The 144,179-nt window shown below is 43.0% G+C and overlaps 1 protein-coding gene and 1 long non-coding RNA gene across 2 annotated transcripts; both read left to right on the top strand.

Annotated features, from left to right (window-relative positions):
- The first annotated feature begins 38,591 nt into the window (after positions 1–38,591).
- On the top strand, positions 38,592–53,112 carry LOC120995808. Its single transcript, XR_005777676.1, has 3 exons — positions 38,592–38,723; positions 42,167–42,170; positions 53,100–53,112. It is a non-coding gene; the product is annotated as an uncharacterized LOC120995808 (long non-coding RNA).
- A 6,738-nt stretch (positions 53,113–59,850) lies between these two features.
- On the top strand, positions 59,851–143,784 carry SIM2 (SIM bHLH transcription factor 2). The gene is given in 13 exon segments (XM_040421757.1): positions 59,851–60,393; positions 87,225–87,307; positions 93,861–93,950; positions 105,899–106,007; positions 122,092–122,177; positions 124,292–124,331; positions 124,334–124,461; positions 124,464–124,495; positions 127,541–127,647; positions 129,717–129,864; positions 137,096–137,264; positions 137,676–138,075; positions 142,232–143,784. Coding segments are annotated over 13 exon segments (2,283 nt in total). The 5' UTR covers positions 59,851–60,218; the 3' UTR covers positions 142,948–143,784.
- Positions 143,785–144,179: the final 395 nt, after the last annotated feature.

Below are 144,179 nucleotides of genomic sequence, written 5' to 3'. Positions count from 1 at the left end.
GCAACTCTATCAGTCCCTCATTAGACTACTGCCCAGGCTGTATTTCTTCTAAATAATCCGCGCCGACAGGACAACTCCATTTCCATAGTCACCTGTAAAATCGGGAACAATGGCTCGGATGGAGTTCTCATTGCGTCGTCTGAAAGAGATTATAAAACCCTTAAAATGATTTTATAAATAATATGGAACTGAGTGGGAAATGCATTCAGCAGCTACATTTATATTTAAAGGGGCTGTCCAGCCTTTATTAGGTGGTGGCCTATCCTAAGGTTAGGCATTTATTAGCTGATCTGCAGGGTCCAACGCCCCTCACTCCTGCTGATCAGCGGGGTCCGACGCCCCTTACTCCTGCTGATCAGCGGGGTCCAATCCCCCTCACTCCTGCTGATCAGCGGGGTCCAATCCCCCTCACTCCTGCTGATCAGTGGGGTCCAATCCCCCTCACTCCTGCTGATCAGCGGGGTCCAATCCCCCTCACTCCTGCTGATCAGCGGGGTCCAACGCCCCTCACTCCTGCTGATCAGCGGGGTCCAATCCCCCTCACTCCTGCTGATCAGCGGGGTCCAATGTCCCTCACTCCTGCTGATCAGCGTGGTCCAATGTCCCTCACTCCTGCTGATCAGCGTGGTCCAACGCCCCTCACTTCTGCTGATCAGCGGGGTCCAACGTCCCTCACTCCTGCTGATCAGCGGGGTCCAATGTCCCTCACTCCTGCTGATCAGCGGGGACCAATGTCCCTCACTCCTGCTGATCAGCGGGGTCCAATGTCCCTCACTCCTGCTGATCAGCGGGGTCCAATGCCCCTCACTCCTGCTGATCAGCGGGGTCCAATGTCCCTCACTCCTGCTGATCAGCGGGGTCCAACGCCCCTCACTCCTGCTGATCCACAGGGTCCAACACCCTTCACTCCTGCTGAACAGCGGGGTCCAACGCCCCTCACTCCTGCTGATCAGCGGGGTCCAATGTCCCTCACTCCTGCTGATCAGCGGGGTCCAATGTCCCTCACTCCTGCTGATCAGCGGGGTCCAATGCCCCTCACTCCTGCTGATCAGCGGGGTCCAATGTCCCTCACTCCTGCTGATCAGCGGGGTCCAATGTCCCTCACTCCTGCTGATCAGCGGGGTCCAATCCCCCTCACTCCTGCTGATCAGCGGGGTCCAATCCCCCTCACTCCTGCTGATCAGCGGGGTCCAATCCCCCTCACTCCTGCTGATCAGCGGGGTCCAATCCCCCTCACTCCTGCTGATCAGCGGGGTCCAATGTCCCTCACTCCTGCTGATCAGCGGGGTCCAATAGCCCTCACTCCTGATGATCAGCGGGGTCCAACGCCCCTCACTCCTGCTGATCAACAGGGTCCAACGCCCCTCACTCCTGCTGAACAGTGGGGTCCAACGCCCCTCACTCCTGATGATCAGCGTGGTCAAACGCCCCTCACTCCTGCTGATCAGCGGGGTCCAGCGCCCCTCACTCCTGCTGATCAACAGGGTCCAACGCCCCTCATTCCTGATGATCAGCGTGGTCCAACGCCCCTCACTCCTGCTGAACAGCGGGGTCCAACGCCCCTCACTCCTGCTGATCAGCGGGGTCCAACGCCCCTCACTCCTGCTGATAAACAGGGTCCAACGCCCCTCACTCCTGCTGATCAACAGGGTCCAACGCCCCTCATTCCTGCTGATCAGCGTGGTCCAACGCCCCTCACTCCTGCTGATCAGCGGGGTCCAACGCCCCTCACTCCTGCTGATAAACAGGGTCCAACGCCCCTCACTCCTGCTGATCAGCGGGGTCCAACGCCCCTCACTCCTGCTGATCAACAGGGTCCAACGCCCCTCACTCCTGATGATCAGCTGTTCTGTATAGCTCCATCACCAGAAGACACCGCTGGAACTACACAGCACTGTCAACACTGTAGTGGACAGCTTTCATCACTGCCTCGCTACTCCCATTCACTCCAATGGGTGCAGTTACAACTACTCCATTGTTGACCACCTCAATATATTGGCCACCTCACAACTTGATCACGGCGTGCTGGTGGGTTACCACGTCAGGCTGAAGCAAGAGCAGATGCTGACAGCAAAGGGCCCTTGTGCAAAAATGGTGAATAGGCTCTTAAGTGACACAAGTCATGCTAAAAAATACATATTGCACACAGGTAAAGTGCATTCATCAGAACATCGGACTCATATCAGAAAAACAGCACATGCACGTCAGAGAGACGACACACCAGACAAGCACAGTGTCAGAAACCTACCCACCCACGTTCCTGTGCATAGCTCTTCCAGGGGGGTTGTATTGCTGACCACCCGAGCGCTGGTTGGTCGACCTATCAGTGGGTCTGGACACTGGGCCAATCAAGCCCTTGTCTTGGCAGACAATCCCAGAGCTAGGTAGGGGATTTAAGTAAAGCAATTAAAGGGTTGTCTCACTTCAGTAAGTGGTATTTATCATGTAGAGAAAGTTAATACAAGGCACTTACTAATGGATTGTGATTGTCCATATTGCCTCCTTTGCTGGCTTGATCCAGTTCTCCATCACATTATATACTTCTCGTTCCCATGGTTATGACCACCCTGCAATCCAGCAGAGGTGGTCGTGCTTGCACAGTATAGAAAAAAGCGCTGGCCTCTCTGGGGCGGCCGGGACCATAGAAGCACACATAGGCCGTTGATTTTTCCACTGATGCTGGATTGCAGGGTGGTCAGAACTGATATGAGCAGTATATAATGTGATGGAAAAATGAATCCAGCCAGCAAAGGAGGCAATATGGACAATCACAATACATTAGTAAGTGCCTTGTATTAACTTTCTCTACATGATAAAGGCAATTTGATGAAGTGACACAACCCCTTTAAGGCCCCTTTACACTGCTGAATTGAGCACACTATTGTTGGGAAGGATGAATTCCTTCCTGACAATCACTTGCTCATCAGTGGAGGAGACCACTGCATTTAGATGCAACAATCTCCTCCACAGTATGCTAATGCCATCGCTCGTCCCCACACAGAATCGCTGTTTAGACGGCACGATCTGCTGCCGGCAAACAATGATTTAGGTGACTGAATGAACGATGCAATTATCCATATTGCTCGATTATTGTTAATGAGCATTTGTACTAAACGAACATCGAGCAGGTAAGGCTACTTTCACACTATTGTTTTTGCTGGATCCGGCAAGGTTCAGCAAAAACCCTTCCGTTACTGATAATACAACCGTCTGCATCCGTTATGAACGAATCCGGTTGTATTATCTTTAACATAGTCAAGACGGATCCGTCATGAACTCCATTGAAAGTCAATGGGGGGGTGGATCCGTTTTCTATTGTGTCAGAGAAAACGGATCCGTCCCCATTGACTTGCATTGTGGGATATGACGGATCCGTCTTGCTCCGCATCCCAGGGCGGAAAGCAAACCGCAGCATGCTGCGGTCTGCTCTCCGGTATAAGAACGCAACCAAACAGGATCTCAATACCGGAAAATATTAACGCTAGTGTGAAAGTAGCCTTACATTAGCATTTACTGCTCGCCAGTGCCTGTGATTTATGTTTGTTCTGTGTGTTCAGAACTGTGCTGTATCTCTTTTGGACCTCACTGTATATTGACCTCGGCTTGGTTCAGGATTTGCCCCTAGTCTACTGATCGATTCTCCTGGCTTTGACGCCTCAGCTTGTTTCTGGATTAAACCCTTGTCTTCTGATTTGGATTCTATTAACTATCTGGGTTTAGACTCTGGCTTGTTTTACTCCCATGCTACTCCCATGCTACTACCTGTGAACTCACACCTGTTTTCTGCTGCCTTACATATCAGACGAGCGCAGAACAAACATTGGACAAACACATCAGATAAGCAGTGCACCCACATCAGACACACACGACATGTACAAATATCACCGCACAATAAACATGTCACTATAACACCTCACAATCACTGTTATGAGTATTCACCACCTCCCAGCGAAGCTAAATTTCATGGATCCGGCTTCCTTCGGTTAAGCTCCGACCCCTACTTTTGCTAAACGACGCCCTCATCCAAGTTGAACTCTACACTTGTTACAACCGTACTGCAACCTAGTACCCTGATCAGGGCCCAGCTCAGTGCTACAATCTATTACTTCTAGCAGTAATGGATTTGGGAAGGCCCCCCTCTTTTCTGGGTCCTTACAGATTGGCCCCTAGGTCTGCCATTAGTAGTTTTCTGCTAGACCTGATTTATTACCGGTTACTGTATCAGTTACAAGAAATAATTCTATATCACAATACTAAATACAGCTCATCCCATAAAATAAGCCCTCTGTTCAGGAGGGAACAGAGGAGGAGAACGATTATGAAGAGCATCTCTCTGGAGGACCTGACCTATCCTGCATTACACAGACAACTCACTGATGGGAATGGACACTGTGTAATACAAATTTTCCCCTGCGGAGGCTCTGCAGAGAAAGTGAACACATACTGCCAGATTTCCCAACAGATTACAGTTCATGGCAGGTGGACACTTATTTTTTTGTCCAGGGACCCTTCTAACAAGCAGGGGTTTTCCAAAGCGGAGAACCCATTCAAAGGGTGTCACCAACACATCATCTACGGCTTTCTTTGTGCCCAAGCCCGCCGCTTCTAGCCAGTCTCAGCTCCCCCACCATACTCTGTACTGTTTGTCCCCTCTACCCTGACTTCATTGTTATGTGCAGCCAAATCTCGCACAGGAGCTCCTAGAGAGCAGAGGCCGTGGCGCATGTGCTTTAGATTCCATGAGAGCAAAGCCAACTGTGTGGAATGTAATGTGCAGGTGCATTCACCATTTGGCTTGTACTGTATTCAGTTCGGGGGTTTTAACTTGAGAAATCCACGACCCAATCCTCAGCAAAATTGGCACGTAGCATATTCTGATTTTGCTTCAGATTTGCATCGAGCTGCACAGCGGAAAATTGTGAACTTGCCCAAATTCTCAAAATTCCTTGGAGAAAGCACAAATTAGCGGTAAAATGTTCCGGCAAGCTGTTCTGGCAGAGGAACAGCCTACCAGATTTCATTGTATCCGGCATAGCGTGAAACGGCTGGAGCACCACCAGGACCCATTGACTGTAACTTCAAGCAGCGTTTTGTTGTCCGGCTGAATCTTGGCACCAGTGCCATAAACGGTCCGGATTCCCGACGGTTCCCATTATAGTCAATAGGCTCTGGCGGGGAAAGGTATCCGGCTACGATGAACTCCGGAGGGCTGTGCCAGAAGATTTTAGCACTTGTGTGTAGACTAGCCTTAGAAGTCTCCTCAGGGATATATAGTGTGCCATATATGACTAGTACTGACCCAGTGGCTATGGAAGAAATGATCAAAAGTACAAGTAGTCATGGAGACAAAAAAGTCTGCATGGCAGTATACACGAAACAGTAGAAAGTTTTTAGGCCATACCAATGCAGACTTGCTTCATGCATTGTTAGTTTTTGAAAACTACTAAATGGAAAATCTGCTTAGCGCTCAAGAATATACCCAATAGATATATAAATACAGTATATAGCCCATATATACATAGCCCACAATGTTTGTATGCATAAATAATACGCACTGTGTTGACACACAGGAGAAGGTGTTTAAGAGCTCCCACCGAAAAGCAGGCGAAAAACCTCAGAGTAAGTATTCTTGGCGCCCGATCAAGATTGTTCTTAGCTGTGATTGTGCAGACAGGCTTGTAACATAACATATTCATGGCTCAGTAGTGGATTTACTTTGGCAGATCTGTGTTTTTGCATCAATACCGCTCTCGTCTTGGTCTTCATGACCTCGGAGCTGATGATTCAGTTGGATCAAAGTATTTTTAATTTCACCCAGAATGTCAACACGTTGAGTGTTCCCGGATGGTAATCTTCTCATACGGCCTCCATTGCTCCTGTAAAGAACAGATCTGAGAGGTAATTAATCAAATACAGAGCGGTCCCCTCACTGCGCCCCCCCCTCCACCCCAAAATATATATATATATATGTGCTTCTAACAGAAACAGATTGTCAAAAAGTTACAAAATAGAAAATGTCTGCTTTCTATAGATCATTTTGTTCCATCATTTCAGAGAGTCGTGTGGAGCTGTAACATGTCACCAATGGACTTCTATGGGTCCTGCTGCACCTCCACAGGCCTCTGATATTCCCACCTAGAAGCACTTCATATGGCAGAATGTGTAGCACCATGGTATGGAGCTGCAAGGACTCCATGCAACATAGCTCGTTTAGAGTCAGACTTGCCCACCAGAGGATCCTCCGCTGGGCCTAAGCTCTGAAAATAATGGACCCCTAATTAGGGTTGTTTCGGGTATCGAAATTTTGATACCCAATCGATACTTTTATGCTAGTATTCCGTACCGGGATGTTTATTTTTTCGATACTAGGCTGCGCTATTGTGCAGTCTAGTATCTCCTCTTGTGAGAGAACATGGCGCTCGGCGCGCACTATGTTCTCTAGGAGAAGGAGGGAGGAAGGGAATCCCTCCCTCCTATGATGCGGCCGCTTCTGAGCCCAATGAATTGAGCGGGCTCTGAGGCTGCCCGCACCACTGCCACCAATGGATGTGTGGCTAATTAAAGCAGTTATACCACTTAGTCACTGACTACCGGTGATGGTCAGTTCGCAGTGTTCGCCAGCGAACACATGCGGGCTGCCATCTTTAGTAAGGTAGACTAACCCGTCCGGCGATGCACAGGTAAGCCCTTCCCTGTGCCTGTACCGGGGGCCTTCATCGGGCTGTTCTCGGAACTGCATTTGATTTCAGACCGGCTCCCGACACAGGCACAGGTAAGGGCTTACCTGTGCATCGCCGGACGGGTGAGTCTACCCTACTAAAGATGGCAGCCCGCATGTGTTCGCTGGCGAACTGACCATCACTGCTGACTACCAGACGTCTAAATACACTGTGACACTGATTAAAACTCGCCTGAGGACTGCCTGCTGTCTCTTATTGTATCTATATAAATCTCTTACTGTTATACTTCACCAGTAACATCAATGGTAGAGCAACAAAGTGACGGGGACCACCTTTTATTAGGTAGGTTAGTGACGCTAGGAATCTAGGAGGACCAACGCGATAAGTTCTTTCTTTTATTCAGGTTAAGGTGAACCACTACTATTAATTAGCTCCCTTGCCCCTATGTGCCGCCCGTTTCGCCGCCTCTTGAGCTCTGCCGGAATTTCGTGCTTGCGCTGCGACTTAAAAGTTTCCTTCACACTCAAGCCGGCACAGCGCATGTCTTTGGACTTACACTTTCTTCATTACTTGTGTTCCTATTCGACAGCTCTCTACCACATTGCTTTTATTCATCTGTTTCTATTACATTAATTTTAAATAATCACGGATATGTTTTACTCTTGTCACTGTTGTTAATTATATTTATATAATGCCTCTATTATATTTCTGTGGATAATTCTTATTTGCATAAATTAAGAGGATAAGATCATGTAATAATTAGTGAAATCAATCTCTAATTAGTCATAATGTTATGAATTCTATCAATTTATCATGACATTTTAATCTTTAATTTAATTCATGATTCCATACATTATTAGATTTTAGTTTTTGTTACATTATTTTTAAATATAGTAAGATTATGCTCTATAATTATTGAGATTATATCGTAATGCTATTTTAAGAGGGGGGGCTAATTAAAGCAGGAGGCGGGACGGGGGAGGTAATAAACTGCTGCGCCGTCTGAGCTAGTGAGCTCGGCGAACGGCAGCCTCCTCCTCCTGAGTGTTTTGTGTCCTCCCCAGCATCAGCCCCGGCCCCAGAGTCAAGCAGCCAGCATAGCAGGTACCCGGCCTTGCCACTGGGCCACCAATGATAATTAACCTATAATACAGATACAGGAGGCGGGTGCCGGCGGCAGAATCACATAGCCGGCACCTGAGGGGTTAACTGCCGCTGATCGCAGCGCCCTGTCATAGAGTCCAGCACCTGCCTCCTGTATGTTACAGTTTATACCTTGGTTTAGTTGTCGACAACCATACTACTGCTTCCTGACAACTTCTACTGCTGGATCTGCTTCCTGACAACTTCTCCCTGAACAGTTCACACGTGGCTTCAGCAAGGAAACATTGTTAAACCAGAACGGACACAACGTTGCATCGGACCAAGCACCGACTTGGGATGAATGTCACTTCAATGACACAATGTTACTACTCCAGACACCGAATTTCACTCCCAGGAATGTGGATTCTTTTTCTTATTTTTTGCACATTTTTTATTCCACATTGCCGTTTGATTTATTTTACCACAAGGGATTTGTAGGAAGCAACATGGAAAATCTGCTGCAAAAGCGAGACAGGACGGCCTTTTGTTCGGAGAGGTTGATCTACAGTATGGAGGGAATGGCAAATAGATTAACCTGAGGAACGAGGGGTGAGGATCAAAGGAAGGGACAGAGCGATGAGACTTACCTGCAGTCATCTGGTCCGGACAGCTTCCCCTGGCTGAGACAGACCCACTCCAGAGAATGCTCTGCACAGAGGTTTGTCTTGGCACACGCGCTGTAATGAGTTAATTCTATGAGTCTATCACTTTATATATGCCGGTGGAAAAAGGCAAAGTATTTAAGCATAAGCCCGCATCTTCCGCCAACAGCACCAAATACCAATACTACAAGTCTCTCTGGGCAAAAACATGACTTAGGGTACTTTTACACTTGCATTGTTGGATTACGACAGGTAGTTCCGTCGCCAGCAATCTGTATGCAAACGAATACCATTTGTAGACGGATCTGGATCCGGATGCGGATCAGTCTCACAAATGCATTGCAAGAACGGATCCGTCTCTCCGGTTGTCATCCGGAAAAAACGGATCCGGTATTTATCTTTTTCACATTTTTAAAGGTCTGCGCATCCGGATCCGTTTTTCCAGAACACTAGGGGCCAGATCCGGCATTAATGCATTTCAACTGAAAATAATGCCGGATCCGGAATTCCGGCAAGTGTTCCGGAGTTTTGGACGGAGAAAAAACTGTAGCATGCTGCGGTATTTTCTCAATCCAAAAAAACGTACAGTGACTGAACTGAAGACATCCTGATGCATGCTAAACGGATTGCTCTCCATTCAGAATGCATTTCGCGGACCGCACATCGCTGGCACTATAATAGAAAATGACTTTTCTTGTCCGCAACTGCCGAACGAATTGCGGATCCGGAAGTGCGGATGCGGACAGCACATAGTGTGCTGTCCGCGTCCTTTCCAGCCCCATTGAAAATGAATGGGTTCGTACGGAACGGATCCGCGGACGTGTCAATGGACCCTTAATTGTAAGTGGAAAAAAACAAGACTATAGGAAGGGTTCTTTACATCGGATCCGCAAAACACGGACAGAAGCAATGTGCGTTCTGCATTTAGCGGACTGCACATTGCCAGCACTAATAGAATATGCCTATTCTTGTCCGCAATTGCGGACAAGAATAGGACATGTTCTATTTTTTTCGGGAACGGAATCGCGGACCCAGAAGTGCGGGTCTGCAATTCCGTGTCCGGGCAGCATATCGTGCTGCCCCATAGAAATGAATAGGTCCGCAATTCCGTTCCGCAAAATGCGGAACAAAATTGCGGACGTGTGAATGGACGCTAATCCTGTAGATGATGTAATCTCAGACCGGCTGTCTAGACCTGCACCAGATTTATCCCAGGGGCTCAGCCTGGATGATGCATCTGGTGCAGGGATAGACACTTTTCTCTGACTCAGTACCAACTATCGGTTGGCTTACTTTGAGACAGATTTTGTATGCCAGAATTGTGGCGCAATTTTGATGCACAATGGTCCATCTTGGGCTACACCCATTTCCCATGAAGCCCCACCTCCTCCCTGCTAAGGTCCGCCCCTTTGTTGAGAATGTCAGAAAAACCTGTAGAAACACCCTAGAGGCGGCAAATTGCACCACTTTTTTTTTTTTTTTTTTAATCAGATCATTTTTATTACCAGCTTTTTGGAATGTACCATTAAAGCACCTTTTATACAATCAAGTCCAAAATTTAGCTACATATTGTGTTCATATGATTACAGAGAATAATTTCCTTCAGATATTGGAAACATTTTTCATTATAAAAGTGCCCTAAAGCACAACTCTAAACATACCCAAATGCCCTCCCCCCACCCCCACACTTCAGAATTGACCGACCATTTAAGGGTTAACCAATATTGCTCAGCCATCGGTTCCAGAGCTTTTCAAATTTTTTGGGACAACCCCGCTTCAAGAAAACCATTTTCTCCCACGTCAGCATCGTGTTTACTTTATTTCTGAACTCTTCCAATCCCGGAGAACATGCTTGGATCCAATGTAATGCTATACGTTTCCTGGCTGCATATAATAGCCGTCCCACTGTCTCATCCACTCCAATCTCAGTCATAGATCCCAGAATACATATTTTAGGCTCCCGAGGGACTCGTATTAAGAAGGCTCTTTGAATTAACTCTGGTACACCCATCCAGAAACTATCCAGTCTTAAGCACTGCCATAGCATGTGTAATAAATCTGCTGGTTCCATCTGACATCTTGGACATTTTGTTCTGATGCCAATACAATGTAAAAACACTGGAGTTTTGTAAACCCTATGTATGATAAATAGTTGCGACAACTTTCCACTTTCACTCAATGACACTTTTGGTATGGCCTCAAGGATGTCATCCCATTGTTCTTTGGGTATCTCGCCCACATCTTTCTCCCATCCTCTCATTCTGGATAGTGGATGTGTCTCCAGGAATTTATCTAAGAGCATTTGATAAATTATGGATATTCGTCCCCTTTTATCACCCCTCCCTACCGTTAACTGTAAGGAGATATCCCTATGTATCATATCACTACTGTTTTTAAACGTTTCGTTAAATGCGTGCCTTATTTTCAAGTATTGATAGAATATAGGTAGATTATAGGTCTCCTGTAGGTTGGCAAATGTTCTAAGTACCCCCTTGTCTAGCAGGTCGCCCAATCTAGTCACTCCTTTGATCTGCCAATGTCAAAAACCTTTTAAAGGGAGGAATTCAGGAAGCATGTGGTTGTTCCACAAGGGAGTAAATTCTGTGACTCCAGTAACTCCTCTCAATTGTTTGGATTTCTCCCATGCTTTCCTCATCAGCCGAACAAGAGGAGTACGTTTAACCACTAGCGGTATTCCCGACCCTTCTAACACTCACATGAGCTCCCTTCCACCCATTTTATGACAAAGTATTTGACCAGTCATGTCCATGTTACCCAGATCTGTCCAACCCTTAAAGTGCTGACATTGTCCCGCCAAGTAATATATCCAAGGATTGGGCAATGCCAGACCACCCGCTGATTTTGCATGCTGTAAGATTTCCAATTCTAGGGTGACCTCTTCTCCATACCAACTCCCTGAAAATTGAGTTAATTTTCTGGAACCTATCTAGTGATGTCCAGACCGGGGCATTGTGTAGCACATATAATAGTTCAGGCATCATGATAATTTTTAGAAGGTTAACTCTCCCCACCACTGACAGGAACAATTGACACCATGTCCTAGACTTAAGTCTAAACTTAGCAAGCATTGGTGTTAGATTCAGCTCCTCAAAGTCCTCCAGATGAGGTGAAATGTTTATCCCCAAATATTTAATAGTTTTAACCCAGGGAATATTGTTCTCTAGAGCAGTTGTCAAGGAGATCTGACCATCCAGAAACATAAGTGCCGACTTGTGCCAGTGTATAGTCAAACCAGACAGCTCCCTGAATCGGCCAATTAGTGACATTGTCTCCGACAAAGATGTGGACGTATCCCCCAAAAACAGCAGAGTGTCATCTGCGTACATAGCTACTTTGTTATGGACCGATCCATATTGGAAGCCCTTTATCGCTGGGGAGCTACGTACTGCTGCTGCAAGTGGTTCAATCGTTATTGCAAACAATAAGAGGGACAGTGGACACCCCTGACGGGTCCCTCTAGCTAGCCTAAAGAATGAATTGCTCTAATGCGTGCTCTTGGATCTGAGTACAGTGTTTGCACCCACTTAATAAAAACACTGACCAAAGACCATTGCGCGTAGCGTACACCACAAATATCCCCATTCCACACTATCGAATGCCTTAGCGGCGTCAAGTGATAAGATTGCCTTATCTCCCCCATTGTCACCCCTAAACTGTAGACTGGTGAAGACTCTACGTATGTTGATAGCAGTGTATTTTTGGGGCATAAATCCCGTCTGATCTGAGTGGATTATGGACAATATCACTTTGGATAGTCTCAACGCAAGAGTCTTGGCCAATATCCCAACGTCTGCTGCAAGCAACGAAATAGGCCTATATGAGTCTGGTAGTTTGGGATCCTTCCCCGGCTTAGGTATCACCACAATGAGTGCTTCCTGCATTGATTCAGGGAGAGAGCCCACCTCTAGGGAGTCCTGGAAAACCTTCATCAACTCAGGAAGCAACACCCCGCTAAACTTTTTTATAATTGGAAGACCGTCGGTACCTGGGGCCTTTTCATTTGCCATGGTATTCAATGCTGTATCTAATTCTTCCAGGCTTAATGGGGCGTCTAACATTTCTCTATCTTCCCGTGATAATTTGGGTAGATCAATCCTGTCCAGAAATTCCACAATCTCTGACTCTGCGCAGGAGGTCTTAGATGTATATAAAGAGGAATATAAGTTCTCCAAAATCTCCCCTGTACTTTTCCTACTCTGTCCTTGAGGATTCACTAGTTCAGTAATGCAGGATGACGCCTGCTGGGCCTTGGAAATGACTGAAAGTAAATGCCCTACTTTTTCTCCTTCTGCAAAGAAACGTTGTCTATAAAATTGTCTCTTTCTGTCTGCCACTTGAAGCAAATAACATCTCAAATTTTCCTGCGCTTCCTTCAAGTGTATACTAGAGGTCAATGAGGGAGCTGAAACAAATGTCGATTCAGCTTCCTTTACCCTTTCATGCATGCAGGCATCTACTTTCCTAGAATGGGATTTATGCCTGCAGATAGATTGAATCAATATCCCTCTTAAAAAGCCTTTCATAGCATCCCATATAGTGTGTATTGATGCCGTATCTGCATTAAAGGAAAAGCACAATGCACCCTAAACTTCCTTCATATCGCCAAGAACTTGCAGCCAGAAAGCATTACACCTCCACATCCTGGGTCCCAAACTAGTACCAATAGACAAGGATAATTACACCTTCAAAGGTGAGTGATCTGAAAGGGATCTAGGGAGGTACAGTGGATATAAAAAGTCCACACACCCCTGTTAAAATGTCAGGTTTCTGTGATGTAAAAAAATGAGACAAAGATAAATCATTTCAGAACTTTTTCCACCTTTAATGTGACCTATAAACTGTACCACTCAATGGAAAAACAAACTGAAATCTTTTAGGTGGAGGGAAAAAAAACTAAAATAATGTGGTTGCAGAAGTGTGCACACCCTCTTATAACTGGGGATGTAGCTGTGTTCAGAATTAAGCAATCACATTCAAAATCCTGTTAAATAGCAGTCAGCATACACCTTCCATCATTTAAAGTGCCTCTGATTAACCCCAAATAAAGTTTAGCTGCTCTAGTTGGTCTTTCCTGAATTTTTCTTAGTCGCATCCCACAGCAGAAGCCATGGTCCATTGCTAAAAGGTATCAGTCAGGAGAAGGGTACAAAAGAATTTCCAAGGCATTAGATATACCATGGAACACAGTGAAGACAGTCATCATCAAGTGGAGAAATATGGCACAACAGTGACATTACCAAGAACTGGACGTCCCTCCAAAATTGATGAAAAGACGAGAAGAAAACTGATCTGGGAGGCTACCAAGAGGCCTACAGCAACATTAAAGGAGCTGCAGGAATATCTGGCAAGTACTGGCTGTGTGGTACATGTGACAACAATCTCCCGTATTCTTCATATGTCTGGGCTATGGGGTAGAGTGGCAAGACGAAAGCCTTTTCTTACGAAGAAAAACATCCAAGCCAGGCTACATTTTGCAAAAACACATCTGAAGTCTCCCAAAAGCATGTGGGAAAAGGTGTTATGGTTTGATGAAAGCAAGGTTGAACTTTTTGGCCATAATTCGAAAAGATATGTTTGGCGCAAAAACAACACTGCATATCACCAAAAGAACACCATACCCACAGTGAAGCATGGTGGTGGAAGCATCATGCCAAGGGGCTGTTTTTCAGCTGGAACTGGGGCCTTAGTTAAGCTAGAGGGAATTATGAACAGTTCCAAATACCAGTCAATATTGGCACAAAACCTTCAGGCTTCTGCTAGAAAGCTGAACATGAAGAGGAACTTCATCTTTCATCATGACAACGACCCAAAGCATACATCCAAATCAACAAAGGAATGGCTTCACCAGAAGAAGATTAAAGTTTTGGAATGGCCCAGCCAGAGCCCAGACCTGAATCCGATTGAAAATCTGTGGGGTGATCTGAAGAGGGCTGTGCCCAGGAGATGCCCTCGCAATATGACAGATTTGGAGTGTTTTTGCAAAGAAGAGTGGGCAAATCTTGCCAAGTCAAAATGTGCCATGCTGATAGACTCATACCCAAAAAGACGGAGTGCTGTAATAAAATCAAAAGGTGCTTCAACAAAGTATTAGGTTGGTCATATTAAAGGTGGAAACAGTTTTGAAATTATTTATCTTTGTCTCATTTTTTTACATCACAGAAACCTGACATTTTAACAGGGGTGTGTAGACTTTTTATATCCACTGTATTCCATGGAGAGTATTAATGGAAACATGGTATTATTAACTAGAGACAAATCAATTCTCGATAGAGAGGAATAAGTAGACGAATTACATGAATAACTGTGTTCCGCTGGGTGCTGTAGTCTCCAAATATCTAACAAACCTACCTCTGTCATAATATTGTAAATAGGAGATGGTCCTGGCTGTCTACCAATACTAAGTGCTCTACATCTATCCACCCCCTCGTCCGGCACATTATTAAAATCGCCGATTATCAACCAAGGAATCCCTGCATATTGTGCTAAGATATCTAATATAAGTCTCAAGGGAACCAACGAGAATGGAGGGGAAATATATACCACCACGAAAATCATTCGCACTCCATCCACAGTACAAAATAAACATATGAACCTCCCTTCAGAGTCGACATGTTCCCGCAAACATTCAAAATGAACACTTTTATGTATTAAAATGCTTACCCCCATAGAATGCGAGGAGAACACTGCATGCGAGGAGAAGCCCACCCATGCCTTCTTTACAGTATGTAATGACTGCTTGGTCAAGTGGGTCTCTTGTAGACAGTATATAGCTGGGTGAAACCGCATCAAGTAAGTAAATATACTCTGGCGTTTCGTCGCATCGGCCATTCCCCTCACATTCCAGCTAATTATCTTAGTCGTATGAGTCATTTCTTAATATTTTCCAGTAGTTACGTCTCATAGTAGCCTGAATCCACTGGCCCATCAATCCCTGCCCTACCCCTGGTAACCAATCCATGCTGAATTGTGTTAAAGCCACCCTCCCACCCCTTTTAACCCCCGAACTAGAAAACACCAGGCCAAGTGTCCAGTAATCAACCATATAACCTGCCCAACCTCAAGTTACCTCAAGTAAAGAAACGTATGAACTTCATCTAAAAGTCTGGACATCATTTCTTCTGGAAAATTCCTCTATTACTCCTACTATCACTACACTCAAATTTATTGCTAGTGAGCCAGGAGTCCGGCCATACCCAGGTAGGAGACACTGTGACACAACTAGCATCAAGCTATAGAGACATTATAGGCCATTACACCACTCTGACATTCCTAATCTGGGACGTGCGTTATAACACCTTGGAAGGGCCCTGGGATAGTACCCTGCGCACGCTGCAATTGGCATCACGAACAAATACAGAATATTATCCACCTGACCCGTCCACTGCATTAAAGTGGCGTCAGCGAACCCGTTCCTGGTAACTGCACAATATCACGAGCGGTCGTCTTGGCCGCCATTTTGAGAGGGCCAGTTTCATCTTCCAGGCCAGACACCCGTTTTTCCACTTCAGTGGTTCTCTCTGCAATTTTATGTAAATCATTCCTTATGAGTGATAAGTCCTCTCTTAAGCCCCCCACTTGCAAAGATAGGGATTTGAGAGTGGTATTACAGTGTGCTTCTACCGACATATCTTTCAAAGTCGGTTCCTTCTCAGAAGAAACATGTCCTTCCCTGGCTGCCCGTGTTTGCTTACCAGGCATTGTATGTGCCCGGGCCCCATCATCTCTGCCTTCTTCTCCTGAAGATCTCTCCCCTTCAGACCCCCATCAGACCCACCAGCATCAGATCAGACCCACCAGCCTCAGATCAGACCCACCAGCCTCAGATCAGACACCCATCAGACCCCCCAGCCTCAGATCAGACCCCTCCAGCTTCAGATCTGACTCCCATCAGACCCCCCAGCCTCAGATCAGACCCCCCCAGCTTCAGATCTGACTCCCATCAGACCCCCCAGCCTCAGATCAGACCCCCAATAGACTCCCCAGCCTCAGATCAGACCCCCCAGCCTCAGGTCAGACCCCCTAGCCTCAGATCAGACCCTTAGCAAACCCTCCCCAGCCTTAGATCAGACCCTCCTCAGATCAGACTCTCTCTACCCTCCATTAGCTTCAAATCAGCCCCTATCAGACCCCCAGCATCCAATCAGACATTTAAAAAATAAATAAATAGACTTACCTCTCCAGCTCTGGATGGCGCTGCCACTTGGCAGATTCACTTACCCTCCCTGGTCTTCTTCCCGACGCGCTGTACTGTGACCTGACAGCGCACCGCATCAGGTCATAGTGCGCATCTATATGCACTACGTCCTGACACTGTACGTGTCAGGTCACAGAGCGGGTCCGGAAGACGACCAGAGAAGGTGAGGACAGCCAGTGCAGTGCTGTTCTTATCTTCCCGTGCCTCCCACATGCTAATGACGGCTTCCATAATGGAGCGGTCATTAGCATTTTCATTGTGTTCTGCCAGGGGGCCACATGAGATGATCCTGCAGGCCATATGTGGCCCGTGGGTCGGGGGTTCCCCACCCCTGTTATAAAGAAACCAGCAAAATGTATTAGCTTTTTAAGCCTAAAAACAAAATTGCTGAAGAAAAAAACCTGCAAATCTCTCCCAGGATTCAAACCTGCGATCTCTAGATGCAAAACCATGTACTTACCACATACCTATAACATTACCACGTAGAGATGCATGTTTTTTCTATGCTTATAAAGTAAAATATTACTGGTGTCTTTATAATCATATATTGTGGCTGTGAATAAAGCAGTAATATGTAGATTGTGCAATGACCTGCAGTAAACCATATCCTCTTTTTCAAAAAAAATTATTTTCTGATTTGCAGAGGTAATTGCATAGGGAGGGAATGGCTAATCTGTCAACATCACCTATTGTGAATGGTGGATTCTGAGTTCTATCTATCTATCTACCTTTCTATCTAATATTTGTCATTCTAATCCTGCCTGTAATGATAATAAGATAACTGCAGTAAAGTGATCTGTAGAGACCAATAAGCCGAGCCTTATATTAGGCTTATTGGCCAGTACAAAAACTGCTGGATTTCAAAAAAAATATAATATGAATCAAGAGTTACAATAAAAAAAAATAAAAAAAATATTTGAGATAAGAAAATATGAATCTTTATCTGATTTTAATTAAGACCCCTCCCCCTCCATTTAAGGGGTTACTGATTTTGTTTCTCAAGAAATACCCTACAGGCCATTTTGTTCTCATCTCTATTTGTACATTATGTATGATAACAAAAAAAAGTCTACTCCACAACAGTCTGCTCTCGGGGGGAAAAAAATTGGTCAAAAATGTCAGGACAGTTATGGTCAAAAAGTTGAGTCATTACCATTTGCCATCTTAGAGATAGTTTTATCCATAAGTGATCTAGATGAACTTTCTTCAAACTTAGCAGCCATGTGATTACTGCAGGTATCGTTCAAAGCAATGTCATTCCCTGGTGGGCTTGAAAATATTCACAGAGCCAAACAAAGGAAGTAACATTGACAGACGTGATTGGATGATTTAACCAAATCCTGGAGTTCTATTTCAGCTCAGAGTCAATAGGGAGGTCGGCTGGTGTCAAGGATAATAAACTTATTCTATAAGAAATAACACAGAAGACTCGTATTTACACTAAATTAGATTGAGCCAAGAAAAACCCACCTGGAAGATGTAAGCACACATTATTACAATTCATTTACATCTTCAGGGGAATCTTCTCGTAGCCTCTGCTGCCAAAAAGGTCTATGTAAGGTAAGTTGTTCCATGCAAGAACTTCTGGAGCCCCGTCTAACTCTGTTTTTCATTCATAAGTAGATTGAATGTGATAAATGAGGGAATTTCCTGCATTGTAAACAGGGAAAGCCACCTATGGGACTCAGTTTTGGATTCAGAGGTCTTAAAGGAACTTTCTAGGCAAAACAGCCACCATATTGTGTTCCTCCTTGTGCGGGGAGGAACCTAACAAAGGTCACCAGAGTATCACAGGAAGTTCACATATGGAAACTGGAGTGTGGAAGTGATGGCGGGTGACCGAAGTAGCTGGAACAGACCTGGGGGGAGCAAGTAAGGCCAAGTTCACACTTCAGTTATTTGGTCAGTTACTTCCATCAGTTATTGTGAGCCAAAACCAGTAGTGAAGCTTACACAGATGAGCTATAATTGAAAGATTTGCTGCTATTCTGTGTTTTTGACCCACACTTGGTTTTGGGTCAAAATAACTGATGAAAATCACTGACCAAATAACTGAAGTGTGAACTCGGCCTAAGTGTGGTTCCCTCTGCAAGTCTGGCCACAGAGGGAAAAAGGGGTCTGGCAGAACCCCCCCCCCCCCTTCCCCCTTCCCTGAAAATTACAGTGCTGCCCATAATTATTCATACCCCTGGCAAATTTTGACTTAAAGTTATTTTTATTCAACCAGCAAGCAATTTTTTGACGGGAAATGACATAGGTGTCTCCCAAAAGATAATAAGACGACGTACAAGAGGCATTATTGTGGAAAAAAAAACATTTCTCAGCTTTTATTTACATTTGAGCAAAAAGTGTCCAGTCCAAAATTATTCATACCCTTCTCAATAATCAATAGAAAAGCCTTTATTGGCTATTACAGCAATCAAACGCTTCCTATAATTGCAGACCAGCTTTTTGCATGTCTCCACAGGTATTTTTGCCCATTCATCTTTAGCAATGAGCTCCAAATTTTTCAGGTTGGAGGGTCTTCTTGCCATCACCCTGATCTTTAGCTCCCTCCACAGATTCTCAATTGGATTCAAGTCTGGACTCTGGCTTGGCCACTCCAAAACGTTAATGTTGTTGTCTGCTAACCATTTCTTCACCACTTTTGCTGTGTGTTTTGGGTCATTGTCATGCTGAAATGTCCACTGGTACCCAAGGCCAAGTTTCTCTGCAGACTGCCTGATGTTGTCGTTGAGAATCCTCATGTATTGCCCTTTTTTCATGGTGCCGTTTACTGTGATTAGGTTCCATGGTCCATTGGCTGAAAAACACCCCCAAAGCATTAGGTTCCCACCACCATGTTTGACAGTGGGGATGGTGTTCTTTGGGTTGAAGGCTTCTCCTTTTTTACGCCAACTGGACACTTTTTGCTCAAATGTAAATAAAAGCTGAGAAATGTTTTTTTCCACAATAATGCCTCTTGTACATCGTCTTATTATCTTTTGGGAGACACCTACAGTATGTCATTTCCCGTCAAAAAATTACTTGCTGGTTGAACAAAAGTAACTTTAAGTCATCTTTGACACCCTTTAGATGATATGGTCACTATTGACCGTGATATCTAAGGGGTCGGAGTGGGTGGGTTGTAAAATGTATAGTAGGGTTGGGTAAAGCTCCTATGCCCATGCTATTCCTTCATTCCCTCCAGCAAAATATATAGAGAAGTGCATCTGAAAATAGATTAAGAAATTTTGGGTCCACACCTGGCAAAAATGCATACATTTTATGTTTGGATTGAGCCACGGGTTCATTGTTGATTTTGAATGAGTGTGCTGTGGATGTACAACACTTCAGCAGAATGAGAGTGTTGTGGATGTATAACTCTGCAGCAGAATGAGAGTGCCGTGGATGTACAAATCTGTAGCAAAATGAGCATATTGTGGATCTAAAAATCTACAGCAGAATGAGTGTGTTGTGGATATACAAATCTGCAGCAGGATGAGTGTGTCGTGGATGTGAAAATCTGCAGCAGAATGAGAGTGTTGTGTATGTAAAAATCTGCAGCAGAATGAGTGTGTTGTGGATGTGAAAATCTGCAGCAGAATGAGTGTGTTATGGTAATGAAAATCTACAGCAGAATGAGCGTGCTGTGGATGTACAAATCTTCAGCAGAATGAGAGTGTTGTGGATGTTTAACTCTGCAGCAGAATGCGTGTGCCGTGGATGTACAAATCTGTAGCAAAATGAGCATGTTGTGGATCTAAAAATCTACAGCAGAATGAGTGTGCTGTGGATATACAAATCTACAGCAGGATGAGTGTGTCGTGGATGTGAAAATCTGCAGCAGAATGAAAGTGTTGTGTATGTGAAAATCTGCAGTAGGATGAACGTGTTGTGGATGTGAAAATCTGCAGCAGAATGAGAGTGTTGTGTATGTGAAAATCTGCAGCAGGATGAGTGTGTTGTGGATGTGAAAATCTGCAGCAGAATGAGTGTTGTGGATGTGAAAATCTGCAGCAGACTGAGAGTGTTGTGGATGTGAAAATCTGCAGCAGAATGAGAGTGTTGTGTATGTGAAAATCTGCAGAAGGATGAGTGTGTTTTGGATGTGAAAATCTGCAGCATAATGAGAGTGTTGTGGATGTGAAAATCTGCAGCAGAATGAGAGTGTTGTGGATGTGAAAATCTGCAGCAGAATGAGTGTTGTGGATGGGAAAATCTGCAGCAGAATGAGTTTGTTGTGGATATACAAATCTGCAGCAGAATGAGTGTGTTGTGGATGTAAAAATCTGCAGCACAATGAGTGTGTTGTGGATGTGGAAATCTGCAGCAGAATGAGTGTGTTATGGTAATGAAAATCTACAGCAGAATGAGTGTGCTGTGGATGTACAAATCTTCAGCAGAATGAGAGTGTTGTGGATGTTTAACTCTGCAGCAGAATGCGTGTGCCGTGGATGTACAAATCTGTAGCAAAATGAGCATGTTGTGGATCTAAAAATCTGCAGCAGAATGAGAGTGTTGTGGATGTGAAAATCTGCAGCAGAATGAGTTTGTTGTGGATATACAAATCTGCAGCAGAATGAGAGTGTTGTGGATGTGAAAATCTGCAGCAGAATGAGTTTGTTGTGGATGTAAAAATCTGCAGCACAATGAGTGTGTTGTGGATGTGGAAATCTGCAGGACAATGAGTGTGTTGTGGATATTAAAATCTACAGCAGAATGAGAGTGTTGTGGATGTGAAAATCTGCCGTAGAATGAGTGTGTTGTGGGTGCGAAAATCTGCAGCAGAATGAGTGTGCTGTGGATGTAAAAATCTGCAGCAGAATTAGTGTGTTATGGTAATGAAAATCTGCAGCAGAATGAGTGTGCTGTGGATGTAAAAATCTGCAGCAGAATTAGTGTGCTGTGGATGTAAAAATCTGTAGCAGAATTAGTTGTTTTTTTTTAGGTCTTCGCCTACGCCAGTCATGCCTGTTTTGTTGTAGAACCTCTTGCTTAAACATAATATCATTACACAAATTTTTGATCGAGGCCTCAAAAATGTAGAAAATTTTTTAAAGTAATAACTTTTTAATCAGCTCAGTGATTCCATCATTATTTATTCATTTCCTCAGAATTTAACACATGGATTTGATTTCTGGAAACCACAGACTTGGATCTTCCTCTTCTGAGTTTAATCATTCTATTAGTTGTTCCTCAGTCTTTCTGGTTCAGTGGGTTCTGTATGTCACGGGTCGTGTGTGCACCCATCACCTTACACCAGGATGGAAAACAGAATATTATTTAGCATCTTCTTGTGTTTCCTTGCCATTGACGGCCCTGGTACTGTAATTGTTAGCTCTGTGCAAATGAAATAAATAGAAAAAATATAATGCTACCCCTTTCTAATACTCAAAAATAAACACGTGCTAAAACAGAAATAAAAGATAAATGAAAAATATAAATATATTTATTATTTTTATGTTTTTTAGATTGTATTTTATATATATATATATATATATATATATATATATATATATATATACAGTACAAACCAAAAGTTTGGACACTGCTTCTCATTCAAAGAGTTTTCTTTATTTTCATGACTATGAAGGCATCAAAACTATGAATTAACACATGTGGAATTATATACATAACAAACAAGTGTGAAACAACTGAAAATATGTCATATTCTAGGTTCTTCAAAGTAGCCACCTTTTGCTTTGATTACTGCTTTGCACACTCTTGGCATCCTCTTGATGAGCTTCAAGAGGTAGTACCCTGAAATGGTCTTCTAACAGTCTTGAAGGAGTTCCCAGAGATGCTTAGCACTTGTTGGCCCTTTTGCCTTCACTCTGCGGTCCAGCTCACCCCAAACCATCTCGATTGGGTTCAGGTCTGGTGACTGTGGAGGCCAGGTCATCTGGCGCAGCACCCCATCACTCTCCTTCATGGTCAAATAGCCCTTACTTTCAAAGTTTTCCCAATTTTTCGGCTGACTGACTGACCTTCATTTCTTAAAGTAATGATGGCCACTCGTTTTTCTTTACTTAGCTGCTTTTTTCTTGCCATAATACAAATTCTAACAGTCTATTCAGTAGGACTATCAGCTGTGTATCCACCTGACTTCTCCTCAACGCCACTGATGGTCCCAACCCCATTTATAAGGCAAGAAATCCCACTTATTAAACCTGACAGGGCACACCTGTGAAGTGAAAACCATTTCAGGGGACTACCTCTTGAAGCTCATCAATAGAATGCCAAGAGTGTGCAAAGCAGTAATCAAAGCAAAAGGTGGCTACTTTGAAGAACCTAGAATATGACATATTTTCAGTTGTTTCACACTTGTTTGTTATGTATATAATTCCACATGTGTTAATTCATAGTTTTGATGCCTTCAGTGTGAATCTACAATTTTCATAGTCATGAAAATAAAGAAAACTCTTTGAATGAGAAGGTGTGTCCAAACTTTTGGTCTGTACTGTGTGTATATATATATATATATATATATATATATATATATCCGTGTTCTTATTAAACCAAGTTGAATTTTATATTTAAATATATTTGCATCTATTTTATTGGATGGTTAAAGGGCATCTGTCACCTATGAACTGTTACATGTGCGCTTGCCAGCTGAAGACATCTGTGTTGGTCCCATGTTCATATATGCCCTTATCGCTGATAAAAATGATGTTTTAATACATGCAAATGAGCCTCTAGGAGCAACAGGGGCATTGCCGTTACATATAGAGGCTCAGCTCTCTCTGCAACTGCTACACCTCCCCCTCCATTTTGGTTGATAGGGCCAGGCAGTGAAAACATCATCATGCCTGGCCCTGTGTCACGCTCTAGTGTGGGAGGGAAAACCCCACACTGAACATAGGAGGGAAAGGGAAAAGGAAATAAGGCCTGAAAACTAGAGAGGGAAGATGGACACCTACTAGTGAAAACCCTAATCAAATCCCTGACTGACTACCAGTATGAACAGACCCCACAGGAATACCTAAAGTCCTATCTAACCCTAAGGGACCCTGGTGACAGGAATGAGACATCCTGTTCCTGCAAAAGGATGGATGAATGGGAGTCTCCCTAAAGCCTAATACAAAACAACAAAGAAATGCAACACACCAAAGCCAAAATGCAAAGGGTAATGTAACACTTGAAGAGGACCTTTCACCAGAATAAAGTATCTAAACTGACTATACAGACGTGTAGAGCGGCTCCCAGGGATCCCCCTGCACTTACTGTTATCCCCGGGCGCCGCTCCGTTCTCCGGTTATAGCCTCCGGTATGTTCATAGTTAGGCTCCACCCAGGGGAATCTGCCGGCGTCTCTTTCTCCTAAGCTGTAGCACTGGCCAATTGCAGCGCTCAGCTCATAGCCAGGCTACAGCATAGGAGAAGGAGACCGCGGCAGGTTCATCTGGGTGGAGCCTAACTACGAACATACCGGAGGCTATAACCGGAGAACGGAGCGGCGCCCGGGGATAACAGTAAGTGCAGGGGGATCCCTGGGCACGCTCTACACGTCTGTATAGTCAGTTTAGATACTTTATTCTGGTGAAAGGTCCTCTTTAACTTCCAAGAAGCTGGCAGCACCAGGAACTCAGCCGAGATCTGAAGCTATAAACTATAAATAGGGAAACACCACAATAGCAGCACCTGGAGGTTAAGGGTGTGGCTAGTACCAGAAATAACACAGATGCCTATTGATCCACAAGGTAAACATGTCAAACCAAACCACGTGTTGCCAGTCTCAAAGATCTCCTGCCACTCACTGTCCCAGGAACGTCCATATGTCTCTGTACGTTCGTGACAGTACCCCCCCTTCTACGGGTGACCTCTGGGCACCCAGGACTGACCTTATCCGGGTGAGATCTGTGAAAAGCTTTCACCAAATGACTGGCATTCACGTCAGATGCCGGTACCCACATCCTCTCCTCAGATCAATAACCCTTCCAGTGAACAAGATACTGTAGAGATCTACGGAGAGCTCGAGAGTCAATTATTTTGGCGATCTGGAATTCCAAACTACCATCCACCATGACAGGAGCGGGTGCCAAGGAAGACGGCTCCAAAGGTTCAAATATCTCTTCAACAAAGATTTATGAAACACATTGGGCCAGATTTATCATTACTCTGACAGCTCACTCCACTTTCACATATGGCTAAAGTCAGTTTTAGCTAAGTCAGATTTATGATCGGCCCTTTAAGACTGTGATAAATGTGGTTTGACGATAGCAGTTTATCCGTCAGTAAGCGGTTTTACAAAAGTCGCATGTCTTTATGAAAAAGTCGCATGTTCTTTTAAAAAGTCGCATAAGATAAGCATGGTCAACACTGGAGTGATTTTGCACATTTTTTTGCGACTTTTTAAATTGCCGCAATAGTAAATCTGTCTAAAGATTAATTTACATAAGAAAACACGCCTACTTTCAGAAAACTGGCAAGCATAGAGCAGAGCCAATAAAAGTCGCAAATTTTTCCGCAGTTTAAGCGATTGCGCAAAAATTTGCAACTTTTTCACTCCATTATTCTGACGAGCTAATGATAAATCTGGCCCATTATGTATTTTCAGAACCTGAGGAAGTGCAAGACGAAAAGCTACAGGATTAATAATGGCAGTGATCCTATATAGACCAATAAATCTTGGACCCAACTTCCAAGAAAATACCTTCAACTTAATGTTTCTTGTGGACAGCCACACAAAATAACCCACTCTTAGGTCCGGATCATTCATAAGTTTCCTGTCAGCCACACGTTTATACTTGTTGCCCATATTCATCAAGTGATTTTGAATTTTCCCCCATATAGATAATGATGACCAAAAACGTTTCTCCTCAGGAATACCAAAAGTATCTGAACCAGAAAAAGTGCCAAACTGCGGGTGAAACCCATATGCCCCAAAAAACGGCAACTTACCAGTAGACTCCTGTCTACGATTATTTATGGCAAACTCTGCCAAAGACAAAAACGAGGACCACTCCTCCTGGTTCTCAGAGACAAAACATCTTAAGTAAGTGTACAGGCTCTGATTAGTGCGCTCCATCTGTCCGTTCGACTGAGGTTGAAAAGCCAAAGAAACACTTGAGCAAGTGTTTTAGCATTAGGTAGGCCAGACAACGCTATAAAGTACACCATTTTACTAAAATGATCAACCACCACCAAAATAACTGTCTTTCCTAATGAATTAGGCAGATCAGTGATAAAATCCATAGATAAATGAGTCCATGGTCTGGATAGGATAGGCAACGGAAGTAGGGATCAGGAAGGCCGAGTATGTGTCACCTTAGCACGTGCACAGACACTACAGGCCGACACATAGTCCTCAACACATTTACGCAACTCCGGCCACCAGAATCTACGAGAGATGAGGTCGGCAGTACATCTGCTCCCAGGGTATCCCTTAAGCACCATACAGTAATGTTCCACAAACACCTTGTAACTAGTGTTGAGCGAACTTCTGTTTTAAGTTCGGCGTCTAAAGTTCGGCTTCCGGTTAGCGAAGAATCCCGATATGGATTCCGAATTCCGTTGTGGTCCGTGTTAGCAGAATCAATAATGGCCGATTATTGATTCCGCTACCACGGACTACAACGGAATTCGGAATCCATATCGGGATTCTCCGCTAACCGGAAACCGAACTTTAGACGCCGAACTTAAAACAGAAGTTCGCTCAACACTACTTGTAACGCAATTCCGATGGCACAAACAATTTCCCAGAAGGGCAAGAATCTGGTGCGTGTCCTTGGGCCTCTAACACCTTCACCTCTAGGTCAGGGTATAGGGCGGATATCACCACCCCTTCTGATAGAATAGGACTTGGATTTTCAAAATCACCACCTCCAGGAAAACTACGTGACAAGGTATCTGCCTTGAAGTTCTTAACCCCAGGACGATAAGTGAAATTGAATCTGGTGAAAAACAAAGACCATCTGGCCTGCCAGGTTTTTGTGATCTGTGAACACCGTGATCGGATGAATTGCCCCTTCCAACCAATGATGCCATTCCTCGAAAGCCAACTTAATAAGCAGTAACTCTCTATTACCCACATCGTAATTTCTCTATGCGGAAGAGAGGGGTTTTTTTTGAGGAAAAGGCACATGCATGCCATTTACCAGGTGACGGGCCCTGCGATAAAATTGCTCCTACTCCCACCTCGGAGACGTCCACTTCCACAATGAAAGGTTGTGATACATCCGGCTGCACCAATATAGGGGCAGAAGAGAAGCACTCCTTAACCGCAGAAAAAGCTTGCAACGCCAAATCAGACCACACTGAAACATCCGTCCCTTTCTTAGTAATGTCAGTTAAGGGTTTCACCACTGTCAAATAGTTCTGAATAAATTTTCGGTAATAATTGGTGAACCCCAAAAAGCGCATAAGAGCCTTCAGATTTTCGGGTCGATCCCAGTCCAATACAGCACGGACTTTCTCCGGATCCCTTTGAAAACCGGAAGACGACAACAGGTATCCAAAATTGCACCTCGTGTACAGCAAAAACACACTTCTCTAATTTTCTGTGCAATTTATTATCTCTTAGGATCTTCAACACCTGTCTAACGTGATCCTGATGTATCTCCACGTCTGGAGAATAAATTAGTATATCATCCAAATAAACGACTGCAAACCTCCCCACCAGGTGCTGAAAAATGTTATTCACAAAATGCTGGAAAACCGCAGGAGCATTGGTCAACCCAAAAGGCATGACCAGGTTCTCAAAGTGACCCTCAGGAGTATTGAAAGCCATCTTCCATTCATCCCCTTCCTGAACAGATTATATGCCCCCCTTAAGTCCAACTTGGAGAACACCTTGGCACCAACAATCTGGTTAAACAAATCAGGAAACAAAGGAAGGGGGTAAGGATCACGTACAGTAATCCGATTGAGTTCACAGAAATCCATACATGGCCGAAGACCTCCATCTTTTTTTTTTTTTGCCACTGGAGATTTGAGTCCTTTAGCCGAACTCCAGAAAGGTTATAGATTTGGGCAATTTACGTCCGGGAATAAGGTTGATAGGACAATCATATTCCTGATGTGAAGGTAAATTCTGGCATCCACTCTCAGAAAATACATTGGCAAAATCAGATACAAATGAAGATAATGTCTTAGTAGTTAAAACTGAAAAAGTTGTATTAAGACAATTGTCAACGCAAAAATTACCCCAATCCAGAATCTGTCTAGCTTGCCAATCGATGGTTGGATTGTGCTCGCTCAACCACGGCAAACCCAAAACCACAGGAGTAGGGAGACCCTCCAACACAAAACATGAGATAAATTCCTGATGAAAGTCACCCATTCTTAATCTGATATCATGCACTACTTGCAATAAACACATTTTTTCTTAGGAATGCTGCAAACAATGTTTACAAGACAGGTATCGTTTTGGTCAGCAGAATCAACCCTATATGGTAGTATGCCTGGTTTAATGGGGTTGATCACACTGACAGGTACTTTTTACCTGTTTAATCCCTTAAAGGAAATGTGTCACCAATTATTTTTTCTGTCAGCTAAAATCTGATAGAACACGTCTCCTTTTTTTCTAATCTCTTTTTATTTTCTGATTACAGATTATTATTTTTTGTTCTATTTCGTGAACATGAATATGGGAGCGGACATCTTGCCTGAGCTGTTCTTAACATCATTTAGAAAGCATCAAGAAAACTGCTTTACGGCAGCCCGACGTGTCATAGACACAGTGGACAGGAGGGGACCTCATTGTCTTCTATGGGAGAGTTTTCTGGGCATGCTCTGGGACCTGTACAGAGGAGAGGAGGGAGTAGATAAGCTGTGATATCACCTATTGTGAATTGTGGATCTTGTCTTATCTGTCATTCTAATCCTGCCTGTAATGATATCACCTCTGTGTATAGATAAGCAGGTAACTGCAGTAAAGTAATCTGTACAGACTAAGAAGTGGCGCCTATTATTAGGCTTAGTGGCCAGTGTGGAAACTGCAGGATTTTATGGTTTTTGTTTAGAAATAGACGTTGACATGGAAAATAAAACATAACATTGCCAAAACTTCTTTAAAAATATGTTTAACGTAAAAGTGTAATTTAAACAATCGGTCATTTTCCTCATTACACATTTCCTTTAAGGATACAGTGGACTCAAAGACCAGACACTAAGTGCTGTGGAATATTATTTTAGCATTCTGGATTGTATGACTTTTTTTTTTTTTTTTTTTTATCATTGTGTTGAGGATTTGTTTTTTCGTACCTTCTACTTGTACCATTTGTGGTTAAATACTTAGCATTACTTTTTTATTTTATTATGGGGTACAAGTAAAAAAAAAATTTTTTAGTACTATATAAATTGATATAGAGATGCCAAATATGTTGGGGTTATGGTATGTGTAATTTTTTTGTTTTTTTTGTTTTTTAAATGTCTTTACATGTCAGTTTCACACAAGCATATTCAGTCTTTTAAATATGCTCCATGAGGGATTAGTATTTCCGAGTCTGGACACTGCTCTTCCAAAGTGAAGTAATGATTTATGATGCTGTGAATTCTCGTCCTGCCGTTTGTCTATAGTCACTGCACTATGTGAGTAAAGTTCAGTGGGAATTCACAGCATTAGGGCTCATGCACACGAACGTATTTTCTTTCCGTATCCGTTCTGGGTTTTTTTTGCGGACCGTATACGGAACCATTCATTTCAATGGGTCCGCAAAATAAAACGGAAGGCACTCCGTGTGCATTCCCTTTCCATATGAGCTTGTTCACATGATCCGCAAAACACAGATGCCGCCCGTGTGCCTTCCGCAATTTGAGGAACGGAAAAGGAAGCCCATTATAGAAATGCCTATTCTTGTCCGCAAAACGGACAAGAATAGGACATGACTCATAATTTTTGAGGGGCCACAGAACGCAGCAACAGATGCGGCCCCATTGAAGTGCACACGATGCGGGACCAAAAACACGGTCGTGTGAAGAAACCCTATGTCAGTATTTCTGTTCCGGAAAAAAAATAGAACATGTCCTATTATTGTCCGCATTACGGACAAGGATAGTACTGTTCTATTAGGGGCCGGCTGTTCTGTTCTGCAAAATTCAGTAATGCATATGGACGTCATCCGTATTTTTTGGCGGACCCGTTTTTCGCGAACCTGCAAAATAATACGGTCATGTGAACAAGCCCTTATAAATCAGAGAGCTGTGTTCAGTCCAGGAAATAATACTCCCACACAGAGCACGCTTCCCGGACTGAATACACTTGTGTGAAACTGGCCTTAAATTCTGTCAGGTCCTGAGCCGTCAGAATTAGGACACCACAAGCGGGGATCACCCTCATAGGGGGCTCCCGCTTTTGTAGCAGTGAAGGGTTAATTGCTGGGATCTGAATTTTCTCCCATCACAGCTGTTATGTTGGGAGAAGGGCTGTACCTGCGGGCTAATTACAGAATGTCAGAAATGTACGCCATGACCTGCTAACTGACATTTTTGTCTTGAACGGGTAAGGAATGGGCGAATAAACAAATACGAGGGTGAGTCAAAAACGATCCGCACTCTGTCTGTAGGATTTATTTTAATCAACTTTCTGATAAGACAAATACATAATCTCTTGACATAATCTCCCCAGTCACTGCTCTGCAGGTTTGAATGTGTTACGTCAGTTTATTTGTGATTGCGAAAAACTATGGCTGCCCCATGTGGGATTTGTATGAACGAAGAGCAGCCTGCAGTGATTTGTTGTTGAGGTCGGACGGTGTGTCTGGTGCCGATATTTATCAAAGACTTTGTGCACAGTATGGCCCCTTTCACACGGGCGAGTATTCCGCGCGGATGCGATGCGTGAGTTGAACGCATTGCACCCGCACTGAATACCGACCCATTCATTTCTATGGGGCTGTTCACATGAGCGGTGATTTTCACGCATCACTTGTGCGTTGCGTGAAAATCGCAGCATGCTCTATATTCAGCGTTTTTCACGCAATGCAGGCCCCATAGAAATTAATGGGGTTGCGTGAAAATCGCAAGCATCCGCAAGCAAGTGCGGATGCGGTGCGATTTTCACGCATGGTTGCTAGGAGACAATCGGGATGGAGACCCGATCATTATTATTTTCCCTTATAACATGGTTATAAGGGAAAATAATAGCATTCTGAATACAAAATGCAAAGTAAAGCAGCGCTGGAGGGGTTAAAAAAAAATCAAATCATTTAACTCACCTTAATCCACTTGATCGCGATGTCGGCATCTCCTTCTGTCCCCTTTACTGAATAGGACCTGTGGTGAGCATTAATTATAGGATCAAGGACCTTTGATGACGTCACTCCGGTCATCACATGATCTTTTACCATGGTGATGGATCATGTGATGACCGGAGTGACATCACCACAGGTCCTGTTGCTGCACAGAGATCAGATGAAGCCAGAAGGAGATGCCGGGCCGCGAACAAGTGGACTAAGGTGAGTTAAATTTTTTTATTTTTTTTTTTAACCCCTCCAGCGATGTTTTACTAAGCATTCTGTATTCAGAATGCTATTATTTTCCCTTATAACCATGTTATAAGGGAAAATAATACTATTTACAGAACACCGATCCCAAGCCCGAACTTCTGTGAAGAAGTTCGGGTTTGGGTACCAAACATGCGCGATTTTTCTCACGCGAGTGCAAAACGCATTACAATGTTTTGCACTCACGCGGAAAAATCGCGGGTGTTCCCGTAACGCACCCGCACATTTTCCCGCAACGCCCGTGTGAAAGGGGCCTATGGAGAAAGTGTTTTTGTCTCGAACAAGTGTGTATGGCTGGAAAAAGAAGTTCAAGGAAGGTCACTCAAGTATCAGCCGTGAAGAAGGAGCCGGACACCCGTCCACGACTGATGAACAGCACTGAGCATGCACATGAACCGATTCTGTTGGATATACGACAGTGGATTACGTGGCAGATCATTTGCAAATCAGCCATGGCTCAGGACCAGGGGAGTAACTACCATAGCGGCAGACCATGCGACTGCTATGGGGCCCAGGGCAATAGGGGGCCCAGTCTTAGTTGGGATTATCTCCTCTTCTACTGGAGGTAAAATCTTGGTCAGGACTCCACCCTCTAAACTAAAGGAACAACTTTTAGCAAATGAGGCAGTGGAAGAATGGCCCAAGGGTCATTGAAAGGGGTTTAGGCAGAAACCCTTCTGTCCTGTGTGGGAGGCCTGGTTTCATCCTTGCTATGGGGCCCTTACTTCTCTATGTACGCCACTGCTCTGGACAGCGGTGCATTTGTGGCTCGCAGCTCATCCTAAAACATTTTGTAATGAGGGAATAAGAAATCTTGTTGACAGATAGACAAACTGTATTGAAAAGCAGGGAGATTATGTCAAAATAATGTATTTGTCTTTTCTGAAAGTTGATTAAATTAAATTCTACAGCCAGAGTGCAGATCATTTTTGACTCACCCTTGTATATTATAGGAATCAGTCCTGGTTCATAAGACGTGCAGAAAACAGTATGAACCTACAGCAGCCTAGGAGATGTCATTTATAGTACTTTTTGAAAAGCAAGCAATGGTTGTGACTGGTGGTAGCAATATATTTTTATTATTCTGCTTGTTCCTTCCTGATTTTCACTTCTTATGTTTTAAAATATTCACTTCTTATGTTTTAGCATGCTCTGATTATACACCCTGATCCAACAAGAGGGGAGTTAATAAACTCTTACAACATTTGAAGCTCTTGTTTTTGCACAGTGTGGCCGATACGGTAAAGTAGGACCTCATAGAAGTCTATGATTATGGCTCTGTACAACACAGAGGTTGCATGAAGATATAATACTGTGTTCTCCTAAAACGTAATAATCATTTACATTCTCTCTCTTACATTCTCTTGATGTCATTAGTGAATTTTGTCCAGTTCTGGTTGTGAAACCCTTATCTTAATCAAACATCCCTTAGGCTACATACACACGACCGTATGAGTTTTGCGGATCCGCAAAAAAAAACGGATGACGTTCCGTATGGCATCCGGTTTTTTTTTTCCGGATCCATTGTATTAATGCCTATCCTTGTCCGCAAACTAGAAAAAAATAGGACATACACTATTTTTTTTGCAGAGCAACAGAACGGACATACTGATGCGGACAGCACACGGTGTGCTGTCCGCTTTTTTAGCTGACCCATTGAAATGAATGGGTCCGCATCCTATCCGCATTAAAAACGGAACGGACACGGAAACAAAATACGGTCGTCTGCATAAGGCCTTATGGTAAAGGGAAAAATGGAACATGTATCCATCTAAAGTGAAAAGTATCTCTCTAAGGTGAAAAATGTATCTATGTAAGGTTAAACATATCCATCTAAGGTGAAACAGGTATCCATCAAAAATAAAACAGGTATCTATCTGAGGTGAAACAGGTACAGTATCTATCTAAGGTACAGCAGGTATCAAAGATATAACAGAAACCCATATGAGGTGAAACATTTATCCATCTAAAGTGAAACAGATCTATCTAAGGGGAAAAATGTATCCATGTAAGGTTAAACATATCAATCTAAGGTAAAACAGGCATCCTTCTAAGGTAAAAGGTATCCTTTAAATATAAAACAGGTATCCATCTAAGGTAAACCATATTTCACACTAGCATTAGTGAGAATCGAGCAGCGGTTTTAGTCCGGCCGATTCTCTGCATATTTGCCAGCTTATGACTGGATCTCCGCTGGTCCCCATTATAGTTAATAGGGCTGGAGAGCAATCATGTCGTTTCTGGCATGCCGAATCCAGAGAGACCCGGCAGGTTGTACTCTGTAGGAACAGCCTGCCGGATCTCACTAACGCTAGTGTGAAACAAGCCTAAGGTGAAACATCTATCTAAGGTGAAACGTTTATCCATCTAAGGTAAAACACATATCCATCTAAGGGTACTTTCACACTAGCGTTATTCTTTTCCGCCATTGAGTCCCATCCTAGGGGCTCAATACCGGAAAAGAACTGATGTCTTCAGTTCAGTCTTTTTGACTTTTCAGGACGGAGATAATACCGCAGCATGCTGGGGTTTTATCTCCGTCCAAAATTCCAGAACACTTGCATTTTTTTCTATTGACATGCAGCAATGCCCCGAGTGTTCCGGCAAAACGGATCCGGCATTGTAGTCTGCGCATGCTCAGACCGCAAAAAAATTGAAAAAAATAAATGCCTGATCCGTTTTTCCGGATGACACCGGAGAGACAGATCCGGCATTTCAATGCATTTGTCATACGGATCAGGATCCAGATCCGTCTGACAAATGCCATCAGTTTGCATGCGTTTTGACAGATCCGGCAGGCAGTTCTGGCGACGGAACTGCCTGCCGGAATCCTCTACCGCAAGTGTGAAAGTACCCTAAGGTGAAAAAATAGCAATATTGTGTAATCAGTTTCACACAAAATGTTTTTAAAATTTTAGACAACGCTTACAAAAGCTTATGTTGAATTTTACTATAACCAGCATAACCCAATAAAACTCATGGTCATCTAAAGATCTATACTTCCTCTCTTGCTTTATTTCCTACAAACAATATATCTGTACTAATATTAATTGCGATACTTGGCAAGTATAACAGACAAAATAAGCAAGACAACCTTTTTATAATTGGTAATATTATATTTGATAGATCAATAGATAACCATTAAAACTAATAAAAAACTAAAATCACACATACCATCCTACTACGTAATCAGGCAAATTTGGCATTGTGGGTTTTTGGACAGGTATGTGAAAACTATGTGTGAGCTATGATCGTGACCATGTTTGCGGAATAGAATTTTTATTTGTGGAGATTACATTTTTTATTATGAAGGACATTCTCATTATTGTGTACCATGGGCTGTGATGCCTTAAATGGCCTCCTTTATAAAAATAGGCTTCAAACCAAAATTGGAAATCGGCATTTCGGGAATATAAAAATATGGCCTCAAATGACATTTGGAAGATCTGTTATGAATATCTGATACTCGACAACAACTGGTACCATAAACATGCGGATGGTGTGACCGTTACCATGGCCTCCGATATTGAAATGGAACATTGTATGTTCGTAGCATGGCTGCCAAATAACACAACTCTTTTAAGTGCCCCGATAAAGCTTTAAGATGCTCTATGAATCCAACGTACCCTTACTTGCTATTCCAGAAAGTTATTTCATCATAATCCTCATCTGTTCATTTTAGTGATACAAAAACATTGGAATATTTTTATGTGGTCCCTACGGCCAGTAGGTATGTATCTTTAAAAACACAAAACAGTAAGAAAACTGAATATAGTACAGCAACTTTTCTACTTACTTAAATCTTAATTGTGAGATTGATGCGCTCCTTACTGTGTTGATTACAAAAAGACAGAAAGCACATAGAAAATAAATATCCAGGTCTTCGGAACGATGGAAAGTTTGTTGCCTGTAATTTCTACTCCATCAAAAGTTCCACATTTTATAAAATAATATTAGAAATATATCCCCCATGATTCCAGGTTTCATTGGTCTGAGCTATGAGATAATGGGTAGTGTGGAATTGGGTTTGATACTAAAAAGTTGTAGGGCGTAAAAGAAAAAAGAAAAACTTAGAAAAAAGGCCACATCCATGAAGAAACTAATCTAATCATAAAATATCCAAAATGCTTTGATGTAGTTAGTAGTTGACAAAGTCCAAAAGACACAATGGCCTCCCACATTAAAACACAAAAATGTGAGATCACATTAGATGCACCGGCTTCAAATCCCATATGAATAAAAAAAATAAAAAATCTATACCTCCATAAAATTTTTATAACAGGAGTTAGAAAGAGAAACAAAGCTTTGGATTCCCGGCAGACGGAAGATTTGAAGTATGACGGCACAATATCAAAACCTTTTGATGGGTTAACCATAAGGTTTAAGTAATATTATACGATAGGTCCTTGTCTTAAAAATCTGTGGTATGGCTTTGATATCAATAGCTGTGAAATTTCCGTGCAATGTCTTTTATATGACAATAGGACAATAGAATTCAAAATTATTCTCATTAATCTGTGAATATATAATTTATTTTATGATTTCTCTGTACTTTTTTATTAAAATGATAGACACTATAGCTAGGATTGATTAAACAATTTAAGTTTTTTTTTTTACATTTTTCAAAATGCTATTATATTTTACTGTCATCGCCATGCCATGCATATGTGCTTTCTGGTTCACATCAGCTCAATACTTAACTTGAGGTACCTTTGAAATTCTATAGTAGATCACTTTATATGTGTATTTTTATACTTTTTTGGAATTTGATAAAAAAAAAACTGATCGAACAAAATATTTAAATATGCAATATGTACTTTCTCAGTACATATTGCTAAGTTGTTGTTTTTTAAGTAGAGGGGTAATTGTATTTCTAATCAAAAATTTACTGTTGAAAATTATTTTGAAATGTTCTTTTTGTAAATATTTCCCAATTTTAAAACCAAAATTCAAAATAATGTTTTTTTTATATTTTTTCTTTACTTATTTAAATAATATTTATTTCACAAAATGACTGATGACATTTACTGACACCACAAAGCAATTACCCTAACTTATAGAAGGTTGTTTTATCGAAATTACAATGTTAAAATCATTTGTGTACTTGACTGAATTCTGAAAACAGGGATGAAAATATGAGAATATTCCTTGCTTAAGGAATGCTTTTTTGATGATGTCACTTATGTCCATGCTTAAAAAAATCATTGAAATCAGAAAAAAACAAAGGAGATTATTTTACTTAATGTGCTATTTATTATTTTTAATAAATTGCCTAGATTTCAGGGGTGAATAAAGATTAATTCCCAAAAATCATGTGTATATGATTGTAAAATGGGTAAATCTAAGTTATTTCAGCGCTATAATAAGCCAAAAGACATATAAGTAACAACATATATATCATACCATTAATGTGTCAAATATAAAAAAAATTTAATAGTTTTTTTAGGTATGGTATGCATGAACCTAATTGACTTGAATTCCTATTTAACGGCAAACATGATAAGTCTGCTATTTTATTGTTAGTAAAAAGGGGTCACCTCAGATTTAGTTCAACAGATCAAAAAGTCCTGTAAAATACATTTAAATTAAATTAAATTGTAAAAATACTAAAGAAATCTTAGTTTAAGTTCCTAGTGTAGGCGTACAGTTATTTACAATTTAGAAAGAGCCAACATTAATGATTTAATTACCTTTGGTTATCTCTTAAATAAATAACCCCTGTGTCCCACCATACCTTTCATATATCTACCCTACCCCACCCACACTACAGTGGCAACTCCAGTGCGATTTTTCCCAATATAAATCCATTGCATTTATATGTATTTAAAAGGGGTTATCTCCTTTGGATAAAACCTTTTTTTTTTTTTTCCTTAAATGAGAAATTCTTCTTTCTAGGATATTTGAAAGTTAGTTATCTAAGTATTTAACTTTAATGACTGTGTCACGGTCTACCATCCTGAATGGCAAACCAATCACACCTCCCACTGCTCATCCTAGCATCCATGCTATTGCTGTCTGGCCTCCTCACTTTCTATCACTTTCAATCTCACTACAGCAAGATGCCTGACTTTCTACCTGTTTCCTGTATTGACTGAACTCTGCCAATCCAGACCTTCTGCCTTACTACCAGATTACCCAAATGTCACCAGTCCTGGCCTCTACCTTCCTGACTACAACTTCTGTCTTCCAATTGAGTACTGTGTCCTGGTGTCTCCTGTTAGTGTCACAGACTGATGCTGTGGTTGTAACCTTGGGATTTCTTGCAGCAAAGTCCAGATCCCTGTATAGGGCTTAAAGGGTGAATGCCAGGGAACTCCTTAGAAGCCTGTCCCAAGTTTACGCCAAAGTCAAATCTGTTGCAACACAGTGGATCCATACCACTTGCCTCCATGACAGACTGATTCTACTTAAAATGGCCATGATATTCCTCCAAAATTCTTGTTGATTTTTAAAGGGCCCGCATTGCTGACAAAAATTGTAATTATTTATTTATTTATAAGTTTTATTATATGTAAATTAGCGTCTAGGAGCAAATGGGGCTTTGCCATTACACCTAGAGGCTCTGCTCTCTCTGCAACTGCGGCGCCCTCTGCACTTTGACTTTAGGAGAAATCAGACCCAGGTGTGATGATTTTTACACTGCCTGGCCCTATCAATCAAAGTGCAAAAGGTGCGGCAGTTACAGAGAGAGTGGAGCCTCTAGGTGTAACGACAACGCCCCCATTGATCCTAGAGGCTCATTTGCATATATTAAAACATAATTTTTCTCAGCAATGCGGGCGCATATGGACATGGGACCAACACAGATGCCTTCAGCTGCAAAGGTCATATGCAAAAGGTCAGCTAGTTTCATGGGTACAGATCTGCTGACAGGTGCCTTTTCAGTGCTGGAGACAAAAACGACCTATGGGCAGAAATAGTGGGACCACTTCAAAATCAGTTTGAGATATTTTGCCTATTCATTAGTACATGTTGCTATAGACACTTTTTTACCTATCCCCATTAAACAAGATATAATAAAGGAAACCCGAGTAATCCTATGTTACAATTTTGTTTATTATGTTGCTGAAAGGGGTAGCCCCATGATTAAAGGGAATGTGCTAGGTTTACTTTTCCTCTGCCTCTAATGCCACCAGATGTAAGGCGGCTATCCTATAAGTCAGCTCTTTAAACCCTTAGTGACCAGCCTGTTTTGGGCCTTACTAACCAAGCGTTTCTTTTTTCCTTTTTTCATCGTCGCGTTCCAAGAGCTATAACTTTTTTATTTTTCCATCTACATAGCTTTATGAGGGCTTGTTTTTTGCAGGACAAGTTGTAGTTTTTAATAGTGCCATTTTGGGGTACACATAACTTTCTGATTAACTTTTATTAACTCTTTCTGGGAGGGAGATGGGAAAAACTGCAATACTGCCACTGCGTTTTTACGTTATAAATTTTACGGCGTTACCAAATACATATATTTTTTTTACGTTTTAATACTTTTTTGCAAAAAAAAACTTTTTTAAAGAAAAAAATGTTTTTGCATTGCCGCTTCCCAAGACCCATAACTTTTTTATTTTGATTTCTATGGAGTTGTGTAAGGGCTTTATTTTTGAGTTACGACTTATATTTTTCATTGGTGTCATTTTTGAGTAAATTACGCTTTTCGATCGCTTGTTATAAAAAAAAATTCGGTGGAAACTAAGAATAAATTAGCAATTCTGTTTTTTTTTGTTTTTTTTTACGGTGTTCACCGTAGGGGATAATTTACATGATATTTATGTAGTCCGGGTCGTTACGGACGCGGCTATACCAAAGCAATACCAAAGCGTATTTTCAATAGAAAAAAAAACGTGGGATTTTTTTATTGAATAAATGTGTTTTTTTTTACTTTTTTTTACCACTTAATAGTCCCAGGGGGGCTATAACAGACAGCTTTTTGATTGATTTTAAAATGCCATGCACTATCCCTATATGCGCCAGAGAGGCGCAGCCTGCTGGAAATTACTCAAGGCTGGTCTGGGGCCTACATCAGACCCCTGCCAGCCTTCACACACATCTGCACCCAGCGATCGCATTTGTGGGGTGCTGATGGGAGACATAGGGAGTCCGCTCCCTCTGTCAGCACTTTACATGCTGCGGGTGCCATTGCCCATGGCATGTAAAGTGTTAAACAGGCCATCCGGGCTGTTAGGGCAGGGCTGTGCAGTGGGGGACCTGTGCAGCGCTTAGACTGGGCCACCGTAAAAAAAAGCAGCAGACCAGCCTAAGGCCCCTTAGTGACCGCCGTAAAAAGGTGTATGGGTGGTCACTAAGGGGTTAAATAAGCCTTGAGACATGACTCGGATATTAAATAAGCCAGCACCTCATCTGCACATAGCTGTTGCGGGGTGATTGACTCTCATCAGTGCAGAGCAGAGATTACTGGCTTAACTGAGTGAGAGACCTAAGTCAAGATTTGGGGGGTACTATCTCCCCTTGCGGAGAGAACGCCTTAATCAGCGTGAGGAGACTTAGGCTGAGTTCACACGAGCGTGTCCGGATTAGGTCCGGAGTGCTTCCGTAGGGTTTCGTCCCGTACTTCCATTCCGCAAAAAGATAGAACATGTCCTATCTTTTTGCGGAATGGCCGGATCGCGGACCCATTAAAGTGAATGGGTCCGTGATCCGCTGCGGCTGCCCCATGGACGGTGTTCGTGCATTGCGGCCCACATTTTACTGGCCGCAGCACGACCACAGGGCGCACACGTTTGTGTGCAGGAGGCCTAAAGACTGAGCACGTGTGACCACCAGCACTGGGCACATAAGTTGGATGTTCTAAGAGGAAATCATAAGCACACCAGACAGTGCTATAACATTAAATAAAAAATATGAACCAGTCACCTGAGCGAGGGTTTAGGGTGCCCAACAGACAACAACCACCACACCAAGGTTGGGTTCCCATATGACAATTTTGGAACAGATTTTGCCACAATTTTTGAAGTGCAAAGTAAAATATTTTTACATATTTACAAAAATGCATTGAAAATTATGGCTAAATTGGTCAATGTGATCTCCATCTGACAGAGTAGTGGTAGAAGGAGGGAACAAGGAGGAATATAACTCTCTATAACAATATACATTTACATACCAGCCTGTGGAAAGCCCAGTGGCTAGGGTCTCAAAAGATTCGGGGGTCAAGCCCCAATGCTTATGGCCCAATTCTGCATGTCGCCCACACCCGCACGCTCTAGCTCTTAAGATATTTTACTTGCTGCATGGACACTATCAAACATACAGGACCATACAGCCCCACATTCCTCTTACATCCAGTGTTTCACAGGGAACGTCTTCTCTGATGTAGATGTTCTCTTTCATCATCTTCTCCATTTGGCCCAGACATCTTCTTTCAGCCACGTCTTGTCTCTGCAGAGTGTGACACATAGACATCTTAGGTTCCTCACTTTTCTATCATTATCCTCCCGACCCTGGTGCTACAACAGTGTCATCCTGCTACTACCCCCAATACTGTGTCCGCTGTCCTCCCCAATGCCCCCAAATACTACACTGCAGAAATTATACTGCCATAAAGATAGTCCCTATATACGAGGGGTGCACAACCCGCGGCCCCCAGACGCATGGTTTGCGGCCCCCGTTCTGATGGGTAGAAACACAGCTGATCGTGCAATCAGCTGTGTTTCTTCCTGGAGCGCCGCCCAGCTCCCGCACGGGTCCTGGATGTTAGTGAGAGCGGGGAAGCCGAGGAGAAGACAGTGCTTCTGCCTTCCCCTCAATGAGTGCTCTGCAGTGTAGAGCCCTGGGATCACATGATCGCCAGGTGTGTTAGGGGCAGAGGAGCGCAGAGCTGCAGGGTCAGTAAATCCTGATCAGCTCTGCCTTTTACAAAGCCCCCCCTCCCCAGCAGGCTTCTTTGGATGCCCCAGTTACAGTGGAAATAATGCAAAAAAAAGTCTCTCACTGCCTCCCACAGGTCTTTCAGTGACCTATTGGGAACAAATTATGTGAAAAAAATATCTAAGAAAATAAGTTAAATTATTTATTTTTTTAATTGAAAACTAAATAAAAAATTTTTTAAATACAAATTAAAAAAAAATAAGAAATAAAATATGTGGCAAAAAATAGAAAATTATAAAAAAAGCCATAAAAATAAAAAGGAAAAAGTGCAAAATAAAAGAGTGTTCACTGTCCCCCAACAGTCTTTTTATGAACCCTTGGGAAAATATTATGTGGCAAAAATATATTTAATAAAATAGAAAATTCTAAAAGAAATTACAAAATAATAAAATACAAATAAAATAAAAAATTAAAAGGAAAAAGTGCAAAATAATAATAATGTTCATTGTCCTCCAACAGTCTTTTTATGACCTCTTGGGGGATATATTATGTGGCAAAAAATATATTTCTTAAAATAAGTAATAAACCAATTGTAAAAATAAAAAAATTACAATAAAATATTAATAAAAGTAAAAGAAAAAAGAAAAGTACCATCTTTTGGTGCCTGCGCTGTTTACACCTGGCTGGGCATGGCCATGGTCACATGCACCTCTCCAGCCAATGACTGGCTTCAGCAGTGACAAGCTGCTTGTGGCCACATCACAGCCGAAGCTAGCTATTGGCTGGAGAGGTGCATGTGACCATGGCCATGCCCAGCGCAGGGATCAAAAGATGGAGGCGGTGTGGGCAGTGCGGAGGACCGGAGCCACGGGGAGCAGGTAAGTATAACTCTTTGGTTTCAGGGGCTATGCTGCAGCACGATATTTGAGACAATTACTGGGAGCAAGTCTGGATAGGAAAGCTCATTTCTGATATCTGGCCGGTATAATCGTGCTGCTGATCGGCCGGTATAATCGTGCCGCTGATCAGCCGATAAACACGGAGTCACTCATTTGTCGGCTGATTTGTGTATTTTATCAGGATGAAATATGTACAATTAACGTCAGCACATCTCCCCATGTAATCAGGGGTGTGCTACCGATAATGAATAAAACTGAATGAAGGCAGAATGACTGTGGTAGTGATCATTCCTCCCCATTCACTTGGCCTGTGTAATAGGCCGATGCAATGAGCACCGATCATTTATTTGCGGCCCCCTGCTCTATTTTCACTACAGTAATATAAGGCTAGTTTCACACTAGCGGCAAGGAACTCCGGCAGGCTGTTCCGGTGGGTGAACAGCCTGCATCATCCGTGCGGCCGCTAGTGCCCCCGGACTACCGCTCTGGCCCCACTGACTATAATGGGGGTGGGCCGGAGTTCCGACGGCAGCGCATGCCGAGAGGCGGCCAAAATAAAAGTACGACATATAATAATAATTCTCTCCCAAAGTGCCCTCATTAGTAACAATGCCCCGAATAACGATAATACTCCCCACGTGTGCCCATTAGTAGTGCTTCTTTATTGTGCCAAATAATAATGCCCACCATAGTGCACCCAGTAGTAATAAGGCAACTCTATAGCACCCCCAGATAGCTCCCTCCTTGTAATGCCCCAGACCTTACAGTGCGCACAGACCTCATAGTGCCCCCTTGAAGTGCCCACATTCCTGAAACTGCCTTTTGTAGTATCTCTAGACCCTCTAGTGCACAAACCTCATAGTTCACCCTGTGATGCACACAGTCCTTATAGTGCCCACAGTCCTTAAACTGTACCCCATTGTGCCCCCAGATCTTACATTGCCCCTGAACCTTATAGTACCTCCATGTGGTGCCCACAATCCTTATGGTGCCCCCAGTGCTTAAACGTACCCTATAGTGCCCCCAGACCTTATAGTGCCCCCTGTAGTGCCCACGGTCCTTAAACTGCCTCTTGTAGTGCCCATAGTCCTTATGGTGTCCCTTATAGTGCCCACAGTCTTTATAGTGGTCCCCTGCAGTCCTTAAACCATCCCCCTGTAGGGCTCAAGTCCTTTAACTCCCTTCCTGTATTGGCCAGAGTCCCTATAGTGCCCTTCTGTAGTGCCAGCAGTCCTTATAGTGCTTGCCTGTAGTGCCCACAGTGCTCCCTTTACTGCCCCAGGCTTTATAGAGCCCACTGGTTTTGCCCCCAGTTCTAAATCTGACCTGCCTTCCCGTACTCATAGGCCTTAAACCTAGTTACCAGCAGCCTATGAGAGAACACGGAGCAATTGGCTCTCGTGTTCCGCCACAGTGATTCAATTGTATCGCCGTCCCGAGGACTATAATATGCACAGGACTATAAGAAACACCTAGGATTTACAGGAGGAAAATTAGAAAGATATTTTTTCATCAGACCCCAAATTTCATAGCCACAAGCTCCATCAGACATTAGATCAGACCCTCATCAGATCCCCCAAGCTCCATCAGCCTTAGGCCTCATGCACATCCGCGTCCGTGATCCGTGTTTCCAGTCCGTCCAAAAAATAGGACCTGTCCTATTTTTTTCACGGACAACGGTTCGCGGACCCATTCAAGTCAATGGGTCCGTGAAAAAACACGGAGGCACACAAGATTGTCATCCGCGTCCGTTTTTTTCCTATCATTTGCAAGTCAAACTTGACTTAGATTTTTTTTCACTTTCCTTCATGTCTGGTGATCCTCCAAAAATCAAGGAAGACACATGGAAACAAAAACGGAAACGGATCACGGAACAACGGAACCTCGTTTTGCGGACCGCGAAAAAATACTGTCGCGTGCATGAGGCCTACGGAACAACGGAACCCCGTTTTGCGGACCGTAAAAAAAAACAGTGGTGTGCATGAGACCTTAGGCCTCATGCACACGACAATATTTTTTCGCGGTCTGCAAAACGGGGTTCCGTTGTTACGTGATCCGTTTTTGTTTCCGTGTGTCTTCCTTGATTTTTGGAGGATCACCAGACAAGAAAAGTGAAAAAAAAAACTCAAATGATAGGAAAAAAACGGATCACGGACGCGGATGACAATCTTGTGTGCCTCCGGGTTTTTTCACAGACCCATTGACTTGAATGGGTCCGCGAACAGTTGTCCGTCAAAAAAATAGGACAGGTCATATTTTTTTGACGGACTGGAAACACGGATCACGGACGTGGATGACAAACGGTGCATTTTCCGAGTTTTCAACGGACCCATTCAATGGGTCCGCAGAAAATCACGGAAAATGGAACAACGGACACAGAACCCAACAACGGTCGTGTGCATGAGGCCTCAGGCCAGATCCCCATCAAACCCCTCCCCCAGCATCCATCAGACCCCCATCAGCCTCAGATCAGACCACCATCAGACCTCAGATCAGACCTCAGATCAGACCACCATCAGACCTCAGATCAGATCTCAGATCAGACCACCATCAGACCTCAGATCAGATCTCAGATCAGACCACCATCAGACCTCAGATCAGGCCACCATAAGCCTCAGATCCGACCCCATCAGCTTCAGATCAGACCTCCATCAGACTTCAGTTAAGATATTTAAAAAACAAAAAAACTTACTCTCTGGGTTCAGACGGCACCACCATGCTGTAGATCCAGGATCCGGGGCTCACTGCTCCCTGGCCTTCTTCCGACATGCGCTGCACTGTGACCCGACGTCGCACAGTGTCAGGTTATAGTGGTTCGCACCTATGTGCATTACGCCCTGACACTGTACGCAGTCAGGACACAATGCAGCACAGAGCCATGAAGAAGACCAGTTAGGGTGAGTACAGCCAATGGAAGCGGTCATCAGCATTCGGGCTATAAGACACACAGCCATTTTTCACTTCTGGGGGAAAAAAGTGCGTCATATCTCCGGCGGACAGCACATTGTCACCCATCATGCATTATCCATGTAGGAGAATGTCACCAATCATACATTACCAATGCAGAAAAAACAACATCACCCATCATACATCACCCATGTGGCAGAACATCACCCATCAAAAATTACTTAAATAGGAGAACAACATCAGCCACATTATATTACTTATGCATGAGAACATCACCTATCATTTGTTATCTGCATTACCTATATAGGAGAATATCACCCATCATAACCCATCATACATTACCCGTGTAGAACATCATACATTACACATGTAGAAGAACATCATTCATTACTAATGTAGGAGAACATCACCCATCATACATTACCCATACAGGAGAACAAGACCTAGAATACATTACCCATGTAGGAGAACATCACCCATTATACATTACCCTTTTAGAACATCATACATTACACATGCAGGAGTACATCATCCATCATTCATTACTTATGTAGAAGAACGTCACCCATTATACATACCATGAATTATAATCTATGATGCTGTGCGCTCCCGTGCGGACGATCGGTGCCGTTTCGGGACATATGGCCCCGCTCACGGACCGTATGTCTCGGGGGGCATACGGTCGTGTGCAAAGAGGCCTTAGTAAGTAGAGCACTACTGATCGTCAGTGTGATACTGTGGCAGCACCTAATCAACAGATGCTGCTAGTAGACATGGGGGCCTTTGTCAGGTCCCCAGCTTCCATGGAAGCCCACCGCTCATCGCAGGGTGCCCGTTGGCTAACATGAGGGAGCCCTCACCCTCTACCATCCTTTTAAGATGGCACATTTGCTATTGACTGTGGCATTTAAGGGGTTAAAAAAAACTAGATAAGTGGTCAGTGATCCCGGCTGTTTACGGGATGAGCCCACCATCAATCATGTAGGACCTCCGCTGTTGTCGCACAGGTACAGCTTCCATGAAGATTTTTCTCCCTTGCCTTCACTTTCTTATTTTCTGATGGAGATTTAGGCCTCTTTCACACGGGCGTTGCGGAAAAAGATGCGGGTGCCTTGCGGGAACATGCGCGATTTTTCCGCGCGAGTTCAAAACATTGTAATGCGTTTTGCACTCGCGTGAGAAAAATAGCGCATGTTTGGTACCCAAACCCGAACTTCTTCACAGAAGTTCGGGCTTGGGATCGGTGTTCTGTAGATTGTATTATTTTCCCTTATAACATGGTTATAAGGCAAAATAATAGCATTCTGAATACAGAATGCATAGTACAATAGCGCTGGAGGGGTTAAAAAAATAATAATAATTTAACTCACCTTAGTCCACTTGATCGCGAAGCCCGGCATCTCCTTCTGTCTTCATCTGATCTCTGTGCAGCAACAGGACCTGTGGTGACGTCACTCCGGTCATCACATGATCCATCACCATGGTAAAAGATCATGTGATGGATCATGTGATGACCGGAGTGATGTCACCACAGGTCCTGTTGCTGCACACAGCTAAGATGAAGACAGAAGAGATGCCGGCTTCGCGATCAAGTGGATTAAGGTGAGTTAAATTATTATTATTATTTTTTTAACCCCTCCAGCGCTATTTTACTATGCATTCTGTATTCAGAATGCTATTATTTTCCCTTATAACCATATTATAAGGGAAAATAATAATGATCGGGTCTCCATCCCGATCGTCTCCTAGCAACCGTGCGTGAAAATCGCACCGCATCCGCACTTGCTTGCGTATGCTTGTGATTTTCATGCAACCCCATCCACTTCTGCGTGAAAATCACCGCTCATGTGCACAGCCCCATAGAAATGAATGGGTCGGGATTCAGTGCGGGTGCAATGCGTTCAACTCACGCATCGCATCCGCGCGGAATACTCGCCCGTGTGAAAGGGGCCTTAGACCGAGCTCACAGCTGCTTTTGTGCAGATATAGGATGTCTTAAAAACCCGCGGGCATGTGTGGACTTTACAGTGGATTCAATGCGGATTTTAGATTTGTTTTTTGGGGGAAAAAAATCCTAATTTTTCAGCGTCAGGTTATAGTGCGCACCTACTGTATGTGCATTACGGTCATTAGCATTCGGACTATAAGAAACGCTCTAAGAACATAATAACATTTTACTATTTTGGTTTTAGTTAAACTAGAAAGTGTATGAATGTGTTAATAAATTTGCATTGATACATTGTACCAAATTTACCATTACACGCACTACAATTAATCATAGAATTTGTAAATATTATTTGATATCTAATATTTAATCTACCTAAAGTATCTATCTATTATCTATATATCTCATTTTCTACTATATTTCTTCATTCACATCTATGCTATATATGGATAATCTATCACCTATCTATCCTATCTTATTTGCTATGTATCTGCTGTGTGATCAGAGGTCATCACAGCTACATTGCTCTCCAGACCGGGGACGTGAGCACAGAATATCTGGTAAGTAGATTTTAATGGGAGCCGCCGGGTCAGACATTTTTTGAGGGATCTTGTGCCAGAACGAGATGGACTTGAGACTCGTTGATCAGATGCCTGTGCAGATCCCATGGACAGCCGGAGGGAGCACGCCCGCAGTATTCCACTCTGACATGTGAAGTGTTATTTACCATTCATCAGCAACGGGATCCGTCAATACATATGGAAATCCCAGTGACCGATCTGCAGACAGCCTGACAGCCATGTGACATTCAGTATCTGTCTGTATATATTCTTTAGGGAAATATTAGGCTGTAATCACACTGGCATCATGGGCTGCAGGATGGATCTGATCCGCTCCATTATGATGCACCCCCCCCCCCCCATCACATTTGTTTTATAGGATGTTTCATTATAACATTTGTAGCAGTAAATAAATGTGGATTCAATTATAAATTACGTGAAATTGTTTATGTCAGTGTCACAAACCGTGCACAAGAGGAATTTACTAAGGCCTCTTTCACACGGACGTTCCAGATTTGCTCCGGATGCGTCGCGTGTGCATTGCGGGAAAACCGCGCGAATAGGCACACAATTGCAGTCAGTTTTGACTGTGATTACGTTCCGATGTTCAGTTTTTTAATGCGTTTTGCGCGAGCGTGAGAAAAAACTGAATGTGGTACCCGGACTTCTTCACTGAAGTTCGGGTTTGGGTTAGGTGTTCTATTCATTTTATTATTTTCCCTTATAGCATGGTTATAAAGGGGAAATAATAGCATTCTGAATACAGAATGCTTAGTAAAATAGAGATGGAGGGGTTAAAAAAATAAAAAAAATATTAACTCACCTCATCCACTTGTTCGCTCTGCCGGCATCGTCTTCTTGCTTCTTCTTTCAGGACCTGCAAAAGGACCTTTGAAGACGTAAGGACCTTTGATCTTCTATCTTCATTCAGCAGGACCTGCGCTGACGTCACCACGTGGTGAGGGCGATTACGTCATCAAAGGTCCTTTGGCAGGTCCTGAAAGAAGAAGCAAGAAGACGATGCCGGCAGAGCGAACAAGTGGATGAGGCGAGTTAAATTTTTAAATTTTTTTAACCCCTCAATCCACATTTTACTAAGCATTCTGTATTAAGAATGCTATTATTTTCCTTTATCACCATGTTATAAGGGAAAATAATACAGTGAATAGACTTTAATGGGGTCCAGGGTTGCTTTCATCCCTATCATTCCCTAGCAACCATGCGTGAAAATCGCACCGCATCCGCACTTGCTTGCGGATGCTTGCGATATTCGCGCAGCCCCATTCATTTCTCTGGGGCCTGCGCAGAATATATAGCATGCTGTGATTTTTACGCAACGCACAAGTGATGCATGAAAATCACCGCTCATGTGCACAGCTCCCTTGAAGTGAATGGGTCCGGATTCAGTGCGGGTGCAATGCGTTCACGTCATGCATCGCACCTGGGCGGGAAACTCGCCCGTGTGAAAGGGGCCTAAGAGTGAGCATTCGTGTTAATAATGGTCAGGAGCTGGGGGTTATATATATTATTATAATACCCGACACGACTCGACTAGAAGAGAGCAGCCGTGTCCTCATCCTGGACAACCCCAATAGTATCCCCGAAAGCACAGGACATAACCCACGTAGGTTCACCTTTCTTTTGTTCTGTAGATCTGCAAATCAGAATTTTTTTTCCAAATCAAAGCATAAAGGGATTTTTTTTACATTTTTATGCATAAAACAAAACTGTCATAAATTTGCCATATGGTTTCACGGCAGCACAAAGCTACTTAAGGGTAAGTGCACACGTTCAGGATTTATGTGCAGACAATGTGCACTGAAATCCACAGGTGTTCGCAGGGAAATCCTTGCGGTCCATCTGCATCAATTAGGCCTCTTTCACACGGGCGTTGCGGGAAAATGTGCGGGTGCGTTAGGGGAACACCCGCGATTTTTCCGCGCGAGTGCAAAACATTGTAATACGTTTTGCACTCGCGTGAGAAAAATCGCGCATGTTTGGGATTGGTGTTGTGTAGATTGTATTATTTTCCCTTATAACATGGTTATAAGGGAAAATAATAGCATTCTGAATACAGAATGCTTTATAAAATAGCGCTGGAGGGGTTAAAAAAAAAATATAAATAATTTAATTCACCTTAGTCCACTTGATCGCGATGCCCGGCATCTCCTTCTGTCTCCTTTCTTCAGGACCTGGGTAAAGGACCTGTGGTGACGTCACTCCGGTCGTCACATGGTCCATCACATGATTCATCACCATGGTAAAAGATCATGTGATGACCGGAGTGACGTCACCACAGGTCCTTTACCCAGGTCCTGAAGAAAGGAGACAGAAAGAGATGCCGGGCTCCGCGGTCAAGTGGACTATAGTGAGTTAAATTATAAAAAATAATTTTTTAACCCCTCCAGCGCTATTTTACTAAGCATTCTGTATTCAGAATGCTATTATTTTCCCTTATAACCATGTTATAAGGGGAAATAATAATGATTGGGTCTCCATCCCGATAGTCACCTAGCAACCGTGCGTGAAAATCGCACCGCATCCGCACTTGCTTGCGGATGCTTGCGATTTTCACGCAACCCCATTCACTTCTATGGGGCCTGCGTTGCGTGAAAAACGCAGAATATAGAGCATGCTGCGATTTTCACGCAACGCACAAGTGAAAATCACCGCTCATGTGAACGGCCCCATAGAAATGAATGGGTCGGTATTCAGTGCGGGTGCAATGCGTTCAACTCACTCATCGCATCCGCGCAGAATACTCGCCCGTGTGAAAGGGGCCTTAGTGCGGATTTTACTCTCCTCATTGAAGTGATTGGAGAAAATCCGGTCAGGAAAAAATTAAATTAATTGACAAGCTGCGGATTCTAAAATCTTCATTGTGTGCATGAGAATTTCAAACTCTCATAGAGTACAATTTACATGACCTACGGTACGGATTTTCCGCACGCAAATCCACATGGAAAATCCACACACATTCCTGATAGTGCGCATTTACCCTTACATTCCTGATAGTGCGCATTTACCCTTACATTCCTGATAGTGCGCATTTACCCTTACTGTACATCCATTCTTCACATAATGAAAATGAATGAGGTCAAGTTACCGGGACCTGACAGTCGCAAGAAATCCACATCTGCTTTATTTCTCGTGACTGGCAGGTTGTGGCAACTTATGGGTCGCAACACGACCCCATTCATCCACGAATATTATGATGAGCAGTCTTTGAGCATGCGATGTGTATTATACCCAAAGGCCTGTGTAGCCCGTTTGTTTTATTTTCCGATGTGAACTACATGCGGTCCACCGTATGTCTTTAAAAGGGTTGTCTCACTTCAGTAAGTGGCATTTATCATGTAGAGGAAGTTAATACAAGGCACTTACTAATGTATTGTGATTGTCCACACTGCCTCCTTTGCTGGCTGGATTCATTTTTCCATCACATTATACACTGCTCGTTTCCATGGTTGTGCCCACCCTGCAATACATCAGTGGTGGCAGGGGCGTAGCTAGAAATGCATGGGCCCCATAGCAAAAAAAAATTATGGGCCCCCCCCCCTGTGCCATCCACAGATCCCTCTCCCCTAAACAGTGCCGTCCACAGATCCCCCTCCCCTAAATAGTGCCATCCACAGATCCCCCTCCCCTAAATAGTGCCATCCACAGATCCCCCTCCCCTAAATAGTGCCATCAACAGATCCCCCTCCCCTAAATAGTGCCATCCACAGATCCCTCTCCCCTAAACAGTGCCGTCCACAGATCCCCCTCCCCTAAATAGTGCCATCAACAGATCCCCCTCCCCTAAATAGTGCCATCCACAGCAGATCCCCCTCCCCTAATCAGTGCCATCAACAGATCCCCTCTCCCCTAAACAGTGCCATCCACAGATCCCCTCCCCTAAACAGTGCCATCCACAGATCCCCCTCGCCTAAACAGTGCCGTCCACAGATCCCCCTCCCCTAATCAGTGCCATCCACAGATCCCCCTCCCCTAAACAGTGCCATCCACAGATCCCCCTCCCCTAAACAGTGCCATCCACAGTATCAGATGCTTCTCCCCCCCCCCAAGGTGCCAGTATCAGGTGCCAACCCCCCTCCCCCCATGTGCCAGTATCAAGTGCCCCCCCGCTCCCCCCATGGCAGTAACAGTCGGGTATTAAAAAAAATAATAATAAACACTTCTACTTACCTCCATGTCAGCGATGCAGCCTCTTCCTGTATGTCCATATATGGAGTCAGTGCTTGTATTTCAGATAAGGTTTCTGCTGGGATTCAAACCCACGACCTTCTGTATCAGAGGCAAAGCATCTAACCACAAGACCATAACAGCTGGCTTGCTGCTGACTGAAAAATTATGAGACTTCTAATGTTATAGCTGGCTAAGTGTACATCTATACACATGACTGCTGCTTATATATAGAGATATAGCAGAGCTGAGTGTGCTGGGACAGCTGTCATATAGAGATATAGCAGTGCTGGGTGTGTTGGGGCAGCTGTCATGTGTATAGCTGTACACTTAGCCAGCTATAACAGTAGAAGTGTCATAATTATTCAGTCAGCAGCAAGGCTTCCTTTATGGTTGTGAGGGTAAATGCTTTGCCACTGATACATTGGAGGTTGTGGGTTCGAATCCCAGACACATCAGGAGACTTTAGTATATACAGTAAGATTAGAGCACATTAGTGAGGGAACATTAAGACCGCTGCTGTGAAGGGGCCCTGAACAATAAGACATCGATATTTAACTAACTTGAAAATAAACTGTCGGGCCCCGAAGCAGCTGCTTCCCCGGTAGTTACGCCACCTCCTGGTTGCCTGTGTGTAGTAGTGTCTGTGTGTGTTAATAAATAAAAAAAAAAAAAAAAAACTGAATGCGGTCAGACGGGCCCCCTAGTGGCGTAGGGCCCCATAGCCACTGCTATGGTTGCTATGGCGATCCCTACGCCACTGAGTGGTGGTCGTGCTTGCATACTATAGGAAAAAGCACCGACCAGGACCATAGGAGCACGTATAGGCATGCATGTGCAGCAGCTCCCATCCCGGCCATCTCAAATCTGCGCTGCAGCGGTGGCCGGAACCCCCTGGAAACGAGCAGTGCATAATGTGATGGAAAACTGAATCCAGCCAGCCAAGGAGGCAATATGGAGAATTACAATACATTAGTAAGTGCCTTGTATTAACTTTGTCTACATGATAAATGCCATTTGCTGAAGTGAGACAACCCCTTTAAATACATGGTAAGGCCTCATGCACACGACCGTATGTATTTTGCGGTCCGCAAAAAATACGGATGACGTCCGTGTGCCTTCCGTATTTTGCGGAATGGAACAGCTGGCCCCTAATAGAATAGTCCTATCTTTGTCCGTAATGGGGACATACGGAAACGGAATGCACACGGAGTAACTTCCTTTTTTGCGGACCCATTGAAATGAATGGTTCCGTATACGGTCCTCAAAAAGACCGGAACGGACACGGAAAGAAAATACGTTCGTGTGCATGAGGCCTTATAGAAACATCTAGAAATCTCACAACTGCGGGAACAAAGATCCGGATGTCAGATACATACCCCATAGAGAAGGCAGAGGCGGTCTATTATCGCTCCGCTTTCCGCATCGCTGTATAGACCACATGCAATTCCACTTACTGCTGCAAATCCGATGATGGCCAAGTTCTGGATAGCTGCAGAAGCTGCTGGGATTTAGGGCTCATGCACACAACCATATGTAATTAGCAAAAAGAACGGATGACGTCAGTTTGATGTCTATGTTGCCTCCGTTTTTTGTTTTTTTTGCAGATCCATTGTAACAATGCCTGTCCTCATCCGCAAAACGGACAAGGATAGGGCATGTTCTATTTTTTTTGCGGAATGAACATAAGGACATACGGACCCGGAATGCACACGGAGTCAGTTCCGTTTTTTTCAAGCTCCATGGAAGTGAATGTTTCCACATACGGATCTGTAAAAAACAGAATGGGAATGGAAAAAAAATATGTTCATGTGCATGAGCCCCTAGCAGCGGCATTTCCCCTGTAACGGGGGCTAATACCAGTTACATAAAATTGTGAATTTTTGGAAAACGTGCTGCAAAAGTGATGACGTTATGGATATCAGAGTGTATAAAAACAAAAATAAAGACAACACAAAATAAAACAAATACAAATGTGAAAAGCCAATGCTACCCAAATGACTGCAAAAAATTGAAAAAAATATTATTTTAGTGGTACTAAAAAAATAGAAATCAAATATATAGAACTGATTCATGCCTCTTTCACACTGATGTTACCGTAGATCCGGCCCCGTCCTGACAAGTATGCCGGAATTCGGCTGGACAAAAAACGCTGCGAGCAAAACTAAAAGGAGTCTTAAAATGCTCCAAGTTTATCACCACAGTGCAGTTATTTTTGCCGGGTATTTTTGGACGTGGAGCATCCGCTGCGGAACTTCTGTTGCAGATTTTCTTGCAGAAAATGATCTGCACAGAGGTTGACATGTGATGTGATGTGATTTTTTTATGCTAAAAATCTGTGGAAAAACCACAACATTTACACTGTGAGTTCTGCAACAGAATCCACACCAAATTCTGGCAGAATCGCTGCGGATTTTGCACTCTTGAAAAATCACAGTGGAGCCGCTCTGTGTGGATGAATCTGTAAAGTGCGACGGCCGTGAGGTGGCAGAAGGAATAGTCTAGAGGTGTGTGCCACGTGCAGCTTTCTGGTCAGTTTGCCACAGTAAGCGGCAGTTTTTGCTTATATAGATAGACACAAAAGATAGATAGATATGAGATAGATAATAGATAGATAGATAGATAGATAGATAATAGATAGATAGATATTAGATAGATAGATAGATAGATAGATATGAGATAGATAGATAGATAGATAGATAGATAGATAGATAGATAGATAGATAGATAGATAGATATGAGATAGATAGATAGATATGAGATAGATAGATAGATAGATAGATAGATAGATAGATAGATACATAGATAGATAGATAGATAGATAGATATGAGATAGATAGATAGATAAATAGATATGAGATAGATAGATAGATAGATAGATAGATAGATAGATAGATAGATAGATACTGTAGATAGATAGATAGATAGATAGATAGATAGATAGATAGATAGATAGATAGATAGATAGATAGATAGATAGATAGATATGAGATAGATAGATAGATATGAGATAGATAGATAGATAGATAGATAGATAGATAGATAGATAGATAGATAGATATGAGATAGATAGATAGATAGATACATAGATAGATAGATAGATAGATAGATAGATAGATAGATAGATATGAGATAGATAGATAGATAGATAGATAGATAGATAGATAGATAGATACTGTAGATAGATAGATAGATAGATAGATAGATAGATAGATAGATAGATAGATAGTTAGTTGTCACCAACTGAGAGGAAGATAAGACACCATGGACTATTATACCCCCAATACTTATTACCTTTTCTTTTGCTTTGGCAATGCTAAATGTTTTACTTGGACATACCAATAAACTTTATTGAGTTGAATTGATACAGAAGATAGATAGATAGATAGATAGATAGATATGAGATAGATAGATAGATAGATAGATAGATAGATATGAGATAGATAGATAGATAGATAGATAGATAGATAGATAAGAGATAATAGATAGATAGATATGAGATAGATAGATAGATAGATAGATAATAGATAGATAGATAGATAGATAGATAGATATGAGATAGATAGATAGATAGATAGATAGATAGATAATAGATAATAGATAGATAGATAGATAGATAGATAGATAGATAGATAGATAGATAGATATGGGATGAATAGATAGATATAATAAATCCCTGGTGCCCACCGGATACAGGGAGATCTCTGTCCCTGCTCTGAAAAACAAAAGCATCAAGCTGGGCCGGAGCTCAGGAGGAATATTAGTCTGGTATAAAGAGGAGCTCCATGAGCAGATCAGACCAGTAAAGAGAGAAGACAGCCACATCTCGGTAAGAATAGACCGCTCCATCCTCACCTCTCGGGCTGGCGTCTACTTCTGTGCAGCATAGATAGCTCCACCAGAGTCTCTATACTTCAATCCTGACAGCTTCGATATCCTACAGAGGGAAGCCGCCCATTTCCAGGCCCTGGGCAATGTTCTCATCTGAATCCAGAAGGAGAAAATCTCGCGGTAAGGGACTTTAATAATATACTTTACTCCATGGCGGAAATGTCTGACCTCAAAAGATGCAAAAAAAGGCCAAAAAAGCAATAACCCAACAATTGGTTCGACAGGGAGTGTAAAGATATAAGGAAGGCACTAAGAATGGCCTCAAATAGGAAACACATTAAGATCCGAACAACTCCAGTCTGAGGGAAGCCTACAACAACATACAAAGGCAATACAAAAATACACTCGGAAAGAAAAAGCAAGGCAACATCTCAACCAAGCTCCTCCAACTCCAAGATGGTCTCCAGGACAACTGCTTCTGGGAACTATGGAAGCACAAAACCAGCAAGAACACCAACCTCCACATCCAAAATGGCAACATCTGGCTCCAATACTTCAAGGATCTTTACAAAGCTATCTCGAGGGAGGACCAAAGCCCAGAACAAAAAGAAATCCTGAAAAAGCTGAAGGATATGGAGGAAAAAATCTAAGATTTCCAAAACCCTCTAGACACACTGATCACACTGCAGGAGATAACAGTGAGGATCTCAGTGATAATGTCACAATCAGTGTGGAGGAAAAACTCCACACTAAACACAGGAGGGAAGGGGAACTGGGCCTGGAAACTAGGGAAGGAACAGGTCACCTCCTAAACAACCCTAATCCGGGCCCTAACTACCTATCAATATGAATAGACCCTGAAGGTAGGAATATTCATATGCTGTATACCTAGGCCCTAATATCCCTATAAGGCCCTGGAATGAGGTTAGGACCAGAGACAACTCATTCCTCCCCAGATGGACGAATGGAAGTCTCTGTCTCAGGCCCAGATACAAACAACAGGGAATATAACAAACACAAAACAATAAGAAAAGACAAGACTCATCTGAAAGTAGAAAACTGGCAACTCCAGAAGCACCGCAGAGTACAACCGACCAACTAGTTAGAAGGCAGGAAGAAAATCTATAAACCGCACCTACAAGAGTGAGAAGCGGCTACTTATGGGGAAGGTAAATTACCAACAAGCAACACCTGAAGCAAGGGGTGTGGCATTCACCAAAACACAGGCACAATAAGATCCACCGTGTACTTGTCAATTTAACCCACGAGTTGCCAATCTCTCTAATCTCCTGGTACCTGCCACGGGAACGTCCGTAACAGATAAAGAGTAAAAAAGCCAGCGGCCCAGATGGGATCCTTCCAGAAATGATCAAATACAGCCCGCCAGGTATCCAGGCCGCATTAATAAAACTCTACAATATTGTGCTGAGTGCCAGCTACTTCCCCCAGAGCTGGAACCAGGGCATCATCACCCCCATACACAAGGGCAGAGACAGGTACGACCCAGCCAACTATAGAGGCATATGCATCAGCAGCAACCTGGGGAAACTCCTCAGCAGTAGGAAACTCCTCAGCAGTAGGCCTCCTGCACACGAACGTGTGCGCCCCGTGGCCGTGCTGCGGGCCACAATGCATGAACACCGACCGCGGGGCAGCCGCAGCGGATCGTGAACCCATTCATTTTAATGGGCCCGCGATCCACCCGTTCGGCAAAAAGATTGGACATGTTCTATCTTTTTGCAGAACGGAAGTATGGGACGAAACCCAACGGAAGCACTCCGTAGTGCTTCTATAGGGTTCCGTTCCATGCTTCCGTTCCGCACCATTCCGTATCTCCGGATTTGCGAACCCACTAAAGTGAATAGGGCCACATCCATGATGCGGAAGGTCCACGGAACAGCGCCCGTGTATTGCGGACTGCAAGTAGCACATGTTCGTGTGCAGGAGGCCTAAGAGGATCCTCAGCTTCCTCACCCAGTACTACATCCTAAGCAGAAGCCAAGCAGGCTTCATACCAAACCACCGCACCACGGACCACATCTACACCCTGCAGAGCCTCATCAAGAGCCATGTCCACAATACAAAGCATGGAAAGATCTATACCTGCTTTGTGGACTTTAAGAAGGCCTTTGACTCAGTGTGGCACCCGGGCCTATTCTGGAAACTTCTTGAAAGCGGAATATGAGGAAAAACATATGATGTCATCAGAAGTTCCTACACTGAGAACAGATGCAGCGTGAAGGTAAATGGGAGGAGAAGGGCTTATTTCCGGCAGAGCCGAGGAGTCAGACAGGGCTGCAGCCTCAGTCCAACCCTCTTTAACGTCTACATCAATGAGCTGGCGGCGGCTCTGGAGTCCTCCACAGCACCTGATCTCACCCTTCATGACACCGAGGTGAAATTTCTCCTTTATGCGGATGATCTCCTGCTACTATCGCCAACTGAGAAAGGTCTCCAAGATAACCTGAAAATACTGGAAAAGTTCAGTAACACGTGGGCACTGCCCATCAATCCAAAAAAAAAACATCATGGTGTTCCAGAAAAGAAACCGGAAAGCAGCCGGGCGTCCTCCCTTCCTGCTAAACAACTGTCCACTTTCAGAAACTGACAGCTACACCTACCTGGGCCTAGAAATCAGCCAATCAGGGAGTTTTAAGAAAGCCATGGAAACACTGAAAGACAAAGCGAGCAAAACCTTCTATGCCATCAGAAGGCGTCTGTATCACCTTAAAGCACCAGTGACCGTCTGGCTTAAAATCCTTGACACCATCATCGCCCCGATCCTCCTGTATGGCAGGGAAGTCTGGGGCCCAGACATATACCCAGACCGGGCAAAGTGGGACTCTGGGCCAACAGAACTATTCCACCTAGAACTCTGCAAACACTTTCTCCAGGTCCACAGGGGCACCTCAAACAGTGCCCGTCGAGCAGAACTGGGCAGATTTCCACTCTACTTTGCTTTCCAGAAGAGGGCGCTATCATTCAGAGCCCATCTTCATAGCAGCAGTCCCAGCTCCTACCATCACAAAGCCTTGCTACACCAAGAAGCCCCAGAAAGACAAAACACCCTGCAACAAGTCACCCAAACCCAGCCTGCCCAAGCCACCAACCAATACAGCCTGACAAAGGGCGAAATCCAGAGGACGATACACAAGTACAAAGAGGAGTATATTAGCGTCTGGAGGAACGACATAAGAACATCCCAGAAGCTGACAGTATACCAGAGCCTGCAGAGGGAGTACAAACTGGCCACATATCTGGAGAAACTCCCCAATCCAAGAGACCGACAGATCCTGAGCCGATACAGACTGAGCGCCCACAGCCTGCTCATTGAATGCGGGCGTCACCGACAGAGGTACATGCCCAGGGAGAGCAGACTGTGCCAGCAGTGCAACCACGAGGCCGTGGAGGATGAGGCTCATTTCCTGCTGCGGTGCCCCAAATACTCAGCAGTGAGGGAGACTGACTTCAGGAGACTGTCTGATCTCTGCCCAGACTTCACCTCCATGGAGGAGGAAGAGAGACTCTCCATACTGCTGGAAGAGGAGAACACAGCGGCCACAGCAGCACAATATATTACTGCCTGCCATAGACTGAGAGGAGCCTGATATACCATGGACTCCTATACCCCCACCCTGTATATGTCCCCATTCCCCAACCCTACCCAATTATTTCCCACTTGCTTTGGCAATGCTAAAATGTATTTAGTCCTGCCAATAAAGCTGATTTGATTTGATAGATAGATATGAGATAGATAGATATTAAATAAATAGATAGATAATAGATAGATAGATAGATAGATAGATAGATAATAGATAGATAGATCTATAGATAGATAGATAGATAGATAGATAATAGATAGATAGATAGATAGATAGATAGATAATAGATAGATAGATAGATCTATAGATAGATAGATAGATAGATAGATAGATAGATAGATAATAGATAGATAGATAGATGATAGATAGATAGATAGATAGATAGATAGATAGATAAATATTAAATAAATAGATAGATAGATAATAGATAGATAGACAGATAGATAGATATGGGAAGAATAGATAGATAGATAGATAGATAGATAGATAGATAGATAGATAGATAGATAGATAGGAGATAGATAGATAGATAGATAGATAGATAGATATTATAGTACATTTGGAGTTCACCCTCCTCCTCCTCCTCCTCTATACAGGGGCTGTCTGTCTGTCTGTCTGTCTGTCCTCCTCTTATACTCCGCAGTGAAGCCTGCAGTTAACCCCCTGTATGCCGGAGCTGCCTTTATCTCAGTCCTGGCCCAGCAGCAGTACACAGGAGGGGGCTGGGAGGTTAACCCCCTGTGTGCCGGGGCTGTGCTTCCCACTTGTGCGGAGCAGTTAACCCTGTGAGTGCCTGGGGCTGGCTTTGCTCTGGCTGCACACAGTAGCAGCAGGGCAGTGACAGGCTGGGCAGGTTAACCCCCTGCATGCTGGGGTGGGCAGCTGAGGACACCCTGCCTCCCTGGCTGGGTGTGGAGACGTCACGGAGCCCAGGGCCTATCCAGTGCCTGCAGCTCCTGTGCCTGGACTTGTGCTCTGCAGCCTGTGGGAGAGAAGGAGCTCCTCAGGTCTCCTCTGCTGCCACCTCCACCCTGCAGGAGGGTCCTGCTGACTACACATGGCTGCTGCCCTGGCTGGATTGCTTCCACTGCAGGACTAGGAGATGGAGCTGTCCCTGAGCTGTGGACCCCTGGACTAGGACCTGGAGGAGTCACACTGGGAAGGGGGGACACTGGTTACCACCAAACCTCCCACCAAGGAGATTTCCTTCAATATCCTGATATTTTCAACTAAAGAGCAATGACCCAGAAAGCAGTGTGGTCATCACCCCCATCATCCTCAGCCCTGAGCCCCTAGTCCAGCAATACCAGTCAGTGCTCTGATGACCCCCAGCTAATTATTATGTCAGAGTTATTACTGCCAGCAGTCATCTTATCCTGCACTGATCACCCTCATCATCCTCATCACCATGAAGGAGAAGTCTAAGAACGCAGCAAAGACCCGCAGGGAGAAGGAGAATGGGGAGTTCTATGAGCTGGCCAAACTGCTGCCCCTGCCCTCTGCCATCACCTCCCAGCTGGACAAGGCCTCCATCATCAGGCTGACCACCAGCTACCTCAAGATGAGGGCAGTCTTTCCGGACGGTAAGTCAGCCATGGATCATCCTATGTATCAAGGAATTGTCTGCTAATCCAATAAACCTGGAAGTATCCAATAATTGTAAAGGAAATATCTAGAGAAACTAAAATAAATACTGTGCAATATATATATGTAGATATTTATATATGTATACATAGTACAGTATTTCTTTTAGTCTCTCCTATATTTCCTTTACAATTACAGAATAATTCCAGGTTTATTCCAGATGATTGGATTGATATATTGTAGACAATTCCTTGATACATAGGATGTTGGTTACATAATATTTATGAGATATATATACAGACAAAATCTCCAGAAATTAGCTTGCCATAAAATCTCTCTCTTAATACTGGCTTTCTATATTGTATCACCTTCTTAACTTTTTCTTCGGGTTATATTTACTTTAGCAAATTATTTTCATATATTTTATTAGTATTTATTATTGTTGGTACCACTGCTATTACTATTTATTACTATTGCTAAATATATGTTTATTATTTAAATTATTATTATTATTAATATTATTATCCATTACTTCCTAATAATTGTTTTCGGTGCTGTCATTTTATTGCTATGAATATTACTGGTTTTCTATTAGTAGTACTGTTTTCTTAATATTATACTTTGCGTTGTAACTAATCAACTCCTTCAGATTCTTTAGTTATTTACTTATTGATCTGTCTCTATTTAATTGTGTGTGTGTGTATATATAGTAGCTTTTTAGTATCCCTTCTTGTGTACAAAAACTGATGGATCTATATATATATCTACATATATGAATTATTATAGTGTGTAAAGTACAAAATGTAATATACACAGAACTGTACGTTGTCTTGAGGCCTGTGTGTATTATGTTACTGCAGAAGAAATTGTATTTTGCCGAGTATTAGGTTAGTAACAGCAGAATCTATTAATCTATAGTAAATATGTTCAGTAATAATATATAAATACACCATGCGGACAGATAATATATAGATATAATTATACATATGTCTATATATATATATTATCTATCATCTATCTGCCTATCTATTTATTTGTTATCTCATAACTATACATCTATCTATCTATCTATCTATCTATCTATCTCATATCTATCTATTTATCTATCTGTCGATTTTCATATCTATCTATCTATCTATCTATCTATCTATCTATCTATCCCATATCTATCTATTATATCTATCTATCTATCTATCTATCTATCTCATATCTATTATCCATCTATCTATCTATCTATCTATCTATCTATCCCATATCTATCTATCTATCTATCTATCTATCTATCTATCTATCTATCTATCTATCTATCTATTATCTATCTATCTATCTATCTATCTATCTATCGTCTATCCTGTGAAGAGCTGCCCCTCAGTACTGTGATCAGTGTGATGCTGTTGTATACAGGCTGTGCTGTCTGTACAGTGGCCCCTGCTTCCACACCAGGTTATCATCGTAAAATCATTGGCCACTTACCTCCTAGAAATGGCCAGGAGTCAGGTAAGTGGGCACCTGGCAGCCCCATCCTGCTCCCTACACTGCAGACACACATAGCACTAGGACTTTCTATTACTATTTTGATATGAACATATTACTATTGTGTTTAAAATCAATTGTCTAATGTTTAGAGTAGTTATTATTATTATTAATAATAATAATAATAATAATAATAATAAACAATAATAATAATCAGCATTACAATAGTAATATTTTATTTCCCTGCACAAAAGCTACAGTGTATCCCTGTCATTGACATTTATCGAATGTTCTATATCTTACTGTACAGTATTGCTATATATTATTAGATCTATACATTACCTCTTATATCATATAAGTGCTACAACCTAGGCCATTCCTTATATATATATATATGATCCAATTCACTTCTATGGGAGTCCCTTCTCTATCAGGTGATGACCTGAGACGCTTCTGGGTTCAGACTCTGGTTCTGGTCCAGCCATGATCCTGTAGCAGTGTAGATCCAGGTGGCCCCGGTCCCATAGTCTTCTAGGTCGCAGCCATTGTTGATGACAAGGACCTTGCACGGTTCCTGTCCTCAGAGGTGACCATAGAAGGCTGCGGGATCAGGGCTGGAGCAGAAGACACCTTTACTGGAGACATTTCTGCCTCTGAAAACAGAATGCAGACTGTCACCAAAGTGTGAACATGGGATCTTCCCATTCAGGTCGATGGAACAGCCGCAGCAAATCTGTGCGTGTGAACGCGGCCTTGTGCATTGCAGAAAAAACAATGGGAATGCGCCCAGGGTTCTTAGAAGGTCTGTTCACACGAGAATCCTCTGAACCTGTGTGCGGTTATGTGTGGAAGACATTGCATATTCCAGTCAGTTCTATCACCTGTTTCCATAGACTACAATTAAAATATAAAATAAATGCATTTATACATTTATTTATTTAGCACAATATTCCACTTTCCCTTCTTTCTACATCTGGCACCAGGTGGGCAGTGTGAACTCCGCCAAAAAGACCAGAAACCAGGCACTAAACAGTTAAACCTGATGTTATATGAATCCTTGATGTATCAGTCAATGCAAAAAGGAAAGAAATGTAAAAAGAAACAAATAGCGAAAACATAATACTCCTAATATACAGCGAAGACCCCTGTAGAGCCCCGGTCACCTCTATACACCCACGAATTATTATTTTTATTTTTTATTTAATTTTTTAAATGTATTTATGCAGTAATCGCTGTAATTGCTGCCCCTGCTGTGTTGTTATGCTGTGCTAAAGCAGAATTTACCCCCTGAGGATATGGATAAAGGTGTAATACAGGGTTGTTGTTATTATTATTATTTATTTTTAATTATAATAATAATAATTATTAGTAGTAGTAGTAATAGTAGTAATAATAATAATAAGGTGATATATATGAGGATGGTTCATGATACTTAATAATAAAAAATATATGATGATAAATAATTATAATAATAAAGATGTTATGTTATGATGATGATAAGGATTCTTGGAATAAAGGTGTCACATATGATGATGAATATTAATAATAATAATGTATGATAATGATTATTTCAAATAAAGGTATAACATATGATGGTCGGTAGTAATAATACAGGTGTCAGATCTGATGATGATGATGATGAGTCATTAGAATAGTAATAGCGTGCTGTGTAATAATAAAGGTGTAAAATATGATTATTGTTATTATAGATAAAGGTCTAATATATGATGACTTTTATGTAGCTGATGATAGTATTATGACCATTAGTAGGATACTGGTATCAGTGTCCAGACAGCACTTTATTCTCCTGCTACTAATCATCATCATCATCATCATATGGAGGTGGTCAGTGATCTGCAGTAGAAGATGAGGAGAAATACTAAATCTATCAGATGATCATTAGATTTAGAGGAGAGTCCTACAAGTAACATCCCCTATTATATGTCAGTGTCCTCCTCACTTCTGATCTCTCTTCTGCTCCTTGTATTCCCAACATGGAGACAAACCCCAAATCCCAGCTCCAGATCCCATTGTCCTGGAGTCATTACTTAATCTGTAGGATCTAATTAATAACTGAGATTGAGAGCAATTAGAGCAATCTCCTGCCACTTCCCCGCCTGATAAGCCGCTGCCTGGCATTGTGTCCCAGCTCCTTATTTTCTCATTCTGGCCATGTACATGTAGATATGTCCCCCTCCCCGCACATCAGAGGCAGAACCGCAAGTCCCTGCCGCACAGGTCTCTGAATGCCGCCTGCGTCTTGTAAAGTAAAAAGACCAAAAGCAAAAAAAAACTGTTATTACAAATTAATAAATCCTAATAATAATGATCATCATAAAGAAACAATAATATGTCACCACTAAAAACACCATAATAATGAAACATTGATAGGTCATCATTACAAATAATAATAATAGTAAAAATAATAATAATGAAACATGGATGTCACCATTAAAACAATACATAAAAAATAATAATAAGACATTGATATGTCACCATTAAAAACAACATAATAATAATAATAATGCTGATCATAATAAATCAGTAATGTCACAATAATACTACTACTAATACTAATAATAATAATAACCTTCCCCATGATGATAATGAAGCATTAACATGGCACCATTAAAAACAACAACAATAATAATAAATATAAAATGGTATCAGTAATAAAATAGTAAAATAAAATAGAAACATCTAGATATTAGTAAATAAATAATAATAATAATAGCAATCTCAATAAATTATTTCCAGAGGATTTTAGCTAATATTATAATATTATATATAAGCGGCCTCCATACACAGCAGATTTGGTTCAGTACCAGGCAGGAATATTGGTTGTCGGGTCAGATATGGGGGGGGGGGGGACTGCATAGAAATAATTATATACAGTATATAGGTGCTGCAAGTATCTTCCTAGTCATTAACCAGATCACTGCCGGGCTTGGTGCAGTGTAAGGTCCTGCTATTTCACCTGCAATATGTGACTTGTTGTTGTAGAACTACAAGTCCCACCATTGCCTGCTAGATCATAGCTGCACAAAAACTATATAGACGAACCACGTTCCTAATATCATCATCATTAAAGTTCGGCTCTTCCTCCTGTGCCGCATCTACAGACTGGATGGGCAGGACCTTGTTCCCCAAGAGCTTGCACTCCATAAATAATGAAGAAATAGCACGGCAGGATATGAGGATAATGTGTCTGTAGAAATACATTACATTGTGTTATACAGAAATATAATATCTGGATAGTGGGGACAGAATTTTCCATGAGCAAGCAGAGAAGGGATCATTCACACTTGCCTATGAAAATACGGCTCAAATACGGATGGATGGCTGGGAGGCTTGTATTTATTGTTTTTATTGTTTTTTTTTCTCTACAATTTGTTGTGTTTTTGTTTTTGAATTGTGTCCTAAATGTTTCTCTTTTCAACTGCACTTGTTCTACTTTTTACTTTTTTTTTAAAGGACTTTTTTTTTTTACTCTGGGGGTCATTTATCATTTTAAGTTTTTTTTTTGTTATGTCAGTTTTAAGTCTGGCTTTGCTTTGTGTGCCTGTACCAAATGTATGACCTGGTGCACCTTAATAATATATGTGGTCTCAAACTAGATCAGGGGGCTGCAACTTTTTTGGGACACAAAACTGACCTATCTGATCTGATAAATGATGCCTCTGTACACACTTCTATTGGAAAATGTCAAATTCATTGGAAAAGTAGTGCAGCACGCTGCGCTAGACGGACGCCGCTGCGCTAGACGGACGCCGCGCGCCATTATTTACGTTTTTCTGCTCCTATGACAGCAGAAAAACTGAAATTTTCAGGGACCAATGTTAGCAAAATACGGATGATTAAAAAATGGAACAAATACGCCCATGAACTATGCGAGCATGTAACGTGGGTTTTTAAATTTAACCCCTTAACTTCTGTGGACTCAAATCAGAACCAATACTGATCCATTGGACCATGCTGTGTATTGAAAACAGACTTTATGCACAAAAAAGGTATAAAAAAAATGCCACTTTTTCAACTAAAAAAATCAGCTGTAACTGATTATTATTTCATGTCTAATAAAATCCCCTTATGGACGCAAGAATCGTAGACTGACGCAAGACGGCGTGTCCATGCGGGGTCTACCTGAGGATCCTCCGGTGGGCACAAGCTCTGACCATAATGGACCCCTAAGGGCCCTTAAGGTCCTATATATATGAAGGGTGGGCCCTCAGAATCATTCCCTCTGGTGGGCCCCAGGGACTTCAGCCGCCTTTAGATATGCTGTGCCTGTGCCTGTCTCTCTGACCAGTATACTCCCTGCTGGGAGATTGTGGCTGACCAGTTACTCTATGTCAGGGATCAGCAACCTCTGACACTCCAGCTGCTGTGAAACTACAACCCCCAGCATGCAAACAAGCTCGGCTGTTCTTTTAACTCCTATTAAAGTGAATGGAGCCTTCTGAGAGTTGTAGTACTTTTACTCCATTCAGGGTTTGGCTAGACGGCGATCTTGGTCCTGTGACAGGTGTCGTGCCCAAGTATGGCAGTGTAGCAGGGCAGCCATAGAAATGAATGGGGTCACGTTTGCCGTGACCTTGACCCCAGAATGGCATAAAAAACCCAACCCTGCTGGATATATTGCAGTTGTTCGGTCGCCATTGCAGCAAATGTGCAAATCGTGCTGCAGCCCCGTTCATTTCTATGGCTGCCCTGCTACACTGCCATACCTGGGTGCAGCACGTCACGTCAGCAAGATCACCGTAGCCAAAACCCTGACTTTAACGAGCCATGACTGAACCTGCGACGTGTAGCCGAACCCTAATAATCGTACAGGCGGTGGATTTGTTGCAAAAATGTATGTCGGTAGCCTTCATTTGAATGGGGTTGTATCTGCAGCAAGATTTCTGCAATAAATTGTATGTGAATTTAAAGGGCTTTTCTGAGACTTAGTATCTGATCGGCGGGGGTCTCCGACACTCGGGACCCCCACTGATCAGCAGTTTGAGAAGTCACGGCGCTCGCAGTAGCGCCGCAGACTTCTCTGCGCTTTCCATAGACCGGTGATGTCACGTTCATCGGTTACAAGGGGCTGAGCTGCGATACCAATCACGGCCACTATACCACGTACGGCGCTGTGCTTGGTGAGCAAGGCTGCAGTGCTCACATGAGCGCCAGTGCCTTCCCAAACAGCTGATCGCGGAGGTCCCGGGGGTCAAACTCCCACTGATCAGATACTGATGACCTATCCAGAGGTTACATCATCAGTATTTAAGTCTCGGAAAACTCATTTAACTTTAGGCTATGTTCACATCTGGTTTTACTACACATTAGAGGTATACCTTGTCACTGGCGGGCGCCCCTGCACCCAGTGTGTGCTGAAGGAGTATCTTTTGGCATACACTGGGCTTGTATGGGTTGGCACATCTGTTTTATCACTGCACAGGAAAGCTTAGTTCAGGCATGGACAACCTGCGGCTCTCCAGCTGGTGTAAAACTACAACTCCCACCATGCCCTGCCGTAGGCTGATAGCTGTAGGCAGTCTGGGCTTGCTGGGAATTGTAGTTTTGCAACAGGTGGAGAGCCTCAGGTTGTCCATCCCTGGTTTCCTATGCAGAGGAAATACCCGACACATATCTCTGACTCCCAACCAGATGTTCAAGGGAAACTAAAGTTTTGTAAAACAAAGGAGAAGGAGTGCTGCTCTGAGTGCTGTGCTTCTGAAGTCTGTATCTTCTCTACTCAGTTTTGCTCTGAAAGCCGAGTGTGTGGAGCATGAAGCCCATGTGCTTTGTATGGATCTCTACACCACAAGCCTGGACAGCCAAGCAAAGCTGAGGAAAGGCGAAAAGGAACAGCGCTCTGAGCAGCACTTGTTTTACTAACCTTTTAGTCACTCTTTGACAGAGACTTGTTATGTTGATCAGTTGACTTGATGGGGCACTGTAGCGATCTGGAGAATTAATGAGGCTCCTTAGTGATGATCTGAGAATTGGTGGGGCACTCTAGTGATGATCTGAGAAGTGGTGGGGCACTCTAGTGATGATCTGAGAAGTGGTGGGGCACTCTAGTGATGATCTGAGAAGTGGTGGGGCACTCTAGTGATGATCTGAGAAGTGGTGGGGCACTCTAGTGATGATCTGGAGAACTGATGGGGCACTCTAGTGATGATCTGAGAAGTGGTGGGGCACTCTGGTGATGATCTGAGAAGTGGTGGGGCACTCTGGTGATGATCTGGAGAACTGATGGGGCACTCTAGTGATGATCTGAGAAGTGGTGGGGCACACTAGTGATGATCTGGAGAACTGATGGGGCACACTAGTGATGATCTGGAGAACTGGTGGGGCACTCTGGTGATCTGAGAAGTGGTGGGGCACTCTGGTGATGATCTGAGAAGTGGTGGGGCACTCTAGTGATGATCTGGAGAACTGATGGAGCACTCTAGTGATGATCTGAGAATTGGTGGGGCACTCTAATGATGATGGAAAAAATTAATGGGCCACTGAAATGATCGGGAGAATTAATGAGGAACTCTAATGATGATCTGGATAACTGACAGAGCACTCTAGTGATGATCTGAGAATTGATGGAACACTCTAATGCTCTAAGGGTTACGTAGTGGCTTAACACACTGCTGTGTGTGATCGGGTGACTATGCTACTTTGTAGACAGCTTGCAGGTAAACCCTGCAGCACTCAGATGAGTAGCCCCTTCAAGTAGCTGATCGTTGGGTTGCCGGAAATCAGACTACCACCAATCTGATATAGCTGGCCTAACCTGTAGATAGACAATCAATATTGGGAAGCCAGAATGCCCCGTTATAGCACTCTTTGCCCTGGCATGTTAACTTGTTTGACATTCTCTGTGCGCTAATCTTGACCTGGTGATTTATGGCACTCTCTGCTGTCTACACCCATAACCTGATGGCACGCTTAGCACTCCTATGATGTCCTGTGGGCACCATTTAGGCTCCATTCACACGTCCGTAACGTATTTTGCGGATACGCAAAACACGGACACTGGCAATGTGCGTTCCGCATTTTGTGGACCGCACATTGCCGGCTCTAATAGAATATGCCTATTTTTCTCCGCAATTGCGGACAAGAATAGGACATGTTCTATTTTTTTCGGGAACGGAATTGCGGGTCAGCCCCATAGAAATGAATGGGTCCGCAATTCTGTTCCGCAAAATGCGGAACTAAATTGTGGACGTGTGAATGGGGTCTTATTCTGTAAACCCTGGTTTACACAGCATTATTTTTTTGAGTGTATGGCAAAAACTCACAGTTTTTTTGCAGATTGAATGCGAATTTATTCATTTCAATGATCCGCAAAAATGCGGACAACACACCGAGTGCTGTCCGCATCCGTATGTCAGTTCCGCGGTCCCGCAAAAAAGAAAGAACATGTCCTATTCTTGTCCGTTTTACAGACATGGACAGGCATTGTTACAATGGATCCGCCAATAAAATCAGATGCAACTTGGACGTCCCACGGACCTCATCCGTATTTTTTGCAGTTCCACAATTTTTTTTTATCATATCCTATTCTTGTCCGTTTTGCGGACAAGGAAAGGCATTGTTACAATGGATCTGCAAAAAACACAGACCTCACACTGATTTCATCCATTTTTTTTGCGGATTCGTGTTTTGCGAACCGCAAAATAGATACGGTCGTGTGCATGGGCCCTTATGCTGTGGATTTCCACCATGGATTGCAGCTTTTGAAATGAAAAGGGGAAATCTATAATAAAAATCTATGAAAATATGCAATGGAAATTCCACTTCGTAAACGTGGCAAAATCCACAGCAGAGTTTCTGCTGCAGAACTTCCTCCCCATGTGGCCATACCCTTAGCGCTCAGGCACACAAACGTATTTTTTTTCCGTGTACTGTTCGTTTTTTTTTGTGGCCCCGTTAGAGTGAATGGTTCTGCATATGTGGCCGCAAAAAAAAACATGTTCTATTAGGGAATACGGAATGCACACCAGTCTCCGTGGTTTGTGGATCCACAATTTGTGGACCGCAAAACAACAACGGTCGTGGACCTGTCACCACTCCTGACATGCCTGTCTTCTTTATTCCCCATGGAAAAGCTATCGGAGCTTCTTTTCCTGTAACTCTAGGTAGGTGTCCCTGCAGAGTCTGATTAATGTGAAACCCCCCAACTGGTAACACCCAGCTGCAGATTCAATAAACTTCTAGTAGCAATAACTGAGGAACAGAACAACATTGAGATACATGAAAAAGATGCAGAATTGTTATTGCATAGGGTAAATATCTAGTAAAAGAGACAGGTCCGGAGAGGTGACAGGTTCTCTTTAAAAGCTGTGTGTGAAGGCGCTCTAATGGAAGCATGGAGACTTGATGATGGGCTCAGTGTACTGGTGCTCTGGTGAATTTATACGACACTCTCTTCTCTCTGATGGTGATTTGGTGAATTAATGTGGCACTCTCTGAAATCTAATAGAGCTCTGATAATTTAATGTGACCGACTCTGATGGGGATCTGTTAACATAATGTGGATATCTCTGCACTCTAACGGTGACATAATATGGCACTCTCTGCACTCTGATGGTGATATGGTGACATAATGTGGCACTTTCTGCACTCTAATGGTGATCTAGTGAATTATTATGGCACTCTTTGCACTCTAATGATGATCTAGTAACTTAATATGACACTCTGCACTCTAATGGTGATCTAGTGACTTAATATGACACTCTCTGCACTCTAATGGTGATCTAGTGACTTAATATGACACTTTCTGCACTCTAATGGTTATCTAGTGAATTTATATGGCACTCGCTGTACTCTAATTGTGACCTGGTGAATTAATATGGCATTTACTGCAATCTACTTGTGATCTAGACTCTCTGGACTGTAATGGTGATCTAGTGACTTAATATGACACTCTCTGCACTCTAATGGTGATTTTATTGACTTAACATGGCACTCTCAGCACTCTACTGGTGATCTAGTGAATTAATATGGCACTATATGCACTCTAATGGTGATCTAGTGACTTAATATGGCATTTACTGCACTCTACTTGTGATCTAGTGACTTAATATGATACTCTCTGCACTCTAATGGGGATCTAGTGACTTAATATGATACTCTCTGCACTCTAATGGTGATCTAGTGACTTAATATGGCACTCTCTGCACTCTAATGGTGATCTAGTGACTTAATATGCCATTTACTGCAATCTACTTGTGATCTAGACTCTCTGGACTGTAATGGTGATCTAGTGACTTAATATGACACTCTCTGCACTCTAATGGTGATTTTATTGACTTAACATGGCACTCTCAGCACTCTACTGGTGATCTAGTGAATTAATATGGCACTATATGCACTCTAATGGCGATCTAGTGACTTAATATGGCATTTACTGCACTCTACTTGTGATCTAGTGACTTAATATGATACTCTCTGCACTCTAATGGGGATCTAGTGACTTAATATGATACTCTCTGCACTCTAATGGTGATCTAGTGACTTAATATGGCACTCTCTGCACTCTACTGGTGATCTAGTGACTTAATATGATACTCTCTGCACTCTAATGGTGATCTAGTGACTTAATATGGCACTCTCTGCACTCTACTGGTGATCTAGTGACTTAATATGATACTCTCTGCACTCTAATGGTGATCTAGTGACTTAATATGGCACTCTCTGCACTCTACTGGTGATCTAGTGACTTAATATGATACTCTCTGGACTCTAATGGTGATCTAGTGACTTAATATGGCACTCTCTGCACTCTACTGGTGATCTAGTGACTTAATCTGATACCCTCTGCACTCTAATGTTGATCTAGTGACTTAATATGGCACTCTCTGCGCTCTACTGGTGATCTAGTGACTTAATATGGCACTCTCTGCACTCTAGTGACTTGATGAGTGCACTGCCTGCTCACTCTAATGCTGTATAGTGTCTTGTGCAACACTTTTGGGAGGGGGGGGGGTGCATGGGGGGGGTTATTTACTAAATTAACGCATCTGAATTCTGTTTCAATTTCCTCCAATTGCACCTAATATATTATACGCCAGTGTATGCCAAAATTGTGCCATAGTAAGTTAGTCAGTAGGGTGATAAAATTAGACAAAAGTATCTAGCGAGATGAACAAAATTTATCATTCAGCGCGGGTCATTGGGATAAACCAGGGGCAGCTTCTAATGCCTGGTCTGCATATGGTCTACAGCAGGGATCTCAAACTGCGGCCCTCCAGCTGTTGCAAAACTACAACTCCCACAATGCCCGGACAGCCTACAGGTATCAGCCTACAGCAGGGCATTGTGGGAGTTGTAGTTTTGCAACAGCTGGAGGGCCGCAGTTTGAGATGCCTGGTCTACAGGCAGCAGCGCCCTGCTCCATGCTCACAGACACCTGCAGACACTGAGAACATGGATGAATCCGAATGGCATCACTGCTATACTTAAATTACAAGCTCTCTGCGCACATTGGTGTCGGGCCCATCTACCAGTGACAAAGTGACTTCCAACAGACTTTTTTCAATTTTGATAGAAAATTTATGCATAGAGGTAGAGCTTCTATTTTTCATATAGTAAGTACAGAAGTGACACAATTTAGATTTATCCACATTTCCGGTGTCTGCACATGGAGCTGTGTGCTGCTCCACCAAGCGTTTCTTTGCTCTTGCACTGCTGCTGCGGGAGCGCGCCCCTGGACTTTACTTCATATGGTTTGGAGGTGCCGGTGTAAACATTAGACAGGATTAGTAAATCTGCCCCAATGTGCGTTCTGCTGACTCGATGCATTCTCTTTGTTAATAATACAGCGACTTGATGGCGACCACTACTGGATCTCTAACAGTAACACTGTGCACGGTATCACTTAGGGAGGGTTGACACGACGTTTTATGCCTCCGTTTCACGTATACGCTACAGAAAAAAAAGGTTACAAAAATGCAGCACACCAGGTTCTTGTATCCTGCACAGTCCGGTAAAAAAAAAGTTTTTTTTTTTTTTGTTTAGTTTTCTTTTTACAATGGAACTCTGTGCCACTGTATAGCATTAGAATGAGGCATCCGTTTAACGTATACGTTTTTTTGTATACATTAAAAGGATGGAAATAACGTGATGTCAACCCAGCCTTACCTGGTGACTGTGTGCTCCACAACCCATTCCAGTGGATGGACGATATGTAACACTTCTACCATGGAACGTATTCAGACTGGATATAATGTTACGCCTCATGTTGTTGGCTGGTGCCCGTGCTGTGGACCGCAAATTGCACAGGCACCGACCATGTGTCTGCCTTATGCAGAGACATTCACTTGCATGGGGTCTGCGATCTGCATCCGATGGTCCGCACCGCAAAAAAGGAGTGCATGCATGCTGTTTGTGGGCCACAACAACGACCGTGTGCACGAGGCCTTAGTGAAACAAAGGTCAGAGACACCCCCCCCCTTTCACATGTCGGTGCAGAAGTCTACCATGTGGCCCTTGGATGCAGCTCATCGACGTGGGTGCAGCCACAGATCCTCCTGCAGGTATTGTGATGGATAGGCTACAAGTTCGCTGCAGATTTCGTCTTTGTGTTGCAAAGGGTGAAATCCGTGGCAGGAATCCACGACATGAGTTTGAAGTGCTGCAGGTTTAAAACCCAAACCGCATGTCGAGTTATGCGCAGATCTGGTTTCAGAGAAGTTCGGCAGCGTGTACGCGAGATTTTTCTTCATTGTAAAGGGTACGTTCGCATGTTAAAAAACCACTGCAGCAGTTTCCGACACCGTCGCTCGGCTCGGATGCCGCAGACCTGCTTAAAGCTCCTAAAGGAATGAAGCGTAAACCGCAAACGGACGCCTTCCACGGCCAGGAGAGAGATGTCACTTCTTGACGCGGTCGCGGCTTTAAACCCATGAACTGCTGTGCTGCCTCCCGTTGAAAGCAAGCGGAGGCAGAGACTATGGGGCCGCCACTACCTGAGTTTCGCAGCATGTCCGTGCCGGCAAGTTCGGGCCCTTGATGCTGCGGATTGCCTGCACGTCGTTCCCCTGTCTTTACATTTCTCACATTCTTTTTGTGTTTCAGGGGACATTTTTAGCTCCTATGAATAAAGCCGTCACCTTGAGTCCGCACGCTGAAGCCTTTCTCCGTTGCAGACTTTTTGCAAATCTGTGATAAATATTAAATGTATCTTCAGTTGTTTCCTTTCAACTGGTCTAATCCATGTTTTGCCTTCTGCCGTGCTTTCCACTTGGAAACCACAGGACGGCGCCATGCGCAGGGCCGTATTTCTGCTCCGCATCTGATCTGTGTTTTTTGAAGATTGGATGCAGAGCCATTCATTTCTATGGGGCTGCAAAAAATGCAGACGGCGCACAGACGTCATCCCTGCGCCGTCCGCATCCGTGCTTCACGGATCATTAGGAAGAAACGGTTTGGAAATAATTTTTCAGCCTTGCAGAGTCAGTGAAACACGGATGGCACACGAAAAGCGAAAAAACGGACACACGGACCAAACATGGATCCTTCACGGATGCATCACTGACCACCACCTGCTCACAGATCTGAGCACGGACACGGACGTGTGAATGACACTTTAGACTGGGTTTGCAGGTTACTGAATAGCTGTGGATTTGCCGTCACGGATTCTGCACAGCGAATCGGCAGCATTGTACAGTATCAGCGGCGTGGGGGAGATTTTAAGAAATCCACACATTACGTAGAAAAAAAACGCAGAGGGAAGTGACCTGCAGTGCGGATTTGAAATCCAAAGCATGTAAATGTATTTAAAAAAAAAACCATGTAAATTTATGTTGCAGATCTTCCCTGCAGATTTCGCACTATGTAGTAGAGGGGGTCAAGTCCACTGGCTTTTCCGTGGTTTTCGTTGCGGATATGATATTTCCACTGTATTTTCAGTCACGTGTGAACCTAACCTAACAATTGAGCAGTTTTTCCTGCAGCGTGGATTTCAAGTTTCACAAGTGTAAAAAATTTGCTCCATGTGAACTATACCACCGATCACCATTTAAGAGCACATGCAGACGAACGTATTTTCTTTCCTTGTCCATTCCGGGTTTTTATTTTTTTGCATCCTGTGTGCGGAAACATTCACTTCAATAAATCCGCCAAAAAAACGGAAACGCGTGCATTCTGTTTCCGTATGACCGCATGGCCGTTTTGCGGACAAGGATAGGCATTGTTACAAAGATCCCCCCCCCCAAAAAAAACGATGCAATACGGATGTCACACGGACGTCATCCGTATCTTTTGCGGACTGCAAAATACATATGATTCCTAAGTCAATGGGATGCTTATGTTAAGTGGTTTTTGATGTGGATTTTGGTGCAGAAATTATAGTAATAATAATAATTAAAATTTCTATGGCGCCAACATTCCGCAGCGCTTTACAATCAGGGGCTCAAGTAAAAACAGAGTCCTAATGAAGGACCCAGAATAGAGGTGGTCTGAAACGCGTAACAATACTTCATTTCCTGTAACAGAAAGTTTTTAAACCGCTGAAATAAAGTTCCTCTGCTTCTGATTAGAGCTGGACTTCCAAGTGTGTTTCATAAATAACATAGTAACAAACTATATAGACATATAAACGGCGTAAACCTATTCTGACACGGACGTGCGCGTATTTCTGTGCAGATTCCGTCCTATGCATTGCAATTCTCGACAAATCTGCAAAAGAATTGATATGCTGCAGATTAGAAAATCACTTTCTAATGGAATTTTTTCCCTGTATATTCTTTTCCAAACTTCGTACGTTTTTTGTTTTTTTTTAAAACTCCATCCACATGTATTGTACTGCAATTGCACCGAAAATCCGCAGCTATTTTGCAGCGTGTGAATTAACCTTATTATAATACTAACATCTAGCAGGAAAAAAATGACGCCAGAATGGTGAGTATTGGGCAACATAGGTTTTAATAAAAAATGACCAAGACGGGAATACTAATAATGACACCTAAAATTGTGATAAGATGACGCGGACGGATTGAGATAAGCATTATAAAGGTACATACAATTCAATTCAATTTTTTTTTTTTTTTACTTAGCGGGCAACCACTTTCAATTAAAAGAAAACGTATTGAGGTCTATCATGGCCATGATGATCCATTTCATTAGGATTTGGGCTGACCTAATGATACGCTTAGCTCATGGGGTGTTCAGATCAAATTTTTTATTTTTTTTGAAATGCAATAAATAGTTAAAAGAATGAACACCGAGATCATCAATTTTTGATGTGGATGTAATATAATATATATTATATAGAAAATATAATAAAGAATATTATAATGTAATAATAACCTAAAGAACCATCGTGAATGATAGTACAGTAACAATATTCCGTTTATTGCTGTAATTAGCATTGTTATATGATTTATAGTCGGATTCCGCTGTGATTTACATTATCTTATATTAACGAGTTCTCTGTAAAAATATTTCTTAAAGACGTGTCTCCCTCATCACATAACATGACGTTGCATTATTGATCGCTAAGCATAGCGTTACACACATTATAGTTGCGTATGTCATTTTGAGAGTGTGTATAATTATATACAGTTACCCTCATGAGAGGACTACTCCCCCCTCCATCCTCCACCCCCCCCCAAAAAAAAAAATCTTTGTACATTGCTGGAAAGAGAACATTCGCCTAGAATCTCTTAGGAAAAGTAATTAATCTCTTACTCCTATTAACCTCTTTGGTAGAGATTAGTCGTCTGAACTTTATACGAGCGGCTGGAAGAATGTCTTCACTGTACGGAGATTACTGGAAAGATCCCTTTCTACACAGAGTAGACTGACAAATAATCTCTGTTAAACCTGTCCTATAGGGACCGAAGATTTAACTAAGATTGATGACCTTAGTCGTAGGCAATTTCTTTTTATTTTTATTACATTTTATCTAAGACTAAAATAAAATAAAAAAAGAAAATGAAAAAAATAAATAAATAAATTGACATCACCCGAAATCGAATAAAAAATACTATTATATATTTATGTCAGGCTGTTGACGAAGCTTTTGAACAGTCATCCTACACATGGGCACATTCTGGAGATCTAAACTGGATTATTAGAAGAGATGGTCACAAGTAAAAAATAAATAATAAAAAAATATGTAAAAAAAAAATAATTCAATATAACTCGATGCCCTATTAGCTATTAGGGTTCCCGGCGTCGTAGACTATGTAGCTATTGAAAATCTATCAGTAGAGTAATGTACCCAAGAATCATCATTCAAGACCCGTAAGAACGTCACAATTGCAATAAATGAGCTATTAAAAATGTACAGGTCTTTTCCGAAACCAGTGCTCTGGTAACATAGAGGATAAGATTATGAGGCGCCATAATAATAAACCTCAGAATTAGAGCAAACGACCTATCAAAAATGTACCGTAGATGATATTGTAAAATCCTGTACCATGGAGACAAAGGTCGACATTAGGAGAGCCCATTAATAGTATGAAAACAATCACTGACATTGCTTACCTTGTCTTATCGAGAACCGTCAGAGCGATGTTTTTGGAAATTTTTATTGCCACAGAATCAGAAAATCACTCACAGTTATATTTATATCAGATGAGGCTGATCCATAAATGATTGTTTATCAGGCCAGATTTTTGGGGTGATTTTTTCAATTTGTAAAAAAAACACCCGAAAATTCATGCGTTTTTTTTTTTTTTTTTGTGGGGTGGGAGGGGGGGATTTTTTAGTCACACGTTATACTTGTGGTTTTTTTTTTCAACTAAAGAGAAGGCCATGAGAAAACACCCCAAAAAAACACACACGTTTCCTATTGATCAGCATGGATCGTCTTGAAAAACAACAACAGACAATAGTTTTATTATATATATATGTGTGTAAATTGTCATAAAACCCAAAAATAAAGTAGAAACATGAGAGAATGCAATGGATGGTCTGGACTGATATTTACTAATATATTATTTTATACTGTGACTTTGGGTTGGGTTATGCATTTACTATATGCCGCCACATGTATGAACATACATTATATATGCAGAAGTGTTTTCTGACCAACTGAAGGTGGGGTTGTATGCCGACACATGTACGAACACATATACAGTACGGGCGGCACTGTTTTCTGACAAACTGAAGGTGGACATAAGACTTCTCTCCAGTCAGGTTGTAACACATTTATTAATTGTCCTATGAGGCTGGGTTCACATCCCGTTTTATGCCCCCGTTTGACGTACACGTTAGAAGAAAAAAAAAGGATACAAAAACACAGCACACCACGTTCTTGTATCCTGCAGAGTCCAGAAAAAAAAAAAAAAAAGTACTTTTTTTTTTACAATGGAACTCTATGGTGAATGGATGGCACAGTATGGCATCAGTCTGAGGCATCTGTTTAACGTATACGTTTTTTGTGTAAAATTAAACGTAATGTGAACCCAGCCTAAGATGTTCATAAATGTGGTGCAGGTTCAGAAGAATTATAACTGCAAATATGTAGTAAAATATCTTTTGACCACAAGACCACCATATACAAAATGTAAAGGAACAGTCACCAATGGATTACAAAGGTTGACAAAATAATGATTTTCTTTTGTGGAAGAGATTGGATTTATTTTTTGCCTCAGTCATATCAATACTTTTGATTAAAAAAAAACACACGTTAAAAACCCCCCAAAATAGCATATGTCTTTTGGAGCAAAGAGTGCTTACAGCCTACCAGACTATTTGGTTATAAATATAATATATGTTTTGTTTTTTTTTAACAGAGATTTTATGTTATATAGTGAGATATTTGTTTAAAAAATAAGTGCCCAGAAAAAAACACTAATTGTAAACTTTGCCTTATACATACAAAAAATGAAATATGTTGTGTTTTTTTAATATTAAATAAACAATATTTTTATTTAATCTATTTCTGTATTTTAATTATTTTAATATTAATATTTTACTTTACTATTTATATGTTAATTAATAATTACAATAATATAGCAATGCCCTATTCTCCCATTCTATACACTAAACATCAGTCCTGGTGTTAAGTAGGATAAATCCAAATTTTATCTCCAATTCACTTATCACCATTTATGTGTGAATAACAAACTGTGAAAGCAATTTTCACAGAAAATGTTTTCTGTCTTGATATTTGTTCAGTTTTATTGAATTTAAGAACATAAAAAAGTCATAAAACCACTATTCATAAATTATAGCATGTAATAACTGGGTCATGTAGGGTAACATGGTTTAGCACGAGAAGCATAAATTCCTAAGTAGATTTTTCTCTTAATTTGTTTTCAACCTAAACATAACATTAGTTATAAATAAAATTTGAATTTACAAATTGAAATCAATTATATTTTACATTATTTTTTAAACTAAATCTATTATATTTTACATAATTTTTTTTATCATTTGAATCTATTATATTTTTTATGATCAAAATATAGTATATTAAAATTTATTTTTATAATCTCAATTTATTATATTTAAAATTATTTTTTTACAATCGAAATCTACGGTATTATATTTTGTGTTTTTTTTATCATCTATATCTATTATATTTTATATTATTTTTTAGCATCTAAATCTATTATATTTTATATTATTTTTTAGAATCAAAATCTATTATATTTCACGTTATTTTAGAGATATTTAAAGTTTTGAATTTATTTTTTAGATAAAAATATTCAATTTTTTTTAAGTTTATGTATTTTAGAATAAACCTCTTTCAACTAATAACATCCTTTTAGTTCAGTGGAAAGAGTTCACACCTAAGCTCTTTACCACATGCAAACAACTTTTTACGATAATTTCTCCTGACCTAAAACGCATCATGAATTTAGCACTTAGCGTCCAATTTTCAAGTGGTTAATTTCTATATGTTTATATGAAGGTTGTAGCCCTTCAGAAAGCCTGTTATTAAGCCCTCAGGAAGTATGCTGATGCTGCAAAGTTCTGCTTCTACATTTCAGGCATCATTTTTACCTATTTCAGTCTGAGAGTATTAAAATAACATTCTTTATGTGTTTGAATTCTCTCTAAGATCCTTTAGCAAATAATCTTTTTTTTTTTTTGTCTTTCTTCAGAAGTAGGAACTGAAGAAGGACACTGGATGGTGGAGTGTTTTGACAGTCCCATACCAGAATGTTGTCCCATGTATGAGTACTGTACATTTCACAACCCTGTTTAATCGCTTACCGTTGCAGCACTGCTTTGTCACATCCTAATGGATTGTGCCACTTTTCATTAGGACAGGAAAATGGGTCAGCGGTTCCTCCAGGGGGAGTAGTGATGGGACTCCCCCTCTCTTACTGAGCTTCCTCCTTGCCCCAAGTATAGACAGCAGGGTGGGCTTACACCTTAGATACAGTATTCAGTAGTGACTGCGGCATCAAAGGAGTTTGATAGAGGGAGAGGTCTCCCTCTGTCAGCTAGTCGGTCCCACCCACATGATTGCAGTGTTGCCAATGCCTTAGTATGGGCGCCCCACATGCATGGTGCACTCTACTTTACTTTTGGGGAAGCCATTCTTGAGATGGGTAGGGGTCTCAGGGGTGGGACTTCTATCTGACTTTGATGGTGTATAATCGTGATGTGACATCAAAGTCTGAGATGACACAACCCTTTTTAAGGGGTTGATTGAATGAATAGTTCGGAATATGGGGAGAGGGGGGTTGTGTTTTCCATAGTTGAATAGTACGGTTGGGAAAAGACAAATGTCCATGAAGTTCAACCAAAGGATGGGAGTGTACAGTATGTAGAAGAAGGCATAGGATGTGGGTAAATTAGTTTCCCCTATTGATCCAGAGGACAGTAGAAAATCCATGAGGCAAGAACAAATCTGTTCTAAAAAGGAAAAAAAAATCCCAAGCCATTAAAATCGGAAATCTATATATTATAGGAGTGGATGTGATTTTGATCTAAGAAGGCTTTTTTGAACTGTTTTTATAAGTTCTCTAAGCGGAGTAGATTCATTATTAAGAACATGATGTCAGTCGGCTTCAGTTTTTAATGAGCTCAACTTACATCACCATAGGTGCTACAATGATCTAAATTCAATTCAAGACAACCATGGAGGGTCCTGGGTGTTTCTACTTCAATACAGAGCCTAAAATGTGTCTGTGTGACATTGGCCTCAGAATGATTTTTGGTTAGCATCCCATAGAAAAAAATAGCAGTGGTTCACAGGACGTTTCCGACAGTGGGGCTGGATCTCACATTTAGGTTTTTTAAAACTGTGGATTCAAAATGAGGAGAATGTTCTCTTTATGATCCCTGGCTTTGGTTTCAAAAATAAATACATAAGAAAAGCCTGTATGTGGAAACACAGCCTTGGACAACTCATCTCCTTTGATAGGTCCCTCAAGGGTTAGTTGATGATAAGAAGTTCCACTGCCGGGGCCCCTTGTAATCAGTTGTTATTGGCATAGTAACCTTTCCTTCGGTGCTGCTAATGGGCATTAATTTATTGATCTCAAGGCATTATATGCAGTACTATATTATATTCTTGTACATAGAAGCAGTATTATAGTAGATATATTCTTGTACCTAGGAGGCAGTATTATAGTAGTTATATTCTTGTACATAGCAGCAGTATTATAGTAGTTATATTGTTGTATATAGGAGCAGTATTATAGTAGTTATATTACTGTATATAGGAGGCAGTATTATAGTAGCTATATTCTTATACATAGGAGTAGTATTATGGCAGTTATATTCTTGGACATAGGAGCAGCATTATAGTAGTTATATTCTTGTACATAGAAGCAGTATTATAGTAGTTATATTCTTGTATATAGGAGAGTATTATAGTAGTTATATTACTGTATATAGGAGTAGTATGATAGTAGTTATATTACTGTATTTAGGAGCAGTATTATAGTAGTTATATTACTGTATATAGGAGCAGTATTATAGTAGTTATATTCTTGTACATCGAAGCAGTATTATAGTAGTTATATTCTTGTATATAGGAGAGTATTATAGTAGTTATATTACTGTATATAGGAGTAGTATGATAGTAGTTATGTTACTGTATATTGGAGGCAGTATTATAGTAGTTATATTCTTATACATAGAAGCAGTATTATAGTAGTTATATTCTTGTACATAGGAGCAGTATTGAAGTAGTTATATTCTTGTACATAGGAGCAGTATTATAGTAGTTATATTCTTGTACATAGGAGCAGTATTATAGTAGTTATATTCTTATACATAGAAGCAGTATTATAGTAGTTATATTCTTGTATATAGGAGTAGTATTATAGTAGTTATATTCTTGTACATAGGAGCAGTATTATAGTAGTTATAGTCTTGTACATGGGAGCAGTGTTATAGTAGTTATATTCTTGTACAGATGTATTCTTGTTATCGAAGGACAGGTCACCATATTTCAGCCTCTTGAATATTTGTGTACATTACAGGGAGCAGTGGGATATTAAAGGGGTTGTCCAGCAACCTAAAATTTCTTAGAAAGCAATGACATCAGTAATACCTTACCAATCTCCTGCCCCTCCTATTTCGAGCTCCTCAAAACTCCTATCGGTCTCCTACTCCAGCGATGAGGTGTCAGTATGGGCAAGTGACCACTTCTGCCAGTCACTAGTTGTATAGGGGAGTCACATGTCCATTTGCTGGAGCAGGAAGAACAGAAGCCAGTGAAGGAACCAGGATTATTTGTATAAGTTTTTATGACTTAAATCCTTTTTAGTTGGATGGACAACAAATTAAAGGGTGGAGGAATCTATAATCAGCCAGGTGCTATGATAAAAGGCATAACTATAACTGGGTACAGAGGTTGTGGTAACATCTGGCCGTGACAGGGGCCATCCCCCCAAAAAGTGGTACTGACATTACTGGGGCCCTGTAGCTTCAATTCAAACCTACATCATAGCATAAAACCCTGCCATAACCCATGATGGGTATGTAGTACCCAGACCTAGGGGTACTACAAGTTGTTTAAATTGTTATGTAATTTATTTCCTGGCCGTTACTACCAGCAAGGAAGGTATGGCAAAGATTGTCAGGAACAGGGTTAACCACCCTGTTCCTCCCCTCTTGGTAGTAGTGGGCTGGTCCTGCTCCCTGATAAGAGGGAGAGTTGCTGAGAAATTACAGAGTGAGGAGGGAAGAATCTGTAGTGCTCCTGCTATTGTTACCTAATCTTAAGTAAAGCATTGAGATTCCTAACAGTAGAGTGACCTGCTACATCTGTATCTTTAGACACTGCCGTAAGGTGAGGGACTACAGCAAAGTCACCCATCACCAAACAACCACTAGGCCAGTATTACCTAAGTACTAAATTATCACCAACTAACCTGCCTCCATATCCTTACTGGTACCAGAGAAGACTAATTTATGCATTTCAAATTCTCTGTTGCACTTAGTAAAAAAGACTTTGTTACATTTAACTCTGGCTTCATTCTTCATTACTATATTTACATTGCACCAATACCGAGGGAGCAACTGCCTGAGGGAGTACACCGTGACACAACACTTCACCAGGGCCACTACCACTCCTATCCTCTACACCGGCTCCTCAGGGGGTCGCTGCAGCTATTCTTTTACAATAACTCTTTACATGCTGCTAAGGTGTCGACAGTTGTAGACAAATCAGTGGAAATTTGAATGTAGGTCACACAATGATTGGATGAAATGGATGTGATGACTGTGACTATCTGCATATAGTGATCATTCTTCTAGCAGTAATCGCTCAGCTTATGTCACCCAGCTGTTCTAAGCAGCTAATAAGCAGCTCCGAAAGGAGCGGGAGTTCTCTATGGGGGGTGCGACCAGCAAGGGAAAAACAATGAGAGAGAAATTGGCCACCCCTCGGGTAAAATAAACTATTTGTAAACAGAATAGACTTCCCGCTACATCCTTCTGCTTTAATGCTTTGGATAAAGGTGGGGGTCTGTAATTCCCCTTTAAAGCATGTTATATATATATAATCCACTTCTGCCAAGTCTGGCTCCTTTTACTTTTTCTTTTTTGCTACAGTTGGTGTAAAATCTGGGCTTGGTGCTGGTGCAAAGGTGAGCGCGGACAGAACTCGGATCACTTTCTGCTCACATTACCCTACCAGCAGATGACATTCCCTCCCATTGTTCTGGATCCTGTTACATAAAGGTTTTCCCGCAAGCAATAGAAATTTGCTGACATGTAAGGAGGTATTAAAAGGCTAATCTGAGTAAGAGAGGGCGAAACACGTCTTGGCTCCTTAACAGCAGCGGGGGAGAGGAAATCGAAAACACAACCCCATCAGGCAGTAGCCCGTTAACCCTTGCAATATTGAACAGATGGGTCAAATGCAGCATAGAGAGTCTTCTGGAGAGGTGGACAAAGGCGGCGTGCCAGGAAGCAATGGGGGAGATTTATCAAAGCTGGTATAAAGTAGCCCATCAGATTCCACCTTTCATTTTCCAAATGAAAAATGAAAGGTGGGAAATGAAAGTGAAAGGTGGAATATGATTTGTTGCTATGAGCAATTAAGCCAGTTTTCCTTTACACCAGTTTTGATAAATCTCCCCCCGTGAATGTGCTAACTACAACCCCCAACGTGGTGAAAGAATATGGGAAACACAGCTTGCTGAAATGTATTCCCAGCAGCATCATTTGAAGATTTTGGGTCTCAATGCAAAATCTGGGCCCCTCACCTACGTGTGGTGTCGTCTTAGGTGGTAGAGGAGCTTTGGGGTCTTTCTCAGGCAACTGCTCCACAATGGCCGTCCAATAGATATACCTCTTCTCTATTAATGGAAGGATCCCATCATCACAATGGGCCTCTTTTATGGCTGGAGGACTCGGGATGTGTTCAACCCGTAAGAGGAAACAATGATGATTAGACCATTGTACTGGTTCCTGTAATTTCTGCTCTTGATATGTTCTCTGCAAAAAGGAGTTGGGGCCACACATTGCTAGGATTCAGGGGTCCTATAGAAGTCACTGGAGACACCTCGATGGTACAAATGCCTTTACATTTGTGATGACTCAGTGGATTCATTTTCCTGTTACCAAGTTGTGATTTATTAGGTAAAGTACTCTTTTCCATGCACTACGTATCCCAGATGGTTATGCATGGGCAACAAATAGTTAACATTGGCAGTGTTAGCCTTACGTTGCCAGGGTGATGGGCTGGTTTCACCCACCCTGGTTAGTTATTCTAAGCTGAGTAGAGCATGAGACAAGACGTGCATGTGTTAGCTCCTGCCAAGTAGGCCCAGAGTGAAGCCTCATCCAGGATAACACCATTCCTGAGACTGAAAAGCTGCCAGAGTAAAACCCAACTGAGAGAACTATCCCTGGGAGAAAGAGAACTGACATCTTAGAAGGTTTAGAACCACTTTAGAGGCTGTTCACTGGATTCAGACAGTAAGGTATCCGCTTGTTTATGGCAAAAGACTTTACTGCTGTGGAAAGTAAAATATTGCTTTGGTACCGACCACACTTTAAGACAGACTGGCCATCCAGATCTGCACCCTGCAGCCCAGGAATTGCAGAAAGGCTTAATGAGAATGGGACTGCATGCCTGTGGTTATTTGGAGAGACTACAAAGTGTACTTAGAGAGACAGGGAGTACTACTACTACCACCATCATTGCTGCCTATACACAGCCATTGTTAAAATACCACTCTGTGATATATCTAAGAACTGTGCCTGTCCTGCTGTATGAATTATTACTCCCATTATCTATTAAAGAAAGCCTTCAAAATGGCCCTGGTTATTGACTCCACCATAATCTTCTGGCCACACCTACACCTGCTCTCCTGCATTGTACCCATTTACCTAATACCAAGGGGCAGCACACTTTACACCAGGGTGTGCCCGGAGAGAAGAAAGGGAACTTCTTCTCTTTACTGCATGGCCCTAGGAGTGCGGAAGTGAGGACAGCCACCGTGAAGCACTACTACTCCTTCTATTTGTGCCACCACTACCACTGATCCCATCCTCTCCTCGCCTCCCATCTGGCTTCCCATAAACCTACTTTGGACTGATAGATAGATATGAGATAGATAGATAGATAGATAGATAGATAGATAGATAGATAGATAGATAGATAGATATGAGATAGATAGATATGAGATAGATAGATAGATAGATAGATAATAGATAGATAGATAGATATGAGAGAGATAGATAGATAGATAGATATGAGATAGATAGATAGATAGATAGATAGATAGATAGATATGAGATAGATAGATAGATAGATAGATAGATAGATAGATAGATAGATAGATAGATAGATAGATAGATAGGAGATAGATAGATATGAGATAGATAGATATGAGATAGATAGATAGATAGATAGAATAAATAGATAGATAGATACGAGATAGATAGATAGATAGATATAATAAATAGATAGATAGATATGAGATAGACTGATAGATAGACTGATAGATAAATAGATAGATATTATCACCCTGCACTGTGTATCAGTTCGCTGTTACTTCTCTTCTGCGCGGTTCTGGCTTTCGTATTTGGTGGTAGATGTAAGACGTCTGTGTTGGGGTCCGGCTCTGTTGTGTTTCAAGAGAACATCTGTGCAGCTGCCAATAAACTTTGCAAAGTAAACTTTTTGCACAACCCTGCTGACTTTTTAGTGCAAGTAGTTAGAGCCCATATTTTATGGAGATGCTGCACATAATGGCTTCCATTCAGAGTGCATTACAGCACAGCGTGATTACAGGTCGAGTTCAGTACTTCTACTTTAATAACTCTATCTTGTAAGAAATATTACTGTACAAATACATGGCCCAGGGTCTCCTCCTAAAGTAAAAAAAATAAAATCATCTCGTCTTCTGCTTTACTCGTACTCTTTTGTCAAGTTCTTAAAAATTCTTTGCAACCCTATTTCAGGAAAAGTTGAATGCCACGCTGTATGGCCACTGTCCTCACAGGGTTTTCTCATTTTATGTTTTTTGTTTTTAATTAAAGGCGTAGAGAAGGTTAATACAAGGCACTTACTAATGTATTGTGATTGTCCATATTGCCTCCTTTGCTGGCTGGATTAATTTTTCCATCACATTATACACTTTTCGTTTCCATGGTTACGACCACCCACCAATCCATCAGTGGTGGTCGTGCTTGCACACTAGTATAGAAAAAAGCACCAGCCTATGTGCGCTCCCATGGTCCCGGCCACCAGAGAGCCTGGCACTTTTACCTATAGTGTGTAAGCACGGCCACTGCTGATGGATTGCAGGGTGGTCAAAGGTATCATTACACTCAGCTGAACTAGCACTACAAAGTATGGCTACCTGTACCTCAAACTTTATTTCCCCTTTAGGCTTGTTGGGCAGCATTGGGTACTAAAGAGCGGGGGGTATCATATCATTGACTGTTGTATCATTGCTGGGCTGTAACCTCCTCATTATTTTCTTGTTTTTTTTAGGATTGGGAGATGCTTGGGGACATCCAGCCAGAATAGGACCACTGGACAATGTGGCAAAGGAACTAGGATCTCATTTACTGCAGGTATTTCATTTAGTTACTCAGCAAATAACGAATAATGGCCGTCCAAAATATTAAAAATGTCTTAGAGATGTCCAAGGCAGGTATACTGTAATGGGTGAAGCTACCGGAGGCACAGAGGAAGCACTTCACCCAAACCGTGGTTCTTGAGCAACATAAGAAAACTTCAGGTCCCCACAGGTTTCTGCTTCCAGGTGTCGTCTCGACACACAGGAAATGCCTGAGGATGACTGCTCAGCCAATCACGGGTCACAGCGAAGATTCGCCTCTGCCAGGGAAACAGGAAGTGGAGATTAGCGAAAACTCAGTAAGCAGAAATAGTGGGGGATCAGTGAGGGTCAATATCCCTTCTTTAGTTTATTTATTTTCATGCCACTTTGACCCCTTTCTAAAGAATTTTCCTTTTCTGGACAAACCCTTTAAATTATGTCTCTGATTATGGCAGGCACCAGGACTGTATTTGTAGCTGGTGCCACCTAAGGCACCAAGTCTGAGTACTTCCTATCGGGGCCAGGAAGAGGGAAGTGAAAGGCAAAGTAGCGTCTGTCTGTGCCAAAACTGAAGAGAGGGGTGAGCACAGGGGTGGACTGTGAAGTGGCCTCATGTTGTAGGCGGGCAAAAATTGACAGATACACTGTTATGGGGGCATCTGTCACAGATACACTGTTATGGGGGCATCTGTCACAGATACACTGTTATGGGGGCATCTGTCACAGATACACTGTTATGGGGGCATCTGTCACAGATACACTGTTATGGGGGCATCTGTCACAGATACACTGTCTGACACAGATACACTGTTATGGGGGCATCTCTCACAGACACACTGTTGTCGGGCATCTGTCACAGATACACTGTTATGGGGGCATCTCTCACAGACACACTGTTGTCGGGCATCTGTCACAGATACACTGTTATGGGGGCATCTGTCATAGGCACACTGTTATGGGGGCATCTGTCACAGATACACTGTTATGGGGACATCTGTCACAGACACACTGTTATGGGGGCATCTGTCACAGATACACTGTTATGGGGGCGTCTGTCACAGATACACTGTTATGTGGGCATCTCTCACAGACACACTGTTGTCGGGCATCTGTCACAGACATACTGTTATGGGGCATCTGTCACAGACACACTGTTATGGGGCATCTGTCACAGACACACTGTTAAGGGGGCATCTTTCACAGGCACAGTGTTATGGGGGCATCTGTCATAGGCACACTGTTATGGGGGCATCTGTCATAGGCACACTGTTATGGGGGCATCTGTCATAGGCACACTGTTATGGGGGCATCTGTCACAGATAGACTGTTATGGGGCATCTGTCACAGATACACTGTTATGGTGGCGTCTGTCACAGATACACTGTTATGGGGACATCTGTCACAGATACACTGTTATGGGGCATCTGTCACAGATACACTGCTAAGGGGGCATCTTTCACAGGCACACTGTTATGGGGGCATCTGTCACAGATAAACTGTTATGGGGGCATCTGTCACAGATACACTGTTATGGGGGCATCTGTCACAGATACACTGTTATGGGGGCATCTGTCACAGATACACTGTTATGGGGGCATCTGTCACAGATACACTGTTATGGTGGCGTCTGTCACAGATACACTGTTATGGGGGCATCTGTCACAGATACACTGTTATGGAGGCATCTGTCACAGATACACTGTTATGGGGGCATCTGTCACAGATACACTGTTATGGGGGCATCTGTCACAGATACACTGTTATGGGGTCATCTCTCACAGACACTGTTATGGGGGCATCTGTCACAGACACACTGTTATGGGGACATCTGCCACAGACGCTGTTATGGGGGCATCTGTCATAGACACTGTTATGGGGGCATCTGTCACAGACACACTGTTATGGGGACACCAGTGGCTTGCTCTCAGTAGAATGAGACTGTGATTTCCAGTCTCAGAGACATAGCGATACTTGCGGTGTAGACCCAGTTCTCTTGCCATGGTCACCTCCACTAGTGTGAGCAGACATAATGCTACTCCGTGTCCTACGTGTAATATGTTCTGCCCAGGCGAAGTATTGGAGGGGATTTTAGTAGCGTTTGTGCCTAGTGTGTGTGTGCTCAGCGCAAAAGCCTTTAATTCGCTGCAATGTTTCATTTGTGGCTTAAAGCCCTGTAGGTTTATGCAGAACGTTACTATTATCTGAGGGAAATACATACCAGGCCGCAATAATCTCTCCAAGACTCTGCACAGTCTCACTCGCTGCAATATGGTTTTCATAAAGTCGCGCTCTTTACCGGATTTTCTGACTTTTTTCCCATCAGATCTGCTTTTACTGCTTCATCAGAATGAAAATACCTGTATACGTCTCAGAGGAAAGGGAAAATACTTCTGATTAAAACTATAAAAGATAACAAACCCAGGAAAAATTGGGTGGCAACCCCTCCTAGCCGCCATATTGATAGCAATGAGCTAGCTTTACCAGATATAACCCTTGAGAGGTCAGGAGCAGTTCTGTAACCAGTGTCTTTTGTTTCAACACAATAAAACATGATTTATTTTTCAAATTGTTGTAATTAAAATTTTTCAAAAAATCCTACCATTTTGTGTATACAGCTCCCATGCAGACCTATGTGTTGTCAGGGTTGCATACCAAAAACAAACCATGTTGCAGTCTGTTCTTGCAGCCATGCGTTGGAGGGGCTGAACACACTGAGATAACTCTTAGGCCTCATGCACACGACGACCGTACCGTCTTTTGCGGTCCGCAAACAACGGAAGCCGCCCGTGTGCTTTCCGCAATTTGCGGAACGGAACTGGCGGCCCATTGTAGAAATGCCTATTCTTGTCTGCCTAACGGACAAGAATAGGACATGCTATATTTTTTTTGCGGGGCCTCGGAACGAAGCAACAGATGCGGACAGCACACGGAGTGCTGTCCGCATCTTTTGCAGCCCCATTGAAGAGAATGGGTCAGCACCCGAGCCGCAAAGACTGCGGCTCGGATGCGGACCCGAAAAACGGTCGTGTGCATGAGGCCTAAGAGTAATAGTGATTGCATCATGTGAACAGTGCTGTATGATTGGTTCAGATGAGGTCAAAATCGTGATTGCCAATCCCCTGGCATGATAATAATTTTGATTGTAAAACAGTGGTGTCCACCAGCGTTGTAGCTATGGTTTTATACATCCAGGGGAAAGATTTAGATAACCGTGCTAGCTTGTATTTGACTTTTCTATTATTTTTGGCTGTTTTTTTTTTTTTTTTTACATTTTTAGTTAGTACTATGCCATTAAAATGAAATACTAAATATCACCTTCTGCATCAATAATAATCTTAAAACAATAATAGTTCGCTATGGGAGACCAAAGTATTCTAAGTTTTGACTCTGCTGCACAGGGAAAGGTTTATCTGCAAGGTAATCCTCATTAAAATAATAGGTGTAGGATGGTTATGACTGTGTTGTCCTCTTCATAAGGCCTTATCAACAGGCAAACAGAGGAGCAGCGTGTTAACTAGTGTAATGTGGGAAGCTATGACCAGTCACACTACTGGGATAGCATAGGGAAGGTGTGGTGCTCTAATTGAGTTACCACGTCTCCCTGGTCTGACGAATGGTCTGACAGAGTGTTAAGGCAAACTCTCTGCTTTGCTAAAAGTTTAGACAAACAGGAAGTTACATAGTCTGGACAGGAAGTAGTATGCAGTACATAGAGCAATTTCAAAATATATTATCCAGAAAACTATCCACCTTTTTAATTAAAAAAAATAAAAATACATAGAATATTCATGTATAGCACTACTGGGATAGCATAGGGAAGGTGTGGTGCTCTAATTCAGTTACCACCTCTCACTCATCCCTGGTCTCACTCATGGTCTGACAGAAAGTGTTAAGGGAGACTCTCTGCTGTGCTAAAAGTTCAGACGAACAGGAAGTAGAATACAGTACATAGAGTAACTTCGAAATATTACCGCATATCCAGAAAGCTATCCACCTATTTAATTTATGAAAAAATATATCGAATATTCATATATAGCATTTTAATATGTGCTAGAGAGTAACAAGGGTCGATGCGGGGCCATAACGAGTACTAGTCAACAATATGACAAGTGGATCAGCGCTCATTAAAGAGCCTTTTGCACAGGCCAATATGAACTGTATGAGGGATGAATGATCGTTAGTATGATTGTTTGCCCCCTATATAGGCATATTGTCAGCAGCACATCCTGCTTACATGAAGAAATGTGTTCTTGACAAACCATTATTTTACATTAACATAAAAAGATTTAATCAGCTGACAAACCGGCTATGAATGGTCGTTCAGCTAAATATCACTCCATGTAAAGAGCCTTGACACACGACTGCAGTATTAGATTACACAGGGTTTGGCGGTACACTTTTTATCTCTGTCAGGCGCTATAAGTCAGTAATATGACATGCCAGAAAACATATTCCACTGTATGAAATCAGAGACATTGGCAGGTACTGTGGAAGCACCGTACATTTCTTTGGGTGCCCTTTTAGGGCTCTGTACAATGCAGAAAAGTAAAAAGGTTGTATGCATGAGGCCATTGTATGGTATCTTTTTTTTATATTGGCTGAGTAGAGATACAAGCTTTCGAGACAGCTTAGGTCCACACAGTGACCGACAGCCAGGCCACAGATACTATCGAGGGATAGTCAGAAGACCTCCATACTCTTGCAGTGACCCATTAGGCCACTTCTAATGATAGGGTTTTATATGTTACATGTTTTCTAATGTATAATTAGATGTTATACTATGTTCTGGGAATTGTAGGTAATTTATAGTTGAATCATAGGATTAATCCCAGGCCCTTGACAACTGTCTCCTAAAGGAGTGGGCTCTAACCCTTAGGCTTCGCTCATTCCTGTGGAGTCAATCAATGAGTCTGAGGTAGATGTTGGCAGTGTGAGTGGCTTATAGAAATTGCAGTCCTATGGCCTATACAGACAGCAATTTCAGACCCACTGAGGACTCAAGAGAACCCATGGGACTAAGAGTAGAAAAGTACTATCGAGAAGATTCGGCAGCCAAAAAGAAGGGTGCGTGGAAGTAGTCTGTGAAGGTAATGCACGTTTATGACCTCTGGACTTCACAGTCCTTGGCTGTGCAAAAAAGCTTCTTGCTCCCAGTCATAGCAGTGTGATAGATTGTGTTTCTGCAGTGTGAATAGTAGACATATATTTTTGTGAGGAATTGCACCTCTAGGCTCGATTGGTATGTAGAAAATTGTTATACGAGCAAGTGTATCTTAAAAGGGACCTGGAGAAACCCCAGAACCTGCAGGAACTATTTAATAATTATGCCTCCAGTATATGATTGTTTAAGACTCACTATTTAGTAAAAACTGGCGGTAAATGTTGACCTTCGCCACCTCTGTCCTCATCTGGTGTGCCGTCCTCAAACCATGTTCTAATACCAAGGGCACCTCACGTCTTGTCACGCTCCCCTCCAAGCGTCTGTTGCACTCTCTATTACATGGTCGGGAGCATAGGATGCAAATGTCGAAGTCAGCTGGACTGATATTAGGTATATTTGGTATGTTTCTACCTTTTGAGCTGTTTTGTACCATTATGGAAGGTCAGCTTTTCTAGGGAGGTTTCCACTTCATTTACAGGATCACAAGCTTTGTCTGTTTAGGAAATATCCCTCATGACGTGTATACAGATGAGATGAACTCTCTGGAGTCAGTTTATATCCATAATATCACTGAACAAGAAACATAAATCTGTAATGAACTCCATATGTCTACGAGAGAGTGGAAATAAGAATACGGGGTAATGCTGTTTTATGCATAGTTTCTGCTGATCCAGTGGGCAACTCATCTGTTCTTGGGCCTCTCTAAAGCATTTAATACCGTCCCTCACATGCAGTTATGGCACACGTTAAGGTCCTTTGGTTTACATAGTGCAATTTCTGATTGGATCCAAATTTAACTAAAAGATTGTCTTGAAAGAGTAGTCAAAAATGGGTCATAGTCAAACTGGACTAATGTTATAAGTGGGGTACCCCACGGGTCTATATTAGGACCATTACTATAAATGATGCAGAATTTGGACTTTATGGTACCATCTCTGTATTCCCATATGATACAAAGCTATCTAGTATTATAGATACAGTACAGAAAGTCCAATCCCTACTGGATGACCTAGAGAAACTGGCCAAATGGGCAACAAAATGGCAGGTGAGGGTCTATCTTGATGAGTGTACGGTTATACAGCTTGGGGCAAAAAAATACTCTACCATAGAGCATGGGTAATTATTGGATGAGACCACAGTAAAGAGGGGTTTGGGTGTAATTGATCATAATCAGCTGAATCATAGCATGCAATGCCAGGCTGCTGCATCACAAGCCAACAAGATATTGAGTTGTGTTGGTAAAGGCATGGCTTCTAGAAAAGAAAGCTTTATTTTACCCCCACTGGTGCAACCACATCTTTAGTATGCTGTCCACTTTTGGGCAACAATTAATGTAAAACGACAGTCCTGGCCTCTAATAAACCTCATAATATTAACATCTGAACCCTCTTTTTGTGTTTTACAGACGTTGGACGGATTTGTTTTCGTTGTTGCATCGGATGGGAAGATAATGTACATTTCTGAAACTGCTTCTGTGCATCTGGGATTGTCGCAGGTAAATTGATCTGGTTTACACTACACCCATCGTCTTGGGAATCAAAATATTTTTTTTACAGAGCATTGTATTCAGACTTATGACCACTGAATGTTCTTCAAAAATAAAGGAGGAGTTTGTTGGATAGTGGGACATAGGCATTGCCAATAGACAGAGGTATAACTTGAGGCCTTTGTGACCTAATGCAGAGATCTATAACATGGACCACCAACCAATGTATACCATTGGAAGAGGACCACTGAGCTCCTTCAAGTACCTGGCCTTAGGTGCGATTACTACCTTTGCACCCTCTCGATTTAATGCCTGTGCTGAAAGGGGGTCAAGGAGAATTTCTTTCACTCTATGGCTAGTTTCACATCTTCGGTGGAGGATCTGCATGCAGCAGTATTTTTCCCAACAGAATGACAGAATCCAAACCGGAAAGCCAATGCTACCCCCTATTATAGTCAATGGGATTCCGTTGGGCGCCGATGGTGTCCATCATATGCCGGTCTGATTATTCTGTTTTTCTGTTCCAATACCGAAACAGAAAATCAGAATTTCACTGCAGTCAATGCTATTTAAGGATTTTGCCTTCCTATGGACCAAATGGTATTTGTAAAGGTGGCCATGCACATTAGATGAATGTTAACCAAACCTACCGAAATTAGCTCGACTGGCTGACCATCTGTCCTAACTTTCTTCCAATGGCAGATGCCAAGAAAAACGTTGGTCAAACATTTTGGGGGTCATTTATCAAACTGGTGTAAAGTAGAACTGGCTTAGTTGCCCATAGCAACCAATCAGATTCCCCCTTTCATTTTCCAAAGGAGCTGTCCAAAATTTACACCACTTTGATAAATTAGCCTCTTTGTTCTTAAAGGAGATAATCCACCTCCAGAGGTGTCTGACAGAAGCTTATTCCCATCTCCCTATTGCAATCATGTGACCGAGCATGCACATGTATAGGGTGGTTTGAAGGAAAGAGCTTTTTGCTAGCAGCCATGATGTTTCTGGCCAGGTTAAACTTGATGTAATTGGTCCTTTTCAACTATGTTGAGGTTAAAACAGATAATTTTATTCCATTGCCTGTGTCTGGAAATTTTCATCTTTGTGTTTCCAGTATAGGGAAGGAAGGGGGGGGGGGGGGGGGGGACCGTGAGAAAGGTGGTGTTTGAGGTGTCAAATAGATATAATGGATGAGTTTTCTGTATCAGAAGTATACCTTGTTGGTATTCTGCATAATTGTCCCAATAGAGTAGGAGAGGAACCTCTTGTAGGCCCAGACTCTCACATAGGTATGGGTCCAAAAGGTCCATCAGAAGACAACCCCATTTTGACTTTGGAGCAATCTCTCCTCACCAGGATCTATTTGTTATGGGATGAGTCACAAAATAACCGTTTAAATCTTATTGATGATAGGTCCTGTGCATGCCTCCCAAGTGTCCCTCTTTTTGACCCAAGTCCCTCTGTCCCTCTTTTTAAACCTGGGGAATTAATGGATAAATGTGCATTAATACATTTACTAAATTGCTCCTTACTAAAGTGTCTGTATGGTTTCTACATGTATATTAGACCAGAACTTCATTATTTGGTGCAATTTGGACCTTAAAATATCTATAATGTGATGATTTATGAGCTTATATTTAAATGGATATTGAAGCGCAAGAAAATAATTGTCCCAGGGGCTCCACATGCTGTAAAAAAAAAAAAAAGGAACTTATACTCACCTAACCGATCCCCAGCTGCCGCAAAGTCAGTAATTATGCTTTGGGCGGAGTTAGAGGCATGGCCTAGTATGAAAATTGAAGCGATGCGCGGCGCACATATTGTCCCTCTTTGCGATTTTAAAAAGTTGGGAGGTATGCTTGTGTGTATAAGGATAAATGGATGGTGGCCCTCAGGATCATCTCCTCTGATTCTTGCCTTCTGTACTAGGCTGAGAACATGTCTCCTTTAAATCTCCTTGTAATCATACCATAGAGACTCCTGTAGACTCCATAATGAATCATTTTCACCGGTACTGTTTGCTAAGTAGCGGCACAAATAAATTTGGGTTGTTGCTTAGCAACAGAGCATGCAGGTTGCTGCAGGACAACATCAATGAACGAGGTGGTGAGGCTAATTCACACTGCTGGTCTTGGTGGCTAGGGAAAGGTGAAGTACAATGGCTGGAACTATGTGCTAGAGCACTGAATTCTGGGATTTTTTTTTTGTTTATATACAGTCGGGTCCATAAATATTTGGACATTGACGCAATTCTAAGATTTATGGCTCTATACACCACCACAATGGATTTGAAATGAAACGTACAAGATGTGCTTTACCTGCAGACTGTCAGCTTTAATTTGAGGGTATTTACATCCAAATCAGGTGAACGGTGCAGGAATTACAACAGTTTGCATATCTGCCTCCCACTTGTTAAGGGACCAAAAGTAATGGGACAATTGTCTTCTCAGCTGGTCCATGGCCAGGTCTGTGTTATTCCCTCATTATCCCAATTACAATGAGCAGATAAAAGATCCAGAGTTTATTTCCAGTCTGCTATTTGCATTTGGAATCTGTTGCTGTCAACTCTCAAGATGAGATCCAAAGAGCTGTCACTATCAGTGAAGCAAGCCATCATTAGGCTGAAAAAACAAAACAAACCCATCAGAGAGATAGCAAAAACATTAGGTGTGGCCAAAACAACTGTTTGGAACATTCTTAGGCCTATTGCACACGGACGTTTTTTTTTCCCGTTTACTGGACGTTTTTTGCGTTCCGTATACGGTCCGTATACGGAACCATTCATTTCAATGGGTCCGCAAAAAAAACGGAATGTACTCCGTATGCATTCCGTTTCCGTATTTCCGTTTTTCCGTTCCGTTTTAACATAGAACATGTCCTATTATTGCCCGCAAATCACAGTCCGTGGCTCCATTCAAGTCAATGGGTCCGCAAAAAAACGGAACACATACGGAAATGCATCCGTATGTCTTCCGTTTCCGTTCCGTTTTTTGCTGAACCATCTATTGAAAATGTTATGCCCAGCCCAATTTTATCTATGTAATTACTGTATACTGTATATGCCATACGGAAAAACGAAACGGAAAAACGGAACGGAAAAACGGAACAGAAACGGAAACACAACGGAAACAAAAAACGGAACAACGGATCCGTGAAAAACGGATCGCAAAACACTGAAAAAGCCATACGGTCGTGTGCAATAGGCCTTAAAAAGAAGGAACGCATCGGTGAGCTCAGCAACACCAAAAGACCCAGAAGACCACAGAAAACAACTGTGGTGGATGACTGAAGAATTATTTCCCTGGTGAAGAAAACACCCTTCACAACAGTTGGCCAGATCAAGAACACTCTCCAGGAGGTAGGTGTATGTGTGTCAAAGTCAACAATCAAGAGAAGACTTCACCAGAGCGAATACAGAGGGTTCACCACAAGATGTAAACCATTGGTGAGCCTCAAAAACAGGAAGGCCAGATTAGAGTTTGCCAAACGACATCTAAAAAAGCCTTCACAGTTCTGGAACAACATCCTATGGACAGATGAGACCAAGATCAATTTGTACCAGAGTGATTGGAATAGAAGAGTATGGAGAAGGAAAGGAACTGCTCATGATCCTAAGCATACCACCTCATTAGTGAAGCATGGTGGTGGTAGTGTCATGGCGTGGGCATGTATGGCTGCCAATGGAACTGGTTCTCTTGTATTTATTGATGACTGCTGACAAAAGCAGCAGGATGAATTCTGAAGTGTTTCGGGCAATATTATCTGCTCATATTCAGCCAAATGCTTCAGAACTCATTGGTCACAGTGCAGATGGACAATGACCCAAAGCATACTGCAAAAGCAACCAAAGAGTTTTTTAAGGGAAGGAAGTGGAATGTTCTGCAATGGCCAAGTCAATCACCGGACCTGAATCCGATTGAGCATGCATTTCACTTGCTGAAGACAAAACTGAAGGGAAAATGCCCCAAGAACAAGCAGGAACTGAAGACAGTTGCAGTAGAGGCCTGGCAGAGCATCACCAGGGATGAAACCCAGCGTCTGGTGATGTCTATGCGTTCCAGACTTCAGGCTGTAATTGACTGCAAAGGATTTGCAACCAAGTATTAAAAAGTGAAAGTTTGATTTATGATTATTATTCTGTCCCATTACTTTTGGTCCCTTAACAAGTGGGAGGCACATATGCAAACTGTTGTAATTCCTGCACCGTTCACCTGATTTGGATGTATATACCCTCAAATTAAAACTGTCAGTCTGCAGTTAAAGCACATCTTGTTAGTTTCATTTCAAATCCATTGTGGTGGTGTATAGAGCCAAAAATGTTAGAATTGTGTCGATGTCCCAATATTTATGGACCTGACTGTATATTTTTTGTTATTAATGGATCTAACAGGCCATGACAACTTTGTTATTGAATATGTCAATGTTTTATTTCATATACTTATCCTGTGGTTATAAGGTGACCTGGCACAGGGCTTTATGGAGGATATTTATAAAAACTAGGGGGGGGGGGAGAAAACTGGCTTAGTTGCCAATAGCAACCAATTAGATTGAGCCTTTCATTTTCCAAAGGAGCTTGGAAAAATAAAAGGTGACATCTGATTGGTTGCTAGGGGCAACTGAGTCCATTTTCTTTTGCACCAGTTTTGATAAATCACCCACTATGAATCTGTATAAAAGAGAAACTGTTTCTGTTGCCCGTAGCAACCAATCACAGCACAAGTTTCATTTCGTATTCTGCTCATGATGAATGAAAGCTGTGCTGTGATTAGTTGCTATGGGCAACAGAAACAGTTTTTGGCTGTAAATTTTCTAGCGGTGGACACACAGTTCTGATAACTGTACTGTAATCAACCATGCACCTGTGTGTCCTTCACATTACCAGGACAGATTTTTATCCCCTAGAGCAGGGATGGCCAACCTGAGGCTCTCCAGATGTTGCAAAACTACAACTCCCAGCATGCCCAGACTGCCAACAGCCATAAGCCTACAGCAGGGCATGGTGGGAATTATAGTTTTACAACAGCTGGAGAGCCTCAGGTTGGCCATGCCTGCCCTAGAGCATGGGTAGGCAACCTCCGGCACTCCAGCTGTTGTGAAACTACAACTCCCAACATGCATACCTCCTCTGCTCTTCTCAGAACTCTTATAGAAATGAATGTAGTTTTCACAACAGCTGGAGTGCCAAAGGTTGCTGACCCTTAGAGGCAGGCAATGAAGGTTCCTATTGAATGGCAGCAAGCTGAGATATTGAAAAATGTTAAAATTGTCACAGGAAATGTAAAAAATTATATAACTTTTTATTATAAAAAGAAAAACCTTTTTCTGAAACTGGAATAATGCTTTAAAGCAGTTCTCCTATTAGGACAACCAATTTTTCTAAAGGATCCAACCCAACCCCCCCCCCCCCCTTGCCCCCGACAAAGGGCTGACCACTGTCAGGAGCACCACTGACAGAGAGCTGACCACTGTCAGGAGCACCCCTGACAAAGAGATGACCACTGTCAGGAGCACCCCTCACAAAGAGCTGACCACTGTCAGGAGCACCCCTGACAGAGAGCTGACCACTGTCAGGAGCACCCCTGATAAAGAGCTGACCACTGTCAGGAGCACCTCTGACAAAGAGCTGACCACTGTCAGGAGCACCCCTGACAGAGAGCTGACCACTGTCAGGAGCACCCTGGACAAAGAGCTGACCAACAAAGAGCTGGCCACTGTCAGGAGCACCCCTGACAGAGAGCTGACCACTGTCAGGAGCACCCCTGACAGAGAGCTGACCACTGTCAGGAGCACCCCTGACAGAGAACTGACCACTGTCAAGAGCACACCTGACAGAGAACTGACCACTGTCAAGAGCACACCTGACAGAGAGCTGACCACTGTCAGGAGCACCCCTGATAAAGAGCTGACCACTGTCAGGAGCACCCCTGACAGAGAGCTGACCACTGTCAGGAGCACCTCTGACAAAGAGCTGACCACTGTCAGGAGCACCTCTGACAAAGAGCTGACCACTGTCAGGAGCACCCCTGACAGAGAGCTGACCACGGTCAGGAGCACCCCTGACAGAGAGCTGACCACTGTCAGGAGCACCCCTGACAGAGAGCTGACCACTGTCAGGAGCACCCCTGACAGAGAGCTGACCACTGTCAGGAGCACCCCTGATAAAGAGCTGACCACTGTCAGGAGCACCTCTGACAAAGAGCTGACCACTGTCAGGAGCACCCCTGACAGAGAGCTGACCACTGTCAGGAGCACCCCGGACAAAGAGCTGACCAACAAAGAGCTGACCACTGTCAGGAGCACCCGTGACAGAGAGCTGACCACTGTCAGGAGCAACCCTGATAGAGAGCTGACCACTGTCAGGAGCACCCCTGACAGAGAACTGACCACTGTCAGGAGCACCCTTGATAGAGAGCTGACCACTGTCAGGAGCACCCCTGATAAAGAGCTGACCACTGTCAGGAGCACCCCTGACAGAGAGCTGACCACTGTCAGGAGCACCTCTGACAAAGAGCTGACCACTGTCAGGATCACCTCTGACAAAGAGCTGACCACTGTCAGGAGCACCCCTGACAGAGAGCTGACCACTGTCAGGAGCACCCCTGACAGAGAGCTGACCACTGTCAGGAGCACCCCTGACAGAGAGCTGACCACTGTCAGGAGCACCCCTGACAGAGAACTGACCACTGTCAGGAGCACCCCTGACAGAGAACTGACCACTGTCAAGAGCACCCCTGACAGAGAGCTGACCACTGTCAGGAGCACCCCTGACAAAGAGCTGACCACTATGGGTCGAGTGTCTAGGACCACATCTACGACGTCTAAAGAGACAGATTTACAAAATGGTCAAAATAATCTTGCTTATTAAACCAGTGAAAGGAAAGCTATTTCTTTGGGATGCAACAATCCAAAGTTATTAAATTTTAACTTTAAATCTTAAAATTTTCAGTCTCACTTTGACCTCATTTTAGAGCTGGGGGAGCTGTTGCACTGGTGTCTATGGAAATTACTTGCCAACGGCTGTGGTGGAAAGTGGTACTGCAATTAAACTCTAAGAGGCATGTGGCCCAGCAGTGACGTCATCGCTGGTGCCAGTCATTGGCTGTAGCAGGGCATGTGACCCAGTCTGTCTGGAAATGTGCAAAACAACGAATAAAATTAGGACCCTTTCAGGTTCTAATTGACACCAAAAGGCCCTTAAAGGGGTTGAGCAATTTCTATAAATATGTGCCAGTTTTTTCCTAATCTGTGATGTCCTCTCTTACCCCTGCATTACTCTAGCAGAAGACCTGACTGTTCCCATTTGTGGGCTATGTAAACACCTGGACTCCTCAGTTACTGCATCCATAGGACACTAAATGGTGGCGATGATGGGCTTCACCTACATCATCACTTTCTGTGTTGTTCATGGATGGAACCTATTCTGCGCATGCGCTGAAAATGTTCACTCACTGTTCAGCGAATGCGCAGAAGAGAATCTGTCCAGGGACAGAGCAGTGAGGTGGGTCTATCATGTCACTGCCACCATCTTGTGCCCTGTGGATGCATCAGCCGAGGAGTGCAGGTGTTTATTACATAGCCCACAGTTGGGGGTCCAAGGGCTTTTTGCTGCGTGGTGGGAGTAAGATATAATGTGACATACAACAAATAGATTACGAGCTATTGCCACATTTTTTTTTTCAGAAATTGTCCAACCCCTTTAATCACCAAGGCCAGAAGCATCTTGTACCACCTCTTTTCAAGACTCCACACATAGCTTCCAAATTTCTATAGATGTGCCATTTGGCAACCCCCATTGGGAGGTGTGGTTATAATGGTTTTCTCCAACCAATCAGATGTTTTAAAAAATTAAAGCACTGCTTTTATTGGTTGATGATTACAGCACCTCAAGTTCCTGTCTGCACTAGTTTTCCTACATGAGTCCCACTGTCTCTGAGGCCTAGTCCATACAGAGGTCCATCAGGAACCATAAGAGGCACTGGAGCAGAATTTTGACTGTAAATTTAGTACACATTTGTTTTGTTTACTATTTGGCCTATTTAAAGGGACTTAAATAAATTATGGACAACCCCTTTAAGGAAAAATTAGACATCAATGCTAGGAACTAGTGCTCTGGTGACACTGAAGTTGATTTGTGAAGAAGTGATCAAATATTCTGGGCATAAATGTCCTCTTTATAGGGAGACTTGCCCCTTTTTGGTGTCACCCTTCCCGATGGTATTTTGTGTGTCACCCCCCTCCCCTTTGTACATCACCCTACCCCACCAGTGCACTTTGAGTAGTGGGACAGCATCTAATGATGCAAAATACCACCACCACAAGCATTTACAGTACATGCTTTCTCCTGGAAAGAAGTCCTCCATACTGTGCCAGCAGTCCTAGACAGTTGGCAAGTATGTTCTAAGGCAATGATCCTCAGCTTCCAACAACAACAACTTCCACCAGCAGACATGGTGACAGTAGTAGTCATGCATAAGCTGGAGAGCCACAATTGGAGACCATAGAGATCAGTCATGAATCACAAAATGCACAAGGAGGCCTCTGTGGACCAGAGGTGATCATCAGAGCCATGTTGTAAAGTGATGTGAAACATGGATCTCAGCGCCACGTCCTGCGCTGACACATCTGGAAGCCATTGTGTATGCGTACCATAATCCACGCGCCCCACCACGGCTGATAATACCAGAGATTGGAATATTCCTTTCTGTTCAGACTTTGAATTTAATATGTCTGGTGATTTGTCATGTTCGGTAAAACCTCCTGTCTTTACAAAAATTATTTTGTGATATAGTAAATCGTTTTTCCTGTCAGCAGAGAAAAATTACATCTGTGTGGCTTAAAAAACAGATAAGGAAACTTAGGGTGGATTGGATGAATTTGATTTTTTTTCTTTCGAGCTCAGGGGGATCGAGGGAATCTCATATAATTTTATAGTTTGTGAACTAGTGCAGGACTTTAATATCATCGCTGCCAATAAAGCCAGGAGTATTTCACGCTGTAATGAGTCTGAGAGATACAGAAAATATATTGCTAGGATGGAGGCACAGATTTAAAGGGAAACTCCAGGTTCACAATTTCCAAAGGTCACGGTCAGAGTCAGTCTGGTCCATCCAAGGGCCAGGATGAAGGTTAGGCGGTGCAGGCAGCTACCTAAAGCTCCATGGGGTTGGGTACAACTTATGCAGGAGCCTCAATACAATCAGTACTTCCCTTAATATTTGCCAAAATGTTGTATTGGATAGAGCATGGGTTATGTTATTGTCTAGGAAGAGCATTTCTTATGGCCTGTGGTGGAAAGTGGTACTGCAGTTAATCAAATCGTAATAATATTTGACAATCCCTCACAAATTTTAGTTTCCCTGCCTAGGGCGTCATGAAGGGGAGGGCGGCAACCTATAAGAAAAAGAACTGGATCGCACATCCTCAATACTATGCTTTTATCTAACTGCTTCTCAGCATAATGTACATCGCTTCTCAGCGAAATGAATCGTATACCTACCCCTATGCTGCATGCTGTACATGAGGCATTGGTATACAAACAATTTGATCAAAAAGCATAGGCCCACTCACCGCGACAATTTTGCCTCTTTGAATGGGACCCTATACTAAATTTGGCGCAGCCTGCACGGCGACCACCCAAGCCACAGCACCGCACCAGCGGGACCCAGCAGTCAAACAGCGCCCCCGCTGTCTGGCAAATCCACCCTGGCACTGGGCCCCACCAACCCAGCACCGAAGTAACAATGGCCGCCGTGCAGTACTGCACCATGTGAACAGGTGTGGAACTCACCTTATCACATACTCTCAGGAACAGTGATGGCCAGTTCGCAGTGTTCGCCCGCGAACACATGTGGGCTGCCATCTTAACTCACAAGTCCGGTGATGCACAGGTAAGCCCTTACCTGTGCCTGTGCCGCGAGCCGGTCTGAAACAAATGCGGTCACTGGGAGCAGGCAGTTCCGAGAACAGCCCGATGAAGGCCCCCGGCGGCTGTTCTCGGAACTGCCTGCTCCCGGTGACCGCATTTGTTTCAGACCGGCTCGCGGCACAGGCACAGGTAAGGGCTTACCTGTGCATCACCGGACTTGTGAGTGAAGATGGCGGCCCGCATGTGTTCGCGGGCGAACACTGCGAACTGGCCATCACTGCTCAGGAACTCCAACTGAGAGGCAGGAATTTCTACCCTTAGGCCTCTTTTTTACACTACAGTTTTTTTTCCGTTTTGCGGGCCGTTTTTTGCGTTCCGTATACGGAACCATTCATTTCAATTGTTCCGTATACGTATGCATTCCGTTTCCGTATTTCAGTTTTTTCCGTTCCGTTGAAAGATAGAACATGTCCTATTATTGCCCGCAAATCACGTTCCGTGGCTCCATTCAAGTCAATGGGTCCGCAAAAAAAAACGAAACACATGCCAAAATGCATCCGTATGTCTTTGTATCCGTTACGTTTTTGCGGAACCATGTATTGAAAATGTTATGCCCAGCCCAATTTTTTCTATGTAATTACTGTATACTGTATATGCCATACGGAAAAATGGAACGGAAACGGAAACACAACGGAAAAAAAAAAAACACGGAACAACGGATCCGTGAAAAACTGACCGCAAAACACTCAAATAGCCATACGGTAGTGTGAAAGAGGCCTTATGCAGACTCCTGCTAATTAAAAGCACCTGGCCGAATGGGGAGGAGTACTGATACCAGGAGGGAAAAGAGCATAGATTCTACAAAACATGTAAAGTGTAAGAAAAAGAACTGGATCGCACATCCTCAATACTATGCTTTTATCTAATAACTGCTTCTCAGCGCAATTTATCGTATACCTACCCCTATGCTGCATGCTGTACATGAGGCATTAGTATACAATTTGATCAAAAATTTGGAAGGGGAACTGGACTACCTAGAAGAAACACGCAGAGAATGTACAAACTCCATGCAGATGTTTGTTGCCCATGGTTAGATTCGAACCCAGGATGGCAATATTGCAATTTAGCTATTTGACCCTTTGTCTCCTGCAATGGTACAATTCCTGGGTCTGCATTGTACATTACTCCATCACCCACCTACCCCTTTAGTTCCTGTAAGAAACTAGACCATAGTGGCAAGTGAATGGCTCCAAAGTCTCCTCCAAATTCTGCTGGATCCATTATTGTGTCAGAGGTTGGGCCCACTGAAGGATCCTCTGGTACTATGGTGGGCCAGTCCAACCCTGTCTTTAGCCTGACCTGAAGTATAATACATTAGAATTTTCTTTACTGGATGAGTTGCTTTGCTTAGAAGTCAACTGGCGGCATGAGCTATGTATGTTCTGTATTATCAGATAGGGTCCTCCATTCTCCAGAAGAATGAGCAAACATTGGCTTTACATTGGCCATTATAAGTATGGATTTAGAGGGGATTTTTTTTATAGTCTCGGGTTTGACTTCACAATGAGGAGTAGTAGAAGATTTAGCGGCCATGTCCGTATTACTCTCCTCCTTGATGATATTACACTGTTCTGCCAAGTGATTGGCTCCAAAGTCTCCTCCAAGCGGGGTTGTCTTCTGTGAGATCACAGTCTGGGCAAACTGGAGGACACTCTGGCATTGTGGTGGGCCCATCCAACTCTGTCCTTAGCATGAAGCATACTATTTTATTATATCTCTACAGGATGTGATGCTTTGCTTAGAAGTCAACTGGAGGCAGGAGCTATGTATGTTCATTATCAGAGAGGGTCCTCCATTCTCCAGAAGAAATAGCAAACATTGGCTTCTAAGTAAATGAATCCATTATAAGTGTGAAGAGGGGATTTTCTCTAACTCCTGGGATTTACTTCACTCTAAGGAGCAGTAGAAGATTTAGTGGCCGTGCCTGTATTACTCTCCTCATTGATGAAATTACACTGTTCCGCCGAGACGATAATTGAGACATTACATTCAGCTCAGGTATTGTCTGCTAACTCTATTTGTGTTCTCCTGGCAGGTGGAACTGACCGGTAATAGTATTTATGAATATATCCATCCTTCAGATCATGATGAGATGACGGCCGTACTGACAGCTCATCAGCCCCTTCACCCCCACTTATTACAAGGTACATTTCTATTACGTGCTGGAACAAGGCTCTCATATTACAGTCAGTTTTATTTGTGCGTTATATATTGGTGCCGTGCGACCGTTCAGCATTGTACCAGACAGCTCGTTGTGGAATATTGGATGAGGTGTAAGTGGAGGTTCATGTAGCATTGATCACTACATTGATGCAGATGCTGGAAAGCTGTAGGGTGCCTGGTCTACAGTTGGCCATAGATGATGTTATGATATTGATCCTAGATATTTTCATTGCTAGGATAAACACTATTGTCGCAAACTAACCTGAGGACAAAGAGTGAATCCTCTATGACCCTGGCGGAGAGCTAAGCTCTGGGGAATCCAAGGGATTTTTGCACCTTCCCCTTTAAAACTGGGGCACAGACTTTACTGCAGGGAATCTCTAGGACATAACTCTGGGGTAGTTTCCAACTGCAACTGCTGATGATGTGGCATACAGAACATCAGAATCAGAAGTGCGTTGTGGAGCCTGTGAGGGTGGAGAGCATTGGACTGTTGCCGGTGGAAATGAGGTTGGTCATAGCCTTCACGGTGGCTAATCCTTCTCCAACTCTTCCCAAGTCTTGGCTGCAGTGGTTGGAGGGATGCACCTATTCCTCCCCTCAAAACAAACTCTGGACTTTGTCTCCTGCCTGATGGTGGCTTGGGTGCCCTTGATGTTGGGTGAATAGGTGGCAGAAGAGCAGGCTCCAGGTCAGATGTGGAAATTAATGACCAGGCCAGCTTAGTTATTGTAAAATAAAGTCTCTCAGTCTCATTTAGTGAATAGATGATGGGTGTCACCGTGCAAATACAAGCAGCAGGCACTGTTTCCAAGTATTTCCCAGAGTAGGATTTCCCCAAAGCTGTGGATAGTGGCTAGTTATGATGGTCAACATCCCTGAGTCTCTTTTGATAGATACATACAATCTTCCCAAATCACCATAGACGTGAAATTTCTCTCAATATTTCTCAATATTAACTGTGGGTGCATTTTCCCTTTAGTTTAAGGCGTTCTCTGTATAAACTCACTAGCAGTTATGTCATGGTTCTAGGCTATGTTCTTTATTCTGGGATTGTTGTGTACATCTCCATGATCCCACATGGATTTGTGTCTTCCGCACCTGTATATATATATTTGGGTTGGTAAAAGCCATTTTAGATCATTAACCGTTTCATTTCCGCAGGGATTAGAAATCTGAGCCGCATTGTGTTTGTAGCGTTGGAATGTCTGACTGAGATGTTTGCCATGGGCCTTCGTTTTTATTTTGAAGAGATTTTACTCAGTCAAACAGCTCATTGTAATTCCAAACATAATATGACAACATTTTGGCTGAGCTCCTCAAGCTCTTAGAGACAATCTTGGAAAGACTAGCTAACCAAGAAAAGCACATTTTATGCGGCAAGCAGCTGTGTTGTAGGCAGGGAACATGCCAAGTGTGATAGAAATCTGTACGGAAGCCCTTGTACTTTGTAAACAGATTGTTATCACGCCCCTTAGACAACCCAGGTTTACCAGCTCATAAGTGTAATATCAGCCAATATCCACAATGCCAGGGCTGTGGTGCCCCCTGGTGACCACCATGTTCATCAAGGGTTCTCTTCACTAGTAGTGAGCCCCCCTCAGGCCGTTGCTTCTTGGGGATCGGTGCAGTGGAAAGGTTTGAAGAATCAGGCCAGAAGTAAAAGTATAAAAGTCTCTGTTTAATTAGGACAAAATATAACTGTCCCCAGATGATGAGGTAAGTGGCAGTTTCATGGCACCTCTGATGTGCTATCTTGCTGATATCTCTTTCCCTTGAACTTCTGGCTAACAGCTATAAACTAGCATTTGTGGATATAGGTGTCCACTGTTAAATGTAGACTTTGAGTTGGTCTGGCCTGGATGCTGTCTAGGTGATGGTTGTCTGAACTGTATTCCCTCACCTGCAGCAGGGTGTGTAAAGCTGTGGATCACTGGTCACACTGCTGTCTGTATGACACTGTAGCTTTTCAGTTATTCTGGTGGTTTTGGAGTCTCTCTGCTTTAGTGATATCACAGCGGAATGGGATTTCTTGCTGGCCCCTAAGACTAGTGTTGAGTGAATGAAACCATCCAAAGTGAAGTTTATGAAAAATAAAATTTCCAACTAATCCGAATTTCCTCGCACTTCGTGGTAACAAATATTTTTTTCCCTAAAATGGTGGCTACACATGTTAGAAAGTGAAAGTAAGAAGCCCGGGAATGAGAAATCCCCTATAGTTCCATGCAGACAGCCAATCAGCAGCAAGCCGGTCCTTGTGATGTCACAGCCCTTTAAAAGCCTCATCCCGCATGGTACCCGCCATTTCACTGTCAGCTGAGCATAGGGAGAGATCACAAGTGTCAGGGACAATGTTGCTAAAAGCTTATAATTGTAGAATATTGGGTAGGGAGGGTTGTTACACACTGTATGGAGAGCATGGGGTGAGCATAGGGAGACTGCAGGGACAGTGCAGGGACTGTAATCTGAAGCTGAAGGGATCCATAGAAGACAGCACCGTTTGCATCAATCCAAGTATAAGGCACAGAGCTATACAATTGTACAGTGTACTCCTTGTTTAATAGATAAAAAATTCTATTATGCCTTGATTCTCAAATTGGGGTGAATAACTTGTCTTGTTCTACTGTTAGTGAGGTGTCCACATTGACATTGAATAACATATTTTACATATACAGTTACTGTTACTGTAAAGTATGTCCAAAAGACAGTTGGAGCCCTCCAAAGGAACGGGCAGTGGCAAAAATGTTGCTAGAGCCGGCAGAAGTAGCAGCAGAAGAAGGGGTGGTGGCAGCAGCCACAGCAACAGGCCACCAGAGCTGACACTGTTATCCAGCTGTCGTGTTTTGACAACCAATGCCGCTGTCCTGGAATGGTTGACTTGGTCTTCAACATTATATGAACTGACCTCAGACACCCACAGCCATGAGTCTGTGTGCCCTCACCTGTTCTGAACCTGCCTCTTTCCTTTGCTGCTCCTTCTGCCGACAAATAATGTATGCCTCCTTCTCGGCTCCGCTTTTCGGAGAGGAAGATCTTATTGAGGACAGTCAGCAGCTACTGGCCAGCCCAGATTTGAAGATGATGTTCACTGCTTCGTCCTGTAGGCGTGAAACTAGCGATGGGAACAGGTGTTGCCATCGGCCAGGGACGCAGCCATGAGACTGGTGAGGGTGACATAAGTGACGAGCAGACAGTAGTGGATAATGATATAGTTGATCACACGTGGGAGCCGGGTAGAGAGGGTGTCATCATGGGATTAGAGTGGCGGCTTGCCTGTGCAACAGGGGCAGGGTGGCTGCGTGTGGCTGAGCCAGCAGGGTGCAAGCGTGGCCGTGAGCCATCAGGGTGGCAACAGTGTGAGATCTGGAGCCAGAGGTGCCCAGGTTAAACTATCTGATACTCAGGAGCCTTCCTGTCCGGTAACAATTAGCGGTGCACAACTTCACAGAGGAAGTGGCAGACAGTCAGCATGGAATGGTGAGGGTAAAATGCCACACTCAGTGGTGTTTGAATTTTTCATCAAGAGACTTGAGGACGACAGCCTGGGCCTATGTAGGATCTGTGGGCATAAGGTGAAGCGTGGCCAGGGTGCCAATGTCCTGAGGCTCCTCCTCCTCATCTCGTATTTCACCCGTAATCGATCACCGAGGCGATTGCAAAGAAACAACCAGGGGCATAACTATAGGGGAAGCAGGGGAAGCGGCTGCTTTGGGGCCCTGACCAAGAAGGGGCCCATCCAGGAGGAGGAGGACTAAAAGATTTTTGTTAGGGCCTCCTCAACAGTATTACACAATTAAATTATATACAGTGGCAGTATAGACAGTGTATAAAACGGATGGAACAACTGCCGGCCCTGGTCTGAGAGAGCGATCTTTACTAGCCACAGGAATTGGGGCAGCATGAAAGGAAGGGGTTGCAAAAAAATTACTGGGGGAGGGGGGCCCCATTCAACAATTTTCTGTGGGGCCCAGTCATTTCTAGCTACGCCACTGGAAACAACAGTATTACTGTACTAATCCAACAGCGCAGAAGCTGATTGTGCTCCTGGCCAAGTTGCTGGTACTACAGTCCCTCCCTTTCCATGTGGTTGACTCTTCACATTTCAGAGAACTGATGGCTTGTGCCGAGCCAAGGGTGAGAGACCCAAGCCAGTCTACTACTTCTCTGTACCAGCCCTGCATATGTACGTACAGCAGAAGTTGGGGCAGTCCTTCAGCCTGTTGGTGTCTGGTACAGTTCATGGCACCGCCGACGTGTGGAGTTGTAACTATGGTCAAAAGCAATTTATGTCCTTTATGGCCCACTGGGTAAATGTGGTTCCTGCCCAGGGACACCAGCAACTTGGCCAGGTGATGGCAATGCCGCCTCCCCGTTCTCATGCTGTGATTCCGGAGCCAATGTCCTCCTCTGCATCCTCATCCTCCACCTTGTCCTCAGTCTCCACTGTAGGCACAGTTCTGAGTGGTCCTCCAGCATACCACCTATGCAGAGCAAGGTGGTGTCACGCTGTTCTGTTCCTGGCCACCCTGGGCAACCTTCATCAAGAAATCAAGTCCTGGCTGTCTCTTTGCCAACTGAAGATTGGAACCATGGTCACCGATTACGGCACTGTGTCAAGATGGGCTAACCCATGCACCCTGCATGGCGCATGTCTTTAATCTGGATGTAAGCCGGTTCCTGAAGTCTTCCACCCAACTACAAGGCATCTTGAAAATGGCCAGGAAACAATGCATGCACTTTAGCAACTCTTACCGTGCAAAACATGACCTCCTGAAGATGCAAAGGCAGAATGGTGACCCAGCAACATTGCCTCATATGTGACGTTTCCACACGTTGAAACTCCACCCTCCACATGTTGGACCAACTATATGAGCAGAGGAAGGTCGTGAATGATTTCTTGATGATGCAGGCAGACAGGGTAACTCTCCTTTGTAACTGCTAGGTTAGCTAGTGGCAGCTCATGCATGACACCTGCCGTTTGCTCAGACTCTTTGAGGAGGCCACTTTATTTGTCAGTCTCCTGGACTATGGGATGAATGACATAAATCTGGCTGGCCAGGGGACATTACACTTACATATCACGGCCACCTGAGCCCTGTGGGGTCTGAAATGGCAGAGGAGGATGAGGACGAGGACAATAATGCCCAGGAATTGTATAAAGAAATAGGTGGTTTATCTGCCCAAGTGACAGGAGGAGCATGAGGAGCTGGAGGGTGATGGGGAAGACCAGGCAGATGACCCCGACAGACCATGGCAGTATGCTGTGGAGATGGAGGCAGGGAGTCCCTCCGATTCCCTTGCGCAAATGCCCAGATGCATACTGAGTTGCTTGTGTAGTGACAGCCGTATTATCACCATTCGGCAGAGGGGTGACTACTGGGTCTCCACAATGTTAGACCCTTTATGGGAGAATCTTTGGCCACTACACAGTTCGGTACATTATACCTGATGCTAACATTGACCTGTAAGTCTGAGTTCACACTTAATTTATTTGGTCAGCAGTTACTGTATGGTAAGGCCAATCCTACTCTCAGATAAGGTTTCATGAAAAGATCTGCACCTGTTCTGTTTTTTTGACCCGTAACTGACCAAATAAGTGAAGTGTGAACTGAGCTTAATAGTGACGCACAGTCATTTTAAATCTAACAGAAGTAATTCAAAAGCAGGTGTTTGCTCTGCTACAACATGGCCTAAAAGAACCTTTTTTTTTTTTCTCCACTACTTTATTGGCACTGCCTCCATGTCCTTCTTTTGTTTCACAAAAAAGTCATTGGGACACAGGTCTTGCAGGGGCACAGAGTGTTTTTTGTTTTCTTTTACTAAAGACTGCTGTATGCTTTTCTTGTGGTTTAGCTAGGTGTTCGATAGGACTGTTTCTGGCCTGCACATGATGTGTACGTCCATACACTGTGTGAGACGTAGATGTCATACTGACGCAGAGTAACTGCTTCAGTACCAGAAATGACTAGCTATGCATGTTGCTGCAATGCAGTTATATACACCTGGATACATTCTTCCTGCAGGCCCAGATATTGCTGATTTAATTAGCTTTGTGACGAATTCATTCGGAACAAAGCAAATTTTTGGGAAATTTTTTTAAAACTTTGCTCATTTCTACCTAAGACCCTATGAGTAGGAACAATTGGTCATGCTTCCTTTCTCCTCACTGGCCTAGCTAGAACTCCCCCTCCTTGCAGGAAGTAGGACCAACCCACTCCTAACAAGAGGTGGTTAACCCTGTCCCTGCCAACCATCCCTGCCAACATGCTGGTGTACTTACATACAGTACATAAAATGTAAAAGCATTACAATACATAACACACTAAACAATTGCAGATGCCCTCAGGTCTGGGGTACTGCACAACACATCTCATAAGGGGATACCTTATTGTGTGTGATTTTATTCTTGATTGCCCCTTCTATTTTGGTGGGCCACTGCCAAACACTTGCAGTTTTTCCGGCCTCCAGGAAATAGAGTTTTCCAACCCTCACCAGGATCTTCAGTGTCAGTTGTAGGTCCCAGGAAGAGCCAGGTGGGGCAGTGTTGCTGTCTGGTGGTGCTGCCATAAGTAGGAGCTTATAATGGGTGGAGGTGCCAGGAAGTTGAATAAGTGTTTAGCTCTGACCAGCAGCCAAAGGAGCCTGCTACCACTGCTGTGATAGTACCAGGTTCGAACCATTTTGTGGCTATAGCTCCTCTGCAGACTTATGGGTCTCCTTGGTTATAAACTACAAACAAATGCTATGGTAGACTGATCCTGCAGCATATGTGCCACATGCCGCCACGTGGGTGGGGGGAGCGGCACACGGGGAGAGGAAGGGAGTGGTGCTCGCTGCCAGTTTAACGGTTTCCTACCTATATACATAGCCTCTATACACAGTGCATAGATCTTATTCAGTATCACAGTAAGCATTTCAACAGCTTTTAAAGTGTGATAGCAGTAAATCCCTGTCCAGACGGCCCTCCGTGATAATATATTTTCTTTCCTATAAATACCTACAAAACATTTATTGATAAGGCTTGTTGAGGTGATAATGAACCAGAGGGAGAGTCTTCAACCTCTGGGGAATTGGGAAAAACAGTAGTTTGTATTGATACAGCTGACTGAATAAGTATTAATCATCTAATTATTGGTGCTTCAATTTGTGCAGGGAGTTAGTGGTATAAGAGGGGAAGAGAGAGCTGCTTTATTCAGGATGCTCATTAGCTGCTGCTGAGAACAAACACTTATGAATATTAGCAATCTGAACAGAAAAATGTGAGGATTTTGTATTAGAGTTAGTTCACAGATGTGAGTTTTTATTTTCTTCCTTCGTGTTTGATATTGAGGTGAATTTTCTATTCTGCATCATTTCAGTTCTTATTGTGATTTCTACCTTTTGCATTGCATAGGTGAAATCCACCCAAAACATACTTGTACGTCATATGAAATTTGTTATAAATTTGCTGAGAAATTTACAGTAGCAATAAAACATTTTTAGAGTTTTTCGTATTTAAAAATGGCCGACTCCAGGCCGCGTCAACCTATAAAGACAACATTTCCAATCTATCATATTTAAATATTGTATGTGGCAGAATTGAACATTATGAATAGTGTAAACCAAAGGGGACATAAACCACGGGGCCAGACGCTGGGCGGCTTTCTGTGTATCAAAGGCCGCACCAATCTCCGAAGGCTCTGGCTCCCTAGATGAAGTATTAAAACCAGCTGCTGGTGTTTGCGGACAATGTGATAGAAATTATTTCTGATCTCTCCATCATCTACCAGTTCAAGCATCCAATCTGCTCGCATCACACTTGTCGTTCTCCAGCAGACAGACGTCCTTTACCCATAATTTACTTCCACCACATTAAAGAAACAAGAAGTCCTTGGTGGTTCCAGTACATGTAATGCTGTCTGAATATACAGAGATAGCGGGGTCCTGTCCCTGGGACTAAAAAGGCACGTTTTATTAGTATTAAAAGAGCAACTGTGCAATTACATTTATAAATGGGTGTAGTGAGTATAAATATACTAAAAATGGTCCATTATGCCTTTTCCATAATTGTTTTTTTTACCCCTTCACACTAACATTTAGTATTGTAGTTTTTTTTATTTTCATTTGCATGTTTGATTTTCCTTTTTTATGGTCATATCAGGCAAATTTTGCTTTATTTACAACTTTATGACTAAGGGTACTTTCCCATTAGCGGCAGGGGAGTCCGGCAGGCTGTTTTCCGGCGGGTGAATAGCCTTTCGGATCCGTCCTGACGCTAGTTCACGTGTGCCCCCGGACTGCCACTCTGTCTCCATTTACTATAATGGGGACGGAGGCGGAGTTCCGGCGGCAGCACGGCAGCGCACGGCGAGAGTCAGCCGGACTAAAAGTACTGCATGTTGTAGTTTTAGTCCGGCTGCCTCTCGCCATGCGCTGCCATGCTACCGACGTAACTCTGCCCCTGCCCCCATTATAGTCAATGGGGACGGATCGGCAGCCCGGGTGCACACGTGAACTAGCGGCAGGACGGATCTGACCGGCTGTTCACCCGCCAGAACGCTGCTCACCAGCCGGAACAGCCTGCCGGACTCCCCTGACGCTAGTTTGAAACTAGCCTAAGGCTATTTTCGCATTAGCATTTTTTGCAGATCTGTCATTGATCTGCAAAAACGCTTCCGTTACAATAATACAACCGCATGCATCCGTCATGAACGGACTCGGTTGTATTATGTCTTCTATAGCCATGATCCGTCATGAACACCATTGAAAGTCAATGGGGGACGGATCCATTTTCTATTGTGTCAGAGAAAACTGATCCGTCCCCATTGACTTACATTGTGTGTCAAGATGGATCCGTCTTGCTCCGCACCACATCGCGGACAGAAAAACGCTGCTTGCAGCATTTTGGTGCATTCCGTTTCGTTCAGTTCAGTTTTGTCCCCATTGACAATGAATGGGGACAAAACGGAAGCGTTTTCTTCCGCTATTGAGATCCTATGACGGATGTCAATAGCGGAATTGAAGACGCTAATGTAAAAGTAGCCTAAATATTATGGACAATAATAGATTTAATATACAGCAAAAATCGCATTTGAATTTCTATCGATTTCACAATTATTACCTTTTTTGCTTTTTTGGGGTAAGAAAGGAGGTCACGATTCTTTCCACCAAATTATTACATACCATTTACATTAAAGGGGTTATGACAGGAAAAAGTATTACTATGCTATGAATAGGACATTTTAAAAGAAGTGTTATTGCAATTGTAAGGTTTTTATTTGTCCATTACATTTTCCTGTCCGGTAACGCCCCCTGCTGTTTACCCTGGTCCACCTTCTAATAGACTGACATGCTCAGGGTCTTCCCTGCTGTCTTCCTCCTCTCGGTGCCGATGTCCTTATCGTTTCATTCATCTCTATTCCTAAATTCATAGAAGAATATTGTTACGGACAATGGTTGAGGAACCACTGTGCCAACTAACTGGTTTGACTTAAGGTCAGTCCTGAGGGCATTATCCTGACAGTCCTCTGGTTTTTACCCCTTAAACCCTATACAGGGATCTGGACTTTACTGCAGGAGAGACACCAGGCCATTACCTCTTGGAGTAGTCCTGTTGTAGTTGGCAACTGACGTACAGATGTCAGAGATTCCAGTGCAATGCACAGAGCAGACAGACAGAACCAGGGAAAGAATAGACTGGCAGAGTACATGCGAGACTAAGACAATCACAGACTGAACAAGATAAGGTCAGGCACACAGAATACATAAAAACCTAGGGAACAGACACCGGGGAATGGCAAACAGAACTTACACCCTGTACAGAATTATTAGGCAAATGAGTATTTTGACCACATCATCCTCTTTATGCATGTTGTCTTACTCCAAGCTGTATAGGCTCGAAAGCCTACTACCAATTAAGCATATTAGGTGATGTGCATCTCTGTAATGAGAAGGGGTGTGGTCTAATGACATCAACACCCTATATCAGGTGTACATAATTATTAGGCAACTTCCTTTCCTTTGGCAAAATGGGTCAAAAGAAGGACTTGACAGGCTCAGAAAAGTCAAAAATAGTGAGATATCTTGCAGAGGGATGCAACACTCTTAAAATTGCAAAGCTTCTGAAGCGTGATCATCGAACAATCAAGCGTTTCATTCAAAATAGTCAACAGGGTCGCAAGAAGCGTGTGGAAAAACCAAGGCGCAAAATAACTGCCCATGAACTGAGAAAAGTCAAGCGTGCAGCTGCCAAGATGCCACTTGCCACCAGTTTGGCCATATTTCAGAGCTGCAACATCACTGGAGTGCCCAAAAGCACAAGGTGTGCAATGCTCAGAGACATGGCCAAGGTAAGAAAGGCTGAAAGACGACCACCACTGAACAAGACACACAAGCTGAAACGTCAAGACTGGGCCAAGAAATATCTCAAGACTGATTTTTCTAAGGTTTTATGGACTGATGAATTGAGAGTGAGTCTTGATGGGCCAGATGGATGGGCCCGTGGCTGGATTGGTAAAGGGCAGAGAGCTCCAGTCCGACTCAGACGCCAGCAAGGTGGAGGTGGAGTACTGGTTTGGGCTGGTATCATCAAAGATGAGCTTGTGGGGCCTTTTCGGGTTGAGGATGGAGTCAAGCTCAACTCCCAGTCCTACTGCCAGTTTCTGGAAGACACCTTCTTCAAGCAGTGGTACAGGAAGAAGTCTGCATGCTTCAAGAAAAACATGATTTTCATGCAGGACAATGCTCCATCACACGCGTCCAAGTACTCCACAGCGTGGCTGGCAAGAAAGGGTATAAAAGAAGAAAATCTAATGACATGGCCTCCTTGTTCACCTGATCTGAACCCCATTGAGAACCTGTGGTCCATCATCAAATGTGAGATTTACAAGGAGGGAAAACAGTACACCTCTCTGAACAGTGTCTGGGAGGCTGTGGTTGCTGCTGCACGCAATGTTGATGGTGAACAGATCAAAACACTGACAGAATCCATGGATGGCAGGCTTTTGAGTGTCCTTGCAAAGAAAGGTGGCTATATTGGTCACTGATTTGTTTTTGTTTTGTTTTTGAATGTCAGAAATGTATATTTGTGAATGTTGAGATGTTATATTGGTTTCACTGGTAAAAATAAATAATTGAAATGGGTATATATTTGTTTTTTGTTAAGTTGCGTAATAATTATGCACAGTAATAGTCACCTGCACACACAGATATCCCCCTAAAATAGCTAAAACTAAAAACAAACTAAAAACTACTTCCAAAAATATTCAGCTTTGATATTAATGAGTTTTTTGGGTTCATTTAGAGCATGGTTCTTGTTCAATAATAAAATTAATCCTCAAAAATACAACTTGCCTAATAATTCTGCACTCCCTGTAGGTCAGAATTTAGACATAGAACAAGCACTGAACGGACAAGGTCAGGAACTAAAAAATTCATGGAACAGACACTGGGGAATGGCAAACAGAACTTAGGTCAGAATTTAGACATAGAACAAGCACTGAACAAGACAAGGTCAGGAACTAAAAAATTCCATGGAACAGACACTGGGGAATGGCAAACAGAACTTAGGTCAGAATTCAGACACAGAACAAGCACTAAACAAGACAAGGTCAGGCACAAAAAAATCCATGGAACAGACACAGAACAAGCAGACAGAATCTGAACAGAGCCAAACAGAACTTGGAGAATCCAGGCAGACAGAATTTAGGCAGGACACAGAACTCAGAATATATACCAGAGGAAATGAACATCTAAGACAAACAGCTGCACACACAGAGCCAGGGAAAGTTAACTCTAGCAGTGCTGAACTGAGGTGAGATACAATGCATAATGGCACCAATTCACACACAATAAACCGACACCAGGATGCACAGAACAGTGGCAAACATGAACAGCCATTGAGCACAATGACCCAAATTCAAACCCACAAAACCAACACGTAAAATACCAATGTAACAAATGTAACTATCTTTTTCTACACAGCGAAGAAAGAAATTGTGGGGGCATTGCATACCACATATATGTCTTGGGCTGTATGTGAGGGACTATTTTCTATGCATGGGAGGAAGTGATTAGCAATAGCTAATTACAAATCGCGGACTATATGAAATCAATGGTAGTTCTACTCTTCATCTGGGCTGCAGATATTGAGGACCTATCATTAGGATCATCAATATCAGATTGCTGAAGCCTGCTGTTTCGGTCTGCCAGGTACTAGACCCCCACCAATCTGATATTGATGACTTATCCTGACCCCTTTAAATAAAGAAGTGTGAGGCCAAACGAAGGCTATATATATAACATTTTACACTCCTTCCCTTGTTCTATAGACTATTCCTGTAAGAATCCCCTTCGTACATGAGCAGCAATGTAACCATTATCCAGATCCTGGACGCTAATCGTACATGATACATGAAGTCACCGCACAATATGTGTTAAAGGGAAGGCTAAGAATTTCCTTCAGTGACATTATACAGTCTTTGCAGTTCGTGTTTCCAGTTGTGAAATTTCATAATGTAACCGGAGTCCGGTGGGGGTGATATTCCACACCGCAGTCTGTTCCCTGACATCCCCCCGGCCATATTCCCTCTGTTTGATGAATATTTATACAGACAACGGCGACTCCTGCAAACAATACGGTATTGGATATACAGCGGTGGGGTTTTCGGAGAAATCTGCGCGTAATCCCCATGATCTGAGCACGAGCTGGAACACAGGGTGAATAGTCATATGGGGAGTAAATCCTGTTACTACACAGAGTGCTGATCTGCTACAGTGTAACAGGCGGCATAGAGGCAGCAAAACTCACACTCGGCAGGATCCCCCAGTATAGTCAATGGGGTCTGGCGGTGAACGGCAGTATCCGGCTAGGCCCAGATCTGGTGATCTCCGGCAGGACGTTCTCTATGGGAACAGCGTCTTGGATAAACAGAGGTGTGAACCTACCCTAAGGGGCGTGTCTATCTCTGATAATGTCTAAGGGGTGTGTCTATCTCTGCTAATGTCTAAGGGGCGTGTCTATCTCTGATAATGTCTAAGGGGCGTATCTATCTCTGATAATGTCTAAGGGGCGTGTCTATCTCTGATAATAACTAAAGGGTGTGTCTATCTGATAATATCTAAGGGGTGTGTCTATCTCTGATAATATCTAAGGGGTGTGTCTATCTCTGATAATGTCTAAGGGGTGTGTCTATCTCTGATAATGTCTAAGGGGTGTGTCTAATTGATAATATCTAAGGGGTGTGTCTATCTCTGATAATGTCTAAGGGGTGTGTCTATCTTTGATAATATCTAAGGGGTGTGTCTATCTCAGATAATGTCTAAGGGGTGTGTCTATCTCTGATAATGTCTAAAGGGTGTGTCTATATGATAATGTCTAAGGAGTGTGTCTATATGATAATGTCTAAGGGGTGTGTCTATCTGATAATGTCTAAGGGGTGTGTCTATCTGATAATATCTAAGGGGTGTGTCTATCTCTGATAATATCTAAGGGGTGTGTCTATCTCTGATAATGTCTAAGGGGTGTGTCTATCTCAGATAATGTCTAAGGGGTGTGTCTATCTTTGATAATCTCTAAGGGGTGTGTCTATCTCAGATAATGTCTAAGGGGTGTGTCTATCTCTGATAATGTCTATGGGGTGTGTCTATCTGATAATATCTAAGGAGTGTGTCTATATGATAATGTCTAAGGGGTGTGTCTATATGATAATGTCTAAGGGGTGTGTCTATCTGATAATATCTAAGGGGTGTGTCTATATCTGATAATGTCTAAGGGTCGTGTCTATCTCTGATAATGTCTAAGGGGTGTGTCTATCTCTGATAATCTCTAAGGGGTGTGTCTATCTCAGATAATGTCTAAGGGGCGTGTCTATCTCTGATAATGTCTAAGGGGCATGTCTATCTCTGATAATGTCTAAGGGGTGTGTCTATCTGATAATGTCTAAGGGGTGTGTCTATCTCAGATAATGTCTAAGGGGTGTGTCTATCTCTGATAATATCTAACGGGTGTGTCTATCTCTGATAATGTCTAAGGGGTGTGTCTATCTCAGATAATGTCTAAGGGGCGTGTCTATCTCTGATAATGTCTAAGGGGCGTGTCTACCTCTGATAATGACTAATGGGTGTGTCTATCTCTGATGAAGTCTAAGAGGTGTGTCCATCGCTGATAATGTCAAAGGGGCATGTCTATCTCTGATAATGTCTAAGGGGTGTGTCTATCTGATAATGTCTAAGGGGCGTGTCTATCTCTGATAATGTCTAAGGGATGTGTCTATCTCTGATAATGTCTAAGGGGTGTGTCTATCTCTGATAATGTCTAAGGGGCGTGTCTACCTCTGATAATATCTAACGGGTGTGTCTATATCTGATGAAGTCTCAAAGAAGTGTCTATCTCAAACCTATGGGAAATTTCTGTAGCCATGTATGTGAATATTGAATTGGCCTAGTTTAAATTTAGGAAAATAACCATGTCGGGTACATAAAATTCTTAATACTCTATGTTGTGCCATTTCTTTATTATTCCTACTAATAATGTTTATGAATGAATTACTAGCAGTTTGCAATGGAGACAAAGATGGGTGTTACCAGTTGGGGGTGTGTCCTTGCACAGTCTGACACTGGCAACACTGATTGGATAGTATCAGACTATGCAGGGGAACACTCCAAACTGGTAACACCCAAGCGCTATAAAGACATGTTGGTGCTATATAAATAAAGATTATTATTATTAGTTGGAAATTCATAAACTTCTAGTAGGAATAATAGAGGAATGTCATAAGAATAGATGCTCCAGAATTGTTAATACATGGGTAATGCTAGTAGTTATTAACACAGACATGTTAAGGATATAACCCGCACAAAAGGCCAACATTTTTATCCTATTACTCAAAAGCAATTTGTGCAAAAACTTACAAAAAGAAGAATTTCAAAGTAAGAAGCTGTATTCCATCTTATAGCTTTGTAGTGGAGAAGCCTGGAAAAGGCATTTATTACGTGTGACCCTCAGTGTGAGGTTCCCAGAATCCCCAAGATATCCTTTTCTAATGAGAGAGAAGCCGGTAAAGCTTGGGAGAAATTATGTCCAAAATGACTATTATTACTACATTAACCTCTGTGCTAAGGAATATTGGATGTGACACCGTAAATGGATAGCCCGTAATTTACTGAGAGGCCGTATTTACCGAAATCATGCCTAATCCCCAAACCTAAAACCCTGTGTAGCCTTGTATTGCTGGTGTACCTACAGTAACTACAAAGTGGTGTCTACGCGGATGGGAATCCAGTGATAATCTCACAGTTTAATTTCATAACAAAGAATAATCTTAAAGGGATCCAGTCAAGTGGAGCGTCAAAACACGGAAAAACGTGGATGCTAGGAGTTATGCACAAGACTGTATCCGTTTTGCGGTCCGCAGAATACAGATACCGTCCATGCCTTTTTTGCGGACACATTGTGACTTGGGTCTGCGGTCTGCACTTTGCAGCCAGGTATAGGACGCGTTCAATCTCCTTTTTTCGGAACGGACATACGGGATGAGGAAAGTGCACAGTCTATCGGTGTGCTTTCCGCATCCGTATGTCCATTCCGCAAAAAGAATCATGGACCCATTGAAGTCAATGGGTCAGCAAAAAAAAAATGCAGCACACAGACCGCATACGTATTTTGCGGACCCGTGGTTTGAGGACCGCAAAACGGATACAGTCCTGTGTCAAATAACTCCTAGCATCCGCAGTTTGACGTAAGCCTCTTTTTAAGCTTTCATCCACACGACCGTATGTATTTTGCGGTCCTTAAATTTTCGGATCTGCAAAACACGGATATCAGCCGTGTGCGTTCCGCATTCTTGGCCCTTTGATAGAAATACCTATTAGTGTCTGCAATTGCGGACAAGAATAGGACATGCTCTATCTTTTTGGCGGGGTTGCAGAACGGAACTACGGATGTGCCATCTTTTGCGGCCTTGATATGAATGGTTCCGCAAACATTCCGCAAAATTGCGCAACACATGCGGGCCCAGAACTACGGTCGTGTGAATGCCCCCTAAGGCTCCACATTCTTTGTGACACGCCATTCTGTTCTTCTTGCAGAATATGAAATCGAACGGTCGTTTTTTCTGCGGATGAAATGTGTTTTGGCGAAAAGAAATGCAGGACTCACCTGTAGCGGATACAAGGTAAGTGCACTCGCTGCGGAGGACATGCACACGCACATCGCAGTTTGATTGAGTGACGGGGTTGCTGACTGGAATGATAGATACAGATACACATAACATTCAGGCTGCAGGAGTTTTTATAAAAATGAACTCACCCAGCGTCATTCCTGGCCTGGTCTGGGATAAAAGAAGACCTGTCACCCCCCTGACATGTCTGTTTTATTAAAAACTTACCCCCACCCCAAAAAAGTGCTGGAGAATATTTTTAGAACTGTATATTGTGCTATTCCTCTGTTATTGCTCCTAGAAATGTATGACTACACTGACAAGTGGGTCTTACCATTCTCTTCGGCAAAGGGGTGTGCCCCTACACAATTTGGCACTGGTTTCACTCACCGGACAGTGTCAGTGTGTGTGAAGGAACGCAACCCCAACTGGTAGCAACCAGGTGTCAATGTATTCATAAATTTCAGGGAGGAATAACAGAGGAACGGCATAACGCATAGTTCTAGATGTTCCAGAATTGTTATTTCATGGTAAAAACAAAACAGACAGGTCCTCTTCAACAAAACCTACGTTTCTCTGTAGTCTAGCCGGGTAGGCCTAGCTTCCGTAAATGCAGCTTATTTGGAGGGGCACTTGAGGAAGAGGCAGCAAACCGTAAGATAACTAGTAATGCCATCAGCTGAGAAGTGGATACAAATATATCCGGTCTCGACAATGCTCTGTGAGTGAAACCTACAAGGCTCCAGGCTGATACATTGGGTAGCCAGAGGTGCACCTAGCCTTTCTGCTGCCTGAGGCGAAAAACTGAAAACGGTGGACCCCCCAATGCCAATTTCTTAACCTAACCCCTTTGCCGCAATGAAAACGCTCATTGCCCATGGCCCTTCGCTGCCCCCCTCTTACCCAACCTGGTGCTGCCTCACCCTGCCTCATTGGTGTGCACCCCTGATTGTAGCAAACTACCAGAGATGTGGTGCAGCTGCTGCGAGGTTTTCAGCTCACAGAGTCATTGTCTAGACTGGATGCAATGGTATCTACTTCTCAGATGAGAGCAGGACTTGCTATGGCAGGGTTACTGCTTCTGAATGTTTGCTGATCATGAAAATCGAGAGGGATTAGAAAGCTGGGAGGAGTTTTTAACCTAAAATGAGAAGGGAGGAAAAAATCACGGACGGTGCCGCTAAATTCGGGACAGTTGGGCAGATATCTGACTGTGACGTCTCTGGCCAAGGATGTGCCTTCTCTTCAAACAGCTGATCAGCGGAGGTGCCAGGAGTTGTAAACCCCCCACCGAAGACTTATCGATGACCTATCCTGAGACCCCCTTTAAACGTTGACTGGCAGTAACTCATAGTTGCCAACTGTCTTGATTTGCCGGGGCTGTCCCTGATTTTCAGAGACAATCCTGGCAAATTTGTGATGCCCCCCAGCCAAATATGGGGCATGACTAACATAAACCCCGCCCAGAAGACATCCGCTTATAGGCAGGGGTTTTATGTTAAATTTAGCAAATTTACTGGGACTGTCTCTGAAAATCAGGTACAGTCCTGGAAAATTTAGGATTCGGGTTCGAGGCGTTTCCCGAGGTAGGACTTATATGCTCCGATTTTCCCAACTGAAATGTTGGTATGCATGGTAACTGCACAGAGTATTTCTCTCCTAAGTGTTTTGTGTCCCAGAACTCTCCTAAACAGGAAATACCTGGTAGCTACTTCCTGTCAGCCATATTACCTCTCAAGGCCCTAATATTTTTGTCACCCAGTCGGTCCTATAGCCATCCCTGGTAGTCAATCACATGGAGAAAACCGAATCAAGCCCTGAATGTGAAACGTCATCTAGTGTCATTGACAATAAATGTATTTGTCCCTTAGGGACGGACAGGAAGTAGCTAACTTCTCCTCCTAGTTGGATCGAAGAGAAGTCAATATCTCATGGCAAAGCTAATTGGAAAAAATTGCCATTTTTCAACAAAAATACCAGTTCTGTTGGGTGTCCTGATTCTCGCTCTGTGTCCGGAGACATGTTCTACTTGTAATGTTCGGGTAACAGGGGGCGCAGCGGATATCAAATACTTGTGTGTGGCCGGTGTGTTTAGTGTATATGTGATATGTTTTATCTTTATATAACAGGTGATTCACTGCAGTGGGTATCTGAAAATAAGGCAGTATATGCGGACATTTCTTTATATGACTCCTGCTATCAAATTGTAGGGCTAGTGGCTGTGGGTCAGTCGTTACCACCCCCGAGCGCCATCACAGAGATCAAACTGCACAGTAACATGTTTATGTTCCGAAGCGAGTCCTGGATCTCAAACTCATTTTCCTGGACTCAAGGTAAGCAGCCATGTAAAATGAGTATTTCCTAGTATACCGAAACACGTTGTATCGCCACTTATCGTGTGTTTATTGTCATGTTGCATGGTTCATGTATGGCGACACACTAAGGTTCCGTATTATAGACCTCTAGGCAATACGCTGGAAGGTGCCTTCCGTTGCTGCCCCCCATATGGTGTTGTTATACAGTCTGAAAAAAAAAACCGGACCATAGAGCGTCTAATTATAAGCACCACAGTGCCCTACTAATTGTGCCATATGCTGCCCAAATAACTCTTCCATATAGTTGCCCAAATAGTGATCCTATGTCGTCAGGGGTGGGATTCAGATTTTTAACAACAGGTTCCCTTCTCAATGGCGGACACGCAGCGTCACGACACATGTTTACATATACAGTACATACACCATATATATGCAACACACATACACATAAAGACACCATATACAGTACAGACCAAAAGTTTGGACACACCTTCTCATTCAAAGAGTTTTCTTTATTTTCATGACTATGAAGGCATCAAAACTATGAATTAACACATGTGGAATTATATACATAACAAACAAGTGTGAAACAACTGAAAATATGTCATATTCTAGGTTCTTCAAAGTAGCCACCTTTTTGCTTTGATTACTGCTTTGCACACTCTTGGCATTCTCTTGATGAGCTTCAAGAGGTAGTCCCCTGAAATGGTCTTCCAACAGTCTTGAAGGAGTTCCCAGAGATGCTTAGCACTTGTTGGCCCTTTTGCCTTCACTCTGCGGTCCAGCTCACCCCCAAACCATCTCGATTGGGTTCAGGTCCGGTGACTGTGGAGGCCAGGTCATCTGGCGCAGCACCCCATCACTCTCCTTCATGGTCAAATAGCCCTTACTTTCAAAGTTTTCCCAATTTTTTCGGCTGACTGACTGACCTTCATTTCTTAAAGTAATGATGGCCACTCGTTTTTTCTTTACTTAGCTACTTTTTTCTTGCCATAATACAAATTCTAACAGTCTATTCAGTAGGACTATCAGCTGTGTATCCACCTGACTTCTCCTCAACGCAACTGATGGTCCCAACCCCCATTTATAAGGCAAGAAATCTCACTTATTAAACCTGACAGGGCACACCTGTGAAGTGAAAAACCATTTCAGGGGACTACCTCTTGAAGCTCATCAAGAGAATGCCAAGAGTGTGCAAAGCAGTAATCAAAGCAAAAGGTGGCTACTTTGAAGAACCTAGAATATGACATATTTTCAGTTGTTTCACACTTGTTTGTTATGTATATAATTCCACATGTGTTAATTCATAGTTTTGATGCCTTCAGTGTGAATCTACAATTTTCTTAGTCATGAAAATAAAGAAAACTCTTTGAATGAGAAGGTGTGTCCAAACTTTTGGTCTGTACTGTACATGGTACACATACACATAAATACCCCATATATACACTACACACACATACCACCCAACTAAAGAGCTAAACTATCAGTGGTGCGCAAAGCAATGAAAGGGAACATCTCCAGCTGCCCTGCCGCCGCCAGAGCACCGGATCGAGACTCAGCCAGCAACACGGTTCTCCAATCCAATTGTAATATTAACAACTGGATCTAGAGAACTGGAGGCAACTGGCTGAATCCCATGCCTGGGTGTAGTACTACCACCATACACTGCAAAAATAATGCATTGGAGGTGTTTAAGTAGCAGAATGTAAATACCACCGCACAGTACTCATATAATACCGCTATACAGTGATCACATAAGAGCTCCATATGTAAAGTAACCTAATAACTGTGCTATATGATGCTGTTATATAATTAAAGAAGTTGTCCGGGCTAATGATATTGCTCCACTGCATGAGATTGGTGTCGGTCCAACACCTGGCACCCCTACTGATCAGCTGTTTCGGGAAGCGGCGGTACAGGAAGCTATACAGTGTGGAGCGTAAGCAAAAGGCTTTGTACAGTTTGTAGTTACTGGCACCAGCGTGTTGCCATTTATTGGAATGGGAGCTATGCTGCAGTACCCTGGTACTGCCACTACACGTGTACAGAGCTGGGACCACGGGTGCCCGAACCAGCTGATCAGTGGGGATACCAGGTGTCAGACCCCCACCAATCTGATGAACTATCCTGAGGATAGGTCAGCAATATCCGTGGCCCTAATAACCCCTTTATATTTATCAAAGAGGCCGGCCCTCAAAACATATTCATAATCATCCTGTGGATAGCTGATCATTGTTAGATCGCCGGGGGTCAAACTGCTGGGATCCCCACTCAGCACTAGAATGAGGGTCCTGTTGACTAGCACCATGGTCACGCAAGCACGCTACCACTCCATTCAATCTTCATTAGATTGCCAGAGTACAGCACACGCCTATGTCACATAGACTTTGAATGGATCGGTTGTGCTCATGTCTGACCACTGCGCTATTCCAAACAGGACCCCCATTTTGGTGATCAGGATCAGACCTCCAGCGATCATACACCTAGCCTATCCTATGGATAGGTGATAAATGTCTTTTGCGGGCCACCCACTTTTCGTTTCGTAGTGGTCATTAGTGACAGGTACCAGGCCTTCTCTGGCAGCCTTTTCAGCGGAGGTGCCACACTCTCAAAGACTGGACCACGGCACCACGTTATGGACCTTTAATACGACTGTGTGCATGATGCCACAGGTTGCCGAATCCATTGCTCTGTGTGCAACAGAGACGATTCTAGGTTTGACCCCAGCTAAGTCCCCAGGATGCGCATCAGATTGAGCAGCTTTCTTTGCCAGATCTCTCAAGGTTATGAGATGTCCAGTGTTTCTGCTAATTCCTTTCTCACTATCACTCCCAATATCACATATAATGTTCATCCAATAGATGTAATCAGCTTTTGGCATAAAATTTCTCACTCGAGTATGAAAGTTTCAAAAGTTTGGAACAATAAAGGACAATTATGTATGTATTTTGTGGAACATCCAAGACGTATTGACTCCAGAGTGTCCAGATGCTTCATACTTTTGTGGAATGTCTTAATAGATTGAAAGAAACCCCCTCCTCAGTTCCCTTCTTTTCTGTGCAGAGTAGCCGAATTAACCGGTTATGAACCTCAAGACCTCATAGAGAAAACGCTTTACCACCATGTCCACGGCTGTGATGTGTTCCACTTGAGATATGCTCACCACCTCTGTAAGCTTCATTCATTGTTATTATTATTATCTGTTAAAGTGAACCCCCGCCTTTAATCATCATGTTCTAATGAATTTCTTAATAGGTCTTTATAGCGGCTGGAGTTTTTATCCTGGTACAGAGCTCCTCGTCCCCTCGGCTATCTGCGGCAGTCCCACAAATAATTAATTGAGCGTGGCAACACTCATGCTCGACTCCTGCTCCATTCCTACGGTGACATGGGACCAGTGTGGTTCCTCTACTGAACCGATACTTATCTCCTATCTAGGGCCAACACCTTTACAAGATAACATTCTTGTTGCCTGCAGCCAGCACTAGAGGGAGCATGGGAGCTTACTGCATACTGTTTTATCATTGAGTTCAATGTATAGAACGTACCCAGTAAGCTTCTAAGCTCCTCCTAGTGGTGCCTGCAAGCAACCATTATGTTATCTCTGAAAGGAGTGTTTGAGCCCAAACTGCAGGGAGGCTGATAAAATAATAATAATAATAATAATAATAAAAAAATATTAAACTTATCTTCTCAAGGCCCCCTCAGATCCAGCACCATCTTCTCAGCTGTGACGCATTGTTTTTGTCTGCAGTGGTGACATCCAGCATTCAATGACTGACCTCAGCAGTTTTTATGTTGTACACTGTATTGACAGTCACGTCAAAGGCTATGAACACCTTCTGGGACACCTTTTCAGTATTGCATTCTACTCATTTTGGGCTAAAATCATTCTTGCAACTGGTCTTTATTAAAACTTTTCAGCAGTTTGTGTGATACAGGGGTTAAATTTCAGTCTGTCACTTTCACTTTACTCATGTATAGCTCATATCTCTGATCTCCCGACAGCTCATAATAAACACTCATTTAAGCCATATTCATATCTGTTTGATAACAGTTTAGGTATAATGAGTGCTTATGAGATCAGAGATACGGTAAGAGCTCTACATGAGCCCTCATCTGAGGGAGTCAGAGTAAACAGCAAGTGACAGTATTAAAATTTACTGAAATTTAACCCCTCTACCACAAAAACTGCTGAACACTTTTAATAAAGACCAAATACACAAATGATTTTTAGCCCTAAATTAGTAGAATGCAATAATAAAAAAATAATGGCCCTGAAGGTCTCCATAGCCTTTAAGATATTACAAATTCGAGGAATACTTCACTAAAGAGGTTGTAAAATGTCTGAGTTCCTGGTGTGAAATCCTTCAAATAACTGGAGCAGATAATGGCTCCATAGAGCTTCTCTTACTCCAGATGACCCTTTTGGTCTACACATTGCAAGTGTTCTCCAACCTGTGGCTATTTAGCTAAGAAAACATGCTGTTATCATCATGAGAACTGTAGTTTTGCAACCGCTTGAGGCCCAAAGGTGAGGAACACTGCATTAGAAGAGCAGGTCATTTATTTCAATGGGCATTGTGTAATTTTTCATTTCCCCTGCCGGTGGTGCTGCAGGTAAATGGCACACTTGCTGTTATGATCCCCTGCATATTAGAACTGATTGATGCAGGATACCCTGTGATAGGATTATTGAAGGGGAGCCCTTCTGACATTAAGGAATTGTCCTCAGTGGAAAACACCATTAAAGACCAACTAGATGACAGAGAAACCTACGGGATTTTCTTTTAGAAATTGCACCAGTTTTCGTCTGGTTTGGTTTTGCTGCTTAAAGGGGTTGTCCAGTAACTTATATTTTTTTTAAAAAGACTCTCCATGGTGTAAACTAATAAAGGAAATCCTTCTCGGCCCCCCATAGCTCCCGTTCCCATGCTGCACGGTCCCTTGCTGTTCTCTCCATGCTGATCCCTCTCGACAAACAGGAAATGACCGCTCAGCCAATCAATGGCCTCAGTGCTGGCTCACATCAGTCAGGGATTGGCTGAGTGGTTATTTCCTGTGTGTTTAGAGAGAAGAGAAGGCAAAGACCGACATGGGGATAAGTGTCAGAACAGAAGCGGCAGGGAGTCAGCGAGAGTGAGGTTGTCTTATATTTTAAACCCCAGTGAGAACTTAGTTAATATTTTTCCCACCTGAACAACCCCTTTAATTGAATTAACTTCCTCTTCTCTTCCAGTGCTGGTAAAGGGCCAAGTCACCACCAAATATTATCGGTTGCTTTCCAAACATGGAGGATGGGTGTGGGTGCAGAGTTACGCTACAATCGTCCACAACAGCCGCTCATCCAGACCGCACTGCATTGTCAGTGTGAACTACGTCCTTACGTAAGTATCTGAGGCAACTGATGTGTGAACTCTTATGGGCAGGGACCTCCCACCTGTAGAGTGTAAGCTCTTATGGGGAGGGACCTCCCACCTGTAGAGTGTAAGCTCTTATGGGCAAGGACCTCCCACCTGTAGAGTGTAAGCTCTTATGGGCAGGGACCTGTCTCCTGTAGAGTGTAAGCTCATATGGACAGGTCCCCTATTCTGTAGAGTGTAAGCTCTTATGGGCAGGGTAGTCTCTCCTGTAGAGTGTAAGCTCTTATGAACAGGTCCCCTCTTCTATAGAGTGTAAGCTCCTATGGGCAGGCACCTCTCTCCTGTAGAGTGTAAGCTCTAATGGGAAGGGTCCTCTCTCCTGTAGAGTGTAGGCTCTTATGGGCAGGGTACTCTCTCCTGTAGAGTGTAAGCTCTTATGAACAGGTCCCCTCTTCTATAGAGTGTAAGCTTTATGGGCAGGGACCTCTCTCCTGTAGAGTGTAAGCTCTTATGGACAGGTTCGCTCTTCTGTAGAGTGTAAGCTCTTATGGGCAGGGTCCTCTCTCCTGTAGAGTGTAAGCTCTTATAAGCAGGGTCCTCTCTCCTGTAGAGTGTAAGCTCTTATGGACAGGTCCGCTCTTCTGTAGAGTGTTAGCTCTTATGGGCAGGGATCTCTCTCCTGTAGAGTGTAGGCTATTATGTGCAGGGACCTCTCTCCTGTAGAGAGTTAGCACTTATGGGCAGGGTTCTCTCTTACGTGCAGGGTCCTCTCTCCTGTAGAGTGTAAGCTCTTATGGGCAGGGTTCTCTCTTACGTGCAAGGTCCTCTCTCCTGTAGAGTGTAAGCTCTTATGGGCAGGGTCCTCTCTCCTGTAGAGTGTAAGCTCTTATAAGCAGGGTCCGCTCTCCAGTAGAGTCTGAGCTCTTATGGACGGGTCCGCTCTCCAGTAGAGTGTGAGCTCCTATGGACAGGTTCCCTCTTCTGTAGAGAGTAAGCACTTATGGGCAGGGTTCTCTCTTACGTGCAGGGTCCTCTCTCCTGTAGAATGTAAGCTCTTATGGACAGCGTCCTCTCTCCTGCAGAATGTAAGCTTTTGTGGACAAAGTCCTCTCTCCTTTTTTTGGATTACTGGACATTTTACTTGCATGTCCCTTCACCAACTGGAAAGCGATGCATAACATGTTGGCACTATATACTATTATTAATATTTATTATCTCTAAAAAACTAAATGATCATAAAAGAATTATAAGGAAAGAAGAAGCATCCCAGAAAGTCCAATTCTGAAAGAGTTTAACATTGTGTACTCAGCAGAGACGAGTAAGCCATGTCATATAAACAGTGCAATCAATCTATAATTGCCAATCAGACACTTGCCATGTAATTTAAAGGATGTGCAAACAGATGACGCAATAGGAACTCACAGCTCGTAGACCGAGCATTAATTCAAAACATCCGACCAACCAAACCCTGGTGTAAGAGCTAAGAAATGTACTATATATAGGTAAAAGATAGAAGATAGGAATGTGTAAATCAAGCAACAAAGTGTCCCCATTGGGCTACTTTAACCTCTTCCTGCCCAGTGCCATGCATTTCCAGCAACTCAATTTGGCTGCACATCTGGCATCATACTGCAGTGACTGTGATCAGAAATAACTCTGATCGTGACCGTTTAAACCCTTACCAGTCTGCAGGGGATGTGTGGCAATGGCTGAAACTAGAAAGGATGGGAGTGGTGGAGGTGGGAATGAGGGTGGTTGTAGTCCTTACGGTGACTAATCGCTCTTCTGCAGGCGGTCCCTGGGCCATGTGTGCAGTGAATGGAGGATGCACTCTTTCCTCTCTTGGGGCACACCCTGGGATTTGTTGGGGGCTCTTGTCTGATGGTAGTTAGGGTGGATGATTGGCAGGGTGCGACGTAGGAGGGCAAGTGTAGGGCCAGCGGATAAATGTTGGGGGAAATGACCAGGCCTGTTTGTATACAATAAATAAAGTCTCTCTTTATTGAGTAAATGATGAGTGTTGCAGTACATATAGCATCAACAGGCACAGTTCTGAGGTGTATTATAGAGTAGGCTTTTCCCAATAGCTGTGTATAGGCATCAGCAATGATGGTAGTAGTCCTGCCTGAGTCTCTCTCTCTCTAGATACACTTTGCAGTCTTCCCAAATAACCACAGACCTACAACTCTTTCTGCAATTCCCAGTCTGGGTGCTGGTCTTAGTCGTTGGCCAGTCCATCTCCAAAGTGTGCAGGGCGCCGGAGGCAATTAACACTTCCCACATGCATTGAAGTCTTTTGCCATAAACGAGCGTTACCTTACTGTCTTTCCATCAATGCCTTAATGGTTCTCAACCATCTATAGATATTCAGCACTTTCTTTCCCTCTCTCAGGAGTAGTCCTTGGCAGAGTTGCTCTGTGGCAGCTTTCAGTCTCAGGAATGGTGTTTTTCTGGATGAGGATTCTCTTTTGGGCCTACTTGGCAGAGCTTACTAAAGCAGATCTTTTCTCTAGCTCTGCTAGCCAGGAACTCTTTACTCTAACAAGCCAAGAGGGGCAGGCAGGACCAACCTTTCTCCTGGCAACCTATGACTGCCAGATTTTTACTATTTGCTGCCCATAGACAACCGTTTGCAATAAACAATGCATAAGGAAAATAATACTTCATCGATAATTCACAATATTAATTCTTTAGCTACTTTAACACAAGCACACAACGCAGCAATGTTCTGGCCCCTTTCATGTCTTTTCTTCTTCCTGCAAGAAGGTAGGTTAAGGCACATGCAATTCTGCAATGCAAATAAATCACAGCAGGAGGAATCCGGGCTGACGGCATCTTGAATAGAATGACAGAGAGGTAGTATTCTCTCTCCTAGGGATAAAGTCCATAAATAATGCAAAAATAGTTTATAACAAGTGCAAACAATAGTTCATGGCAAATGTTTTCAAAATAGAAGCAAGAGGCTTTGTCTAATCCCCAGAGAAAGTACTTATGTCGCAAACAGGTTGAAGGAACTTCTCAGGAGGGCTTTGGTACGTTAAGGTCTTTCACTCTGGGCACACAATTTTAGAAACGTTGCATAGATTGAAATCTCAGAAAGCTTTAGGCATTAAGTCCATCTCTGGTCACAGGCACTTCAATGTTGCAAAATATCAGGTTATGGCTTTAACCATCTCCCGTCACACTAACGCCGAAAGGCGTCATCTCGCGTGAGCCGAGATTTCCTGTGAACACGCGCTCACAGGAGCGCAAGGTAAACGAGTTGATCTACAGCCTGCCAGCAGCGATCATTCGCTGCTGGCAGGCTGTAGATGTGATTTTTTTAACATCAGAAAGGTATATTAGACGCTGTTTTGTTAACAGCATCTGATATACCTGCTACCTGGTCCTCTGGTGGTCCCTTTTGCTTGGATCGACCACCAGAGGACACAGGCAGCTCTGTATGTAGCACCAATCACCACACTACACTACACCCCCCCTCCCTGTCACTTATTAACCCCTTATTAACCCCTGATCACCCCATATAGACTCCCTGATCACCCCCCTGTCATTGATTACCCCCCTGTAAGGCTCCATTCAGACGTCTGTATGTGTTTTGCGGATCCGCAAAACACGCACACCGGCAATGTGCTTTCCACATTTTGCGGATCCGCACATTGCCAGAACTATATAGAAAATGCCTTTTCTTGTCCGTAATTGCGGACAAGAATAGGACATGTTCTATAGGCTCTACAAAAAACGCAGTGTTCGCCCGATCAGGCCTGATCTTGTGCACACACTTGCGTTCAGTCCGCCCCACCGCAGTGACAGAATATTTTTTTTTCTGATCACTGCAAAAACACCGTAAAATCGCTGCGGCGCTATAAAGATCACTTTTGAGGGGCATGGCGAGTTCATAGAAGATTTTTTTTTTTGGCACAAGTTAGCGGAAATTGATTATTTTTTTTGTTTTTTGTTTTTTCTTACAAAGTCTCATATTCCACTAACTTGTGACAAAAAATAAAATCTTACATGAACTCACCATACCCCTCACGGAATCCAAATGCGCAAAAATGCCCTGTGAAATCCTAAAGGTACTCATTGGAATTTGGGCCCCTTTGCGCATCATGGCTGCAAAAAAGTGTCACACATGTGGTATCGCCGTACTCAGGAGAAGTAGGGCAATGTGGTTTGGGGTGTATTTTTACATATACCTATGCTGGGTGAGAGAAATTTGTATAAAAAGTTTGTATAAAAAAATTGAAAAAGTTGTAATTTACAGAGATATTTCTCACACACATTATGGGTATATGTAAAAATACACCCCAAAACACATTGCCCTACTTCTCCTGAGTACGGCGATACCACATGTGTGACACTTTTATGCAGCCAAGATTCGCAAAGGGGCCCAAATTCCAATGAGTACCTTTTAGGAGGGCATTTTTAGGCATTTGGATTCCAGACTTCTTCTCACGCTTTAGGGCCCCTAAAATGCCAGGGCAGTATAAATACCCCACAAGTGACCCCATTTTGGAAAGAAGACACCCCAAGGTATTTCGTGAGGGGCATGGCGAGTTCATGTAAAATTTAATTTTTTGTCACAAGTTAGTGGAATATGAGACTTTGTAAGAAAAAAACAAAAAAGAAAAAAAAACACATTTTCTGCTAACTTGTGCGAAAAAAAAAAAAAACCTCTATGAACTCGCCATGCCCCTCACGGAATACCTTGGGGTGTCTTCTTTCCAAAATAGGGTCACTTGTGGGGTATTTATACTGCCCTGGTATTTTAGGGGCCCTAAAGCGTGAGAAGAAGTCTGGAATTTAAATGCGTAAAAATGTCCTGTGAAATCCTAAAGGTACTCATTTGAATTTGTACCCTAGGCTGCAAAAAAGTGTCACACATGTGGTATCGCCATACTCAGAAGAAGTAGGGCAATGTGTTTTGGGGTGTTTTTTTACATATACCCATACTGTGTGTGAGAAATATCTCTGTAAATGACAACTTTAAAAAAAAAATTATACAAAGTTGTCAATTTACAGAGATATTTCTCTCACCCAGCATGGGTATATGTAAAAATACACTCCAAAACACATTGCCCTACTTCTCCTGAGTACGGCAATACCACATGTGTGACACTTTTTTGTAGCCTAGGTGGGCAAAGGGGCCGAAAGTCCAACGAGTACCTTTAGGCTTTACATGGTTGCTCACAATTTAGCCCCGCCCAAAATGCCAGAACAGTAAACACACCCCACAAATGACCCCATTTCGGAAAGTAGACACCCCAAGGTAATTACTGAGGGGCATAGTGAGTCCGTGGGAGATTTATTTTTTTTTGCCAGAAGTTAGCAGAAATGGAAACTTTATATATTTTTTTTCCCCTCAAAAAGTGTAATTTTCCGCTAACTTGTGAAAAAAAATGTAATCATACATGAACTCACCATGCCCCTCCGCGAATACTTTGGGGTGTCTTCTTTCTAAAATGGGGTCATTTGGGGGGTATTTATACTATCCTGGCATTGTAGAACCTCAGGAAACATGACAGGTGCTCAGAAAGTCAGAGCTGCTTCAAAATGCGGAAATTCACATTTTTGTACCATAGTTTGTAAACGCTATAACTTTTGCGCAAACCAATAAATATACACTTATTGGATTTTTTTTTATCAAAGACATGTAGCACAATAAATTCTGACACATACTTGTATAGAAATGTAATTATATTTGAACAATTTTACCAGAAAAAGTTAAAAATACACTTTTTTTGAGAAAATTGCGGTCTATTTTGATTAATATCAGAAAAACGAAAAATGTCAGCAGCAATCAAATATCACCAAAAGAAAGCTGTATTTGTGAGAAGAAAAGGAGGTAGAATTCATTTGGGTGCCAAGTTGCATTAAAGTTGTGAAGTGCCGATTTGTAAAAAAGGGCCTGGTCACTAGGGGGGTATAAACCTGTGGTCCTTAAGGGGTTAAAGAGGACCTCTCCTAAAATGCATTCCCCATGTAATAACAATTCTGGAACATCTATTCTTATGGCTCTATGTTGTTTCATTCCTGTATTATTCCTGCTAGAAGTTATGAATGAATTGCTATTAGCCTTCAGTAATGGTACAGAGGGGAGGGAACCAGTTGGGGGTGTGTCCCTGCACAGTCTAAAAATGGCAGCACTGATTGGATAGAGTCAGACTGTGCAGGGACACACCCCCAACTGGTTCCCTCCCCTCTGTACCATTACTGAAGGCTAATAGCAATTCATTCATAACTTCTAGTAGAAATAATAAAGGGATGGCACAACATAGAGCCAAAAGAATAGATGCTCCAGAATTGTTATTACATAAGGAATGCAAGTAGCTATTAAAACAGGTATGTCAGGAGCGGTGAAAGGTCCTCTTTAAGCTGAGAAGGCAGGGATGTAAGGTGGAGTCCCCAGGTTAGTCTTTATCGGCCAACAGTAGACACAACTGGAATAACAGGGCCAGTCTCTTACCAGAGGCTCTGGGCTCCTTGTTTCCTTTTTCTTTATTGTTGACAGCCGTGGGGCATCCCCAGTCTCTGGATCCTCAGTAGGGTCTTTGTCTTCTGATATGGAAGCCAAGGTGGCGGAATCAGCGGTAACAGTTGGGCTATCTGGCCGCTACTCCTCCGCAGGGCTTTTGTGGTCTCCAGTGGTCACCTCAATCTCCTGCTCAGGCTGAACAGGTGCGGGCTCATTCTCTTTGCCGGCGCTAGTGTGGGTTTGCGCAGTGGGTGGTGGAGATGGTGAGGTTACTGGCTCAGAAGGTGGGAGATCCTTAGTGGAAAACAAGAGTCAGCACGGCTCATCAACTTATTTCCTTTGGACCTCTGGCAGTTCCCAGGGCGCAACATAGGCTAAGCTCTGTCTGACTGAGATAATGATAACCAGACTAATGGTTACTGTGTCACCAGATACCATAGGACCATGTATGGGGGTGTATTCTACCATTTGGCTAGAGTATAGGCTGTGCAGGTGCTGGGGAAAGTGTGGAGCATTAACTCTTTAACAGCGATCCACTGGGTTACTGCAGTTTGAGTGGAGCAAACTACACGGCTATCAAAGTTTTCTTTTACAATGTTTTTTTTTTCTTCCCCCCAGCAACAGTGTATGAAATGAGACCACCTTTTCTGTAAATTTATGCATCTATAAAACAGAATGTTGGAATTTAGAACCATGCAGATCTGACTGATGAAATTTCTTGTCCATATCTAAATGATGTCATTGTCAGTGATTTGTTGCAATGTTCCTGTTCCTACTGTGCAGAGATATAGAATATAAGGAGCTGCAGTTGTCCTTGGAGCAGGTGACGGTTTCAAAAGCCGCATTTCCTTGTCGGAGCGCCATGACTACCTCACAGGAGGCAAGGAAGCCCACCAAGCTGAAAGCTGCAAAAGTCAAGACAAAGCAGGCACGATCTAATCCATACCCCCAGGTAAAATAGGTCCAAGGAGATCATGAAAATATCATATATGGTAATCTGAGTTTGAATCGAGGAGGCTTCTTATATAATCTCCTTGATTCCGGTAATTATATAGTCATTGCATACTATTTGGCCAATGTAGAACTTCAATGAATAGAATTCCAGAGCTTTAGTGAAAACAAATAAAATTTAAGTACCTGTGTGTCGGACCTCCAATGGTTAAATATTTATGGCATATCCATAATCATGGAAACCTCATTTTCCATCTTAACATTTACGGCATAACTATGGGACCCCCACTTATCTCCAGAATGGAGGTCAAAGGCCTCTATTCTGAGCATAGGTACAACTCCCAGAGGTGGGACCACCATATCCTGCCATAAGTTTATGATGTTCCCATGCTTTTTTTTTTTTTTCTTGCAGCAATATGGTCCTTTCTATGGTGAGAAGTTGGACTGTTCTCAGTTTGGAAGTTGGAAAGGAAACTCAGCAATAAGCTCCCCAGCTAACCAGGAGCCCAACAGCCATACGGAAAACAGTGAACTCTTGTACACCCCGACCTACAGCTTGCCATTCCCTTACCACTACGGACACTTTTCAATGGACTCCCACGTGTTAAATACCAAGAAACAAGGGGCGTCTTCTAGATTTGGGCAGCCTCAAGGTTCACCTTGTGAAGTAGCAAGATTTTTCTTTGGCACGTTACAGACGGGAGGAGAATGTCATTGGCGTTACTCGAACTCAGTGGCACCGAACTCACCGCAAAAAAATGCTCACGATCAGTCAAACCAGATGCGCCATAACCTCTCTCAGAACTATGATGGTAAGTTATTATGCTGGCTCTAAACTGAAATGGAGGAAGATTTACAAGGAAAATTGCACAAGAAAATGGGTTACCTGTCAAATGTATTATGTGCTTTCGACACTTTTGCAAAGCACTGGCTGAAAAAAAAAGCAGGGTCTTCCAGTTCGAGACATTTTCTGCAATTGTGCCATTTTTTGGCACCTAAAAAATAAAAAATACACTAACTTGCTCCCCATTGCTCTGTTCCACCTCTGAGGGTCTAATTTGGTCTCTTTCTGTTTGCGTGCCTATAAACTTCCAATCACTGGCCTCAGTGGTGATGTGTCCTCAAGTGCTCTTCACTGCTGGGTCACATACCACTTGGAGGCCAGTAATTATTTGCAGAGGTACTCGGTACCTTGTCAGGAATCTTACAGGCCAGGGATTGAAAGCAGTGTGGATCAAGCTCTTGGAGCAGAAACGGGGCAGTGGTGAACAGAACAAAAATGTAAAAGGGGTTATGAAGCTGGACAACCCCTTTTAGTTTGTGTAGTGTAGGGGGATGATGACCAGTGATGGTCAGTTCGCAGTGTTCGCCAGCGAACACATGCGGGCTGCCATCTTTAGTAAGGTAGACTCACCCGTCCGGCGATGCACAGGTAAGCCCTTACCTGTGCCGGGAGCCGGTCTGAAATCAAATGCACTCACCGGGAGCAGGCAGTTCCGAGAACAGCCCGATGAAGGCCCTCGGTGCCTGTTCTCGGAAATGCCTGCTCCCAGTGACTGCATTTGATTTCAGACCGGCTCCCGGCACAGGCACAGGTAAGGGCTTACCTGTGCATCGCCGGACGGGTGAGTCTACCTTACTAAAGATGGCAGCCCGCATGTGTTCGCTGGCGAACACTGCAAACTGACCATCACTGATGATGACTGGCACTGATGGACTTCCTGACAAATAGGCAAGTATAGTACCATGGGAGGAATTTATTAAGCCCTGCAATGCAAAATTCTGGCTTCAAAATAGGGCTTTCGATACTTTTTGGGCATATTTGCTCCAAAAATTGCAACATTTTGGATTTTTACTCCAGTTTTGATGGGAAAGTGGGCATGGTTATCCTGACAAGCTGATTTATGGCAGATTTATCAAAAGCAACTTTTTAAAAAAGTAGTAACAATTGTAGCAATCTTACTCCAGTAGGGGGTTGAGTGGAAAGTAGAGGAACATCTCAAGACAGACGTGTTAGACTTGAAGAAGCACCAGATTTAACGAACATCATGCAACAGTTGATAAATTTGGTGCAAATTCCAGCAATGGAAACTATTAAGAATTCTCCCCATGATTAATCTGCCCTGTGTGTCCATCCCTGGACTACCCATTAAATTCCAGAAGGGAATCACTCAACTAGTTGAGATTGTTTCTCGCCCAGGAGGGACTGTGATTACAGACCTTCTCCACCTCCCAGTCTCTGCAGAAATACAGACACCTATGGTGATGGTTAGATGTAGCTTTGGGGCTCCTCTTCCACCACTTTAAATGGATAGCTGAGGCTGAGGTCCAGCGGCTCAGTGTCATTGATTTAAATAGGACTCTCCTGCAGTACCAAACATAGACACCCAAACAAAGGAGCCACTGTGGCCGGTGTGGAGAAAACGAAAGGGCCCTTCATTCCTCTAATTGGGGGTCTAAAAAACAAGAATATCAAATGGGTATAAAAGGCATTTCTTGTATCTCTAGGGCTCACCTGGAGTTTGACAGTAGTGAGTTGACCAGAGATGGCATCATCCACCCAGGAGACTCCACAGTACCAGTGCCCATAATGCCAGCCTCATATTAATGTCAATAATGGTATCCTCACATTTGGCTGCACATTGCCAGAACCATTGTAGCCTCACAGTTGGCTGCACAGTCCGCCAGACTCCCGGTAATGCCCATAACGACAGCCTCATAGTAATGCCCATAATATCATCCACACAGTATTCTCCATAGTGCCAGCCTCACAGTAAATAGCCCAGTGCAAGTTGTGTTGTAGTGCCCTTAGTGCCAAGCTCATAGCAATCCCCACAATGTCATTCTAACAGGAAACTCCTCAGGGCCAAACTTCTTGTAGTGCCCATAGCACCAGCCTCATAGTAATGCAAATACTATCAAAATAGACTCACCACGGGCATATAATGCCCATAATGCCAGTCTCTCAGTAGACTCATAGAAATGGCCATGCCATCCAATAGCATACCTCCTAATTTGTGAGGCATTGTTAAAGGAGTTCTCCAGACTACAGATATTGATGACCTGTCCCCAGGATAGGTCTTCAATATTAGATCATCCAATACCCCCGCCAATTAGCTGTGTTGGGCCGCCGCGTAGCAGGAAACTATACAGTGTATGGAGCTGAAGGCAGAGAGCTCCATACACTGTGTGGTGGCCGTTATGGGGTACTGCAGCTTTCATTGAAGTGAACGGGAGGTCAGTTTCAGGGTGCTGGCGCCAGAAGCTACATAACTATGTCTTTGTTAGAGACTATTAGTCTCCAGCAGCCCGAAACAGCTGAGCTGACAACCCAGCATCCCCACCGATCTGATATTGATGACCTACCTTGAGGATAGGTCATCAATATCTCTTACCCATAGAACCCCTTGAAGCTTTTCCCATTCTGCCCAGGAACGCTGTTACTGGTTGCTCTTGTTGGGAGGGCCCCAGGCTAAGTGAAGAGATATTTAAGGAAGTCACCTCTGAAATGCTCACCTCGGCTCCATGAGGCAGAGCGGTGGATATATGATGAATACACGCACCAGTGAAGGTTAATATTTGACTACTGCTACTTGAGTGTCCTTCAAACAATCTTGGAGATAAAGCAGCTTATTCCGACAAAAAAAATACTCGGTATCCATCAAACTTGTGAATTGTTATTCTGACTTCCACAAACATCACACGATGTAATTGTGGATGTGAAATGTAAATGCAAGCGCGCATTATGTCACACAAAGCCGTCCCCCGGCTGATGTTGTGGTTTCTGCAGCTTGATGGATCAGTAAACTCTATAAAGCAGATTAAATGGGTTTAGCAAACAGACAAGTTTGTTACGATTAATATTTATGTTAAATGTTCGTTTCCTTGATGGATTCCGTGGGCGTAAACGCACAGAGCTTATGTTCCAGAAAGGACTGACGACCTTCACGATAATGTGCTTTATTAACTTTCCCGCACTTTTGCTAATTGCACTATGTCTTGTTCATGCTCTGCAATCATTAATAATGTCCTGCCGTTTTATGTACGATGCTCATATGCAGAAATATGTGTCTGCATGGTTACAGACTACAAACCTACCCTTCGTAGTCTGATTCTGTAGTCGTATCCCCTTACATCTTACTAACATACATTTGACTGTAGGATCAGACTACACGGGGCTTCACATTTCCCACAATTTTTTAGAAAATAAATTAATTTCAGACCATAGACCAGATGCCATAAATATATTCAGACCCACTATATTAAAGGAATATTCCCATAATTTGTCCATAGAATAGGTGAAAAATGTATTACAGCTGGGTGTCCAACCACTGAGACCCCCAGCAGTCATGAGGCCAGGGGTCCCGAGTCCCCTGTCTGAATGGACTGGTGTGTGCTCCATTAACTCCTATGGGACTGCCAAGTACAGCGCTTGGCTGTCTCCATCAGTCCCATAGAAGTAAATGCAGTGGTGGTCATGCGTGCGCTCCATTCACACAGGGGAATCGGGAATACCCATTCTCATGATCGCTAGGTGTCAGTCTGAATAAACGATAAATGATGTTTATGGCTAAACCTCTTTAATTCAAGCCCCAGACCCGACCCCTCTGTTAAAATCAGACCCATAAATGTATTCAGCCCAGACTTTATGAATACCCTTCTTGCTCTGGTTGAGCTCTGCGTGCCATTGTACTGGGTTCTGAGGCTGTAAGGACATACTGTACCCCACCTCATACTAACTCCTGGTATAAAGACCTAGTGCATCAGCTCCAGGATCGAGGAGGATAAGTATACAAGCTGCTATCTATTGGATTAGACCCCTAGATAATGGTTTAGGTTTTTTGCTGCACCCCCTGCCTAGGGCAACCAAGTGAAACCTACAGAGCAAAGGGTGGTGGAGGCAATTTTTTAAAATTTGCTATTGTGTTTGTATTCTTCTACTAACTTTTCAAAAACTCCCATCAACAGCCAAAAGGTATGCAACGGGGGATAACTCGTCTGATGGGTTCACAGGATGTTCTTCAACGTCATTAAGATCTATCATCCGATATAAAGATGAACACTATGGTTCAACTGTGAAAGCCAGCAAACTGGAAAACAGAGGAACCCCCGCCTATCACACGGTAAAAGAAGAGAACAAGATGGACTTCAATAAATACCAGCAGGAGAAGATGGCTGTTAACGAGAAGCGCTTTTCAGAATCCTCAAACAGTTCTTTTCTGCCAAAATCAGAATGTCTTCATGCCAAGACTGTAGGACAGTTAAACCACCTTCTGCCGAGACCAGTGGTCTACGAGCAAACACGAAGGATCTGTATGAAGGAGCCCAGATACGGGCATGTCAATATACGTCCAACAGGATATCATGAACTGGAGCACTCTGATGGAACGTCTACAAAATTTCCTCACCATAACCCTGAACATGAGCACTTCAAGCCCCGTGGCCAGGTCCCCTATGTACCTCTAAATTACCACCATGTGTTATCCAAACACGGACCTTGTCAGCCGTCATCATGCACAGAACGAGAGCATGGGACGGAAAATTATGGCTATTCCTCAGAGGAAGTGAACTCATACCTCTACAAAAACCAAAGTCCTTCATCTATTTCTTCTCCCGAAAGCCACCACGAAGCTGCACTCCCCCATTATATTGGGACTTCGGTCATCATAACCAATGGAAGGTGACAATGGACATTATGGTTTCTGGCTTGTTGATCGAAACTGGAATTATTTACACAGAAGCATGAGAAAGCCTGGTGACCAGTACTTACCAAGCAGAGCTGAAGGTCGTGAAAGGACAGACCCGCGTGTTCTCTTGGCAAGCCGTATGTAATAGAACCTAAAAGGTCAGAATTATACAACCAGCTTCAGAGCAGCATTGTTACAGATTAATCTCTGGTGTAGACTGCGCCATTCGAGAAGTAATGTGCCAGATCATATTTTCCTCTTCTCCACCGCCCGATGAATAAAAAAGGGCAGCGGCCGAGACGCACAGTTTCAAATTTAATTATATGAAGGAAACTTTTTTTTTTCCCTCCCCTCAAACAACCTAGCTCCTTTAATCCCCTCTACCAGAAAGAGAATATGAGTCCATGACGTGACAGATACATTCTAGTGAATGTGGGACAGATGACATTTTTTTATTTTTTTCCTTGAAATTTTTGGAACAGCCAATGAAGCCGGGAGACCCGAAGCTATATAACTTTTATTTCATAGGCGTATTAGGCAATAACCCAAATTAAGGTGCTATGAAATGTCTGAATTTTAAGTATCCCCAAGATATATGGCATAGGAAAACGTAGGGATGTACAACCGTAAATAATACCGGCCAGCGTTTTTTTTTTTTTTTACTACTAGACGGTGGGGGATTTGTCTGTTCACTTTAGAATAACAATTTTTCTTGGCTGAAAATAAAAGTACCAAAGACATTCTCCTGGGGACAGATCTCTTCTGTGGCTTTATACCCCATCCGCTTATTTAGAAATATGAACAGGGTAGACATGACCTAAACCGGGAAGATGATGTATTGGGACTATGAAGGGCTGACTATGCAGCTATTAATGTGCAACATTTTTAATAATAAAATAATAATAGTCTTTGTGTATATTAATAATAAACCAAAGTCAAAGAACGGCGTCTGCGTTGTCTTTTCCATATGTTGTATGAGGCAGTAGGGTGGAGCAAAATCCCTTTAAGGGCTCGTGTGCGGCCCACAAACAGCATTCACTTGAATGGATTACAGTAAAATGCAGGCAGATAACACAAGATTCACCATTGACGGGGCAGCGCTTCCTCCCTCTCTCTGCACAGTAAGTACAGCACCTCACACAGAGCATGCCCACTACACTCTCGTATTGAAGTCTTTTTGTCTTTTTTTGGTCTGGTCTCTGCTCAGTTTTCTGGTCTTATATGCTGCA

The sequence above is a fragment of the Bufo bufo genome, chromosome 3 (assembly GCF_905171765.1).
Source record: "Bufo bufo chromosome 3, aBufBuf1.1, whole genome shotgun sequence".
NCBI lineage: Eukaryota > Metazoa > Chordata > Amphibia > Anura > Bufonidae > Bufo > Bufo bufo.
Note: the sequence above shows the minus strand (reverse complement) of the source record. Positions and strands in the feature narration are given on the sequence as shown.